Source organism: Anabrus simplex, chromosome 13 (assembly GCF_040414725.1).
Source record: "Anabrus simplex isolate iqAnaSimp1 chromosome 13, ASM4041472v1, whole genome shotgun sequence".
Classification (NCBI taxonomy): Eukaryota; Metazoa; Arthropoda; class Insecta; order Orthoptera; family Tettigoniidae; genus Anabrus; species Anabrus simplex.
The window spans coordinates 65038350-65182528 of NC_090277.1; the positions used below are offsets into that span (position 1 = coordinate 65038350).

The 144179-nt window shown below is 40.8% G+C and overlaps 1 protein-coding gene across 1 annotated transcript; it reads left to right on the forward strand.

Moving 5' to 3' along the window:
• Positions 1 to 18282: 18282 nt before the first annotated feature.
• Positions 18283 to 96573, forward strand: LOC137502882 (uncharacterized). Its single transcript, XM_068230055.1, has 3 exons — positions 18283 to 18602; positions 66575 to 66863; positions 95467 to 96573. The coding sequence occupies exons 1-3, from the start codon at positions 18283 to 18285 to the stop codon at positions 96571 to 96573; spliced, it is 1716 nt and encodes a 571-aa protein (XP_068086156.1).
• Positions 96574 to 144179: the final 47606 nt, after the last annotated feature.

The following is a 144179-nucleotide window of genomic DNA, read 5'->3' on the forward strand; positions in this document are numbered from 1 at the left end:
ACTACGTATTCGACAGTATTTTTTATTATTTCTATATATCACTCCCCAACGAAGAGGGCTGAACTTGGACATAAAAAAAATTCCGGAGTGTTGCTATTCATTTCAGCGAGCACGAAAAGTATTGATTCGACACTACTTTCGATGATATCTATACCTCTCCCCCTCCCCCCAACCACGCCTCTAAGCGTCCCTGGGGTGTCCTACCCCCACGTGTTTTGTCTCCTGATACTAAAATCCGAAGTATACAATTCACCTCGGCGACCCCGAAAACTATGTATTCGGCACTCTTTTCGATTACTTGTATATATCACTCCCCCTCGCCCCCACCTCAAAGGGAGCTGAAATTGGACTTTTAAAAAATCTGGAGTGTGACTAATCATCTCAGCGAGCACGAAAAGTGTGGATTCAACACTACGTTTGATGATTTTTGTATCTCAGCCCCCTTGCCCCTCTTTCCCTAAGGTTTCTTGGGGTTTATTACCCCCACGTGGTTTGTCTCTTGATACTAAAATCCGGAGTGTCACTATTCATCTCAGCGACCCCGAAAACTGTTAATTCAACACTATTTTCTATTATTTTTATATATTATTCCTCCATCGCCCCCACCCCCCGCCCCGAAAGGGGCTGAACTTGAACATTTAAAAATTCCGGAGTGTCACTCTTCGTTTCAGCGAGCCCGTAAAGTATGGATTCGACACTACTTTCGATTATTTTAATATCTCACACCCTTCCACCGCCCCTAAGGTTTCCTGGGCTGTCTTACCCACACGCGGTTTGTCTCCTGATACTAAAAATCCGTTGTGTACAATTAACCTCGGCGACCCCGAAAACTATGTATTCGACACTATTTCCGTTTATTTGTATATCTGACTCCCTCACCGCCCCCCGCCCGTAAGGGTTCCTGTGCAGTCTTACCCCAACGTGGTTTATCTCGTGATACTAAAAATCCGAAGTGTACAATTCACCTCGGCTACCCCGGAAACTAAGTTTTCGGCACTATTTTCGTTTAATTTTATATACCACTCCCCCCTCGCCCTCACCCCAAATGGGGCTGAACTTGGACTTAAAAAATCCGGAGTGTCACTATTCATCTCAGCGACCCCGAAAACTATGTATTCGGCACTGTTTTCCTTTAATTTTATATATATCGGTTAATAGTGACACTCCCGATTTTTAAAAGTCAAATTATTTTTTACCTGAACCCCCTAACACCCCATCCGTAAGGGGGCTAGAGGAGGATTACCCCCACAGTGCTCGTCTCCAGATAGCAAATAATAAGTGTTCAAAATTTGATTGAAATTGCGCCAGTGGTTTAGGAGGAGATGTGTCATTAACACACATACATAGATAAGGCTAAAATAAATTAACTGAATATTAGTATGTTACAATCTGAGCCCGCCTGGTGGCCATGATCGTTAAGGCGCTGAAGACTAAATGGTCTGACACCGAGGTTAGCCGGTTCGAGTCCCGTTGGTCGAAAACATTTTCACCATCAGAATGTTGGCCGGCAGGGTAGGGGAGGTGGTGGTATACAATTTGTAATCATTAGATTGCGTGCCAAAAGCTTGGATTAAATTCCAAACCTCCCCGCAGTGCTCATATGGAGTGAGGGCATATGACGCTGTTGATGGTGATTCGTCCGTTGGATGGGGACGTTAAGCCTTGAGCAGACCCCTTGGTGCTATTCGACAGGAGTAGGCTATGTGCCGGCACCGGGTTTCTCCCGCTCCCTACTATCATATATCACGTCATTCATTTCATCTCATTAACTCCTCTGATGAGGTTGACGTCAGGAAGGGCATCCGGTCATAAAAACCCGCCACGACAGATTCATCTCACCTCATACCCGACCCCGTAGGGAAACGGGACAAGGGTTGGACAAACACACAATCTGAGTATACTAAAATCGATGTTATATGTAGCCTATTTCTACGAACAGTCCATAGCCTTAAATGAGAGTAGCAAGAACGTAAATGGGATAGACTAGGAACTTAAATCTAGTACGTAATGTTTGGTTTCATTCACTCTTACATTCATTCGTGCCAACTGTATGTACTCTGGAGGAATTTACGGTAGGCTGTTTTAAATGTCCTAGACGAGCAAGACTTTTTAATATCTTCCGCGATCGTATTCCATAACCTAGAAGCAGAGGCCAGGAATGTATGGCTGTATGTATTGTTCGATACGGTGCTATTTCAAGTAGTGAACCAGAACGAGTTTTAATTTCGTGGAACGAAGAAAGAAGCCTAAAATTGGACGATAGATAGGTGGGGCTGTTTGAAGAAAGCAACTAAAAGACGAGGGTCATTTGGTGCGTTTTTCTACGGTCATTTAAACGTAGCCATCCCAACTTTTTGTCGTATGGTGTTATATGAGCATCATGTCGGAGCTGGAAGGCATATCGAATGAAAGAGTTCTGTACACGTTGTAGCTTTGTTGCTTGTTCACAGGTTAGGTCAGTCAATAAACTGTCACAGTAGTCAAAGGTTTGAGAATCTCCGTAGAAAAAGCAAAATTTATTATAAACATCTAGAACACTCCAAAATGTTTGGCAACATATATTGGTCCAGTGGAAAGAGTAACGAAATTCAAATATCTGCGAGAGATAATTCATGTAAATGGTTTAGACAAATCTGCAGTAGAAGAAAGGGTACACAAGATGGAAAGAGCATATGGTATCACAAATAATTTTTATAGCAAAATGTGTCTGTCTAAAAATCTCAAAATAAGGCACTACACTACCGTGGTGAAACCGGAATTCCTACATGCAAGTGAATGCCTGGTACTAAACTATAGATTAGATAAACTTTACGTACTAGAAAGGAGTATTATGAGAAAAATCTTTGGCCCTGTGAAAACAACAGAAGTACGGAAATTAAGATCTAATGACGAAATATACAGGAACTTAGAAAACATAACAGAAACCATAAGAAAAATGGGATAGCAATCTTTTGGACATATTTACAGAATAGATGGTTTCAGATTAACAAAAAGGATTTTCAAGTACGTATGGGACAAAAAGGCAACAACTAGTTGGATTCAAGAAGTAAAGGAAGATTAAAAAGAAATAATAGGCTATAAAAGAAGAAGAAACTTTGGACAGAGAATTTTTAGAATTTTTAAAAATATGGTAGTATATGTGGAGGGATTCCAAAGAAGATGGAACAATGAACCTGGTGCGAAGTATTCGGAGGGAAGAAAGAAAAAAGCAGAGTAAAAAGAGGAAAGAACATTGGAAGGAACGGAAGAGAAAACAACAAAGTATGAAGAACTGAAATGAAATTGGCACGTGGTCTTTAGCATGTCTCATCGGAAATAATAATAATAATAATAATAATAATAATAATAATAATAATAATAATAATAATAATAATAATAATAATAATAATAATAATTGTTCCGTGGTATCTGTGGAACAGCAGAGGTGAAAGAAGGTGCCGGGGTGAACGGGTCTAACTACAAAAATCAAAGTTAATTTAAAACTGTAACAAAGGTTATATTTTTCTCTCTTTTAAAAGAAACAACAAGTAACAAGGTACCAGTAACAAATTTCAGTCTAGGAAAAGACAAGATTGGTGGTATAAACAGAACTCAGGCATTTCATTTCCTGAGCTCTGAGCTCTCACACAACACATATTTACTAAAGGGCAGAAATCCCCTCCATACAGGGAGCACTTACACCCAACTTTTAATATCAAGCCTCTCTGAGGCACTTTTACAATAGGCAATAGCAGATTTCACAATAGCTTGCCAACAACGCACAACTTACAAAAATGAACCGGGGGTACCCCGTACCCAACCTACTGGGCCTTAGTGGAAAAAGAACAGGTTAAGTAAATGGCCCGAAAAACCAAAAGGAATGGAGGCGTGTATTTGCACCCCTAAATGAAACGTCTTAAAACCTAAGAGGCACTAGGCCGATGAAAACAGGGGCTATTCCCAAACTATGGAGGTGACTCGTATAAGAAAAATTTAAGACATTACAGAAAGGAAAACCAGTTACAAAACGTAGTCACCTCAAACCAAAATGAAGGGGAGCTCGAGGGGGTAAAACACTAGGTTAGATGTTGATGAATTGGCCGAGAGACGAGAAAATCAGCAGTTTTTATCCCCTCGGGGAAAGTTCGAGACCTTTCATGAATAATTAAGAGACACCCACAGGTTTTTATAGGATAGCTTAAGGTTACACATCAAAATCGAAGAAGAAAGACACGATTGGTCAAAAATTAATTACAGAAATTCTGGATTGGCTAAGTTCAAAACTGGCGGAAAGAAAGATTAATATTGCGAACCCACAAATGAAAGAACGAAATTTAGTAAGGACAAAAACTTATGAGTACAAAATTTCTTCAAAAAAAGTTCCTTAACTTCGCACCAGGATGCATGATCATAGTTTTTTAGTAGAGACATTTATAAGAGAATGTCCACACTTCTTGATCAATGGAAAACAAAACAAGTTGAAATCCACACAGTACTGACAACTTTGTAATCACAAAATTTACGGTAGTGACATCTTCTGAGGAAACTTATAAGTTGATCCAGTTTTAAAAGTCCAGAGTTTCTCCTGTAGAGGAGGATTTATTGACGCAAGATTTTTAAATGCGGCGTAGGGGTGTACCGACCAGTACAACAACAACAATAATAATAATAATAATAATAATAATAATAATAATAAATAATTATTAATAAATAACAATAATAATGATTATTACTATTATTATTATTATTATTATTATTATTATTATTATTATTATTATTACCGAGGTTTGTGTATCAGCAGAGGTGAAAGAAGGTGCCGGGGTGAATGGGTCTAACTACTTTGTCAAGAAAGAATTTAAATTGAAATGGAAGGTCATATTTTCGAAAAGCAATAAGTTAACACATTCTCACTTAGTGAGATAACAATGACATAGCAATTTAAAAACCAGACTTAGAAAAATCCAAGAATTCAAATCCTTAACACACTTGGGCTACAAGCCCCTAGTTTTAAAATTTTTGAGCTTCCAGATCAAACTTCACAGAGGAGCATAAATTTACAAAAGGGCTCCCTAATTTACAATATCAAGCCCCCTAGAGGCACTTTTCCAATACAAGAAAAGAGCTGACACGCTCTCAGGTTTTTCGAGCCTATTCCATACAATACCAGAACTTACAGTTACTTGCCCACAAGGCACAATTTACGAAAAATGAAACAGGGGTATCTAGTACAAAACCTACAGGGCCTTCGTGTAAAAGAAATGACAGTTAAATAAATGGCCCGAATACAAAATGAAAGGAGGCGAATACTTGCACTCTTCTATTTAGCTTCTTAAAACCTAACAGGCATAAGGGCTATTCCCAAACTATGGAGGTGACCCGTATAAGAAAGAGATTTAAAACGTTAATGAAGAGAAGAAAATCAGTTACCAAAACGTAGTCACCTCAAACCAAAATTAAGGGGAGCTCGAGAGGGTAAATCACTCTCTATCCCCGAATTACAGTTACAGATTTTATAAATAAGCCGGCAGAACTTACATTTTAGAGAAGTTGGTTACATATTAAAGTTTCGGACCTTTCCCGCGGGTTAAACTGCTGAGCTAGCAAGAAATAAAGAAGACCTGCTGCCTGATGAAAGAGGCACCACCCGACTCCTGCTTCACATCCACACACTTAGTTAGATGTTGATCAAATGGCCAAGAGACGTGAAAATCAGCAGTTTATAAACCCTCGGAGAAAGTTCGAGACCTTTCATGAATGATCAAGACACAGCCACGGTGTTTATTGGTTAACTTCAAAAGTTACACTCAACATCGAAGAAGAAATACATGATTGGTCGGAAATTAATTACAGAAATTCTGGATTGGCTAAATTCAAAACTGGCGGGAAGAAAAGGTCAATATTGCCAACCCACAAATGAACGAACATAATTTAGTAAAGAACAAACTTAGGCATACAGAAGTTCTTCAACAAAGTTCCTTAACTTCGCACCAGGGTGCATGATCATAGTTTTTTAGCAGAGTTATCTATGAGAGAATGTCCACGCTCCTTGAAGAACGGAAAACAAAACAAAGTAGAAATGCACACAGTTCAGGAAACTTCACCATAAAAAACTTACGGTAGTGACATCTTCTGAGGAAAATTTTAAGTAAGTCAAGTTCCAAGCTCGGTGTTTCTCCTGTAGAGGAGGTTTTACTGGCGCAAGTTTTAAAAGTGCGGCGTAGGGGTGTACCGCCCGGTACAATAATAATATTAATAATAATAATAATAATAATAATAATAATAATAATAATAATAATAATAATAAGGTGTCGTTGTTGTTTTGTTTGAGCCATCAGTCCACAGGTTGGTCTGATGCAGCTTTCCATGCCACCCTAACCTGTACTAACCTTTTCATTTCTACGTAATTACGTCTGCTCTAATATGCTCGTCATATCCATACCTTGGTCTACCCCTACCGTTCTTATCGCCTACACTTCCCTCAAAGACAAACTGAGCAAGTCCTGGGTGTCCTAAGATGTGTTCTTCTAGTCAAATTTAATTAAATCGATCTCCTCTCACCGTTTCGATTCAGTATCTCCTCTTCGTGATTCGATCTATCGATTTCACCCTCAGCAACTTTCCGAAAGCTTCTATTGGTTTTCTTTCTGAGATATCTGTCGTTCATGTTTCACTTGCATACAGTGCCACACTCCAGGCGAAAGTCTTCAAAAACATCTTTCTAATTCTTCAATCAATGTTCGAGATGAACAGGTTTATTTTCTTAAGAAAGCTCTTGCTTGCTTGTGTCAGTCAGCATTTTATGATCTCCTTATTTCTGCCATCGTTAGTTATTTTACTACTTAAGTAAAAATATTCACCTATTTCCTTTAAGTTTTCATTTCCTAATCTTTTATTGCCTACTTCGTTCGACTGCACTCCATTACTTTGTTTTGATCTTATTTATTTTCTTCTTGTACTCCTTATCCAAGACTCTGTCCATACCATTCAGCAATTTCTCCAGATCTTCTGCAGTCTCAGATAAAAGAACAATATCATCGGAAGATCTCAGGGTTTTGAATTCCTCTCCTTGGATTGTGATTCACTTTCCATAATAATAATAATACAACAAAAATAACAATAAAAATAAATTGATTGGCGTAACAGCCCCGAAGGGCCATGGCCTACCAAGCGACCTCTGCTCAGCTCGAAGACCTACAGATTACGAGGTATCGTGTGATCAGCACGACGAATCCTCTCGGCCGTTATTCTTGGCTTTCTAGACCGGGGACGCCATCTCACCGACAGATAGCTCCTGAATTTTAATCACGTAGGCTAAGCGGACCTTGAATCAGCCCTTACATGCAGGTAAAAATCCCCTGCCTGGCCGGGAATTGAACCCCGGTCCTGGAATTCGCCACGCCAACGAGAAAACTTAATTTCAGCACCCAGTGACAAAAGAGCCAGTGCATATTTTTCTAGATGTGTGCCAAATGCTGAAATTGGTGAGAAATCCTTTGGCTTCCTTCGGCACAGTTTTTAAGAGTGAAGGTAATGCCATAAAATTGACGTACGTAGAAAACTAGTTGAAATACAACTAGAAGAGGAATTAACACTTGCTACTAAGATTCATAAGCGCAATATTAATTGGGAATCAGAAAAGATGAAAGTCAAATTAGCAGCTTAAACTCTGGGTAACAGTGTGGCTCAGGCACTCACGTATTTGAAAAATGCAGCGTACGACTTATTTGAAGACTGTGAAGTTACAGCTGAATTTTTAGAAAGTTTTAATAACATATTTGACATTTTAAAAGTCGGGATGTAAGTGTGCTTTCCCTCCAAAAACAGAGGTCATTATAAAGGATTTCATTAGCAAGGCAGAATCATACATCATGGGGCTAACAACATCAAGTTCATCAGACTGTTCTGTTCTTCACTCAAGAAAAAGGACTGGATTTCTTGGATTTTTGGTGTGCATGAGAAGTTACTTTGGCCTCTGTAAGTATTTAGTCCTCAGTGGGTTGCCCAAAATGAAATACCATACTTGTTACTGTACAAATTAAGTCAGGATCACTAGGAGGTATTGTTCTCTGCCATCAGAAGGAGAGGAGGTGATAAAAATAACTCTACTACTGCTCAGTTTAAAGATGCATACAAAAGATTGCTGGTTCGCCGTGAGGAAAAAGGAGCAAATTAAAGAAATTGCATTGCCTTGGATCAAATTAATATATTAAGTGTATCTAGCTCCAAGCCCAGATCAGTATCATGCATTTCTTGCCGTATCACAGCATAGGGTTGCAGATATTGCACTCATCATGACTACTGTACTCATCCAGCATTTGAACAGTTGTCCCCATATGAGAGTGATGCTGTGACATATGTTCCTGGATTTGTGGCGAGCATTTGAACAGTTGTCCCCATATGAGAGTGATGTTGTGACATGTATTGCTGGATTTGTGGCGAGCATTTGAACAGTTGTCCCCATATGAGAGTGATGTTGTTACATGTATTGCTGGATTTGTGGCGAGCATTTGAAAAGTTGTCCCCATATGAAAGTGATGTTGTGACATATGTTCCTGGATTTGTGGCGAGCATTTGAACAGTTGTCCCCATATGAAAGTGATGTTGTGACATATGTTCCTGGATTTGTGGCGAGCATTTGAACAGTTGTCCCCATATGAGAGTGATGTTGTGACATATGTTCCTGGATTTGTGGCGAGCATTTGAACAGTTGTCCCTGTCATGCAGACAGGATTTGAGCTTAGGTGAGCTTGTAGGATATGTCAGATTGGTTGGAAGGTTGGTTGGATCGTTCCCGAGCGGTAGCAACGTATAGGTTGGGAAGTTTCAACTAAGGTGCAGAGAAAGAGCAAGTCGATGAAGTGGATTCCCACGAAAATAATGTATTCTGATACGTAGAGTTAAATACAGTATGCACACTATGTACAATAAAAACAAGACTTAATGTTGGCAAGTCTTGAGCGAGAAGTTGTCTATTAGTCGCCCTTTCGAAGTTAAGTATGAGGATACTTATTATTGTTATTACCGGTTGCGTAATCGTCCTGCCGACCAGCAGAGATTCTACTAGCAACTCGTCCGCGAGATGAATGATAGAAGCCCTGAATCATGAATTCTCTGTCCTTTTATAGCCTCCGGGGGCACACCCCATGTTCCGGAAGCTTGTGGAAACTGGCGTACGTGACTGCCGATTTTTTCGTAATTCTAACCAATCAGAGGCCTGTATCCAAGAGACGTTTCTAGTACCTTCTTACTGCGTCTATAGAGTTGAACCATGCCCTGGTCAACATGACTCACGTCCTGTATGACAAACTTCTCTGTTACTCAAGATTTCTCAACGTGCACGAAATACGACTTCTACATTTAACTATTCAATTCCATGAATATAATTAATTTACAACCTTTAATTATTATCAGGTATGGCTATAGGTATGCCTATACCAGACTTCTATCCTCTATTACAGACTGATCATAATATATCAGGTACAGCTATTCCTCCTACGTTCCCTGGGTTCGATCCTCGGAGGGAATAGCACTCCTGAGTTCCAGTCCCTGGGAGGACACGACACCTCCCTCCCCTGGCGAGAAATGAATGCAAACATTCCTTGCATTCATTTCGTTACTTGCAAGTTACAATAATTCACAATTTATAACCTCTTGGAGCTTACACTCCGATTAGTGGGACTACGCTGTGCCAATGTCTCATTCGGTAACACCCTTGACTCCGGTGTTTCTATTAATTCTAACTCTGACTGCAAGCCAGGCTCACGGAGGGGGGGGGGCGCATTCCAATGGCCCTGGGTTGCCGAAATTGGACGGTAATGTCTTCGTCCTTGCCTTTCTGTTGGCAGTAATCACATTTTGATATACGCAGAGATTGGGGCAGCGTTCCTTGTAGTCCTCAATGCACTTGGATTTATACTTACAGCTTTTACAACAGCCACAACAACAACAACACAATATTACTATCATTAGGACTAAAACACTCCATGTTACAATTTGATACCCACTTACGTATCTTAATGCCATATTATGTTTGAGTTCAGTCTCTTGCTGTTGCACAAAACGTTTGACGTCACTGACCTTTTGACTGGTCCATTTTAACTCATCCACATGATTCAACAAATTACCTACAGTAACTTTGTTTAATTCAGGAACTTCACTGAGTTTTATACTACTGTAACTCGATTCACAACAATCATATTCCAGTGCAATTTCAGGTATAATGTCCTTCTTCATGGTGGAGTTTATACTCTCTGAACTTTGTATCTTACTGTCTACAGAATATACAGTACACAAATCCATGAAACTTATTATACCTAGGCCATGTAATTTTACACCACTAGTAGATTTTTTTCAAAAACACAGGTCACTTGGGTTTCATTTGGGGATATATAAATGTATTTATTATCATTTACAGGGATCCAAGTGAGCTCGAAAATTGGCAATACCCTCTTTTCACAGTCTTCGGGAAGGTAATTCACACCTGTTAACAAACTAATTATACAAGGTCTCTTGGTAATTACATTCCTTAGTGGAAAATTATATTTACATAACCTTTGATTGTCTTCTATTAATTTGCACTGTTGCACTTGTTCTTTACATAATTGTGCGTAGGTTTGCTTCTCTTTGTCTAGGATTACATATTCCTTTTCTTCCTGTAGGTATACAAAGTAGTTCGGGTTGTTCTTTATTTTTGTAGGGAAAGGAACACATTTATACAGGGAATACTTAACTCCGTTTGTCAATGGAAACTTTAAAATATATACCAAGGAGTCTTTTGTTAGGTAAACGCTCACTCCTGAAATTTGATACGTGAGGTACCCATAACTCTCTCTTATCTCTATTGGCAGGTCATAACCCTTGGAAAATTCCCCTTGTACCTTTTTATAAGCTTTCAAGATATCATCAGGACTGAGAATTCGTACCTGTACTAGTCCTAACCGAGCATTTATAATACTATCTAAAATTATCTGATAGTGCTCATGCAGCTGAAGCAACACACCTTGTAATTCCATCAGGAGTTTATTTAACATTATCTGTAATTTCGAATGTCGGAAAGCCTCTGAAATTTGTAAGGTTTCATTCTGCACGTATGTCTTTAGCTCCTCAAAATTTCCACTGAATTTTATCTCGTTCACGGCAATATCATATCGAGTGTTAATAACATTAACGCGTCAAATAGTGTCTTGATTACGGTACTACTACGTGGATTAATTCAAGTTCATTAATCCTCTTTTATTCCGTCTGCCTTTCATGTCCGGCATTTTAGCCCTTAGAAAAATTCCCTTGTATCCTTTATCCCAAAATGAGGAAAGCAACGGAAGCTATCTCATTCTTCTTTATCTAGCGCTCCTCTTCAATGGCATTTAGGCCATCTACGGTAGTTAGTGGTGGACTTTTTGAGGATCCAATCAGCCTTCGGGCTGAATACTCAATATATCTACACGAACCCATCTATTACATGTGAATTCCTTCTTTGATATAGTGCACAAAATTGTGTCCCTTTTAGGTCCTCTTGGGCTACGATATACAATTCAGATAACCGATTTAATTGTACTAGTCATTGCCGCGTACAGTTCTGCTTCTCTCTTATCTTCGAAGTCCACACCTGTTGGCTAGCTGTATGAGTTATCTCTAAGTCTAATGGTGCTGCCTTATCAACATCAAGGTCGCTGTCTCTGACCGCTTACTGGACATCATGCATGCTTGGCCGTGCTGGCCCGCAAGTCAACACTTCATCTCTTTTATCTACCGGCAAGCTGACTTCGTAGTGTCTTACGCTTAGCTTGTCTTACATTTGAGTTAGATTATCATAACACTGAGGTGTTAACAGAGCAAATTGTCATTATTCATTCCTAAGTGACCTTCGAGTTTCTATTCTGTGATTATTGCCTATACTGACCGCACGGTGGGTTGCAGTGCCGTGGGTCTCGGGTTCGGTTCTATCCTATGAATATGGTATTAAACTCATTTTTCCTTATTAGTTTCACAGTAACCTTCGGTAACATGAGTCCCGAGTTCGTAAGAGCCTTTTCCTATGCCATCTTGAATGCTGAATATGGTTCTCAGGTAACTACCCGTCATAAGGGGTCTTCCCAAGGGGTGACTCCCGGCAAAGGGTGGCTCACCTTCTGCCTTCAACATCCTCTGACAAGAGACATAGCGTTTCCGGCCTAAAGTAACGGCTATGTAGTTTGTAGGACAGAATTTTACCTTGAGGGTAATGTCTTGTGGGACATATATCTCCCAGTTGTAAGTCTGCTCAGGTTTTTTCTGTAGTACGCCTGGAATATTGGCCTTTCTTCCGAATATCAATTCAAATGGTGTATATCCAGTGCTAGTATGTTTGGTAGTATTATACACAAACATAGCCATTGGGAGATACTTATCCCAGTCATTCTGAGAGCTACACACATAATGTCTCAGAAATGCACCTAGCACTCTATGTGACCTTTCTAGGCTTCCGTTTGATTGGGGGCGGAAAGCGGCTGTGTGTACCTTCTTAATTCGTAAGGTTCGACACAGTTTCTTAAAAATGTCCGCCATGAAATTCGCACCTTTATCGGTTAAGATCGTTCCTGGTATTCCAAAGACACTGATTACGCTATTTATCAGTGTTCTGGCTACTGTTTCTGTGCGGTCTGGCATTGCACTCACGACCATGTATTTCGATAACTGGTCCTGACAGGTGAGTATATATCGATTTCCGGCCTCTGTCAATTCCTGAGGGCCTACGATATCCAATGAGACCTTATCAAACGCCGTGGCTCGTGTGTCTGTGATCACCATTGGGGCCTTCACTTCTGGCCCGGTAATCTTATTCTTTTGGCAAGAAGGACATGAACGAATATAGTTTTCTATGTCCTTGTGCATCCCATCCCACTGGATGTGGTATTTCACCCTAGCATACGTCCTGGCAATGCCTTGGTGACCTCCGACCAGCGAAGCATGCGCTTCTTCGATTATGTCCCGTTTTTCCTGCTCTTTTAGCTCGGACTTCGAATTGCTTGTAGCAGGCGTTCCTACTTCATTCTCAGGCTCTGTCACCTCTACCGAAGCGTCCTCGGATTCAGAGCTGAGTCTGTCCGTCTGCTCACTTTCCCCGTTCGACCTTGTGTTAGGGGTCGACGTCCTTTCGTTACATCGTTCCCGTGTTCGGCTCTTGGCCTTCAGAGCTAACTATTCTCACTTCCTGTTCAGAGGTAGGAGGAATTCTGCTCAGAGCATCTACGTTGCAATTACGCTTGCCCTCTTTATATACGATATCAAAATCGTATTCAGCTAACTTACGCCTAAATTTCAGCAGCCTAGAAGATGGGTCTCGTACACTAAAGACCCACTTTAACGGTTTATGGTCGGTCACCACTGTGAAATGACGTCCAAATAAGTAAGGACGGAAATATTTCACACCGAATACAATGGCCAATGCTTCCCTTTCCGTGATGCTATAGTTCCTTTCTGCCTCATTTAATGTCCTACTGGCATAAGCCACCGGCAAATCCTTGCCTAGTAGACCCTGAGACATTATCGCACCTAACGCTTCCCCTCTTGCGTCCGCGGTTAGAATGAATGGCTTTTCAAAGTCAGGATACTGTAAGACTGGTTTTTCAATGAGTTTCTGCTTCAGCACTTGGAACGCATGTTCCTGCTGTTCTGTCCACACGTATGGTACGACCGAGCTCGATAGCTGCAGTCGCTTAAGTGCGGCCAGTATCCAGCATTCGGGAGATAGTAGGTTCGAACCCCACTGTCGGCAGCCCTGAAAATGGTTTTCCGTGGTTTCCCATTTTCACACCAGGCAAATGCTGGGGCTGTACCTTAATTAAGGCCACGGCCGCTTCCTTCCCATTCCCAGGCCTTTCCTGTCCCATCGTCGCCATAAGACCTATCTGTGTCGGTGCGACGTAAAGCAAGTAGCAAAAAAAAACGTATGGTACGTCCTTCTTTAGGAGCTCGTACAGGGGCTTCGCTATCTTACTGTAATTATGTATGAACCTACGGTAATAACCTGACAACCCTAAAAATCCTTTCAATTGTTTTGTGGTAGTGGGGTGTGGAAAATCCCTCACTGCTTGGGTTTTCCTTTCATCGGGTTGGACTCCGTCCTTCGTAATGACGTGACCTAAAAAGGTGACTTCGGTTCGTAAGAACTCGCACTTGTCTGCTCCTAATTTCAAGTTGGCTTCTCTTGGCCGTTGCAATACATCTCGTAGCTTCTGGTTATGGTCCTCTATCGAGCTACCATGAATAAAGACGTCATCTAAATAACAAAGGCATTTTATGCCTTCTAGTCCTGTTAATACGGTTTTCATTAACCGCGTGAACGTTGCGGGGCTGTCTTTCAAACCCATGGACATTCTTAAATACTCATAATGTCTCCCCAGTGCAGAGAATGCGGTCTTTTCTCTGTCTTCTGGCTTCAACATGATCTGATGATAGCCATGCGCCAGTTCCATGGTGGAGAAGTATCGGGCCTTACCTAGGGCATCTAGTATTTCCGTAATTAACGGAAGCGGGTACGCTGTACCGATTGTAACCCGGTTTAGCTCACGAAAATCGACCACTAATCTAAACTTTTGCTTCCCAGAGGCATCCATTTTCTTGGGGATCAGAAGAATGGGCGAGGACCACGGAGAAGTAGAAGGAGCTAGAATTTCGTCATTTAACATTTTGCTAATTTGTCTACCTATCTCCTCCTTTTGTGCTTCGGGCAATCTATATTGCCGTAGGTGTATGGGAGGTTGATCCGCGGGTGTCGGAATGGCATGTTGCAGCACATCCGTGTGCGTCAACTTATCACCTTACAAGTAAAATACATCTTGGTAGGCGGTACAGATCGCACATATCTCTTCGCGATCTTTAGGCTCTAAATGATCCAAACGCAACTGCTCTCGCAGTCTTTGAGCCCTGGACTTGGTGACGGGAGAGGTGGTCTCCGCTTGTTCACCACTGACATTATTATTATTATTATTATTATTGTCATTCTCTGAGTGCTCTTGCGTTCCGCTGCTTGTTCTAGATAAGGCGGCTCGCTCAACCTTATTTACTACAGTGGGTGATTCAGCTGTCTCAGTCCTTACAGCATGAAGTTCTACCACTGGACTTAGTAATCTCCAAGTCTTATCAGTAGCGTTCAACTTACTGACAATAGCCGTGTAATCTTCCGACTTGGTCAAGCACACTACTAAGTAAACGCCCTGTCTTACTTCTTGCTTTTCAATAAGGCTTCGGTATTATTCTTATCTACTTCGATAGCCACTATATTTTCGGTACGGGGTTCCAAAGTGACCCATACGGCTTCTCGTGCACCAAAGGGAGATTTCTTTCCTGCTATTAGTGCATACTCATCTTGGTAATTTAATATACTCTATGCGGGACATCCTTTCCAATGATCCCATCTTGTTTCAGATTGAAATCATTGCCTACTAGGTGGAACTGTAGGATTTTTCCTCCTATCGGGATTCGAACTTCCCTTTTCGTGAATACCACTTCTCCGCTGATGCCTCTCAGTTGGAGGGTTTCCTTTCGATTCACGAAAATGTCCTTAGGTGCATACTTTTCCTTGAGGAGAGATACGTCACTACGCGTGTCTATTAAAAATCTAACAGGGTCTCTCCGACCACCTAAATCTATCAAGATTGAACCTTTTGTCTTGGATAAATCTGTTGCGGTGGGACTTGATACCTTCGGGGTTTTCACGGCTGTCCCTTGCTCGTGACCCCTTGTTCGTTTAACGTGTCCCGGGTATTGAACCAACAGTTCTCGCTATCGTGAGACCATCGCTTACATACCTTACACCGTACTCGGCTTGTCTTGGCTGTTTTGTGTCACACTAGTCTGGACTGCTCTCTGGCCCTTTCCTTGAGGGCTAACTTGAGCCTCTCGGCTTTGCTTTGTGTTACATTGCCACCGTATATGGCCTTGCCTCCCACAGGCATAGCACCGCTTATATGTACGTCCACGGTTCTTATTTCGTCGTGGACACTCGGGCCTCTTATGACCCACTTCATTGCACTCGTAACATCGTATCATGGGCTCAGTTCGCCTCTTACGATTTCCTGCTCCCTGCGCATGCTGGGATTGTAAATTGGATGGTACTGTCGTAGACCTGACTAATTTTACTTCCCCGGTAGTAGGTTCCTCTTGGTCTCTTAATATCTTCCTACATTCTCGCTCCTTATGGCCTGGTTTTTGCAATATGTGCACTTAGGCGCCGGTGTGTCAGACTTGGCTCTTGGCTGGTCGCACTCTTTTCCGATATGGCCTTCTTGCTTACAATTGAAGCAAGCCACCAGTACATTTCGGGATTTACCTTGCTTATTTCCCGTTGTCTGACGTCGCCATGAAATACCTTTAGAGCTGCCCTTGGTAGGCACAACCTGCCATGCCAATTTTCTTTACGAGGGGTTCTAGCCGGCTGTGGCTTGTATAGGGCTACACGCTCTTCCTGAGAGAGCAGTAATGCCTCTTCCTGCCTGGCTGTATTTACAGCCTCTTCGAATGTTTTCGGATCTCGGTCTTGCACCTTGTGCTGAATTCTCCTATTTCGGAGCCCTTGAGTAAACCCGGCAATGGCTATTTTAACTATCAGCCGGCGCTGATATTCACGGCCTTCCATTGGTTCTTCCTCTAAGATCGCGTTCCTGAACATAACCACGATTTCTTCAACCTCGTGAGCCCATTCTGCCACGGTATCCCTAGTCCCCTGCTTGGACTGGAATAACTTACATAGATACAGTTCGAATGTGCCTTGTTTGCCATAATATTCCCATAAGGCATTCTTCGCATTCCTCCAGTTTATAATATCCCCTGTGATAATAACTTCTCGCGAGCTAGACCCGTTATCTTTGTTAGGATATATTTAAAGAACAGTACCTTCTCATTGGGCCGTACCATGCAGTGTGCGGCTTCTACATTCGCAATGAATTCGCGGAGGCGTTCCGGCTTACTGCCGTCAAATTCATGACCGATTAATTTATGGCCTTCTGATGCCGATATAAATAATCGTTCTTCTGCATGCACACTACCCGTATCAGATCCTGCGTCGCTAACATTATCTACTAGATTACCCATTTCACTTGACTCTGCCATTATAGAAAGAGAAAATTACAAGCACTCACCCTTAAGGTTGATCGGTGCTGAAGATGGGCTGGATCCTCGGTCTCCGGTTGCTGTCTGCTACCGCGCGCTGGGCTGGCTCAGTAGGCTGCTGTCGTGCTGCTGGAACCTCTCAATGGAACGGGAACTCTGCTGGGCCGTTACTTCCGTCTTGAGCTAAGCCTCTTCTGCGGGACTTTAACATAAATCGTCTCCTTCTCTGCTGAAGTTGTCTGCTTTCCACACCACAGCTGCACACCAAAATTTTTTTGTCTTTTGCCGTGACAGACAGGATTTGAGCTTAGGTGAGCTCGTAGGATATGTCAGATTGGTTGGAAGGTTGGTTGGATCGTTCCCGAGCGGTAGGAACGTATAGGCTGGGAAGTTTCAACTAAGGTGCAGAGAAAGAGGAAGTCGATGAAGTGGATTCCCACGAAGATAATGTATTCTGATACGTAGAGTTAAATACAGTGTGTACATTATGTACAAGACTTAATGTTGACAAGTCTTGAGCGAGAAGTTGTCTATTAGTCGTCCTTTCGAAGTTGAGTATGAGGATACTTATTATTGTTATTACTGGTTGCGTAATCGTCCTGCTGACCGGCAGAGATTCTACTAGCAACTCGTCCGCGAGATGAATGATAGAAGCCCTGAATCATGACTTCTCTGTCCTTTTATAGCCTCCGGAGCCACACCCCATTTTCTGGAAGCTTGTGGAAACTGGCGTACGTGACTGCCGAACTTTCCGTAATTCTAACCAATCAGAGGCCTGTTTCCAAGAGACGTTTCTAGTACCTTCTTACTGCGTCTATAGAGTTGAACCATGCCCTGGTCAACATGACTCACGTCCTGTATGACAAACTTCTCTGTTACTCAAGATTTCTCAACGTGCACGAAATACGACTTCTACTTTTAACTATTCAATTCCATGAATATAATTAATTTACAACCTTTAATTATTATCAAGTATGGCTATAGGTATGCCTATACCAGACTTCTAGCCTCTATTACAGACTGATCATAATATAACAGGTACAGCTATTCCTCCTACGTTCCCTGGGTTCGATCCTCGGGGGAAATAGCAATCCTGAGTTCAAGTCCCTGGGAGGACACGACATCCCCATATGAGAGTGATGTTGTGACATGTATTGCTGGATTTGTGGCGAGCATTTGAACAGTTGTCCCCATATGAGAGTGATGTTGTGACATATGTTGCTGGATTTGTGGCGAGCATTTGAACAGTTGTCCCCATATGAGAGTGATGTTGTGACATATATTGCTGGATTTGTGGCGAGGAAGGTAGAATACCTTATCAAAAGTGCGGTTTGCTTGTGTGCTTTGAGAAGTGCCAGAAGGAACTACACAGACTATGCTTTAATCAAGGAGGAGATGGACTCTGGAGGTGAGGAGTTAATCATGCCCTCCAAATATGTGATAGTGTTGTGTAAGTTGACTGAATGTGTTCTCAGAAATATCAGTGTACTAAGGAGCAAAGAAGTTCATCAGAAGGTCCTCTGTAGGATGTTGAGGTCAGTGAATGAAACCTTGTTTAACGGTTTAAAGGACCATTTACTTGATCAAGAATTTGCCCAGAGCCATGAAACTGACTTGTTTCAGTTAACTGTGAAGTGTTGTGTCATTTCCAGAATGTGACATGAATGCGCTAAAGAAGAGGAGAAAAGAGACAGAAAGAAAGTAAGAAGAAAGTAAGAAGTGTATTGAACAAGTACACACTGTTCAATCATCAGTTATTTACGACAGTATTGTGAATACATGCAATTCTCAGTTTTAAAAACATCCCTGATCTTCAGCCTGGAGAAGAATGGTGAATAACGTACATGTAAATATTTGTTTCCTGCGTTCTATCATACGTTTGTGTATTGAATGGCTGCAGCTGTTTTGGTGACTTGTAGCCTACATGGCTCCCTGTCTTTCACCATATTGTAATTATGTTACTGTACATTTTAAGGATAGTTTTGTGAATTTTACATCTCATTAGGGTTAACTTAGTTATAGTTTTATATAGCCCGAGCATTTAGAACCTTTGAACAACTTTTGGTGTGTGTGTGTGTGTGTGTGTGCTTATTCATGACTGATAGTGGATGATAACCTAGATGTTAGGCTCTGTAAAACAATAATCATTATCATGCATAACTGTACATCTATAAACTAAATGTGAAGGCCTGTGAATAAGTTACCTAACACATCAGAATATCACACACATATAATGATACTTAAGAGTTTTCATACAAACAGTAATGGAAATATTCATAGGGAATTGCATAGTTTAAATCAATAAATCATAGAGAGCACGCTGATATCGGGATTTAAAACCACTCCGCAATGCTGAAGGAACTTTACCAAATGAATGGAGAGTTGCTATAGTAACCCCTGTATATAAAGGAAAGGGTGAGAGACATACAGCTGAAAATTACAGGCCAGTCAGTTTGACATGCATTGTGTGTAAGCTTTGGGAAAACATTGTTTCTGATTATATTAGACATGTTTGCGAAATTAATAACGGGTTTGATAGAAGGCAGTTGGGTTTAGGAAAGGTTATTCCACTGAAGACCAACTTGTAGGATTCCAGAAAGATACAGCAGATATAATGAATTCAGGAGGTCAATTGGACTGTATTACGATTAACCTATCTAAGGCATTTGATAGGGTAGATCATGGGAGACTACTGGCAAAAATGAGTGCAATTGGACTAGACAAAAGAGTGATTCAATGGGTGGCTCTGTTTCTAGAAAATAGAACTACTCGGAGAATTAGAGTAGGTGAAGCTTTATCTGTCCCTGTAATAATTAAGTGGGGAATTCCTCAAGGCAGTAGTATTCGACCTCTATGTTTTCTTATATACGTCAATGATATGTGTAATGAAGTGGAATCAGAGATAAGGCTTTTCGCAGATGATGTTATTCTGTACAGAGTAATAAATAAGTTACAAGATTGTGAGCGGCTGCAAAATGACCTCGATAATGTTGTGAGATGGACAGTCGGCAATGGGATGATGATAAACGGGGATAAAAGTCACGTTGTGAGTTTCACAAATAGGAAAAGACCTCTCAGTTTTAATTACTGTGTTGATGGGGTGAAAGTTCCCTTTGGGGATCATTGTAAATACCTAAGGAAAGATCTTCATGGGGTCAATCACATAAATATGATTGTAAATAAAGGGTACAGATCTTTGCATATGGTTATGAGGGTATTTAAGGGTTGTAGTAAGTATATAGAGGAGAGAGCGTATTTGTCTCTGGTGAGTCCCCAACTAGAGTATGGTTCCGTGTATGGGACCCTCACCAGAATTGATTCAGGAACTGGAAAAAAAATCCAAAGGAAAGCAGTTCGATTTGTTCTGGGCGATTTCCGACAAAAGAGTAGCGTTACAAAAATGTTGCAAAGTTTGGGCTGGGAAGACTTGGGAGAAAGGAGACGAGCTGCTCGGCTAAGTGGTATGTTCCGAGCTGTCAGTGGAGAGATGGCGTGGGAGGACATCAGTAGACGAATAATTTTGGGTGGTGTCTTTAAAAGTAGGAAAGATCACAATATGAAGATAAAGCTGGAATATAAGAGGACAAATTGGGGAAAATATTCGTTTACAGGAATAACTTACCAAGGGAGATGTTTAATTAATTTCCAGTTTCTTTGCAATCATTTAAGAAAATGCAGATCAGTAGTGATTGAAAGTATTGATATGCTCTTCTTATGGAAGACCACCTTGTTTTGCCTACATCAGCTGATCGCTCAGAGTTTGATAATGGTGCCACGCTTGGCCGGTAGAAACATAAGGAGCGCCCTCTCTATCTATTTTTATGCTCGAAGACTTGTATTCTCTCTAACATCTCCGATCTTAACTAGAGTTTTCTTCTTATTTCGGTTCCGTGTTAACATTATGTATGTCTTCATCTGTCTCTCTAAATTTACTTCACTATGAATCCTCTCTTACCTTCTTCGTTCGTGTGTTTATCGTGTTGCTGTATTTCCTGCATCCCGCTTAACCCTCCAATATTATTTTTATAATTCCTTCTTTCTTTCTTCGAATTAAGGACGTCATGTGTTCTAGGGCTTGTACAAGGATACATTGTCTTATTTCCGAAAACGTATTTCTGATGTTCCTGTAATTTTTTCTTTAGATAAATGCCATATTCCTTCACTGTTTGTGACAGTTCTAAAGTTGTTTGTAGTCTCACCAGTCTTATGCTTTCTTGAACATCTCCTTAACCTCTGCGATATTTTTCTCTGTTCAATGCTGACATCCTGGAGGACGTGCGGTGTTCTTTGTGATATCCAAGATCATTTTTCTCCGTGATTCCTTGTAATTGACTTGCTCTTTTAAAACATGCATTGTTCTACACGTACTGTGTGGACTCTTCCTCGTAGACTCTGTCCCAACTTATCCATATTTTCTGGCCCTGTCCTCATTACATGGTTCAGACGACGAAGCCAAACCTGGTCTGAAGTCCTCCTTTCAATGTTACGTTATTTTAGGACGGAGTTACTTGAGCTTTGTTCGGTCCATGGAATTCTCAACATGGTGTTCAGCAAAACATTTCTGTTGGAACCGCTCTTTCCATCACCTTTCTTAATGTCCACGACTCACATCCTTCTTAGCCGGCCTCGTGGTATATGGGGAGCGTGCCTGCCCCTTACCCGGAGGCCCCGGGTTCGATTCCCGGCCAGGTCGGGGATTTTTACCTGACCTGAGGGCTGGTACGAGGTCCACTCAGCCTACGTGATTAGAATTGAGGAGCTATCTGACGGTGAGATAGCGGACCCGGTCCAGAAAGCCAAGAATAACGGCCGATGGGTTTTGTCGTGTTGACCGCACGACACCTCGTAATTTGCAGGCCTTCGGGCTGAGTAGCGGTCGCTTGGTAGGGCAAGGCCCTTCATGGGCTGTAGTTTCACATTATTCTTCTTTAAGTGCCATGTCTGGTCTCCACACTGGAGAAAGCCAACTCGGTGTCATCCATACCTTGGTACGGGAAATATTGGACGGTTTGCCAGTCTTATTTTCACATTCTTTTGATAATTCCACAGTCTTGTTAACATTTTACAATACAATACAATACAATACAATAGATTTATTTTGTCTGGCAAGATTAAGGCCATTAGGCCCTCTCTTCCATCTAACCAGAAAATACAGTTTTTACATGTGCAAAATTGAAATAAGTACACTTACAATTGAAACATCTTGCAACTACTAAACAATACAATATTATGATTAAAAAAGGAAAAAAATAGGAGAATGATGATGATGATGATGATGAAGATGATTATTTACACAATTATGACATGATTAGCGAATTTATATTATCCTTGGTAATAACAGTGGGATTATATAAAGTCTATAGTTTGAGGAAGGCTAAATCTACAATATTTCCATAGCATTACTTAGTAGGCAGCGGTGACAAAGTTGCCTAAAACTAGCAGGTGAGGCTCCTCTGACAGAGACGGGTAGTGCATTCCATTGTCGTGCAGAAGAAATAACAAATGAGTTTGTGTATCGTGTAGTGCGGTGAGGTGGAATAGATAAGAGTGTACCAGATTTTGAGCGTGTTCCAAAACTGTGATTGGATGAGAGGTGGTGAAATTGACTGTACAAGTAGGGAGGTGAGCATGAGGAGAGTATTCGACGAAGAAAGCATAAAGCATGAAGATTACGGCGCTGTTTGAGTTTTAGCCAACCGAGTTCATCGTAGGCAGGTGTAACATGGTCAAAGTAACGTAGGTCACATATATAGCGAACACAGGCGTTTTGCGCGCGTTGTAGTTTGTCGTTAAGAGTGGTAGTCAGGTCGTTGTACACGGCGTCACAGTAGTCGAAGTGAGGCAATACCAGAGTGCAAATAAGGCGTTCTTTTAATATTCGAGAAAATATGTTGCGGCATCTTCTAAGTGAGTTAAGTGTCGCAAATACTTTCCTGGAGATGCTGGTAACCTGCTGCTTCCAAGAAAGATGTTCGTCTATCAGAACGCCGAGATCTTTGACAGATTCACTGAAATCAATGGGTGAATTTTGTAGGTAGAGTTTTGGTAAAGTGAATTTGCTTATAGTTTTTGAATAAAGCCGAGGATGTGAAATTATTATAGCTTGAGATTTTACGTTATTTAATCTAAGTCCATGCATGTCAGTCCAGTTACAGATTTCTTGTAAGTCTCTATTGAAATTTTTAATTTCATCGGTTAGTCTTTCCGGTTCACAGTGCAAGTATAATTGTATATCGTCAGCGTACATGTGGTGTCTGCAGCTGTTTACCGACGACGTAATATCATTGATATAGACAGAAAATAGAAGCGGTCCTAGGACAGACCCCTGTGGAACACCAACCACTACGGATCGCCAGGATGAATATTCATTGTTGTTGTTTCTTACACACTGCAGACGACCGCGGAGGTATGAATTCATCCACTGAAGACTGTTTGTCGAGAACTGGAGTTTAAATAATTTTGAAAGTAGTATGTCTATGTCAACAGAGTCGAAAGCTTTAGAGAAATCAAGAAGAGCTAGTATGGTAACTTGTCTCTTATCCATCGCATTGCGAATGTCGTCTGTAACCTTAAGTAGTGCAGTACTAGTGCTGTGGTTACGTCGAAAACCAGACTGGTGTTCGTCAAGAATATTGTGTATTTGCAAGTAGTTGGAGACTTGTTGGTGTACAATGAATTCAATGGCTTTTGAAAGGACCGATAATATGCTCACAGGTCTATAGTCAGTTACGTCTTCAGGCGGTGATTTTTTAGCGAGCGGGACGACAACGGCAGCTTTCCATAAGGAGGGATACGTGCCAGTCATTAGTGTGTGGTTAAATATGTGAGTTATAGTAGGTAAAACTCTGTCAATTATTGTCTTAATAAGTTCTATTTCTATGTGTCTATCCCTTTGGACTTCGATTTTATTCTAAATATGGCTTGTTTAACTTGCGAGGGTGTCACATGTGAAAAGTAGAATTTTTCTCTGTCAGGTGCAGGGGAGTTGTAATTGCTGTATAGTGTTCTATGTTTCCTTTCTCTGTCAATGGTATGTCCGGGAGTGGTAAAATATGTATTGAGGGAGTCCAGGGATACGTCAATAGGATAGTCGTCTCTTTGTTTACCTATTCCCATGTGTCTTAGTTCTTTCCAAGCCATAGCAGGTCTAGCATTTTGATTTAGCAGGGTATGTGCATGTCTAATTCTAGCGTTGCGTACTGACTGCGATGTTTTATTTCGTAGCCGTTTAAATGCGTCAAAATTGTCTTGTGTCGGTTGTCGCTTAAACTTTCTATGTGCGGCATCTCGTCTTGCCATTAACTCCTTTAGCTCTAAGTTTCGCCACGGTGCTGGGGCTCGCGTTACCCGTACTGTTTTCGGCGGGGCGTGTCGATCATAGAGCGCTGTCAGATATTCGTTAAATATGTTTACTTTAATGTCAATGTCGTCAACTGTTAGTATATGGTGCCATGGAACATCTAGTGAGTCTTCAGTGAACATACTGTAGTCAATTTTAGAGAGATCTCTGAATGTAATAGTCCTTGGTTTTGTCTTTCGGGTCTTTAAGGAGTAGGATATGTATATTAGGTCATGAGCTGAAATTCCTGGTACAGATGTCTGTCCGTGTTGTAGTACTTTGTCTGTATTCTTGACAATAATTAAGTCGATTGTTGTGTGTGACGTGGCGGTGTGGTGAGTAGGGAGTGTTTGCAAAATGCTCATATCGCAAGATGTAGTCATGTTTAAAAGCTGCCGACATTCGGCATTGTTGTTTCCAGTGTCTGTGTTAAAGTCGCCCATGACAATTACATGTTCATATTGCGGGAGTACGCGTAACAAAGCATTCTCTACATCCTCCAAATGTCCAATCGCAGGTGGCTTGTACACCACACAGACAGCACATTTCTGATGGGCTACGATTATTTCCAAGAGCAGGAACTCCGGTCTTTTATTGTATTCGATATCTGAACATGCAATTATCCTAGGCTTTAAACTGGTTTTGACTATCGCTGCTACACCTCCTCCCCTCTTTCCAGCTCTGTCGTTCCGAAGTAAACAGTAGCCAGGTATGTTGAAAGTTTTCGAAGGGATCAGATCATGAAGCCAGGTTTCAGTGAGAAGGCAAACATCAAATACGTCCGGGACAAGTTCTTTAAGTTCGTGGAAATGGGCAGACAATTAATGTACATTTAGATGGGCTATATGGAGACCTTTCGGGAAAGAGGAAACTTTAGCTAGGAGCAGGTCTCTAGTTGAGTGAGAAGGAAGGGGGGTAATTCCAGAAGGGGTCTGTGGACAGTTGTCACAAGGTCGTGTTCTGTTTGTGGAGAGTGGAGGGGTGAGTGAGGCCTTAAACGGGATTGTGGCTGGGAAGGAATGTCCGGTACAGTCAGAGGAGAGTAACCCATTAGTGCTCGTTGCCACCTTATGAAAAAGTAATAATTATGCGAATGAGATAATCTAACTAAAGTGAGCTAATCTAATTACCTTATAAAAAATTAATAATTATGTGAATGAAATAATCTAAGTACAGAGCTGGACTGATGAATGAATGTCCGCCGATCACTCAGGCTGCTCAAGGTGAGTTCGTTTCTAGTATTCTCTGGGTTTTTCTAGACTTTTCTTTTTGATCTTTCCTTCCGATCTTTTGCCTAATTCGGCTTCTAATTTCTTCCCCAGGTTCCTCAACCCATATTGAAGTGGGAATTAATTCTTTGGATCTTACCAAGTTCATGTTTACGTTTATTTTCCTGAACCAAACTACAGAACACACAGAGTGTCAACTTCATATGACAATAAACCTCGCAGCATAATTTAACAGTTTTAGAAAACTAAAGTTATATATAAGCTGGACAAACCGCCATGGGTGTACAACAACGGAGTCATTATTTTAACGGATTTTAAAATGGAATGCAACTTCATCTACCATATTTTATTTTATATTCATCTGTGCAAATGTTATAGTGTGTTTTTAAAGTTGTTTTAAGTTATATTTTATATTCACCCATGCAGATGTTATAGTGTGTATAAAGTTGTTTTAGGGTTTTATTGTGTTTGCCCGATTTGACTTTGTGGCTGATGATGGCACATATCTGGTGCCGAAACTCGTACCTCATTTGAACGATATGTGATTCTTTCACATTAATAAATATCTTTGTATTGAATAGGAGGAACACTCTTAATTTTTAAATATTGTAATTTTTAAATATTGTAGTTGTACTTCCTCTTAAAACAATAATCACCACCACCACCACTTAGATCCCGTACAATTATAGTTGTTTTCCCGTAGCACATGACATGACATTGTCATTTCTGAAAGACTAGTGATCGTGTTTAAACTTAATTTCGGTTGGCGATGAGCTCGAATAATGATTATATTTTGTTTATTGGGTGCATTATTTACCTCCACCCCAATTGTTTCGCAGTTATCGAGAACACATTCTAACGTACTGCTTCGCTCTGACTTAACACAAATGAAAATACCCCCCCCCCCCACTTTCAACCTTCTATCCCATCTAAATGTTAGAAATTTTGACCTGAATATTTCTGAATGATATATGTTATCCGATAACCAACTTTCCGTTCCCACAATTATATTAGGGTCACTCGTATCAAACAATTTTTCGAATTTTACGATTTTATTATCAATAATTCCGCGGTTTACCTGCGACAATCTAAGAAACTTACTGCCTCTCACAATATCCTGTTGGTGGCTCCCGTCGTGGATCGACATTCGGCTTCCCGTTCTGCGCAGTCATATGTTTGGTTGGGAAAGGGCTCCGTAACCCTCGAAAAGAGTTCACCTAGTCTCGCCAGTACTCGCTGGTTCATATGAAGTATATCCCTAATGAAGGCCCTGTCGTCTATCCAAATGTTGCCGTTTACAAAGGAAGCTCTTCGTTCAATCGGCCAATGTTCTTCAATGATACATATGGTCTCCACTAATTACAACATTTATATTTTCTTAGTCGAGTTTACTAGATCATAAATGTCACCCATTTTATATTCAGCCCGTTGCCTTTTTCAATCATTAATTCCTACGTAGAAAATTACTACTTCCTCATTCCCGCCGCATTCGTCCTCTATTTTCCTGTTCAACTGTTCCACTCATATTCCCGAATGCACATCACTTTCACTGACCTATTTTCTTGTCTTATATGCTGCACGATAGAATCGCTTATCACCACACAATTTACAGGTTTCATATTCTCCACAGATGAATGAGTGCCTACATTTCTTATATACACTTCCAGTAACTTCTGTTGTAGATCAGCAATCATGAGATTTGCTTCACATAATTCCCGGTGTAGTTCGTCAATTATTTATTTGTCGCTCGTCATATTCCCAGTCACGAAACGCTTGCTAACATGCCATCCTTTCCACTGTCTAGGGCCTGTAGCTTACTACACTCGAACTGAAACCACATTCCACACGTATAACACTCAGCACCAGATCTTAAGTTCCTCTTACATTCCATACACTTCATGTTTCCGTTACTACCCCATCTAAAGCTGGTTGAACAGAGTCCGATTTGACTCCAAGCCTCCTGTAACAAGTAGTGCGGTAATGAGCCCCCCTGGATACAACACTCCCCGGGTAACTGCCTGCTGCAGGTCCGTATTCCAGCACGCACTCCTCATCCCGCTGTAAGAAGTAGTGCGGTAATGAGTGCCAACGATACAACACTCCCCGGGTAACTGCCTGCTGCAGGTCCGCATTCCAGCACGCACTCCTCATCCCCCTGTAACAAGTAGTGCGGTAATGAGTGTCAACACTCCCCGGGTAACTGCCTGCTGCAGGTCCGCATTCCAGCACGCACTCCTCATCCCCCTGTAACAAGTAGTGCGGTAATGAGTGCCTACACTCCCCGGGTAACTGCCTGCTGCAGGTCCGCATTCCAGCACGCACTCCTCATCCCCCTGTAACAAGTAGTGCGGTAATGAGTGTCAACACTCCCCGGGTAACTGCCTGCTGCAGGTCCACATTCCAGCACGCACTCCTCATCCCGCTGTAAGAAGTAGTGCGGTAATGAGTGCCAACGATACAACACTCCCCGGGTAACTGCCTGCTGCAGGTCCGTATTCCAGCACGCACTCCTCATCCCGCTGTAAGAAGTAGTGCGGTAATGAGTGCCAACGATACAACACTCCCCGGGTAACTGCCTGCTGCAGGTCCGTATTCCAGCACGCACTCCTCAGCCCCCTGTAACAAGTAGTGCGGTAATGAGTCTCAACACTCCCCGGGTAACTGCCTGCTGCAGGTCCACATTACAGCACGCACTCCTCAGCCCCCTGTAACAAGTAGTGCGGTAATGAGTCTCAACACTCCCCGGGTAACTGCCTGCTGCAGGTCCACATTCCAGCACGCACTCCTCAGCCCTCTGTAACAAGTAGTGCGGTAATGAGTGCCTACACTCCCCGGGTAACTGCCTGCTGCAGGTCCACATTCCAGCACGCACTCCTCAGCCCTCTGTAACAAGTAGTGCGGTAATGAGTGTCAACACTCCCCGGGTAACTGCCTGCTGCAGGTCCGTATTCCAGCACGCACTCCTCAGCTTCCTGTAACAAGTAGTGCGGTAATGAGTGTCAACACTCCCCGGGTAACTGCCTGCTGCAGGTCCGTATTCCAGCACGCACTCCTCAGCCCCCTGTAACAAGTAGTGCGGTAATGAGTCTCAACACTCCCCGGGTAACTGCCTGCTGCAGGTCCGTATTCCAGCACGCACTCCTCATCCCGCTGTTACAAGTAGTGCGGTAATGAGTGTCAACGATACAACACTCCCCGGGTAACTGCCTGCTGCAGGTCCGTATTCCAGCACGCACTCCTCAGCCCCCTGTAACAAGTAGTGCGGTAATGAGTGTCAACGATACAACACTCCCCGGGTAACTGCCTGCTGCAGGTCCGTATTCCAGCACGCACTCCTCAGCCCCCTGTAACAAGTAGTGCGGTAATGAGTGTCAACGATACAACACTCCCCGGGTAACTGCCTGCTGCAGGTCCGTATTCCAGCACGCACTCCTCATCCCTCTGTAACAAGTAGTGCGGTAATGAGTGCCTACACTCCCCGGGTAACTGCCTGCTGCAGGTCCACATTCCAGCACGCACTCCTCAGCCCTCTGTAACAAGTAGTGCGGTAATGAGTGCCTACACTCCCCGGGTAACTGCCTGCTGCAGGTCCGTATTCCAGCACGCACTCCTCAGCTTCCTGTAACAAGTAGTGCGGTAATGAGTGTCAACACTCCCCGGGTAACTGCCTGCTGCAGGTCCGTATTCCAGCACGCACTCCTCATCCCGCTGTAACAAGTAGTGCGGTAATGAGTGTCAACACTCCCCGGGTAACTGCCTGCTGCAGGTCCACATTACAGCACGCACTCCTCAGCCCCCTGTAACAAGTAGTGCGGTAATGAGTGTCAACACTCCCCGGGTAACTGCCTGCTGCAGGTCCACATTACAGCACGCACTCCTCATCCCGCTGTAACAAGTAGTGCGGTAATGAGTGCCTACACTCCCCCTGTCTGCTTGCCCATATCCCGATTGCTGTTCGACAAGCCTATATGAAAATACCCATCGCTGCACAAACAAGTCTGCTCCCTCAACAGTGAACTAGCAACTCCCCTTGTCAACTAGCGACTAGACGTGAATTAATGTGGCACTTCCGGGCATCTTAGAAAATTAAAACTTGGTACCAGAGAAGCTAATGACTTCAGGATCCCTGGAAATATCGAACATTTTCAAAATACCGTGAGGGAGCCTCGCTGGGACTCTCAAATTTGGGCCTCAGCATAAGAACGCAGTCAGATATATTTATGCAAAACCATGTCGTATAGGTTTCATGGGTGCAAATTTTCCCGAATGCCCTAATTTTTAACCCTTCCCAAAAATCAAGAAGGCGGTGCAATCTGCCAGACGAGCTACAAAATTGACATTTGGCAAAATTATAGCTTTTAGCCTGTAACCGACTGAAAAAATGACGAGGTATTTAAATTTTTCATCGAAATATGGGGGCTATTTTAATGACGGTTCAGACATTCTCTTCGATTTATTTGGTGGCTAAACGCTAATTTTCATCACAAAACGGATGGCACAATCTCAGTTCAATTTGGAGTGATCTACAATTTTGATCCTATGATTTTTGAGTACCTCTCTCCCTTATGCATTGGATTTGGCGGTATTTCTCCTTTGCCCTTAAGTTTTTGATTTTCACACGTACATTTCTTAGTTTGATACACTTACGGAAAAGATAGAATCACCTAATTTGGCACACATATTGAAACGACCGATGGCCACATGCGACCCAAATTTCATGATTCTAGCTTCGACATAAATATGCAAAAAGGAAGTAGTGTGTTATAAATGTACCCAAATTTTGCCCTATTCATCGTCTCAAACTCAATGTAGCCCATGAAAATATCGTAGATACGAGAAAGTGTTATAGGCCAACGATGTAGAACAATAGAAGGGGCGTCTGATGGCGCAATCCGTTTGTCGGTGTGATGTACTGTTTAGGAGCAGTAAATCTCGAAATGAGGATCTGCATTGATAAACATGCCCATGTCTATCTGTCATCTATCTATCTATCTATCTATCTATCTATCTATCTATCTATATACAAAATGTATGTATGTATGTATGTATGTATGTATGTATGTATGTATGTATGTATGTATGTATGTATGTATGTATGTATGTATGTATGTATGTATGTATGTATGTATGTATGTATGTATGTATGTATGTATGTATATGACACATGTCCTCCTAAACCACTGGAGCAAAATCAACGGAACTTGGTACACCTATAATTTACTATCTGGAGACGAGCACTGTGGGGGTAAGCCATCCCTAGCCCTCTTGGGGTTGGGGGTCAGGGGTATTACGAATGCATTTAATCGAAAATAGTGTCTAATACATAGTTTTCAGTTTCGCTGAGATGAATAGTGACATGCCCGATATTATGAAGTCCAAGTTAAGCCCCCTTCGGGTTGGGGGCGAAGGGGGTTGATATATAAGAATAATCGAAAATAGTGTCGAATCCATACATTTCGGTGTCGCTGAGATGAACTGCGACACTCCGGAAATTTTTAAAGTCCAAATTCAGCCCCTTTGGGGTGGGGGGAAGGGTTAGTGATATGTAAAAATAATCGAAAATAGTGTCGAATCCATACTTCTCGGGGTCGCTGAGATGAATAGCGAAAAATCCGGATATTTTTAAAGTACAAGTTCGGTCCTCTTTGTTGTTGGGGCGTAAAAATATTAACTAGTATCTGCAAAATTACTATGGGGGCAAGGCGCCCCTAGGACCTCTAGGGAAGAGGATGAAGTATAATCCATAATAATAAATATAAGTCGTTTTGGTACGATCTATATATATATATTGTTCTATATATATAAATTAAGGTATAAAATGAAAATAGACGTGAATTAATGAGGCACTTTCAGGCATCTTAGAAACTTAAACCTTGGTGCTAGAGAAGCTGATGACTTCAAGATCCCTAGAAATATCGAAAAGTAGCAAATGTACCCGCGCTTCGCTACGGTATTGTACATTGAATACGGATATCGAAGTAAATTACTGTACATGCAGAGAATAAGTTTTTTAAATTGCAGGGCTCTTTGTGTTATCCGAGAAACAGCATGGAGAAGTCTCCATACTTTGTTTCCAATGTAAAGTGTGAATTGCGGAGTTGTGATGATAACGGCAGGCTCACTAGCCTATTGCCATTGACAATCGAATTGGTAAGTTTACATTATATTGGCAGGCCCCATTGCCTAATGCGGGGTCACAATCGATTTGGAAAGTTTTCGTTACAATCGAATTTCCCCTTTCCTACATCCAGACTGTCTACAGTTGAGGAGATTTTATTATAATGGCAGGCAACTTCCGCACTGCTAGTCAAAACTGAGTTGTGCTGTTATCATTACTGTAAAGGGGTTACCCGTGGAGCAGGAAGAGGTTGAAGAATGTGCCGGGAGAATGGGTATATCTACAGTATCACGAAGTGAATTAAAATTGTAAAAGGTTATATTTTCCTTTTTAGAACTTCAAACTCAACAATCTTTCACCGAGTGAACACAATAATATCAAGTACAATGACAAACTAGAAACAAGACCAGAAAGATCTAAATTTTAGTGATTTTTACAAATCCTGGGCTTCAAGCCCCCCGCTTCACGATTTCTGAGCTCCCAGCTCAAATTTACAAGGAGCACAAATTTATTCAAGGGCAAAAATCCCCTAATTCATGGAACACTTGCTCCCGAAATACAATTTCCAGCCTTCTAGAGGCACTCTTTACAATTACAAAATTTGAAAAAGAGCTAACAGGCTCTCGGTTCCATACTGCCTACTCAAGGCAACATTACATCAATTTCGGATCTCTCAAACCACCATTTACAAATGGAACAAATTTTTAGATGGGCATTAACTACCCAACCTACTGGGCCTTCGTGGAATAGGAATAACAAGTTAAATTAATGGCCCAAACACAAAATGAATGGTGGCGTATGCTTGCACTCCTAGATATGAAGACTTAAAAACCTAAGTGGCTCTAGGCCGATGAAACAGGGGCTATTTCTATACTACTGATGTAACTCGTATAGAAATTACATTAACACATTACAGTAGGAAAAACAGTTCGAGAAAAACGTAGTCACTCCAAACCAAGATGAAGGGGAGCTCGAGAGGGTACTTCACTCTCTATCCCCGGTTTACGGTTAAAGATTTTAGCCGGAAGAAAGTTACATTTTAGAAAAGCTCGTTTCATAACTAAAGAGTCGGCCTATCCCTCTGGTTAAACTGCGGAGGTAGCAAGAAAGAATAAAGTTATGTGGCCATTACCTTGTAGATGTTCTAGCTGCTGACGAAGGAGGCTGCCCGCCTCCTGCTTAACACACACACTCAGATAGACGTCGATCAATTGGCCAAGAAACATGAAAAGCCGCAGTTTATAAACCCTCAGGGAAGGTTCGAGATCATTCAAGATTAATCAGGACACGCCCTCTTAAATTTTATTGGCAGATACAAAGTGAACAGGAAATATGGGATTGTTTGAAAATTAATTACCAAAATTACATGATTGGCTAGATTCAAAACTGGCGGAAAGAAAGGAAGTATTGCCAACCCAAAAATAAATGAACATAGATCAGTTATGGTCAACCTAGGAATACAAAACTTATTTAAATTATAATTCTTTCACTTTGCACCATGGTGCATGATCATAAATGTTTGGTAGTGTCATCTGTAGAAGAATGTCCAAACTTCTTGATGAATGGCAAACAAAACAAGGAGTAATTTAGTCAATTTAGGAAACGTCACAACAAAACAATTACTTAGTATTTCAGTGGTGACATCTTCTGATTAAGGTTCTAAGTTTCTATTGTAGTAGTTTCCACTTTTGTTCGATAGAGGAGTTTATTTAAGCGCTAATTTTGAATGCGCGGCGTTTAGGTGTACCACCCCGTACAATTACAATGACAGCCCCCCTTTTCTAATGCCAGCCAGCTTACTACCATTCACACCAAGCTGGTGACTTTCCATCAAAATAGCAGGCCACTGTGCCTAATGACAGTCACATTTTAAATGGGTACATTTGTTCATATTGGCGGGCACCTTTGCCTACCGCCACATACAATCAGGTGGGGAAGTTTTCAACAAAATTGCATGCTCCCTTGCCTTCTGCAAGTGAAATTGAGAAGGAATTTTTCGCTAAGTTGGTGGGCCACGCTTACTAATGCCACTTACACAGGAGTTGGAGCAGGACTCCATTCCTACTGCCAGTCAAAGTCGATGTGGGGAGTACTGATTACAACAGCATTCACACATTTCTTGACCGCTAAAAATCGACATCAGTGAATATATATACACCTACATACAGAAGTATATGCATGTGTGTAGACCTTCTTTTACATATTAATTGCTGCTGAACGGTACGTCATATGGACAAACAAATTGTACCATACGACGCCGTATTCAGCGGTAAAAATGGCTGATCGTATTATATTTTCTCTTATTTAGTCTATTTATGGGATATTGAGTTAGAAACATTGAATAGGGTGTAATCTGGGCAAGACTGTCTCACAGTGCCTTGCTACAAAAATAGCATTTGTCTCGCATATGGCTACTGTGAGGGCCAATGATCGTGTAGATTTTGATGATTCTTTCTTTCCTATAAGTGATTCAAAGTGTGAATTATGAGTGTAAGACGTGCAATTGAGAAATAGAGACAAATCTAACATATAGGGGATAGAGATACGAAAGAAGTTGTAGATCACTCCAATTGAGGACCGTTTTTTCAAAACTCGCTCATTGCAAAAATGGGGTGAATTAAGTTATACGCGGGACGTGAATGTTAGGTCACTTGGCTTTCATTTCCTGAAACTGGTTTTAGCAAAAGTTATTTATTGTCATCACAACAAGCCGCTAAATATGGGTCGTTTTCCCAAAACTCGCTCATTACTACGATATGTGGTATACCAAAACTCGCTCATTACAGCAAACGTCGCTAGACTGCTGGATATTTTGCTGACATGTAAGGAAACTACGCATGCAGTTATTCATCACATATTGAAATATAAGTGTAGGCAAAGCCACTATAGTTGCAATAAGTGTACACGAGCGTATTTGCTTCCGGACCTTAACATCAATAAAATGTACATTCAGTTCTGCAAAGAAAGAGATTTAGAAAGGAAATCAAAATGTTCAATCTCAAAGTACAAGCAAATTTTCTATCAGAAATTCATTTTAGGTTTTGGGAATCCACACTCAGATACATTTTCGACGTGTAAAGAACTTTTATTGATAATTAAAGATACGAAAAATGACGTTGTAAGGAACAAGGTTCGTATTGATTATAAATTACACAAAGCACGAGCTAATATTTTTTTTGCCATACTTAAAGAAAAGGATGATAGTCATGTTGATGTTATATGTGACATACAACAAAATCAACTCATTCCTAAAGTATCTATAGGGGAAGCATTTTACTGAGACAAGCATGGATACAGAATCTTTGTGTCATGACAAATGAAAAACGACTGGACAAAAGTAAAGGTTTCTTTTATGCGTGGTTGGAGACAGAAGGGGGTCGTGGAGCGAATGAAAAATACTATCTTGAGCACTTAGAAAATAATCTTCGCAAGGAAGGGGCTAGATATAAAAAAACTCAGGCTATTTTCAGACTCTTGTGTATCCGAAAATAAGAATAGTATTTTCTTAGCATCTGTGGCACGTTTCTTCGGAAAGTCTTAAGTTTTCACATCAGTTGAACATTATTTTCCCATTCGAGGTCATAGCCTTTTGCCGCCAGATCGAGTGTTCGGGAACGTAGAGAAAAAATACAGAGAGAAAGAAGAGATTTTATCGCCTTTGAAGTATCATAGCCTGCTCAGTGATCACGGACAAGTGAGAATACTGCAAAAGGATTGGCACATCTGTGATCTGAAGGCAAAATCAAGAAAGATTTTTAAAGGGAAACTACCTGTCAACATCACGAAAACCCGCATCATTCAATACAGGAAACATGAAAATTTCAAGGTACAAGTCGCTGTTCGATACACATACAGTGGTGAATCAACCGTTGTAGAAATACTCAATAAAGGAAAGATTTCCTTCAAAGAAATGTACTTGGCTCCAAAAATGGAAATAGTAAATCACGTTAATAAGGAAAAGAGCCAAGATATGGCAAAATTAATGAAATTCATACAAATACCTGGGGAAGCTAAGGAGTTCTATGAAGCGGTTCTTAAGGGAAAACATACCAAGAACAAGATGAATGTAAGTGATATGATGGAGGATACAGAAGTTGGAGAAACTGATTGAGAAATGGAGAGGTCTAGTCAATAAAGACGGAGATTCATTAATTTTACGTATGTTAAATTTTGAAACACTGGTATCGTATATACTATTACCACTACCATTCTTCATTTATAGTATTGTGATAATGTCTGTGTGTGAATCCTGACATTTTATGTTTTTAAATTTGTTTTATATATGCTGTGGAGGAAATTCTTACTCAATAGGATTATGCAATGAGCGAGTTTTGAAAAAAACGAACATTTTCCCCTACCTTTTTTGTAAAAACTATTCAAATTTGTGCTTTTGGCTATACTTATATCAGATTGTAACTAACAAATAAACTGTTTAAGATCTACTTTGTCAAATTATCCTTTTTACTCTATTGCCTAACCAGTTTTTTATCTCTCCTGAAAAATTATGATTTTGCAAGGAGCGAGTTTTGAAAAAAACGGTCCTCAATTTGAACTGAGAGTGTGCACACGTTTCGTGGACAGTCGAGATTTTCTTCTGATGAGGCAGAGCACAGTTCTCTGCGAAAAGTAAAGAATTTCACCTTATTTTCTTGACACGGCATAAGCCCAGGTCTATAAGCACGGGCCGTGAAAGCACCAATGGCAACTTCAATTTTCTAGCTCGTCTGGCAGCCTGTGCTGCAATCCTGAGTTTCGGGGAGAGGGGTAAAAATTAGGACTTTCAGGAAACTAAAAATATGCGGTTGGTTACTATTACCCCTCAAACGGATATCTGTACGAAAATTTCGACGAAATAGTCAATGTACAGATACTGTCGTTACGAATTTATTTGTATGGATAGATAAGAAATCTGCTCAACGTACAACATCTTTTGGGCAATTTCCGCTAGACTTAGCTTGCAAAACCGACCTTTATAATATATCCCTTATTAACCCTCCTATCGAAATGGTGCACATGAGAAAATATTTTAGAAACTGATTTTCGTTAAGGATGGTAGATTTCTATTAATTTTGGATGTGCATATTTTGCGGGAGTGTAAAATAGGTAAGGTAAAGGTTATTCTGCCCGAAGGCAAGTCCGAACCTCCGCAGAGGTGTTCCTGAGCCGGAGTTTAGGTGCGGTAGGGTGGCCAGTTCCTTTCCGCTCCTCCATTCCTTACCCCCCACCAACAGCGCGTGGCAACCCATCCAACTCCTGACCACGCCCAATGTTGCTTAACTTCGGAGATCTCACGGGATCCGGTGTTTCAACACGGCTACGGCCGTTGGCCGTGTAAAATAAACTCCCCGTAAATTTAGGTATTCAGAAATAATATTAGCTCTAAAACCTACCTAAGGACAGGTGGATTATAAATACCACGATTAGTAGAAATACATCCAGCAGTTTTCAAGCTATAAGAACTCAGACAATCCGACAGACACCAAAGGTAAAAGATATGCAGATGGTCATTATTACATTGAAAGGGATAACTGTAGCGAAATTTCTCTCCAAAATAATCAATGTACGGACATAAGGTTGCTACGATTTTATTTATGTAGATGACAGAGAAGCATGGGCACGTTTGTAAAGACCTTTATTTCCAGATTTACCGCTCCAAAACGGTACATCATATCAATAAACGGTTTGCACCATCAGACGTCCCTTTTATCGCTCTACATGTTTGGTTCTGCAATATTTTCTCCTATCTTCCATATACAGTATATATGGCTTCGACAGAGTTAGAATATTTGAATGGAGTGAAATATAGGTAAATTTTTAACAATTTACATTTATTTCGCATACTTATGTGGAAGATTAAATCATGAAATTTGGCTCGCATATATCCGTTGGTCGTGTCAATGTGTGTTCCAAATGCGACGACTCTATCTTTCCTATAAGTGTGTCAAACTATGAAATACACGTGTAAAAAGTAAAAAATTTACGTACAATCGAGACATACAAACACATCTAACGTATAAGGGAGAGGAAAACGACAAAACGTAACAGGACCAAAGTTGTAGATCACTACAAATTGCACTGAGATTGTGCCATTCGTTTTGTGCAAGGACTTACACGTTTAGTCACAAAATGCCTCGAGTCGAAGGTCAACACAGTCATTAAATTTGCCTCCATATTTCTATCATCTTCGAGGATAAAAGTGAAAAATTAAACAGGTTGGAAGTTTTCCGTCGGTTGCAACCTAGAACGTATACTTTTGTCAAATTCCAATTTTCTAGCTCAGTTTTCAGATTGTGCTGCAGTCTTGAGTTTCGGGGAGAGGGGTACAAGATAGGACTTTCAGGAAACTAAAGCTAAAAATATGCGGGTGGTCACTATTACCCCTTAAACGGAGAGCTGTACGAAAATTTCGCCAAAATAGTCAATGTACAGACAAAGGGTCTTTACGATTTTATTTATATAGAAGTCTAAATTGTTCCGGTAGGTACACTTCAAATCCGCTCATTTAAAAGAAACGCCTTAAGGAACGCTATCTCTCTAAGAAAACGTGAAAAACCTACGGCATGAAGTTGGGACATTGACCAGAAGATGTCACCAGTGAATTATTGAGTAATATTTTGTTTTGAATTTGCCTAAACTGACTGGATTTATTTATTTTGTTTTGATTTACGTCAAGAAGTTTGAACATTTCACCATTGATCTCTTTACAAAAACTGTGGTCATGCACTCTGGTGTAAGACGGAAGAATTAGTGATTTACAGAAGTTTTGTGTTCTTATATAAGCTGCGGCCTTTCAGGCTACCTTGTCTTTGGATTACCGAATTTCTGAGAGTGTGTGTATTAAGTCAGGAGGCGGGGCGCCTCATTCTTCGCGAGGCAGTTCACCTTCCCAAGTAATGGACATCAGTCATATCTCGCTGTAGCTACCTCCACAGACTTACACGAGGGGAAGGTAACATCCTGTTTTCTAAAATGTAAGCTTTCCTTCGCCTAATGTAAAATTTCATAAAAATCTTAAACTGTAAATCGGGGATAGAGAGTATGTTACCCTCTCAATTTCCCCTTCAACTTAGTTCTAGGTGACTACGATTTTGTAACTGTAAAGCGTAATTTACCTTCATTCTAGTCACCTCAGTAGATTGGGATTAGCCTCTGCTTTATCGCGCCGAGAGCCCCATTTAGGATTTTATATTTAATTTTCTAGGAGCGCAAGTGCACGCCTCCTTACAGTTTGTGTGCGGGTAAGTAATTTAACCTGTTTTTCTTTTCCACGAAGCCCTAGTAGTTTGGGTACTAGTGACCCCTGTGTACAAATTGTGAAATTGTGAGTTGGGCCTAGAGAGGCCAGACATTTATAAGATATTTTATGTAATGTTGCCTTGAGTAGGCTGTAAGAAATTAGGAACACAGTCTCCTTGGTTAAAGTGGGAGAGCTTGCAAGCTATTTTCTGTGATTTCTAATTCAACTGTAATATTGAGGGGTGCCTCTGGAAGGTTGTAAATTTGTATCGGTTGGAGCAAGGTGCTCTTGTTTTTGGAGACTTCTCCTTGTCTATTAAACACTAATTGGCGATATTGTAAAGTTGGAAATTAGGGGCTTGAAGCCGAAATCTGTTAAGTTCTCTAACCTTGGGTTTTCCAAGTCTTGTTTCAAGATTGCTATTTGTACCTGTCTCCTTGTTATTTCACTCAGAGAAGAATGTGTTAAGTTTGTGATTTGAAAAGAAATATAACGTTCATTTTTAAAGTTTGATATTAATCTTTGATATAGTAGATAGACCCATTCCACCCAGCACCTTCTTTCACCTCTTTCTTCTCCACGGAAAATCCGTAACAAGTGTTAGCAGAGCGTGGTTGGTTGGGTATACGTAAGCCCTTTCGACGTATAAAAGTAGGATCTGTTCGGAACTCTAAGAATTTTCTCGGTTGCTGGGAATTTTTCCAAATTATTAACTTTCTTTCAATATGTCAGGTCCTCTCGATGTCCACACCCAGGTACTTGCTCAAGGAGGAATTAATTTACGAGTTACTCATTACAAAGGTCCAATCTGGTGGCATAGTTTTTAAAGATATTCTGAAACTTTAAGTTCCTGTTGCATTGCCCCATTACGAGTGATGATCATTGTTTTGATTGTGTGACCTTGATCTTGTCATTCGTCTCCGAGTGCTTCTTAACTGGTGTACTTCTTCGTACCTTTCCTATCGGTCGCCCCTTTAAGTTGTAGTTTTTTAGGCCAGGTCGTAGGTTATGTCCGCGGGCTAAATTCTTCGGTGTAGACCTACTCTCTTTGCAGAGGCCTTCTGACCAACAGCTCCTTAACTCTCTTGCTAAGCCTTTCTGGGTGTCAATTCTTGGGGTTATCTGTCATTGTAAAATGTGCTTGTTTACTTGCACGATTTAATTTTTCTTTCTGGTTCGATCGTTTCTCTGCTCATTCCTTGCCATTTAGTAAATGGGTGTTTGAGGCATTTTGGTGTCCCTTACGTCCTAGTTTTCGGTAGTGGAAGCGTTCTATTTTTAGTGGAGATTAATTTCCTTGGGACCTGAACTCTTCTCTAGGCAGGATCTGAATCTAGTCTATTCCCCATGCTAGATCATTCCGATTTCGCGTCACGTACTGTATTGGCTGGTACGTTTTGCTTGATTGTTAGGTGTACAGAACGAACTATGTGATACTCTTGGTCAAGATTCTGTTAGTTTTTCACATTTTGAAGCCCCTCCCATTGGAGATGGGTCAGATGGTATAGTGCCTCCAGCATACTTAAATTGTCCTCAGTCATGTTTATTGATTTTCCCCATCTTCGTTCCTCACGACAGGCACAATTCCCGGCCTCACCTTTCTATTATTGACAGGGGCAACTTAATTTAGGGAAGTCTTGCCCTTCATTCGAGATACGTTTTGTCCCTAACTTTCGACCCATTATCCGGTCCTTCTGCTCGTTTCACTCATGATGTCCTTTGCATCTTGATGATTTGTAGGGTAATAGGAGATTTTGTATGGGAGTTCTAGGCTCCTATTGAACATACATTTTCTCTTTTGTGAGTTAGGGTATGTATGATGTAAGGGGATGGGAGGACGCATTGAGATTATGTTGTCCTTGTTGGATATTGATGCATTTTCTTGTGGTATTTTCAACCGTATTGTGAGGTTGTGGCGTAACCTCTTTTCCTGTGTAATTAGTGTTTGGTGCGTTGTCTTTTAACATGGGTGTAATGAAGTCATCCCGGAGTGATTACCCCTGGTAGGACATTTATATCGATATGAGGCGCGTACCCCTGGTAGGACATTTATATCGAAATGAGGCGTGTTTTTGCCTTTGGATTTATTGATGAGGTTCTACGCGTGAATTACTCACTTCATGGGAGTTGTACTGTTTTTTTCGGTAGACATGTATGCGGTAGTAAACCATCTTGGTTGTTGTCTGGGGGTTGATTTCTATGAGGTTCTCGATTTTTGCTTTCTTCTCAAAAATTCCTCCTGAGAAGTAGATGCTATTATCCATTGAAAGTCTTCCGTAAAATTCCGTCGGGAGTGAATCATGACAGCCTTCTCTCATAGAGTGTTCCGGAATTTCTGTAGCTTTCTATTTTTGTTTTCGATGTTACCATCTTCTCTAAAGTTGGTTGCTCTTTCCTCATTTAGTAACCTTGCAATGAATCTAGATATGATCGTGGACGGGGGCCCATCAATTTAAAGGTCGGAGATTAGGTCATGGTTAAAAATTTTGCTCCTGCGGGCAAGCTTGCCCCCAGATTCCATGGGCTGTGCTTCATTCTAGATTTTCTAACACCGGTTATATTATTGGTCAGTAACCCAGCCACAGAGAGGATATTTAGGGTTCACCTCTCTCAGGTGAAACCTGTGTAAATTCAGGGTTGTTTTATATTCGCCACTAAACATTGGCAGGAGTTGAACGTTATCTTTCTTTTTAAGAAGCGTCGTACTGCTTAAAAATGATTTAATGGCGAAGCCTTCTGCCCCTATTATTATGTACTCTTGTAAAACCTTCCCCTCCGAGAAATTACCTGGTGCCCATTACCAATCCCCGTCTCATTGCTAACCCTTTCAGACCGAGTACGCACTATTGTGCGGGTTCGTATTTTGTTTATCCCTGACCGTATTTTATGTTTTTTCGGCGCTAGACCGGACTGCAGTGATTGTGCGGGACACGTGGCGTCTATTTCAATTGTTTTTAGTATGCGCTTGTCCGCCAGGGCGAAGGAAGAAGAGTTTAAAAAGCACAGTTGATCGGCGAGATGGCGAGAAGCAGTAGTGCCAAAAGTAAGTATTTATTTATTGCGTTTATATTAATCTAGAAGCTTTACTGAATACCGGAATATATTCAATGAAGTGTGTACATTGGTTAGTGAACGTAAATTTTGAAGATACATTATCGTATGTGATACAACGAGGTTCTGAATTTTGATACGCACAATTGTGTGGGTCCTTTTTTTTCGGATGTTAGTTTTTAATTTGTAAAATAAACTATCAATATGTGTATTGAGGAGCATTTTATTTAGTTTTTGACATACAAACAAAAATTCACGCCTCCAGTTTTCTTTCAGGTCTGAAAGGGCTAACACAACGCCGCCCGCCCCTCTGCCTCCAACAAAGAAAAATTGTACTCGCATGCTCCAGCAAAACAATCTCTGTTCGCCAGATGTTATTGTTCTAGCACCCCCTCAGCCATCGGGGGCCGTGTCTCAACATCTGGCGAGCGATACCGGAGTGGAGAATGGGCCCACTCCACTCTAGTGAGGCCTCCTTTGGAACAGTGCGCAGGAGATCCATCATTTCGGCAAGGGCTGAGGTGCGGTAACTCTACCGCCAACCCATCTGGGAACTGCACATTTACATCTGATCTGCGGCGACCTTCACCACAACTACCCCTTTCATAATAGCGGGAGAGGTTGTATCTGAGGATACTTGGGGAGTCCGGGCGACCTCACCTGGGTATCGGCAGTGGCGGCAGGTCTTGCCGTCAAACTCAATCGGCATATCCAAGAATTTCATGATGGCCAAAAGACTTCAAATCTGTTTTTTCAAACTAATTTTCTATAAATGGACTTTCCGCAAGACTTTTCTCACCTATACATTGTTTATGTGCATATCTGCTTCTTTCAAATTTCTTCTGTGTCATCCCAAGGACGGACCTTTGTGGGAGAGGGAGGTCTGTACCGAAGGAAACCTCAACTCCACTCATTTAAAAGAGGCGCCTTAAGGAACGCTATCTCTCTAACAAAACGTGAAACATCTACGTAAGGACGTTGGGGCATTGAACAAAAGATGTTACCAGTGAATTATTGAGTAATGTTTTGTTTTGATGTTGCCTAAACTGACTGGATTTGTTTATTTTCTTTTGGTTTACGTCAATAAGTTTGAACTTTTCTCCATAGATGTCTTTAGAAAAAACTGTGGTCATGCACTTTGATGTAAGACGGAATAATTCGTGATTTAAAGAAGTTTTGTGTTCTCATGTTTCCCGACGAAATTACCTTTCATTTATTTTGTTGTTTCAAGGTTTGCAACACTTCTTTTTCATCGCACCAGTTTTGAATCTGGCCAATTAGGAATTTTCTGTAATTATTTTTCAACCAATCACACATTCCTTGTACCTTTTGAATTTGCCAATAAAAATGAGAGGGAGTGTCCGGATTTAGTACTGAACCCTCTCGAAACGTCCCCTCGCGTATATAAGCTGCGGTCTTTCAGGCTACCTTGTCTTTGGATTACCGAATTTCTGAGCGTGTGTGTATTACGTCAGGAGGCGGGGCGCCTCATTCTTCGCGAGGCAGTTCACCTGCCCAGGTAATGGACATCAGTCATATCTCGCTGTAGCTACCTCCGCAGACTTACACGAGGGGAAAGTAACATCCTGTTTTCTAAAATGTAAGCTCTCTTTCGCCTAATGTAAAATTTCATAAAAATCTTAAACTGTAAATCGGGGATAGAGAGTATGTTACCCTCTCAATTTCCCCTTCAACTTAGTTCTAGGTGACTACGATTTTGTAACTGTAAAGCGTAATTTACCTTCATTCTAGTCACCTCAGTAGATTGGGATTAGCCTCTGCTTTATCGCGCCGAGAGCCCCATTTAGGATTTTATATTTAATTTCCTAGGAGCGCAAGTGCACGCCTCCTTACAGTTTGTGTGCGGGCCAGTAATTTAAGGGGGCTCATAAACCGCTCATAGCCATCTCTGCATTGTTACGATTCAAAACACTCTATCTAGGTTTTTTCATTGTAACTGCATGGAATTTTGTAAACCAACTAAGGAGACCTTCTAATTGCGCTTACTGTCCATAAACTAAATTTTTTGGCAGTATGATGAAAATATTTACGAAGAAATAATTATCCAATTTTTTATGATAATATCTCACAAAAAACATGATTTCAGCAAAACTACTCATTATATTAATTTTAATTTTGTTTTCTGAGTAGCAAACGACATGTAGCCAGGGATAAACTAGTTTGAATGGTGTGGGACTATTACTAAAATTTCTGCATATTTTTAAGTTTCAGTTAGGTAAAAATTCTGATTTTTCCTTCATACATCTATCAATATTTCATTGATTTTCGGATTGTTTGTAATTATCTTAGTACGTCCTCTAGAATCTGTATAAGGTAATGCGCTTGAAATGTTTCATGGAATTTGAGCGGTAAATGTGACAGTTATCATGTGTTTTGTAACCAAATTAGCAACTTTCGGGGAATCAGCTTTAAAAGTAAAGCAAAAAACCTGCTTTCATAATTCATTAAAATGCTCCAGCAGAGTATGTTACGCCTTCCTTCTCGATGTTTTTGTTGTAATGTTCGAGTCACAGCCTTCTCCTTGTTCTGCTTGCCTCCTTAGTGGAATCACAAAGACGCTTTTCTGCTGATCTCGCCCTTTCACAGTCAAGCTGACCCCGTGCACTCCTAGCAGATGCACTTTTAGGTGTTTCATAACTGTTGGGAGAATTTTCATCACCCTGACGTTTTGAATACCTATTACCGTAAAAAGTTCTTCTTTTACAACGAGCTAGCCCCCTTTCTTATTCATAATTCACCAATATCGCACAGAAAGAAAAAATCAAATCAACCTAGCACTATGTGATGTTAAATCACAGAACACCAGTGGTAAATAAAAACAAACAATACCCAGTCGCCAAGGAGTAATTAACAAAGCAACCTTCTATTCCATGGTTAAAAGAACATCTCCGTGGTTACCAGAACACAGCAGCCGTTGTTACTGCAATAAGATTAAAAGCATGCACTGAAAAGTTACTGTAAAATATATCTGCCTGTCATGCCACGCCCACTCAGCTGACAGAACAGCACATAGTATTATTAAAACTGCTATAACTCAGCGAAATATGAATATTTATCAATAAAACTTCGTATATATATATATTCAGAAAGAAAATGTCTTTCAGATGGGACCACAAACAAAAAATCGATAATTTTCTAATTAAGCAGTGTATTTGCCCCCTAAACTGTTTTTCTTTTCCACGAAGCCCTAGTAGTTTGGGTACTAGTGATCCCTGTGTACAAATTGTAAAATTGTGAGTTGGGCCTAGAGAGGCCAGACATTTATAAAATATTTTATGTAATGTTGCCTTGAGTAGGCTGTAAGAAATTAGGAGCACAGTCTCCTTGGTTAAAGTGAGAGAGCATGAAAGCTATTTTCTGTGATTTATAATTCAACTGTAATATTGAGGGGTGCCTCTGGAAGGTTGTAAATTTGTATCGGTTGGAGCAAGGTGCTCTTGTTTTTGGAGACTTCTCCTTGTCTATTAAACACTAATTGGCGATATTGTAAAGTTGGAAATTAGGGGCTTGGAGCCGAAATCTGTTAAGTTCTCTAATCTTGGGTTTTCCAAGTCTTGTTTCAAGATTGCTATTTGTAGCTGTCTCCTTGTTATTTCACTCAGAGGAAAATGTGTTAAGTTTGTGATTTGAAAAGAAATATAACGTTCATTTTTAAAGTTTTAAATTAATCTTTGATATAGTAGATAGACCCATTCCACCCAGCACCTTCTTTCACCTCTTTCTGCTCCACGGAAAATCCGTAACAAGTGTTAGCAGAGCGTGGTTGGTTGGGTATACGTAAGCCCTTTCGACGTATAAATGTAGGATCTGTTCGGAACTCTAAGAATTTTCTCGGTTGCTGGGAATTTTTCCAAATTATTAACTTTCATTCAATATGTCAGGTCCTCTGGAAGTCCACGCCCAGGTACTTGCGCGAGGAGGAATTAATTTATGAGTTACTCATTACAAAGGACCAATCTGGTGGCATAGTTCTTAAAGATATTCTGAAACTTTAAGTTCCTGTTGCATTGCCCCATTCCGAGTGATGATCATTGTTTTGATTGTGTGACCTTGATCTTGTCATTCGTTTCCGAGTGCTTCTTAACTGATGTACTTCTTCGTACCTTTCCTATCGGTCGCCCCTTTAAGTTGTAGTTTTTTAGGCCAGGTCGTAGGTTATGTCCGCGGGCTAAATTCTTCGGTGTAGACCTACTCTCTTTGCAGAGGCCTTCTGACCGACAGCTCCTTAACTCTCTTGCTAAGCCTTTCTGGGTGTCAATTCTTGGGGTTATCTGTCATTGTAAAATGTGCTTGTTTACTTGCACGATTTATTTTTCTTTCTGGTTCGAGCGTTTCTCTGCTCATTCCTTGCCGTTTAGTAAATGGGTGTTTGAGGCATTTTGGTGTCCCTTACGTCCTAGTTTTCGGTAGTGGAGGCGTTCTATTTTTAGTGGAAATTAATTTCCTTGGGACCTGAACTCTTCTCTAGGCGGGATCTGAATCTAGCCTATTCCCCATGCTAGATCATTCCGATTTCGCGTCACGTACTGTATTGGCTGGTACGTTTTGCTTGATTGTTAGGTGTACAGAACGAACTATGTGTTACTCTTGGTCAAGATTCTGTTATTTTTTCACATTTTGAAGCCCCTCCCATTGGAGATGGGTCAGATGGTATAGTGCCTCCAGCATACTTAAATTGTCCTCAGTCATGTTTATTGATTTTCCCCATCTTCGTTCCTCACGACAGGCACAATTCCTGGCCTCACCTTTCTATTATTGACAGGGGCAACTTAATTTAGGGAAGTCTTGCCCTTCATTCGAGATACGTTTTGTCCCTAACTTTCGAACCATTATCCGGTTCTTCTGCTCGTTTCACCCATGATGTGCTTTGCATCTTGATGATTTGTAGGGTAATAGGAGATTTTGTATGGGAGTTCTAGGCTCCTTTTGGACATACATTTTCTCTTTTGTGAGTTAGGGTATGTGTGATGTAAGGATATGGGAGGACGCATTGAGAGTATGTTGCTCCTTGTTGGGTATTGATGCATTTCCTTGTGGTATTTTCGTCCGTATTGTGAGGTTGTGGCGTAACCTCTTTTCCTGTGTAATTAGTGTTTGGTGCGTTGTCTTTTAATATGGGTGTAATGAAGTCATCCCGGAGTGATTACCCCTGGTAGGACATTTATATCGATATGAGGCGCGTACCTCTGGTAGGACATTTATATCGATATGAGGCGTGTTTTGGCCTTTGGATTTATTGATGAAGTTCTACGCGTGAATTACTTACTTCATGGGAGTTGTACTGTTTTTTTTTTTTTTTTTTCGGTAGACATGTATGCGGTAGTACACCATCTTGGTTGTTGTCTGGGGGTTGATTTCTATGAGGTTCTCGATTTTTGCTTTCTTCTCAAAAATTCCTCCTGAGAAATAGATGCTATTATCCATTGAAAGTCTTCCGTAAAATTCCGTCGGGAGTGAATCATGACAGCCTTCTCTCATAGTGTTCCGGAATTTCTGTAGCTTTCTATTTTTGTTTTTGATGTTACCATCTTCTCTAAAGTTGGTTGCTCTTTCCTCATTTTGTAACCTTGCAATAAATCTAGATATGATCGTGGACGGAGGCCCATCAATTTAAAGGTCGGAGATTAGGTCATGGTTAAAAATTTTGCTCCTGCGTGCAAGCTTGCCCCCAGATTCCATGGGCTGTGTTTCATTCTAGATTTTCTAACACCGGTTATATTATTGGTCAGTAACCCAGCCACAGAGAGGATATTTAGGGTTCACCTCTCTCAGGTGAAACCTGTGTAAATTTCATCAATATTTCATTGATTTTCGGATTGTTTGTAATTACCTTAGTACGTCCTCTAGAATCTGTATAAGGTAATGCGCTTGAAATGTTACATGGAATTTGAGCGGTAAATGTGACAGTTATCATGTTTTTTGTAACCAAATTAGCAACTTTCGGGGAATCAGCTTTAAAAGTAAAGCAAAAACCTTCTTTCATACTTCATTAAAATGCTCCAGCAGAGTATGTTACGCCTTCCTTCTCGATGTTTTTGTTGTACTGTTCGAGTTTCAGCCTTCTCCTTGTTCTGCTTGCCTCCTTAGTGGACTCACAAAGACGCTTTTCTGCTGACCTCGCCCTTTCACAGTCAAGCTGACCCCGTGTACTCCTAGCAGATGCACTTTTAGGTGTTTCATAACTGTTGGGAGAATTTTCATCACCCTGACGTTTTGAATACCTATTACCGTAAAAAGTTTCTTCTTTTACAACGAGCTACGCCCCCTTTCTTATTCATAATTCACCAATATCGCACAGACAGAAAAAGTCAAATCAACCTAGCACTATGTGATGGTAAATCACAGAACACCAGTGGTAAATCAAAACAAACAATACCCAGTCGCCAAGGAGTAATTAACAAAGCAACCTTCTATTCCATGGTTAAAAGAACATCTCCGTGGTTACCAGAACACAGCAGCCGTTGTTAGTGCAATAAGATTAAAAGGATGCACTGAAAAAGTTACTGTAAAATATATCTGCTTGTCATGCCACGCCCACTCAGCTGACAGAACGCACATAGTGTTATTAAAACTGCGATAACTCAGCGTAATATGAATATTTATCAATAAAACTTCATATATATGTTCAGAAAGAAAATGTCTTTCAGATGGGACCACAAACAAAAAAAATTGATAATTTTCTAATTAAGCAGTGTATTTGCCCCCTAAACTGTTTTTCTTTTCCTCGAAGCCCTAGTAGTTTGGGTACTAGTGACCCCTGTGTACAAATTGTAAAATTGTGAGTTGGGCCTAGAGAGGCCAGACATTTATAAGATATTTTATGTAATGTTGCCTTGAGTAGGCTGTAAGGAATTAGGAGCACAGTCTCCTTGGTTAAAGTGGGAGAGCTTGTAAGCTATTTTCTGTGATTTCTAATTCAACTGTAATATTAAGGGGTGCCTCTGGAAGGTTGTAAATTTGTATCGGTTGGAGCAAGGTGCTCTTGTTTTTGGAGACTTCTCCTTGTCTATTAAACACTAATTGGCGATATTGTAAAGTTGGAAATTAGGGGCTTGAAGCAGAAATCTGTTAAGTTCTCTAATCTTGGGTTTTTCAAGTCTTGTTTCAAGATTGCTATTTGTACCTGTCTCCTTGTTATTTCACTCAGAGAAAAATGCGTTAAGTTTGTGATTTGAAAAGAAATATATCGTTCATTTTTAAAGTTTGAAATTAATCTTTGATATAGTAGATAGACCCATTTCACCCAGCACCTTCTTCACCTCTTTCTGCTCCACGGAAAATCCGTAACAAGTGTTAGCAGAGCGTGGTTGGTTGGGTATACGTAAGCCCTTCCGACGTATAAATGTAGGATCTGTTCGGAACTCTAAGAATTTTCTCGGTTGCTGGGAATTTTTCCAAATTATTAACTTTCATTCAATATGTCAGGTCCTCTGGAAGTCCACGCCCAGGTACTTGCGCGAGGAGGAATTAATTTATGAGTTACTCATTACAAAGGACCAATCTGGTGGCATAGTTGTTAAAGATGTTCTGAAACTTTAAGTTCCTGTTGCATTGCCCCATTCCGAGTGATGATCATTGTTTTGATTGTGTGACCTTGATCTTGTCATTCGTCTCCGAGTGCTTCTTAACTGATGTACTTCTTCGTACCTTTCCTATCGGTCGCCCCTTTAAGTTGTAGTTTTTTAGGCGAGGTCGTAGGTTATGTCCGCGGGCTAAATTCTTCGGTGTAGACCTACTCTCTTTGCAGAGGCCTTCTGACCGACAGCTCCTTAACTCTCTTGCTAAGCCTTTCTGGGTGTCAATTCTTGGGGTTATCTGTCATTGTAAAATGTGCTTGTTTACTTGCACGATTTATTTTTCTTTCTGGTTCGAGCGTTTCTCTGCTCATTCCTTGCCGTTTAGTAAATGGGTGTTTGAGGCATTTTGGTGTCCCCTACGTCCTAGTTTTCGGTAGTGGAAGCCATCTATTTTTAGTGGAGATTAATTTCCTTGGGACCTGAACTCTTCTCTAGGCGGGATCTGAATCTAGTCTATTCCCCATGCTAGATCATTCCGATTTCGCGTCACGTACTGTATTGGCTGGTACGTTTTGCTTGATTGTTAGGTGTACAGAACGAACTATGTGATACTCTTGGTCAAGATTCTGTTAGTTTTTCACATTTTGAAGCCCCTCCCATTGGAGATGGGTCAGATGGTATAGTGCTTCCAGCATACTTAAATTGTCCTCAGTCATGTTTATTGATTTTCCCCATCTTCGTTCCTCACGACAGGCACAATTCCTGGCCTCACCTTTCTATTATTGACAGGGGCAACTTAATTTAGGGAAGTCTTGCCCTTCATTCGAGATACGTTTTGTCCCTAACTTTCGAACCATTATCCGGTCCTTCTGCTCGTTTCACCCATGATGTGCTTTGCATCTTGATGATTTGTAGGGTAATAGGAGATTTTGTATGGGAGTTCTAGGCTCCTTTTGGACATACATTTTCTCTTTTGTGAGTTAGGGTATGTGTGATGTAAGGATATGGGAGGACGCATTGAGAGTATGTTGCTCCTTGTTGGGTATTGATGCATTTCCTTGTGGTATTTTCGTCCGTATTGTGAGGTTGTGGCGTAACCTCTTTTCCTCTGTAATTAGTGTTTGGTGCGTTGTCTTTTAATATGGGTGTAATGAAGTCATCCCGGAGTGATTACCCCTGGTAGGACATTTATATCGATATGAGGCGCGTACCACTGGTAGGACATTTATATCGAAATGAGGCGTGTTTTTGCCTTTGGATTTATTGATGAGGTTCTACGCGTGAATTGCGCACTTCATGGGAGTTGTACTGTTTTTTTTCGGCAGTCATTTATGCGGTAGTAAACCATCTTGGTTGTTGTCTGGAGGTTGATTTCTATGAGGTTCTCGATTTTTGCTTTCTTCTCAAAAATTCCTCCTGAGAAGTAGATGCTATTATCCATTGAAAGTCTTCCGTAAAATTCCGTCGGGAGTGAATCATGACAGCCTTCTCTCATAGAGTGTTCCGGAATTTCTGTAGCTTTCTATTTTTGTTTTCGATGTTACCATCTTCTCTAAAGTTGGTTGCTCTTTCCTCATTTTGTAACCTTGCAATAAATCTAGATATGATCGTGGACGGAGGCCCATCAATTTAAAGGTCGGAGATTAGGTCATGGTTAAAAATTTTGCTCCTGCGGGCAAGCTTGCCCCCAGATTCCATGGGCTGTGCTTCATTCTAGATTTTCTAACACCGGTTATATTATTGGTCAGTAACCCAGCCACAGAGAGGATATTTAGGGTTCACCTCTCTCAGGTGAAACCTGTGTAAATTCAGGGTTGTTTTATGATCGCCACTAAACATTGGCAGGAGTTGAACGTTATCTTTCTTTTTAAGAAGCGTCGTACTGCTTAAAAATGATGTAATGTTAATGGCGAGGCCTTCTGCCCCTATTATTATGTACTCTTGTAAAACCTTCCCCTCCGAGAAATTACCTGGTGCCTATTACCAATCCCCGTCTCATTGCTAACACAACGCCGCCCGCCCCTCTGCCACAAACAAACAAAAAATTGTACGCGCATGCTCCAGCAAAACAACCTCTGTTCGCCAAATGTTATTGTTTTAGCACACCCTCAGCCGTCGGGGGCCGTGTCTCAACATCTGGCGAGCGATACCTGAGTGGGGAATGGGCCCACTCCACTCTAGTGAGGCCTCCTTTGGAACAGCGCGCAGATGATCCATCATTTCGGCAAGGGCTGAGGTGAGGTAACTCTACCGCCAACCCATCTGGGAACTGCACATTTACATCTGATCTGCGGCGATCATCTCCACGACTACCCCTCTCATAATAGCGGGAGAGGTTGTATCTGAGGATACTTGGGGAGTCCGGGCGACCTCACCTGGGTATCGGCAGTGGCGGCAGGTCTTGTCGTCAAACTCAATCGGCATATCCAATAATTTCATGATGGCCAAAAGACTTCAAATCTGTTTTTTCAAACTAATTTTCTATAAATGGACTTTCCGCAAGATATTTCTCACGTATACATTGTTTATGTGCATATCTGCTTCTTTCAAATTTCTTCTGTGTCATCCCAAGGAAGGACCTTTGTGGGAGAGGGAGGTCTGTACCGAAGGAAACCTCAACTCCACTCATTTAAAAGAGGCGCCTTAAGGAACGCTATCTCTCTAACAAAACGTGAAACATCTACGTAACGAAGTTGGGGCATTGAACAAAAGATGTTACCAGTGAATTATTGAGTAATGTTTTGTTTTGATGTTGCCTAAACTGACTGGATTTGTTTATTTTCTTTTGGTTTACGTCAATAAGTTTGAACTCTTCTCCACAGATGTCTTCAGAAAAAAACTGTGGTCATGCACTCTGATGTAAGACGGAATAATTCGTGATTTAAAGAAGTTTTGTGTTCTCATGTTTCCCGACGAAATTACCTTTCATTTATTTTGTTGTTTCAAGGTTTGCAACACTTCTTTCTCATCCCACCAGTTTTGAATCTGGCCAATTAGGAATTTTCTGTAATTATTTTTCAACCAATCACACATTCCTTGTACCTTTTGAATTTGCCATAAAAAATGAGAGGGAGTGTCCGGATTTAGTACTGAACCCTCTCGAAACGCCCCCTCGCGTATATAAGCTGCGGTCTTTCAGGCTACCTTGTCTTTGGATTACCGAATTTCTGAGCGTGTGTGTATTACGTCAGGAGGCGGGGCGCCTCATTCTTCGCGAGGCAGTTCACCTGCCCAGGTAATGGACATTAGTCATATCTCGCTGTAGCTACCTCCGCAGACTTACACGAGGGGAAGGTAACATCCTGTTTTCTAAAATGTAAGCTTTCTTTCGCCTAATGTGAAATTTCATAAAAATCTTAAACTGTAAATCGGGGATAGAGAATGTGTTACTCTCTTAATTTCCCCTTCAACTTAGTTCGAGGTGACTACGATTTTGTAACTGTTTCTCTTTTCTGTAAAGCGTAATTTACCTTGACTCTAGTCACCTCAGTAGATTGGGATTAGCCTCTGCTTTATCGCGCCGAGGGCCCCATTTAGGATTTTATATTTAATTTCCTAGGAGCGCAAGTGCACGCCTCCTTACATTTTGTGTGCGGGCCAGTAATTTAAGGGGGCTCATACACCGCTCATAGCCATCTCTGCATTGTTACGATTCAAAACACTCTATCTAGGTTGTTTTTCATTGTAACTGCATTGAATTTTGTAAACCAACAAAGGAGACCTTCTAATTGCGCTTATTGTCCATAAACTAATTTTTTTGGCAGTATGATGAAAATATTTACGAAAAAATAATTATCCAATTTTTTATGATAATATCTCACAAAAAACATGATTTCAGCAAAACTACTCATTATATTAATTTTAATTTTCTTTTCTGAGTAGCAAACGACATGTAGCCAGGGATAAACTAGTATGAATGGTGTGGGACTATTACTAAAATTTCTGCATATTTTTAAGTTTCAGTTAGGTAAAAATTCTGATTTTTCCTTCATACATCTATGAATATTTCATTGATTTTCGGATTGTTTGTAATTATCTTAGTACGTCCTCTAGAATCTGTATAAGGTAATGCGCTTGAAATGTTTCATGGAATTTGAGCGGTAAATGTGACAGTTATCATGTGTTTTGTAACCAAATTAGCAACTTTCGGAGAATCAGCTTTAAAAGTAAAGCAAAAAACCTGCTTTCATACTTCATTAAAATGCTCCAGCAGAGTATGTTACGCCTTCCTTCTCGATGTTTTTTTTGTATTGTTCGAGTCTCAGCCTTCTCCTTGTTCTGCTTGCCTCCTTAGTGGACTCACAAAGACGCTTTTCTGCTGACCTCGCCCTTTCACATTCAAGCTGACCTCGTGCACTCCTAGCAGATGCACTTTTAGGTGATTCATAATTGTTGGGAGAATTTTCATCACCCTGAAGTTTTGAATACCTATTACCGCGAAAAGTTCTTCTTTTACAACGAGCTATGCCCCCTTTCTTATTCATAATTCACCAATATCGCACAGACAGAAAAAATCAAATCAACCTAGCACTATGTGATGTTAAATCACAGAACACCAGTGGTAAATCATAACAAACAGTACCCAGTCGCCAAGGAGTAATTAACAAAGCAACCTTCTATTCCATGGTTAAAAGAACATCTCCGTGGTTACCAGAACACAGCAGCCGTTGTTGGTGCAATAAGATTAAAAGGATGCACTGAAAAAGTTACTGTAAAATATATCTGCCTGTCATGCCACGCCCACTCAGCTGACAGAACAGCACATAGTGTTATTAAAACTGCTATAACTCAGCGAAATATGAATATTTATCAATAAAACTTCATATATATGTTCAGAAAGAAAATGTCTTTCAGATGGGACCACAAACAAAAAATCGATAATTTTCTAACTAGACCTAAGCAGTGTATGAGCCACTTAACCTGTTTTTCTTTTCCACGAAGCCCTAGTAGTTTGGGTACTAGTTACCCCTGTGTACAAATTGTAAAATTGTGAGTTGGGCCTAGAGAGGCCAGACATTTATAAGATATTTTATGTAATGTTGCCTTGAGTAGGCTGTAAGAAATTAGGAGCACAGTCTCCTTGGTTAAAGTGAGAGAGCATGAAAGCTATTTTCTGTGATTTCTAATTCAACTGTAATATTGAGGGGTGCCTCTGGAAGGCTGTAAATTTGTATCGGTTGGAGCAAGGTGCTCTTGTTTTTGGAGACTTCTCCTTGTCTATTAAACACTAATTGGCGATATTGTAAAGTTGGAAATTAGGGGCTTGAAGCCGAAATGTGTTACGTTCTCTAATCTTAGGTTTTCTAATTCTTGTTTCAAGATTGCTATTTGTACCTCTCTCCTTGTTACGTATTTCACTCAGAGAAAATGTGTTAAGTTTGTGATTTGAAAAGAAATATAACGTTCATTTTTAAAGTTTTAATTTAGTCTTCGATATAGTAGATAGACCCATTCCACCCAGCACCTTCTTTCACCTCTTTCTGCTCCACGGAAAATCCGTAACATAAATAAATAATTGGGATAGGGCGAAATCCATATTATGTGATTCCACCTTTTGGGCAAATTCCCCTGGTTAGCCTGTAAAACCGCCGTTCGTAAGTCCTCGGAGATTCAATTCTAAGTCATAACCATGAATAAATGATATTCCAAGAAACAAATCAATTACACGCATCATAGTATAATCACTAATATTTTTATATGATTTGGACATATAATAATAATAATAATAATTATACAGTAGTATCGCTCGCAAAGGTCCTTTACTACCACAGTATGGAATATTATGAAAGCAACGTTTAACGTCACACTCGATTCAACACATATCTAAAAAATATGGCACATAATTCATAACCATTTACCAAATTATTTTTTATATTTGACCGTAATGATGCATTTCAATTAATTTTTTATATATTATTAAATCATGTCTCCTTATTAAATAAATTGGTAATAATTGAGCATGAACGTGGGACATATCAGACCACAGGGTTTCATAAATTCTCGGAGATACAATTCTAAGTCATAACCATGAACAAATGATATTACAAGAAATGAATCAATCACACGCATCATCACACATCCACTCAATGTTTTATACGATTCGGACGTATAATAATAATAATAATAATAATAATAATAATAATAATAATAATAATAATAATAATAACCAACCTCGTTTTATTAGCAATCTAGGATCTAATTAGCAGATTTAACGACACGTTCTTTGTGACTTCCCATTTCGTCTTTAGAAAATTATTGAGAATCAATCAATCAATCAATCAATCAATCAATCAATCAATCAATCAATCAATCAATCAATCAATCAATCAATCAATCAATCAATCAATCAATCAATCAATCAATCAATCAATCAATCAATCAATCAATCAATCAATCAATCAATCAATCACGACTGATCTGCTTTTAGGGCAGTCGCCCAGGTGGCAGATTCCCTACTGTTGTTTTCCTAGCTTTTTTCTTAAATGATTGCAAAGAAATTGGAAATTTATTGAACATCTCCCTTGGTAAGTTATTCCAATCCCTAACTCTCCTTCCTATAAACGAATACTTGCCCCAATTTGTCCTCTTGAATTCCAACCTTATCTTCATATTGTGATCTTTCCTACTTTTAAAGACACCATCCAAACTTATTCGTCTACTGATGTCCTCCCACGCTATCTCTCCACTGACAGCTCGGAACATACCACTTAGTCGAGCAGCTCGTCTCCTTTCTCTCAAGTCTTCCCAGCCCAAACTTTGCAACATTTTTGTAACGCTACTCTTTTGTCGGAAATCGCCCAGAACAAATCGAGCTGCTTTTCTTTGGATTTTTTCCAGTTCCTGAATCAAGCAATCCTGGTAAGGGTCCCATACACTGGAACCATACTCTAGTTGGGGTCTCACCAGAGACAAGTAAGCTCTCTCTTTTCCATCCTTACTACAACCCCTAAATACTCTCATAACCATGTGCAGAGATCTGTACCCTTTATTTAGAATCATATTTATGTGATTACCCCAATGAATATCTTTCCTTATATTAATACCTAGGTATTTACAATGGTCCCCAAAGGGAACTTTCACCCCATCAACGCAGTAATTAAAACTGAGAGGAATTTTCCTATCTGTGAAACTCACAACCTGACTTTTATCCCCGTTTATCATCATACCATTGCCACCGTCCATCTCACAACATTATCGAGGTCATTTTGCAGTTGCTCACAATCGTGTAACTTATTTATTACTCTGTACAGAATAACATCTTCTGCGAAAAGCCTTATCTCTGATCCAACTTCTTTACACATATCATCTATACTTCTATACTAATATTATAAAGAGGAAAAATTTGTTTGCTTGTAACGAATACACCGGGCGAGTTGGCCGTGCGTGTAGAGGCGCGCGGCTGTGAGCTTGCATCCGGGAGATAGTAGGTTCGAATCCCACTATCGGCAGCCCTGAAAATGGTTTTCCGTGGTTTCCCATTTTCACACAAGGCAAATGCTGTAGCTGTACCTTAATTAAGGCCACGGCCGCTTCCTTCCAACCTTTCCTATCCTATCGTCGCCATAAGACCTATCTGTAACGAATAGACTCAAAAACTCCTGAACCGATTTTAAAAATTTCTTCACCTGTAGAAAGCTACATTGCGAGTGAGTAACATGGGCTGTATTTTATTTTCAAAACAATTCGAGGTGGGGGGCACGGGTTGGGGAGATATAAAAATAATAGGCAAATATAGGCAAAATATCGAATTTGTCGTATAAGGACGAGACAAAGCTCAATTTAATCCTCTTGACGCAAAGAACAAAACTCGGTAAGCCCTACGGTCCCGAAAACCATGTATTAAGGCCCTAAAACCAACCGTATAGGAATCGGATAATGTAATGAACTGCCGTAACCATGGCAACATCTGCTCCAGGACTCCTACATCAGCGAAATTATCTACAATAAATCACAAAAACCTAACATGTTACAGACATGAAAATTGATATTTGGAATCATCTTTAAAAATAAAAGAACACAAATATTTGTTTTCAGAAAATTCACTTGGAGGGGGGGGGGGTAAAAGAAAGTGAGGAAGGAGTTGAATTATTTATATGAGGATACATATGACTAAAAAAAGAAGATGTTCCATACTTTAAAATTTGTACTTGGAATCTCCTTTAAAAATGAACACAATCTTTTTGGAAAATCCACTTAAGGGGGTGAAAAGAATAAAAAAGCGGGTGAATTTTTAAAAAAATAAGTATCTTCTTCTATCGCTTTACCCACACCTGTGAGGTTGCGGGTGCGAACTGTGTCACACATGTTTATTAAACCCTGTTTTACGGCTGGATGCCCTTCCTGACGGCAACCGTACGTGTAGGGATGTAATTTATACTTCTATACTAATATTATAAAGAGGAAACATTTGTATATTTGTTTGTAACGGATAGACTCGAACACTACTGAACCTTTTTTAAAAATTACTTCACCTGTAGAAAGCTACATTGCCAGTGAGTAATATGGGCTGTATTTTATTTTCAAAATTTGAGGGATGGCGACGAGGGGAGATATAAAAATATTAAAATAATAGGCTAATATAGGCGAAATCGAATTTGTCGTACACGGACGAGACAAAGCTCATTTTAAGCCCCTTGACGCAAAGAACAAAACTCGGTAAACCCTTTGGGTTCGAATACCATGTTTGAAGGCCCTAAAACCAACCGTTATGGAGATATTGGAACCACACTACCCCTGCTCTAGGAATCGGATAAAGAAACGAACGGCCGTAACCATGGTAACATCAGCTCCAGGGTTCTACAGCAGCGAGATTATGCATGTACGTTTGAGCATATCTGCCAACCAAAATTGATACACATATGACTTACTATCTGGAAAAAATAAACTGCTGTGTAAGACGCTCATAGCACTCCTTTGGGCGGGGATGGAAAGGGAGTGAAGTATAAACATAATAGCCCCGGAGATCTCCGTGGTACAGCGACCAGCGGTTGCCGACGGGCCTCCGTTTTTGCGTACTGGCTTAGGTTTCAGCATTTTGCGGAGTCTGTTACGTATAGTTTAAACTATTTCCTATCAAATCATGGAGTAGTAGGATCACTGATGTTATTAGTGCTTTTATTTTGGTCCAATTTTACGATGATTGTAACCATGAAACCATGACTTGAAAAAATTTCTCAACATTTATGCTGAGATTCATTATATGATGTGCGACATGAGTGACAAGCCCTGAGAATTATAGTTCTCAATAATTATAGTAGTTTCTTTTATGCATCGCGTATTTCCTTCATCATTTGTAATATGAAATGTCGGATCAAACAAATACATTCAATAATATTTATATTTGTGGTATTATCTGGCGAAAGTATACTTACACTAAACCTGCAGCTATGTGAAGGGAGCAGGATATCTAGCTGGGAATGAAGGAAAAACATGGTAGCAAAATATCTTAGAGGTCGACGCTAATTAGGAACTAATATTTAGAGACCCCCATGAAGAAAAGAAGAAGATACACCATAATTCCAAACATGACAAATAATTTCTACGTACTTAAGTAAATACACCAGTGATATAAAAATCTACTGAAGTCAGTCACACCGATAGTATGAGTAACTAAAACCAGTTTCTGATAACCCGTACGAAGAACGGGTACTTCTGCTAGTTGATATATATATAAGAAAATATAAAGGTCCAATAATACTGCCTTGAGGAATTCCCCTCTTCATTTTTACAGGGACAGTTAAAGCTTCACCTACTCTAATTCTCTGAGTTCTGTTTTCTAGAAACAGAGCCACCCATTCAGTCACTTTTTGTCAAGTCTAATTGCACTCATTTTTGCCAGTAGTCTCCCATGATCTACCCTATCAAATGCCTTAGATAAGTCAATCGCGATACAGTCCATTTGACCTCCTGAATCCAGGATATCTGCTATATCTTGCTGGAATCCTACAAGTTGGGCTTCAGTGGAATAACCTTTCCTAAACCCAAACTGCCTTCTATCAAACCAGTTATTAATTTTGCAAACATGTCTTATATAATCAGAAAGGATGTTTTCCCAAAGCTCACATACAATGCGTGTCAAACTGACTGACCTGTAATTTTCAGCTTTTTGTCTATCACCCTTTCCTTTATATACAGGGACTACTATAGCAACTCTCCATTCATTTGGCAAAGTTCCTTCATGCAAACAATAATCAAATAAGTACTTCAGAAATGGTACTATATCCCAACCCATTGTCTTTAGTATATCCCCCGAAACCTTATCAGTTTCAACTTTTGTATCTTACTGTAAATGCAGCAAGCAGTTTGGCCTATGCTGACGACTTGGTCTTAATGGCAGACTGTGCCGAAAGCCTGCAGTCTAATATCTTGGAACTGAAAATAGGTGCAATGAGTATGGTATGAAAATTAGCCTCTCGAAGACTAAATTGATGTCAGTCGGTAAGAAATTCAACAGAACTGAATGTCAGATTGGTGATACAAAGCTAGAACAGGTCGATAATTTCAAGTATTTAGGTTGTGTGTTTTCCCAGGATGGTAATATAGTAAGTGAGATTGAATCAAGGTGTAGTAAAGCTAATGCAGTGAGCTCGCAGTTGAGATCAGCAGTATTCTGTAAGAAGGAAGTCAGCTCCCAGACGAAACTAGCTTTACATAGGTCTGTTTTCAGACCAACTTTGCTTTACGGGAGCGAAAGCTGGGTGGACTCAGGATATCTTATTCATAAGTTAGAAGTAACAGACATGAAAGTAGCAAGATTGATTGCCGGTAAAAACAGGTGGGAACAATGGCAGGAGGGTACTCGCAATGAGGAGATAAAGGTTAATTTAGGAATGAACTCTGTGGATGAAGCTGTACGCATAAACCGGCTTCGGTGGTAGGGTCATGTGAGGCGAATGAAGGAGGATAGGTTACCTAGGAGAATAATGGACCCTTGTATGGAGGCTAAGAGAAGTAGAGGGAGACCAAGACGACGATGGTTAGACTTGGTGTCTAACGATTTAAAGATAAGAAGTATAGAACTAAATGAGGCCACAACACTAGTTTCAAATCGAGGATTGTGGCGATGTTTAGTAAATTCACAGAGGCTTGCAGACTGAACGCTGAAAGGCATAACAGTCTAGAATGATAATGTAATGTAATGTAATGTAATGTAAATGTCATTGCTGTCATTGGTAAATTTTAATACTTCTTTAGTATTACTTAAATCCCCTATCTGGACATTATCCTTGTAACCAACAATCTTTACATACTGCTGACTGAATACTTCTGCATTTTGAAGATCCTCGCATACACACTCCCCTTGTTCATTAATGATTCCTGGCATCTCCTTCTTGGAATCTGTTTCTGCCTTAAAGTACCTATACATACTCTTCCATTTTTCACTAAAATTAGTATGGCCACCAATTATGCTTGCCGTCATGTTATCCTTAGCTGACTTCTTTGCTAGATTCAATTTCCTAGTAAGTTCTTTCAATTTGTCTTTACATCCACAGCCATTTCTTTCCAACCTGCACCTCATTCTTAGTCTCTTTACTTCCCTGTTATAATATAGTGGATCTTTACCATTCCTTACCACCTTTAAAGGTACAAAGCTATTTCCACATTCCTCAACAATTGCTTTAAACCCATCTCAGGGTCTGTTTACATTTAAATTTACCGTTTTCCACGGATCATAGTTGCTTATTAAAAACTCCCTCATGCCTGTTTTATCTGCCATGTGGTACTGCCTAACATTCCTAATTCTAATCTCTTCCTTTCTTTCACATTTATTTTTAATTACCACAAAAACAGCTTCGTGATCACTAATACCATTTATTACTTCGGTTTCTCTATAGAGCTCATCTGGTTTTACCAGCACCCAGTGGCGGCTCGTGGATATCAGCAGTGGGGGGGGGGGGGGCGCCATAGTTTCATAATTCCACAAATATCTCAAGTTCTTCAAACCATTTTATCAAGATGCACACTTCGTACACTATACGGTGCAATGCATATGCAATTATTATTATTATTATTATTATTATTATTATTATTATTATTATTATTATTATTATTATTATTATTATTATTATTATTATTATTATTATGTCCGACTCGTTGGCTGAATGGTCAGCGTACTGGCCTTCGGTTCAGAGGGACCCGGGTTCGATTCCCGGCCGGGTCGGGGATTTTAACCTTAATTGGTTAATTCCAATGGCCCGGGGGCTGGGTGTTTGTGATGTCCCCAACATCCCTGCAACTCACACACCAGACATAACACTATCCTCCACCACAATAACACGCAGTTACCTACACATGGCAGATGCCGCCCATCCTCATCGGAGGGTCTGCCTTACAAGGGCTGCAATCGGCTAGTAATAGCCACACGAAATTATTATTATTATTATTATTATTATTATTATTATTATTATTATTATTAACGCAATTTAGTACAAGATAGTACATACCTTCATCCTCTGATCACGTTTGGTCCAGCGGTTATAGTTTTTGGATGCTCTAGAGGAGGTCCCGGGTTTGATGCCCAACTCAGCCAGAGAAAATATGAAGCACTGATAGCATTTGGTTCGTGCTACCCCATCCTCGACATAAGAAGTAGAAAATCCCCTAGTGGGTGGAAGAGCGTAGAAGAACTGATCACCCTGCCGCAAGGAAAGTCCTTCACAGGATGCCTGTCTTCTGCATGTCTCTTGTTCCGATTCCTGGCGCTCAGTATGAAGATACTTGCTGAGAAATTTCCAACGTCTCGCGAAGAAGTTGTTTCTATTTCATTATCTTACTTCTTGCTATATATAAAAATGTATGTATGTATGTATGTATGTATGTATGTATGTATGTATGTATGTATGTAAATGACACATCTCCTCCTAAACCACTGGAGCAATTTCAATCAAATTTTGAACACTTACTGTATTATTTGCTATCCGGAGACGAGCACTGTGGGGGTAAGCCACCTCTAGCCCCCTTAGGAGTGGGTGGTTAGGGGGGTTCAGTTAAAAACAATCGAGAATAGTGTCGAATCCGTAGTTTTGGGGGGTCGCTGAGGTGAATAGTGACACTCCCGATTTTTTAAAAGTAAAATTTCTGCTCCCATTTGGGTGGGGGACGAGGGGGGGACTGATGATGGATGTATGTGTGTAAATGACACACCTCCTAGTACTAACCACTGGAGCAATTTCAATCAAATTTTGAAATTTATTCTTTGCTATCTGGAGACGAGCACTGTGGGGGTAAGCCACCTATAGCCCCCTTAGGGGTGGGGGGTTATGGGGGTCACTTAAAAAATAATGGAAAATAGTGTCGAATCCATAGTTTTTGGGGTCGCTGAGGTGAATAGTGACACACCGGGTTTTTTAAAAGTCAAATTTCTGCTCCCATTTGGGTGGGGGGCGAGGGGAGACTGATGTATAAAATTAAAGGAAAATAGTGTCGAATACATAGTTTTCGGGGTCGTCGAGGTGAATTGTACACTCCGGATTTTTAGTATCAGGAGACAAACCACGTGGGGGTACAACAGCCCAGGAAACCTTAGGGGCGGGGGGGCAAGGGGGTCAGATATACAAATTAACGAAAATAGTGTCGAATCCATACTTTTCGGGGTCGCTGAGATGAATAGTGACACCTCGGTTTTTTTAAAAGTTCGAATTCAGCTCCCTTTGTGGGGGGGGGTGAGGGTGGGGAGTGATACATAAAAATAAACGAAAACGGATGTATGTATGTATGTGTGTAAATGACACATCTCCTCCTAAAACACTGGAGCAATTTCAATCAAATTTTAAACACTTATTCTTTGCTATCTGGAGACGAGCACTGTGGGGGTAAGCCACCTCTAGCCCCCTTAGGGGGGTCACTTAAAAATAATCGAAAATAGTGTCGAATCTGTAGTTTTTGGGGTCGCTGAGGTGTATAGTGACACACCGGGTTTTTTAAAAGTCAAATTTCTGCTCCCATTTATGTGGGAGGCGAGGAGGGACTGATATACAAAATTAAATGAAAATAGTGTCGAATACATAGTTTTCAGCGTCGTCGAGGTGAATTGTACACTCCGGACGTTTAGTATCAGGAGACAACCCACGTGGGGATAAGACAGCCCTGGAAACCGTAGGGGCGGGGGGGGGGCAAGGGGGTAAGATATACAAATTAAGGAATATAGTGTCGAATCCATAATTTTCGGTTTCGCTGAAATGAATAGTGACACTCTGGGTTTTTAAAAGTCCAAGTTCAGCCCCCTTTGGGGGTTGAGGGGGGAGTGATATATAAAAATAAACGAAAATAGTGTCGAATACATAGTTTTCGGGGTCGCCGAGGTGAATTGTACACTTCGGATTTTTACTATCAGGAGTTAACCACGCGGGGGTAAGAAAACACAGGAACCCTTAGGGAGCGGGTGGTGAGGGGTGTCAGATATACAAATTAACGAAAATAGTGTCGAATCCATACTTTTCGGGGTCGCTGGGATGAATAGTGACACTCCGGATTTTTAGTATCAGGAAACAAACCACGTGGGGATAATACACCCCCAAGAAACCTTAGGGGCAGGGGGGCAAGGGGGCTCAGATTAAAAAAATCATCAAAAGTACTGTTGAATTCATACTTTTCGTGGTCGCTGAGATGAATAGTCACACTTCGGAATTTTTTTAAGTCCATGTTCAGCCCCGTTCGTAGTAGGGGGCGATGGGAGAGTGATATATGAAAATAATCGAAAAGAGTGTCGAATCCATAGTTGTCGTGGTCGCTGAGATGAATAGTGAGACTCCGGATATTTTATAAGTTCATCCCCTTTTGGGGTGGGGGGCGAGGAGGGAGTGATATATAAAATTAATCGAAAATGGTGTCGAATATATAGCTTTCGGGGTCGCCGGTGTTAATTGTACGCTTCGGATTTTTAGTATCAGGAGACACACCACGTGAGGGTAGGACACCCCAGGAATGCTTAGGGGAGGGGGGGCGAGGGGGTGAGACATATATATAATCGAAATTAGTGTCAAATCAATACTTTTCGGGCTCGCTGAAATGAATAGCAATACTCCGGAATTTTTTAATGTCCAAGTTCAGCCCTCTTCGTTGGGGGTGATGGGGGAGTGATATAGAGAAATAATAGAAAATACTGTCGAATACGTAGTCTTCGGGGTCGCTGAGATGAATAGTGACACTCCGGAATTTTAGTATCAGGAGACAAACCACGTGGGGGTAATACACCCCAGGAAACATTAGGGGCGGGGGGCGAGGTGCTGAGATACACAAATCATCGAATGTAGTGCCGAATCCATATTCCAGCGCGTGGGTACAACTTTCGGCATTTTCTTCTTAACGATGTTTTCGAGGAAATCCGATCTCTGAGATGAATTCTAAAAGAATGCAGGTATCGCTGATAAATTTGAAAAGAAAATCATCACTTTAGGAATATGATTTGTTGATTGTTCCATGATAAGATTAAGCTTATGGGCATAGGAATGTACGTAATATGCGTACGGATAGTGCTCACGAACCTTTGCCTGAACTCCACCAAGAGAGCCGCTAAAAACGTGGGCTCCATCATAGCTCTGTGCAATCAACTTATCGCGAGAATGGCCTACCAGGGGATTAATCTGTTCCAATAAGGTTTCTGTTATTCCACTCGTCGATTTGTCATATGGATAAAAGAATCCCCAGAATCTTTCATGTACCGAGCCGTCGTGAAAGTATCTTAAAACAATGACCAACTGACAATGGTTCGAGATGTCGGTTGATTCATCACACTGTATAACAAAAAAATCAGCCTCTTTAATCTGTTGAGATACTGTATTTCTTCCCTACACACTGCCAGCATGCAACTTAAAAAATGTCATTTTGAATCATCTTTGACGTTCCTTTAAGTACACTAGCTGTTTCTAAGTGTTGCTTCATTACGCTATCCAGATCAGCCGTGAAGTTAACTAATCCCTTAAATACACCTGGATTTAAAGAATTATCTTCTTCATTGTGGCCTCGGAGCGGCAATTCAAATTACGCACAAAAACGTACGCAAGTGATGATTAATATTTGCCTGTTCTTGTCCACAATCGAATTATGTTTACGAATAGTTTCACTGTAGTGATCACTTAAACAAGACACGACATTGACTTTACCAAGCATTTCAAAGTCCATGGTACTAGTGATATGTTCTTGGGATTTTTCATGATTTTTAATTTTCTCATTAATATGCTTGATATCACTTACCCCTGTGGTGATCCATTTATCTCCTTTCCTAGAACGGGATAATAGCAGGCAAGGAAAGCAGTCAAAGGTTTCCGAGATATCACTTCCACATATTCACGGGTTCTTGTTTTATACGTCAGGAGAATTAATTTGTCTTTGGAAAGCCCTATTTTCATTTTCCTTGATCTCCGGTATTTTCAACGAGAAGTCTGGTGTCGGCCTACCACACTCCTTCAGTTCGTCTTTCTTCTCGATAGAAAGAGAAGAAAACGTTAGTTCTTTAATATGTTCGACGGTAATCATACTGTACGAAGTGCAAACATAACACTACGCCTACATATAAATCACGACCATTCTTCTAATTTCACCTTAACACGGTCACTTCACGAGATCATTCATCAACACAAAGGTAAACATCGCGCTCTCCAGCGAGTATGGCCAACATGAGTCAAGTGCGAGGAGACAGTAGTTACAGTCGTCACTCGTTTCGTTAGTTAACCCCAGACCGGGCGCGCTGGTTGTTTTTGTCAAGCAGCGCGCTATTTTATGCCGTAATTCCTAGAACTGTCAGTCTTTCACCACCTCGCAACTAATACCTTTGCTCTCACTCTTGACCTTCAGTTCAGTCGAGTTCCCATAACAGTGGAAGCGATACGTGTGCAATTATTTCTAGCGAACTCTTGGGACCCTAAGCTGGTTGACAAAGTCAACCACGCGCCTGGTCATGTAAGTAAAATTTGTTTCTTTAAAATTTCCTTTCTTTTGTACTTTTCGGGTAATTAGACAAAGTCAGGCGTAATTACATGTAGTATATTTCTATTTTAGGTCTCGTTTTGTCAGTGATGAAGACATACCTGACATTTTGAGTCAGTTTTCCGATGAAATAGAGGACTCTGCCTCGGACTTTTCCGATGGAGAGGAGGGAATTATAAACGTATCGGATCACGATCATAGAAGTGATACGGAGCAGGAGGCCGAGGAAGACGATGACGAAAGGGAATTTATCTTCGGGAAAGATGGAGGAACAATGTGGTCCACGACGCACTTTTCGAAACTTACTTCGAGGGTGGAAGCAAGGAATATTGTAAAAATACTGCCAGGACCGGAAGGGGAGGTGAGAATGGTATCAACAGGAATTGACTGTTTCAGGCAGTTGATGAACTATTATACTGCACTAATTAGTACATTTCTAGGAAGCAGGAGGAAGTGAATTACAGCCGTGAGCGCGATGCTAAATTTGCGAACCGCATTGCTCGGGGGATAAGGTGTGAAAGATTGCTTGCACATGGCAACAAAGTTTATTTTCCATCGAGTCATTTTTTTGCTATTATATCTGACCATTTCATTGTATAATTGTGCAAATATTAAAATATGACCATTATTTTAATTTAATTGTGTATCTGCTGCTTAACTCATTTTAAATAGGCACAGTATTCATATCCCTATCAGAATTAGTTCTCGTGTTCATGATTATCTATGTTAAGTGCATTCATATTAATCACTAATACAAGTTTTTATTTTATTTGGAGAATAACATTGAAGCAAACGATAAAACCCCGTTAAATGACATGTTTAAGCGATTGGAAGGCTGTAAACGACTGAAAACGTAACCGGTTGACTAAGTCAACCGCGCGCCCGGTCTAGGGTTAATAATCCTAAAAATTACAAGACTATTTTAAATATTCCGGCACATTTAACTCAGGTAAGTGCCTCAGTAAAATAGTTCCTAGTTTTAGGAGAGAAATGGCACAAACTGACCTCTGTTAAATCACGGCCGACTTGATGCGTCGCTCTAGCTAGCTCCTCACCGGCCTTGACAATCGGGTCCACGCACTGTCTTTCTTTATTCGTGTCAGAAGTATCAACTTTACTTACAGATATTTAACAAAAAGCAACAAGATATCTACATTCTTACTATACAAATATAAAAGTCTATTATACAATCACAGATAGAGCAACAATATTCGAGAGCTAGATGATGCTTGCCCAGTATTTCGCGTCGTCAATAGCGTTGGGGGAGGCTGCAATTAAGTCTTTCATAGTGCACATTGAAGGACATAAAACACACTGACATAGGTGTTGGATCGTTTGCTGCTCTCCGCAATCACAAAGTGATGAATCGCTTGAGAAGCCCCACTTCCGCAAATTTACTTTTGTTCTGCTGACCTCCGTACGGAGTCTGTTAAGGGCTTTCCATACTGTCCACTTCTCCTGGTGTCCACATGGAAGACTTTCCTTCGGCTCTATCCAGTTGGAAAGGTAGTGGATTTTTTCTTTCCACATTGTGACTCTAGCATTCTCTGCTTTCCCCTCAAGGTTAACTAATGTGCGGAGAAAACTTTTTCTAGATTTTAGCCTCTGTGTGGCTGGGTGGTATCCATAGAGAGGATGTGCTTCTGAAGAAGATGACTGGAGCCTTTCTTTGTTAGCTGCTACCTCCCTACGAATCTCACCGGGAGCAATACCAGCTAAAAGTTGGACCTTCTCAATGGTTGTAGGTTTCAAGCATCCAGTAATGATCCTGCAGCTTTCGTTTAAAGCGATGTCGACCTGCTTCGTATGAGCTGACCTGTACTAAACCGGGGAGGCATATTCTCCGGCAGAATAGCAGAGAGCCAGAGGTGATGTTCTAATTGTTTGTGGTTGTGTTCCCCAACTTGTTCCTGATAACTTTCGTAGAATGTTGTTTCTGGCAGCTATCTTTTGTTTCAGGTTTTGGCAATGTTTCTTATATGTTAATGTGCGATCCAGCATAACTCCCAGGTACTTTGGTGTAAAGCAGTGTTCCAGTAAGTTCCCCTTCCATAGTACTTTGAGTTTCTGAGAGGCCTGTGCATGCCGCAGATGGAACGCACAAATTTGAGTCAGCTGGATTTGGTTTGAGTTGGTTTTTCTTATAATAGGTACCTAGCTCTTCTAATGCAGCAGTTAAAGAGATCTCTGCTTCATCAAAGGTACCAGTTTGAGTAGTAAGTGCAAGGTCATCGGCATAGATAAAGCTTTTAGTATTTTCTGGTAATGGCTGGTCATTAGTGTAGATGTTGAAAAGAATAGGAGCCAGTACACTGCCTTGAGGTAGTCCATTCCTTTGATTCCTCCATCTGCTTCGGCGTCCTTGGAATTCGACAAAAAAGCGACGATTTTCCAGGAGAGTAGCTATCATCTTGGTTACCTTGATGTCTGTAATCGGAGTAGTTACACAGCTCGATAAATGGCGTTGATATTGGCCAAAATGATGTCGGGAAATGAAACTGCGGGGATATGACTTAGTTCAGCTGACGTTCTGATATTGACTCTGATTGCCCATGCAACTTAATTTAGGGAATAAAATAATATGTTACATTGACCGAAGCATGGGGTATGGAGGAAATGCCATCCCGAGTCGAACACCAGGCTCTCTCCAAGGCTTACAACCTTGGAAGTAACTTGGTCGATGTAAAACTACACCGACCCCAAACTACAAGTTTTCAACTGCAAAGCATGGAGGAAAATTCAACAGGAAATTGTACCCCAGGTGGTAACCAATCCACCGTCGCCTTGAGTGACGTAAGCAGGCCTTCGGATTCTGGGGAGCCTGCACCTACATGCAAGGAGGTATCGGAGACTCCTAGGAACAATATCAGCCACAAACACCGAAATTTTTTTGCTACCTTCAATGCCAACTCCCTCTTGAAAGTTGGTAAACTCAAACATCTTACGGATGTCCTCTCCCATCATGAAATCCTAATTACAGCAGTTCAAGAGTCAAGGTTTACTGATGAACATGCGTTTGAATCACAAGGTTATAGAATCTTCAAAGGGAAAACTGGCAAACGTGTGATGAAAACTGTTCCACACCTTGGTACAGGATTTATTGTCAGCAGGAAAATTATTGATTCAGTCACTGACTTCAGCTCTCCTAACAGCAGGGTCTCGATGCTTAGCTTTCGGAGTATGAACAACGTACACACGCTTGTGAACGTACATGCGCCAATCAACCAGGCAAACAAGAAAGACCCAGAAGGAACAGACAAATTCTGGGAGGACCTAGAAGATGTTATATCAAAAATTCCTGACAAACACACAATCATTTTGCTTGGAGACTTCAATGCCCAGATTGGCAAAGAAAGAAAATTCCAAAACATCGTTGGAAACTATCCAGCCCACAAACGAACCAACCGAAATGGGGAAAGGCTTATAGAGCTTTGTAAGGCATTCAATCTTGTTCTTAAGTCAACAGCCTTCAAACATCTACCGAGAAAACAAAAGACATGGATATCACCAAATCCTCACTTGGGAGAATTTCAAATAGATCATGTTGCCATTGCACGAAAAGCAACACAAGAGATCCAAAATGTTAAAGTCCTGAGAAGTGCTAACCTTGACTCAGACCACTATCTATCCAAGATCAAAATTAAGCTTCATCCAAGAAACACCAAGAGAGTTAAGATAAAGAAAACTAGCAAATTTGATACAGAAAAGCTGAAAACTAGCGAAGAATTCACCCAGAAACTTCAGTCTTTGAACACAGAAAATTGGGAACAACTGAAAAATGCCATTGTTGAAACGGCTGAGGAGACAGTATTGCTAAAGAAACCAAAGAAGCATCCGTGGTGGACTCAAGAATGTGATGAAGCCATAACACAAAGACAAATCGCTTGGCAAAGATGGAATTCCCTGAAGAATCCAGAAAGATATGAAGACTTTCTGAAGGCTAGGAAACATGCAGCGAAAGTGATCCGCCAAGTAAAGCGCGCATTTGACAAAATCCAACTGACACAGATCGAGCAGGACTTTAATAAGAATAATACTAGGGATTTCTATAGAACCTTCAAACGCAACCTCACGAAGTACACCCCACCAAGTCTACATTTCCGAGATCACAATGGAAAGGTTGCCTACAACGACAAGGATAACTGCCAAATCTTGGCTAAATATTTTGAATCTCTTCTTAACTGCGAAGAACCAGAATCAGAATTCACCTTTGAAGAATCCAGACATCCCAACCCAGACTCTTCTCCCCCCACAAAAGAGGAAATCAAACAGATAATTACATCATTAAAGAACAACAAAGCACCTGGAGAAGATGCGATAATTGCTGAACTCTGGAAGTCTGCAAGTGAAAAGGCGATCGATAAACTAACTGAGATCATTCGCGAGATCTGGGAAACAGAAAGGATCCCAAATGATTGGAGAGCAGCCCTGATTCATCCCCTACATAAGAAAGGTGAGAAAACAGATGTAAACAACTACCGCGGCATCTCCCTTCTCTCAGTAACATACAAAATTCTTTCCAAAGCCCTTCAAACTCGGGCAGAAGAGCAACTTGATTCACAGTTGGGTGAATACCAAGGAGGCTTTAGAAAAGGACGATCTTGTGCAGAGCAGATCATGAACCTTAAGTCCGTCCTGTCGTACCTAAAATCCAGGAATAGGAATTTTGTAGTTACTTTTGTTGACTTCCAAAAAGCCTATGACTCCATAGATCGACACACTCTCCTCCGCATTCTGAAGGAAATGGGCTTAGACAACAAAACGAGAGCTATCATTCAACAGACCTTAACCAGCACTACGTCCAGGGTGAAATTCAGGGGAGAAATTTCACACGTCTTCGAAATCAAGACTGGTGTTAGGCAAGGGGATGGACTATCACCCCTTCTCTTCAACTGCGTTCTGGAGAAAATCATTCGGGAATGGCGCAAAGAGATGTGCAAGGAAGAGGTTGAGAATGGCCTTAGAATAGGATATAAGAAAGATGATCTTATCATAGACTGCCTAGCTTTTGCAGATGACCTAGCGATCTTTTCTGATTCCCTAGATACTGCTGAAAAACAAATTAACCAACTGAGAATCCAAGCAGCAAAAGCTGGCCTTCAAATCTCTTTCCAAAAAACAGAGTTTATAACCAACATCAAGCCAGCTCCCAGAGAGCTCATTGTGGAACAGGGAAAAATCAAGCAGGTGGAAAAGTTTAAGTACTTAGGTGAGTGGATAGTACCTAACAACTCTGAGAAAGAAGCAATCATGTACAGAATCAACAAGATGGAGATGGCATATCAGCTGACTAGGAATGTCTACAACAAAAGATCAGTGTCCATCAACGCCAAGCTTAGGCATTATTGTTCGGTTGTACGCCCGGAAGCACTGTACGCAGCAGAATGCCTTGCAATGAACAGAAGAGGTCTGATGGAGAAGCTAGAAGCTAAAGAAAGAAAAATCCTGAGAAAGATTCTTGGACCAATCAAAGAAAATGGTGAGTACAGGAGACGACACACCAGCGATCTGTACCAGCATATGGAGAGGATAACGGACACGATTCGGAAAAGGAGGATTAATTTTTATGGCCATATGGCACGCATGAGCACACAGAGACAGACCAATAGGATATTTTCCTACTTTCTTAATAAGAAAACCAAGGGACCCTGGTTTATCGAAGTTGAAAAAGACCTTCAGGAAATAGGAATCACACTCGAAGACATCCAGAAACGTGCTCCTCTCCAGAAAAAGCTCCAGGGATACAAGAGGTTCCAAGAAAGGCCAAAGTTGAAAACAGGCAAGAAGTGGACTGATGAAAGAAAGGAGGCTCACAGAACGAGAATGCGTGAGTACTGGGGAAGAATTAAAGCTCAAGGATGCAAACGGTTGAAATAACGTGGTCCACAGCAGGCCGAAACGAAGAAAGAAAAATAATTAATCCTAAAGGCTACTTTCATTGATATGTGCCAAAATAACGCTGTGAAATGAAACTGCGGAGGATGGAGTAGTCCAACTGACGTTCCTTAATTCTGAGGAATAATAGTAATCGTTTTTATTATCATGGCATTTAGATACATAGCAGAACTTTCTTCTGATGTTAATATTGAGATTAAGAGTCATGGTTCAATTAGAGTTTTAAAACATAAAAGCCTTACTTTTTCCATATTCGTTGTATGCATGACATAAATATTTTGACTCAAACATGTATAAATTTTAATTTCAATATTTATACAGTTTCAGATTACATTTCATTCATACCTTTCACTAGGATATTAAATACCGGGCAAGTTGGTTGTGCTAAATTCAGACAATAATTTTTACTTGAAATTCAGTAGGGTGGAACAAGTTGTCTGCGCGGCGTGCAGCTGTGAGCTTGCATCCGGGAGATAGTGGGTTCGAACCCCACTGTCGGCAGCCCTGGAGATGGTTTTCCGCGGTTTCCCATTTTCACATCAGGCTGTACCTTAATTAAGCCACGGCCGGTTCCTTCCCACTGCTAGCCCTTTCCTATTCTACCGGCGTCACAAGACCTATCTGTGTCGTTGCGACGTAAAACAAATAGCTCAAAAAGAATAACAATATAAATAAAAATTCAGTGAGAAAAAAGTATTTTGAGTAAATAAATTGTAAACTGTTCTCTGCTCGATGATGATGATGATGATGCTTGTTATCTAAAGGGGCCTAACATCTAGGTCATCGGCCCCATTGGTCAGGTAACAACACTTCATGCGTTGGCCTTACCGTCATTGCAGTAGTGATTCTTACTTGTCAATGTTTAAATGTTAAAGTTCAGATTATATTGGATAAAAACGTGTTGTGTTGTTGTCATATGGCAAATACGACACGCCTAAAGGATTACTGTATGAAAGAAAATTCATGGCTAAAAATATCTGATTAACGTGATTAGCTGCCACTCCCGGAGGCCCGGGTTCGATTCCTGGCCCTGCCACGAAATTTCAAATGTGGTAAGAAGGCTGGAATGGGCTCCACTCAGCCTTGGGAGGTCAACAGTGTAGAGTGGGGTATCGATTCCCACCTCAGACATCCTCGAAGTGGTTTTCCATAGTTTACCCACTTCTCCTCCAAGCAAATGCCGGGATGGCAACTAACTTAAGGCCACGGCTGCTTCCTTCCCTCTTCCTTGTCTATGCCTTCCAATCTTCCCATCCCTAACACAAGGCCCCTGTTCAGCATAGAAGTTGCGGCCGCCTTGGCGAGGTACTGGTCATCCTTCCCAGTTGTATCCCCCGACCCGCAGTCTCACGCTCCAGGACACTACCCGTGAGGTGGTAGAGGTGGGATCCCTCACTGAGTCCGAGAGAAAAGCCAACCCTGGAGGGGTAAACAGAGTAAGTAAGAAAGAAAGAAAGAAAGAAAGAAAGAAGGTAAATACCCGAAATAGGAACGGAAAACTAGGATGAGAGTGCTGCCCGCTTTTAGTCACTCCGTAGTTTTGTCTTGGTCTACAGAGAATTCGTGAAATGATAGTGTCCCTTTGCTCTTTTCTTCCTGTTCGGAATACAAAAAAGGCACACAGAAATATATATTCGAATATTTCCTAACACAGTTAAAGAAAAGCAAATCACCACACCATTAAAAAACGAATTAGCGCATAAATTAAAATCCTTGTTCAGGACGAAGTTACAGCGAAAAATCACTTTGTTCTTGTTTCCATAAAATTTCTGCTCGAAGTACGAAAAGGTGCACAATAATGTCACAATTTCCAAGATTTGTAAACACAATTTAAAGAATATAATCACCACACTATACAATAAAAAGTAATGTCACCAGCGCATAACTATCAGATCTCAATATCAAAAAAACAAGCACCTCATTGCGAACACATTGCCAACATTTACGACAGCAAAACCATATACATACAGCTGGAAATGCGGCAAATTGCGCTATACAGCTTCCTGTCAGTGGGTAGTAGGCCAGCGCTCCAGCGGCATTACTGTGAAACTTTCCAATTACAGCTTTATGCTGGGCTTCACAAGCGATTGACAAGGCCGGTATAAGGAGCGCAGCGAGGGATCCAGTCGGCCGTGGTTAAATAGAAATCAAATCACCAATATTTCGGGTAGATTGGCTACAAGGATAGGCCGCGGCAGAAACGCGCCGGGATCTCCATTAGAACAGCCGTTGCCTAAGCTATAATATAACGTAGGCAACGAGAACAGCACATCTCTACTGTGCCTCTGATTGGCTCACTCAAGGCCAGTCAAGCGAGACCCGAAGCGTATGGTCCGCTATGAGAGAGCGCCCTCCTGCGCAGGGCTAGTAGCCCATCGGGCCGCAGTACAGTACAACTCGCGCCCTTGATAATAATCTTAGAGTAAAATATTTCCCTTGTTAACATTCAAGGTTAAAATTCTCGAATTTATTGAAACCCCGTGGGGGGCGCGCGCCTTAGCGCCTCCCAAACGAGCCGCCACTGCCACCACCACATCCAGAATATTCTTCCCTCTAGTTGGTTCCATCACTTTCTGAATCAGGTGCCCTTCCCATATTAACTTATTTGCCATTTGTTGGTCATGCTTTTTGTCGTTCGCATTACCTTCCCAATTGACATTTGGTAAATTGAGATCACCCGCTACGATCACGTTCCTTTCCTTATCGTTTCCCACATAGCTGATTATCTTATCAAATAATTCTGAATCAGCATCTGCGCTACCCTTTCCTGGTCTGTACACTCCAAAGGTATCTAGTTGCCTATTATCTTTAGAAATGAGCCCTACCCCTAGAATTTCGTGCTTGTCATCTTTAACATTTTCGTAAATTACAAATTTCATGAGAATGAATACTCCCCCTACTACCATTCCTATCCTATCTCTACGGCACACCCTCCAGTTCCGTGTGAAAATTTCTGCATCCATTATATCATTTCTCAGACATGATTAAACTTATTACAATATCTGGTAAGTATACATCTATTAAATTACTTAATTCTATTCCTTTCTTTACAATACTTCTACAGTTGAGCACTAACAGTTTTATATCATCCCTACTTGATTTCCAGTTCCCTGTTCCTTTAACACCGCTCCCTAGGCCACCCTGTTTTCCTGAATGTACCTCCCTACAACCCTTCTAAACAAATTTCCTAACTTATATGTACCACTGTGGTTTAAGTGAAGGCCATCTGAGCGCAGATCCGTATCTCCTACCCACCCAATAGGATCTAGAAATTTCACTCCCAGTTTCCCACATACTCACTCCATAGTCTCATTTAAATCCCCTATCAGCTTCCAGTCAGTATCCCTCCTACACAGACCGAGCTCGATAGCTGCAGTCGCCTAAGTGCGGCCAGTATCCAGTATTCGGGAGATAGTAGGTTCGAACCCCACTGTCGGCAGCCCTGAAAATGGTTTTCCGTGGTTTCCCATTTTCACACCAGGCAAATGCTGGGGCTGTACCTTAATTAAGGCCACGGACGCTTCCTTCCCACTCCTAGCCCTTTCCTGTCCCATCGTCGCCATAAGACCTATCATTGTCGGTGCGACGTAAAGCAACTAGCCTAGCCTCATACACAGTATTCCACTGATAGCAATCTCCGCTTCCTTAAACTTTACCCGTGCTGCATTTTCCAGATCCCACACATCCCCAAATATGTTGGTACTTATACCTGCTTGTCTTACGTTGTTAGTACCAACGTGAAACACTACCACCTTCTCCTTTCCCTCCTACTTCTCTTCTACTTTCCTCAACATCAGCCTTAACCTAATCCCTAGATAACACTCTGCCATGGTACCCCTTCCTCCACACACTTTCCCGACATGTCTAACGATAGAATCCCCCATGACCAGAGCCTCAACCCTACCCGCCTTATTTGATCCCCTCCCGTCCTGGTCAGTCCTATCTTTCCTGACAGCTGCAGAAGCTATTTCCTCCTCCCTTTTCTCCATCGCACGACCCTGTTCCACCTGTCTTTTCCTATCCACTACTCCGCATTTCCCTTTCCTACCTCTTCCCTTTCTCCTACTTCCAAAGTTCTCGGCAACAGTTCCCTGTTCCTCATCTTCCCTCGGTTATTCTACCTGCAGTGATTCGTACCGATTTCTCACCGACACCTGTCCTGAATTTCGATCCTGAATTGAGCCCTTAGCCTGCAATCTCCTTCCCCTTAAAACATTAGACCACCTGTCTTCCACAATTCCCCCCTTTCCTTCCCATCCCCCTATTACACCTACTGTATCCTGTACATTGTTTCGAGGCCAACTTTCCTTCCTGTCCTCTGAGAGAATCCTAATTATCTCCCTCAAGCTCTCCAACTCCTCCCTTATACTCCTTAATGCCTGGCCACACCCACAGTTCCAACACTCGCACTGCTTAGCCATTTTTTTTACTAAATAATGAAAAGAAAAGGAAAAATAAGATAACTTATTCTGTGCAAAATAGAAATGAAAGGAAAGAAATATTGTCTAGGTTACTTCACACAGATCACACGACAGTAAGTTATTTAATATAGGCTACTACTACACTACTATACTACTTAATTGTACTATTTTTATTCCTACAACACGCTAGCACGATGAAAATTGCTATTAATTACTGGAAACAGAATAATACACAGGAATTACACAATTCTTAACTGCAGTGAAGTCTACCCTAATTACAACAACAGAATTTTAGTAAGAGAGTTACTATAGATACCACAGAAACGGTACTATACTATACAAATATTTCACAGTAATAGAATTAACACACTACTTTCTAATAAGATGCTATAATACACTACAATAATTTTAAACTACGTTCAGACGTATTCTAATTACAACAGGTTATTACCAAGCAATAACATGCAAGATGTAAAAGAATTTGAAATAATATTTAGAAGAAATAAGCACTCGACGAAGCTTAATATCACAAAATGTTGCGATTATTCGCAGCCATGTACTTACGATATATATACCGTTACTAGCAAATGTACCCGTGCTTCGCTACGGTATTCTACATTGTATACGGATAAGTAAGGGTTATTCTGCCCGAAGGCAGGTCCGAACATCTGCAGAGGTGCTCCTGAGCCGGAGTTTACGTGCGGTAGTGAGCCGTATCCGACCGGCCCATAATAATAATTGGAATATTATTTGACCAAATATGTGAATTTTATTCATAAAAAGATACAGTCTAATATGTTAAAGCATCGTATCCCAAGATAGTTAATACCGGATGTTGAGCAAGACTGTAAGTCGCTGGATGTTGCTTCATATTTCCGCATGACCGTGAGAAAGTAAGCGTACCCAAGCGCTGGCAAGGACCGACACGTGTATTACATGCTGACCAAGCAAGATATTTCAGCCAATGGGAATTTATGGATTTGGCAAACATGGAGGCTACACCGCGTCATATATTAATTCCAGGATGACCAACATGCTCTGTGGATAAAGTCAGTTTCTGTAGACAATCGGTTTTCCACAGTTTCTGAAGTTAGATATATTTGGAAATGTATTATAGAAATTGGTGGAAGAGATTTGCTAATGTTTGAGCTGTGTTTTATAAATATATCACAATAAGTATTGTATCATCATACATGACGAACTCTCTGATTGGTGGTTGGTTCAGATACCCGGGAACCCCAACATTATTAGCGTCACCGAAGCTTCCTCAGTAACTCAAGCTCTGGAGAGCGTCACTCTGTAGTTGAAATTTGAGCAGTACGGATGTACTAACTCGGCACTCTGTAGGATGTTTGATCAGTGCGGATGTACCAACTCTGTGTCTGGTGGTTGTAATTAACGTGGCGTTATTCCAGAAATAGTAACTGGTTCTCATTGATGCTTCAAATTGTGCAGTCGTAATATTTACTGTGCTTTGACAGAGTTTACTTTTAATCGATAAAGACGGTGTAGTGACCGCTGAGTAACAAGTGTTGTAGAAACGTGCCAGTGTTTCACTATTTCGCGACGGGCGCGTATTCGCGTGGAACGTCCGTACCGAACCGTGGGCTGCTTTTAAAACTGTAATTTTACCCTTATAGTGAAGTGTGTTATATATATGTGAATCAGTGTGTTGGCTGATCTGGTAAAAGAAAGGGTATTTCGGCTCGCAGCATTAAGCAGTGAAGAGGTTATCAATAATAGTCTTCTGTGTTCCAGTGAATTGTTTTCCAGCAAGATGATGGATACACCTGCAGAGGAAGGAAGTGCATTCCCACATGTTAAGGATGTGATTATCATGGTGTAGATCCCAAAATTAGTGGGGATGTAAGCTGCTATCCTGGTTCCCCGAGAGTCATCTAAAGTAAGATGCACGTATTATATATGGCATGATATGTAAGTTATGTTAAGGTACTAGGGCAGTGTAGATAGAATTTTCAGTTTCATTTAAAGTAAGCCTGACGGTATGTATTTGTTTAACTTTGTTACTATGGTAGATTCGGATACGAGATTAATGCATGTTTATTTTATTTTCATTTTGATTTATGATTAGATGTTTGGGAAAATGAGGGATTGATAGGATCAGTTATTGTTGTAAATATATTACTTAGAGTAGGATATTCCGAGTTTTCCTTAAATATAGGCTAGAAGGGCTAGATCGACAGGTTCATTTTTATATTACGTCAAACACGTATCAATTCATTTTATTTCGGTTATTCAGAGAGACAGGTATAGCTATTTTTGCATGATGCATGGTTTTTCAGAAGCTGCCAGAAGGAGCTGCAGAACGTCGTTGTTAAATTAAGATCTTTGAAGTTAAGTTGGATTCTGTTTGCCTGATGGTCTGCCAAGGACTTGAACAGCGTCTCGTTATGTGGAAAGGCCAGTGAGATTTATGAGGAATGATGAGATAATAATTGCATGCTTAATTATAATGTATTGGTACAGGCCGATTGTATGCCTGACAAGATAGAGAGAAATTGTGCAGATGTGTGTGTGCCTGCCTAGCGTCTTCTGAGTATATTGTGATCAGAATGGACAGTGTTAATTCCAGACTATTGAGTCTGATGTTGTTAAATGGCCCAAGCATGCTAAGAAGCAATTAATATACGGGAGTTTCCGTGTAGTTGATGATGGGCGCTATCTCATGGCAAACTGAGTCCTGGCCTGTGTTATCGGCATGTGTGAAAGAGACAGTATTTCCTTGCGGCGGCCACGGGAGACAAAATCCAATCTTTAGCGTAGTGGAGTTCTATATTTCTTTACAGCTCGTAATCTACCCGGAAGTACATGACGGATGACCGCGCTGTTGAGCGCTCAAACGCAGCAGAAGGAGGCAATGTTGCCCATTGCTTTCTTCATGACATCAAGGATTATTTATATGTTTTTCTCTTACAGGGTGGTTTTACCTTATTATTTTGTGATTATATACCTTGTCTCGTTGTTTTTAAAGGGAACAGCCCGAGTGCTGATGTATTGTTGGTTTATCTAGTTCTGTCTAGATTTTTTGCTGTGAACCGGGATTCACATTAGAAGCAGTGTAGCATTTAAGACTTTACTCGATATCCGATGTATATATATGTTTAGTTTGATTATTTGAATTATTGTAAATAGAGTGTAGGATTTGCCCCTAGTATTTTGCATACCTTACATAGCGTCCGGTGCGTCTTAATTATTTTTCTTTCCGTCGTAATTTTTCATACAATGTAACTTTGATTTTACGGAAATAGTTGACTCTCGGGAGTAACTTAATTTTGAAACCGTATCGTTGGGATGCGATAGTGTGAAACTCCATACCGAAACACCACATGGCAGTGTTTGCATACACTTGTTGCCATAAAACATAAACATTGGACTATGAGAAGATACTCAGTCTTGATTTTATATATGTTCTTTATTGAACTTGTTTTTCTTTTAATGTCAAATTTGTATTATCACTCATTTAACGTTTCTGATTTCGATTTATCTTTTTACTTCGAGTTCATTTATTACAAGTTATTATTTTTTTATTCAATTATTTTCGTGTGATTTGATCGGGGATATTTGTTAATAAATCCATCTTACCCCCTATGATTGTTTCTCATTCGTGTTATACCTCCATTTCCTGTCATTGATTACTATTTTAGTGTAGAACTTCGACTTTTATCCTGACCCAATCGACAACCAACCCACACTCTGCCCAACCCTGAGTTAGTCGGATGTTCATACAGGAATGGAGGCATCGTCCTAGAGGGTATTTACCCCTGGGTACGGTACAGTAGGGTGGCCAGTTCCTTTCCGCTCCTCCATTCCCTTACCCCCACCAACAGCGCGTGGCAACCCATCCAACTCCTGACCACGCCAATTGTCGCTTAACTTCGGAGATCTCACGGGATCCGGTGTTTCAACACGGCTACGGCCGTTGGCTGTATACGGATATCGAAGTAAATTACTGTATATGCAGTGAATAATTATTTTTAATTGCATGTCTCTTAGCTTTATCCAGGAACAGCAGGGGGAGGTTGCCATACGTTGTTTCCAATGTAAATTGCGAGTTGCGAAATTGTGATGATAACGGCAGGCTCACTTGTCTACTGCCATTCACAATCGAATAGGTAAGTGTTCATTATAATGCGGTCACAATAGATTTGGAGAGTTTTCGTTACAATGGCAGGCGCCCTTTCCTACCTCCATACAGATTAAAGTTGAGGAGTTTTTATTATTAAAATAGCAGGCACCTTCCCTACTGCTAGTAAAAATTGAGTTGCGCTGTTATCATTATAATGACAGGCGCCTTGTCTTGATGACAGTCACACCCAGTTGGTGAGTTTCCATTATAACAGCAAGGCCACTATGCCTAGTGTCAGTCATATTTTAGATGGGTAAATTTACTGTATTTATAATTTCGGGCTCACTTGCCTACTCCCCAGCATAATCGTTTAGGGGAGTTTTGAAAAAAATTGAATGCACCCTTGACTTCTGCCAGTCAAATCGAGAAGGAAATTATTATTAATTACAGGGGTAGTCCTCCTTACTAATGCTAGTTTATTAAGGATCCCATTCCTAGCGGTTGTCGATATGTTATACCGTTTAGTGGCAGTTAAATTTTAAATGGAGGTAAACATGCATATACTTTCTTATGTTGATCTATATTTATTGACTGAGGTCGATTTGGAGCGATCTAGAAAGTGTGTGTGTGCCATTGTAAATCATACTTTACAAATCGATAATGACTGCCAGCAGGAGGGCGTCTGCTATTGTAATCAGTACCAAATACTTTAATATGACAATACGGGACAGCTTGCGGTTTTCAGCGAGAAAGTCGATAGTGCTGCTACCTACACAGCTTGGTGTGACCAACTCTTCAATAACATATTGCTATCTGCATGATTCTTGACGCACTGCCGTGTTGTTTATAATGTATCAGTGTTTGTCACTAAATAATCTTACATTGCAGTTATATTCCAAGAAAAGTGTTATGCGCTGAACAAATTACCCAGCAAGATAATGGGCAAGGGAACTGATAAGGACCGCAAGTATTAAAAAAGTAATGACCTCGCATCTGTGTTGAGGTTACATTCTATGCTCCTTATATTAAGAAAATCAATCGAATACTCTACTGAAATGTTAGTGGGACCTAAAACCAATAATCTTAACAAATATAGAACTCTAGTATACTCAAACTTGAGGGTCCACATTATTAAACAGTACCATAAATTTCACAATCGGAAACTTGTGGGCCTGTAGCGTAATGGTTATCGTGGTAGTCTTGAAATTGACAATTGAAGGACATGAGTTTCGAATCCAGTCACTTTTTTTTTTACTGTAAGAAAATAATAATATATTTTTTACATCCCACTAAGTACTTTTACGGAGACGCCGAGGTGCCGGAATATAGTCCCGCAGGAATTCTGTGTTGGACCTCTTCCATTTCCCTTCTGATTAGTGTTAATAGAGGATGGCTGGCCAGTTGTACTTCCTCTTAAAATAATCACCACGGAATGGTCAGCGTACTGGCCTTCGGTTCAGAGGGCGTTGGTACAATTCCCGGCTGAGTCGGAGATTTTAATCGCGTCTGTTAATTCCTGTAGATCGAGGGCTACGGATTTGTGTTCGTATTCATACGCATCTTCCAGTATATACAACACATCATACAGAAAACAACCACAAAAACACGCGATAGTGAGTACGGTATATATCCCTCCACATATGATTGCTGTAAGGAAAGGCATCCGGCCGGAAAACTAGGCTAAGTCCATACAAAATCCTGCGCTAGGTAATTGAGAAAAGGCTGAAAAGAAGAGGAGAGAGTAGTTGTTAAATCTTTCCCCCAGAGGCTGGGTGGATCCTCAAACAAATTCTGCTTTATAATTTTTAAGACAGCGAAAGGCACGGCTAACATAATGCTCGTTTGGAGGTTTATGAAGGAGGCATTTCATATGTTAAAATTTCATTATTATTATTATTATTATTATTATTATTATTATTATTATTATTATTATTATTATTAATCAATTATTTTAACAAAAACATTTCCAGTGAGTGTAGTGCATTCCTCTCCCGTTGGTCTTGACTGTAGCACAGACAAGCATGCAGTTCACACCAACACGCTAGATGTCACCACCGTCGCTGTTCGCACTCCACTCAATGCTGTTGAGATAGAGCTGTCCGGTATTGCTGTATTAAAGTATTTGTCAGTACTCCCCACTTGGACTTTGGCTGGCGGTAGGAATGGGATCCTTCTCCCTCTCCTGTGTACTATTGCAATGAATAATTTCCTTCTAGATTTGACTGCAAGAAGGCTAGGGAGCATGCAATGTTTTTCAAAACTCCTTTACCCGATTGTGTTTGGCAGTAGGCAAGGGTGCCCGCCACTATAAACAAATTCACCCATCTAAAATGTGACTGACGTTATGCACAGTGGCCTGCTATTATAATGGAAACTCACAAACTCGGTGTGACTGGCATTAGGAAAAAGAGCCTGTGATTATAACTGTTACGGGGATACCGTGTTGGACAGAGGTGCAAGAATGTGGGGCCATGAATGCGTCTGTCTAAGACAGAGTTATATTTCTTTCCTCGGTTATCTTTTGGTTTTTCTAACTTTATAATTCAGGTACAAAAGTTCATAAGATAGGGTAACAATCCAATAACAATTAAACAAGCCTTGATCTTGAAGCTCAATTCTCCAATGAGCGCTGCGGCTCCTTTCAAAAAACAGTCAACGAGACGAACCTATTTCACAAGGAGACAGAGTATTCAAAATATACCGTACAATGTTTCAAAAGCACCAATTGCTCCACGAAATGATCTAGGAGGCTACTCTCCAAACACCAGCCTTCCAAATGCACCATTTAACCATTACAGAGAAGCAGCGTCTTTGCTCAATTAAAACTTTACACTTGGAAACCTAATTCCAGAAAGGTTCAGGCCTATCAAACGCACAACCTACATTTTACAAATGTCTTAGACATTATTAACTTGAAGGAATGAAATTGAATTTTACAGGGGAATCAATACCCATTCTACGGGGCCTTTGTGGAAAACAACAGGTTAAAGTTGCAGGCCCTAAAATCAAAATGATATGTAGGTGGACAGTTGCACTCCTTGACATATGCAATTAAAATACTAAAACACTATTTGGGCTTCTGGCCCGAAGTTACAGAGGCTAAGCCTATACTACCGTGGTGACTAGATGGAGAGAATATTTAAATTACAAGGATTTCACACTGGAAAAGCTAACACAGTCATAGCCACCTCAAAATCAAGTTGATAGGGAACGCGAGAGGGTATCATACTCTCTATTCCCTGATTTCGTCTAAGTTCTATTGACTTGTTTGAAATTTACATTTTAGAAAATGAAAGTTACATTAGTAAAGATTGTAAACCTTCTGCTCGAGCAACCTTTTGAAAGACTATCTCTTAGTTAGGACTGCCATGAACTTGAGCTTATGGACTACTGGACGATAGTAGTATAATACAGGGATTCTGCGGCCGCCTCCGCCTCCGGGCTCCCAGGGGCCCCTCCGCCTCCGCCTCACGGGGGGCCCTCCCAGAGGCCTCCTCCGCCTCCGCCTCCCGAGGGGCCTTCCCAGAGGCCTCCTCCGCCTCCCGCGGGAAATTTGAATTTGTAAACAAAGCCACGTGCTTTTTGACAGCTGTCATCGACAACAACGCATCGCTAACCTCACTGCTGCCATCTTGACGGGCCTAAACCTCAGTGGTACCAACTTCACCTAACTAGCGTGAGGTAAACAAATCCACGTGTTTTTGACAGCCACGTGCTTTCTGACAGACAACAACGCATCGCTAACCTCAGTACTGCCATCTTGACGGGCCTAAACCTCAGTAGTACCAACTTAACCTCACAAGCGCGAGATAAACAAAGCCACGTGCTTTTCGACAGCTGTCATCCGCCATCTTTAAACTACAGAGCACCATGCTGCCCTCTTTATCGCAGTAGCCACAAATTCGTCACCTGTCATCGGCAGTGCTGCCATCTTGGCGGGCCTAAACCTTAGTGCTACCAACTTAACCTCACTAGCGTGAGATAAACAAATCCACGTGCAGCTGTCATCCGCCATCTTCATTCTATAGAGCACAGTGCTGCCCTCTTTAGCTACTTACCTTTGAAATGTGGTACGTCACAGCCGTCATCCGCCATCTTGCATCGCAAACCTCAGTGCTGCCCTCTTTAGCTAGATACCTTTGAAATGTGGTGGCAGACAATTCCACGTGACAGCAGCCATCTTTGAGCACCGTGCTGCCCTCTTTAGCTATTTACCTATGAAATGTGGTACGTCACAGCTGTCATCCGCCATCTTGCATCGCAAACCTCAGTGCTGCACTCTTTAGCTAGATACCTTTGAAATGTAGTGGCGGTAACTTAAAAAATTCTTTATGCTGTGTTTGGAAACAAAGCCACGTGCTTTTTATTGACAGCTGTCATCCGCCATCTTTAATCGACAGAGCACCGTGCTGCTATCATGCGGGCAATTTCGTCAGCTGTCATCCGCCATCTTTAAACCACAGAGCACCGTGCTGCCCTCATGCGGGGCAATTTCGTCAGCTGTCATCCGCCATCTTTAATGAACAGAGCACCGTGCTGCCCTCATGCGGAGCAATTTCGCTAGCTGTCATCCGCCATCTTTAATGAACAGAGCACCGTGCTGCCCTCATGCGGGACAATTTCGTTAGCTGTCATCCGCCATCTTTTAATGAACAGAGCACCGTGGTGCCCTCATGCGGGACAATTTCGTTAGCTGTCATCCGCCATATTTAAACCACAGAGCACCGTGCTGCCCTCATGCGGGGCAATTTCGTTGGCTGTCATCGGCCATCTTTAATGAACAGAGCACCGTGCTGCCTTCATGCGGGGCAATTTCGCTAGCTACCATCCGCCATCTTTAATGAACAGAGCACCGTGCTGCCCTCATGCGGGACAATTTCGTTAGCTGTCATCCGCCATCTTTTAATGAACAGAGCACCGTGCTGCCCTCATGCGGGACAATTTCGTTAGCTGTCACCCGCCATCTTTTAATGAACAGAGCACCGTGCTGCCATCTTTGTGTTGGCATCTTTATTCTTTGACATGTGGTGGTGGCAAGTTCTACATCCACAATCTGAGAGCACCGTGACGTACTCTTCGTTGTGGCGGACAATTTAAAAAAGAACATGTCAAGGAATACCTTTGTTCTAAAAGAAAACAAGACTACGGTTCTGAACGGCTTGCGTAAGATAGCGATTGTTATAACCTCCTTTTCCCTGCTCTGTTAAGGCATAGCTTTATCGAATAGTTGTAGATTATATTACAAAATAAGTGATTAAGAATATAATCGATACAACATATGATCAGAACATTGAATGATGTGTTTGGGGTGCACCTTCGTTCTAAGAGAATCGAACCCGAGACTGCTGGGTGAGAGGCAAGCACACTAAACCAAACCGTAGGAGCCGGCAATTCTCTTTCTATATAATAATTTCGTGTGGCTATTTCTAGTCAAGTGCAGTCTAAAAATAAATCCTAGTCTTGTTGTATCAGGAAGGGTAACTGGCTAAATCCTGGTCTTTCAGCGTCAGGAAGGGCAATCGGCCGTAAAACAGATTCTTGCGATTTAAACTCTTGCGTCAGGAGGGGAGGGCACTCGGCTGTAAAACATATTTTTAATCCCAAGAGAATCGAACCCGAGACTGCCGGGTGAGAGGCAAGCACACTAAACCAAACTGTAGGAGCCGGTAATTCTCTTTCTATATAATAATTTCGTGTGGCTATTTCTAGCCAAGTGCAGTCTAAAAAAAAATTCCTAGTCTTGTTACATCAGGAAGGGTAACTGGCTAAATCCTGGTCTTTCAGCGTCAGGAAGGGCAACCGACCGTGAAACAGATTCTTGCGATTTAAACTCTTGCGTCAGGAGGGGAGGGCACTCGGCTGTAAAACATATTTTTAATCCTAAGAGAATCGAACCCGAGATTGCCGGGTGAGAGGCAAGCACACTTAACTAAACTGTGGGAGCCGGTAATTCTCTTTCTATATAATAATTTCGTGTGGCTATTTCTAGCCAAGTGCAGTCTAAAAAAATAAATCCTAGTCTTGTTACATCAGGAAGGGTAACTGGCTAAATCCTGGTCTTTCAGCGTCAGGAAGGGCAACCGGCCGTACCGTGAAACAATAGTGTTTGATGTAAGAGGCTAGATACTGCTTTTTAAAATCTAAGAAGAGCATCTAGCTGTAAAACCCCGATTCTCGTGTTAGAAAGGGCAACTAGTTGTAAAACAGATTCTTAATCCCAGTTCTTTGACGTAGAATCCCTGTATTATACTACTGGCGATGGACAAGGCTCCCCGCCTCCTTAATCACCCAATCAAAATTGGGGTTGTGACGGGCCTTGGCCCACAGTTTTCAGGATCTTTCCTCTCGGGTATAAAAGCTGGCACATTTTTCGACCAGGTGGACTTACTCGTCGCTCCAGTCAAGTGTGTGTGTTTACTAAATAGACACAAGACACATCTAATTGGCTGAAAAATAAATATACAAAATTTTCTATTGGCCAGCATTCTGGGTTGGCGGGAAGATATAGAAATGTTGCAAACTTTAACACATCAAAAACCAAGAATAACCAATGCAGTTTAGTAAACCTTAAAAAAAATTCAATCTTAATAGTCCCTCTTCACACCCGAGGGCATAACATACGTTTCTCTGGTAGAGGCATCTGTAGAGAAAAGTCCAAACTTCTTGTATTAGTAATTGCAACTTTGAGATGGCAGGTAGCGTTCTTCCGGTGCAATAATAATAACAGCAGAACTCAATTTTCAGTGGCAGTAGGGAAGGTGCCTGTCATTATAATAAAAATTCCTCAGCTGTTATCTGTCGGGGAGTAGGAAATGGGGCCTGCCATTGCAACGAAAACTCCCCAAATCGATTGTGACCGTGCAGTAGACAATGGGGCCTCCCATTATAATGAACATTCTCTACTCGATTGTTACTGGCGGTAGGCAACTGGACCTGCCGTTGTCATCACAACTCCTCAACTCGCACTTTACATTGGGAACAACGTATATGGACCTCCCTATACTGTTTCTCGGATAACGCTAAGAGACATGGAATTAAAAAAGTCTTATTCACTGCATGTACAGTGTGTAACGCCGTAGTGAAGCACGGGCATATTTGCTAGTAAATAAATACATTAATTAATTAAAATAAAATTTAAGAAAATAAACCAAATTAAACTGCAGCAATGTTGGGAATTGGCCTATCAATCGACCACTGCTCAACCCTAAGGTGGTGGTGATTATTGTTTAAAGAGAAAGAACAAGTAAGCAACCACCCTGTATTAACACTAACCAGAGAAAAAAACGGATAGGATCCGACACTTTGAAAATGAAGGTATCGGCCAAAGAAAGACAAGGGCCACGGACGGCTTGAATATGAAAGACTCCCTAGGCCCAAAATGCTCTAATACCGTCGGGGTCGGAAAAGAACAAGAGTTGACCAAGTGAGGTCGGATAGGATAGATGAAAGTGAGGAGCCTGGCACAAGTAAGTGGAAACAGAGTCAGGGCCCCGTGGTCACCAATCTACGCTCCAATGTTCAGAGCCCTTGGGCCCCTTTTACGGCAGGCATGTGATGTCGTGGGTTGCCGGGGTCTGCGCAGCGTGCGGCTGGCAATAATCTTACGCCCTTGTAACTACTTTTTCGGTCCTCGGAGACGTCAATGTGTCCCACAGTAGTTCTTTAAGTAGCATTTTGATAGTACAACGTAGCTGTTAGGTACAGTCCTGAGTTTGTCAACTTGTTGCCAACGTACTGCGTATGCCACTTATTTCTTTGGAGAAGTAGAATGAGCTGAATTCATGTGCGGGTGTATGCTGTATCTCTGACTGTATACGACCTCGTAGTTAGGTAGTGGCATAATGAACTGTATGGTACACTGTCGCAATCAGAATTCTTAAATACTAGAGATGTTTGGCTCCGTGTGCAACCTAACACTTAGACCATTTTCATCGTAGGATCTCTATCAAGCAACGAGTACTAGCTAACTATTTGTTGAATACCACACAGGTTTAGTGTGAAAATAAAAACTAATTTCTGTATTAATTCCAGCCAGTTGCTTTGAGCAGTTTTATTTCACGTTTGAGGATCTTCTATAAATCCCACGCATCATGAACGAAACATGAAATCTGTATTTATTGCCTAGGAATGATGAAGGCAAGAAGCATTTTTCCAAACTTTCTACGTGAGGACAATATTTGTGCTGAGACTTCTTGACACATACTTTTATGCAAGTGTTGTACAGCGAGCAGAAATGGAAAACTTGTTTATTAGAAGCACATTTATGATATTTAATTAGCCTTTCCTTTGCTGTGTAAAGAAATTGTAATCAAGATAACGCCTGTAAACGGAGAGTTGTGCCACTGGAGTGAAACTAAGAGCTAAGCAGTGATAAACCATGTTGTGTTTCACTAAAGACTGTACTGTATTACATCGAATAAGAACGAGTGTCAAGTATCGTATGTGAGTAGACAGGACGTATCAGAATTATACCGACAAAAGAATCAGGGACGATCTTCGTGTTGTGGTGCGATCGAATTGGCGGAGAAAAGTTTTCTTTTAGAGAAATTGAGATTGTTCTGTTACTTCCGGACGCGCGATTCAAATTGACGTAACTGCCATATTTGCTACGCCTGAAAGTCAGGCCCTGTCTGTTTCTGTGCGACGGAGGTGGGAAGGGGAGGGAGGGGAAGTGTGAAGTGGCCAACAGTGGTAACGCTCGTTTGTTTCGCATAGCCACTTCCCAGCCCATGTAGGCACGCTGAAGTTTGTTCTGCACGTGAACCCCGTAGAACGCGGAGATGAACTTGTAACAAGGTCACACCACACAGAGTACAAATGTCACTACTTCACCGTTGTGAACTGGACATCGAAGTGGGTACATATAGAACATGTACTGAAATCAAACCCATTGTTTCCTTCGTCCAACATTTACAATGTTGTGATTCAAGGAATACGCAATGATGCGTAGCAGCGTTGCATCTTTGAACATGTTAAATAATATAGAACGTTGCTGTGACCAACAAACGAGTGCATTCCTTGACTGACAAGTGTGTTCTTTTACTGTCTGTACAGTTAGGCTCGTTAATAAACCAACTGTAGATATGACCTGCAAGAGGCAAGGACCATCTTGTGCATATGCGCACATCTCCTCTTTCTCTTCCACTTCCTGTGCTCTGACATAACAAGTACGGCGAGAATCGCGCCCGAAACTAGCAATTTCACATCATTTTCTCCAAAGGAAACATTTTATGCGCACCATCGTTCTTAACAGATTGTTCTGATACACCCTGTATATCTACATACGCTATTTCAATATTATAGTCTATTTAGTAAGATATTAGCAAGCATCTCACAAAGGACAGAGACAGGAAATATTGGCCAGGATAAAATGATTTATCATAGCGAAAAAATGCCAGACATAACGTGAGAGAATGGAAGTTTTCGTATGTTGGGAAAATGGTCATTCTCGGCATTTGATAGAAATATATTCTGATAAAAACTTTGGATATTTCTTCAGAGTATACGGCATTTAATTGGTTCCTTTCAACAGGAGATGGAGTGGACTGTGAATTAATAGATACGCGTGTACCTCAATATTTATTTTTATTTATTTTGAATTTAGCAGTGGTGAAGTTAACCACGCAAAGTACAGGATAATGTACATGTAGAAGAAAGATACTATTGTATTATAAAACGAAAGGTAACTAACCTAAATAACAGATTTGGAGAACTTACCCTACACCTCAGAATCCAAGACGACCCCCACTTTTTCCTTCAAAAATGAATTCAGTCTTAAAAAGTGCTTTGTAAAATCATATGAACGTCTTTCTTGTACAGTACACATTATTAGACTATCTTTGTCTCCACACCAACGGCGAACATTGGCTGTAGTTTCGCCTATGCACTATTTTCTTGAGGATACACAATTATTCATTATTTCTGCGGTTTTCATAACCTTTAACTTAAAACTGGCATCATAATATCAAAGAAAATTCGTAAACAGTTTCCCGGCAATACGTGTTCCACGCGCCTCTACAATACCACGATCCATCAGGAAAATATTCCTGCCGTCTCTAAAACTGTTACTTTTACTCAGCGTCAGGTACAATCGCTTGCCGGGATCGGCCGACTTCAACGGCTAACGATTTATAGGCCTAGTACAGACAAGGACGTTGAATGAAAACGAACGAAATTATTGTGCCGTCGTACGGACATTCCGCCCTTGCGTCTTACGAGCACATTTCTTGTACAGTATGAAATTTATTATCTATTTTTTATCTTCACGCTAAGCGGAGTTATTGGCTTTAGGTAGGCTTTCTGCGGCTTCAAAATTTCTCTTCATTTGCACGTGTTTAATAACCATTAACTTCAAATTGGCATCATAATATCGACCAGAACCCGCTGAAAATCTGCGGCAATGCCTGTTCCATGTATCTTTACAGTACAGTACAGTGAAGTTGCACAGATGCACTGCGCCCGGCTCCGCGGCTAGCGATGTATAATAAAGGGGCCTACGAGTGCTGTGTGCGCACGCAAAGGCAGCAGCATGGTTACACTTGTAGCTGCCGCGGCTAGCAATGTATAATAAAGGGGCCTACGAGTGCTGTGTGCGCACGCAAAGGCAGCAGCATGGTTACACTTGTAGCTGCCGCGGCTAGCGATGTATGATAAAGGGGCCTACGAGTGCTGTGTGCGCACGCAAAGGCAGCAGCGTGGTTAGCGTGGTAGCTGCCGCGGCTAGCGATGTATAATGAAGGGGCCTACGAGTGCTGTGTGCGCACGCAAAGGCAGCAGCGTGGTTACACTTGTAGCTGCCGCGGCTAGCAATGTATGATAAAGGGGCCTACGAGTGCTGTGTGCGCACGCAAACGCAGCAGCGTGGTTAGCGTGGTAGCTGCCGCGGCTAGCAATGTATAATAAAGGGGCCTACGAGTGCTGTGTGCGCACGCAAAGGCAGCAGCGTGGTTAGCGTGGTAGCTGCCGCGGCTAGCGATGTATAATAAAGGGGCCTACGAGTGCTGTGTGCGCACGCAAAGGCAGTAGCATGGTTACACTTGTAGCTGAAGGGGCTAGTAATGTATAATAAAGGGGGCCACGAGTGCTGTGTGCGCACGCAAAGGCAGTAGCATGGTTACACTTGTAGCTGCCGTGGCTAGCGATGTATAATAAAGGGGCCTACGAGTGCTGTGTGCGCACGCAAAGGCAGTAGCATGGTTAAACTTGTAGCTGCCGCGGCTAGCAATGTATGATAAAGGGGCCTACGAGTGCTGTGTGCGCACGCAAAGGCAGCAGCATGGTTACACTTTTAGCTGCCGCGGCTAGCAATGTATGATAAAGGGGCCTACGAGTGCTGTGTGCGCACGCAAAGGCAGCAGCGTGGTTACACTTGTAGCTGTCGCGGCTAGCGATGTATGACAAAGGCGCCTACGAGTGCTGTGTGCGCACGCAAGGGCAGCAGCGTGGTTAGCGTGGTAGCTGCCGCGGCTAGCGATGTATAATAAAGGGGCCTACGAGTGCTGTGTGCGCACGCAAAGGCAGCAGCATGGTTACACTTGTAGCTGCCGCGGCTAGCGATGTATGATAAAGGGGCCTACGAGTGCTGTGTGCGCACGCAAAGGCAGCAGCGTGGTTAGCGTGGTAGCTGCCGTGGCTAGCAATGTATAATAAAGGGGCCTACGAGTGCTGTGTGCGCATGCAAAGGCAGCAGCATGGTTACACTTGTAGCTGCCGCGGCTAGCGATGTATGATAAAGGGGCCTACGAGTGCTGTGTGCGCACGCAAAGGCAGCAGCGTGGTTAGCGTGGTAGCTGCCGCGGCTAGCAATGTATAATAAAGGGGCCTACGAGTGCTGTGTGCGCACGCAAAGGCAGCAGCGTGGTTACACTTGTAGCTGCCGCGGCTAGCGATGTATAATAAAGGGGCCTACGAGTGCTGTGTGCGCACGCAAAGGCAGCAGCATGGTTACACTTGTAGCTGCCGCGGCTAGCGATGTATAATAAAGGGGCCTACGAGTGCTGTGTGCGCACGCAAAGGCAGCAGCGTGGTTAGCGTGGTAGCTGCCGCGGCTAGCGATGTATAATAAAGGGGCCTACGAGTGCTGTGTGCGCACGCAAAGGCAGCAGCGTGGTTAGCGTGGTAGCTGCCGCGGCTAGCGATGTATAATAAAGGGGCCTACGAGTGCTGTGTGCGCACGCAAAGGCAGCAGCATGGTTACACTTGTAGCTGCCGCGGCTAGCGATGTATGATAAAGGGGCCTACGAGTGCTGTGTGCGCACGCAAAGGCAGCAGCGTGGTTAGCGTGGTAGCTGCCGCGGCTAGCAATGTATGATAAAGGGGCCTACGAGTGCTGTGTGCGCACGCAATGGCAGCAGCGTGGTTAGCGTGGCAGCTGCCAGTGGTGTTCATTACATTTAAATCGCGAATACAAGACGATCGTTGATTTTTCGCCTGTGATTCTGAGAAAATCTTCGTCTTGGATTCCGAGAAATACAGCATTATGAAGATAGAAAGCAAAGCTCAACAAATAAATTAACGGAAATCTGGAGCAAAACAGTAAAAAAAACGTAAAATTCAAAACGAATGAGGAGTAAAACACAAAGTGAAAAATATAAGCCAATACGTAAACAGAACACAACACACAATAAAGTAACTGAAAAATACAGGGTGACCCAAAAGTCCGTTAATATTTGACGAGAAAACACATCACGGAGTATTGAAGGTACGGAGGTAATAACTGACACGCATGATTGGCATGACATGGTGTTTATTGACACTTCATGGAGATTTGGAGGTACTGAGGTAATAACTGGCACGCATGATTGGCATGGCATTATGTTTATTGACACTTCACGGAGTGTTGGAGGTACATTATATAAGCTATCACAATTCATCCAGAAATTTCTAAAACATAACTATAATTTTCTGTCAAATATGTCTGTGAAAAATACCACTGAGTTAGTAAAAATGTAGATGACTTTGAAATGCAGTGCAGCCTTTCCACTCGATGCATTCTTTCGACATAACAAATATGTATCCGACCATCAATACTAAGACACTTTTTCCGATAATCCAAAACAATCTAAATAAATACAGCAACCTCAGTAAACTTGAGATCCAAGATTTCATGGAAATTTTGAAACTAGTAGTTAAGAATAATTTCTTCAGTTTCAATAATTATATATACCAGCAGGATGGCTTAGCTATGGGATCACCGGCTTCAGGGATGTTAGCTGAGATATATTGACTATTTAGACCATACAGCAATTAACAACAATAGTGACTTCGCGAACATAAAATTTTAGGCCAGGTTTGTAGATGACACACTCGTTATCCTTGACGAAGGAATTACTGATGCAGCCACCACTCTTAACAATTTAAACAATACTGATCCGCATATAAAGTTCACTCTGGAATCTCAGTCAAACAGAAGCATACATTTTCTGGATCTCACGTTAAACAGACTTCCTTCAACTATAGAATACAAAATTTACAGTAAACCGACACATACAATCCGCTTCATAGCCAAATATAACGGTTATGAAAATGCATTTATAGAGCGCATTATCAACAAACGAAAATATCGCCTAAATTCAACTCTAGCTAGTGAGAAAACTAAAACCTGATTATTATTTCGTTCAACGAAGATATTTACAGTGTTACAAGTATTCTGAAGAAACACAACACCAAAATCGCATATCGAAAAAACAATAGAAATATGAATATATATAAAACAAGCTCAATTAACAAGACTAACATTCACCAAAAAATCGGGAGTCTACAGATTCCAATATCAAAACTGTCAATCATTGTACATTGGTCAAACAGGGAGGAACTTCAAAATCAGATACACGGAGGATGTAAATGCTACAAATTACAATAGACACTCGGCAGTTGGCCAGCACATTCAAGATTCAAAGCATAGCTTCAGTAACATACTACAAGATATAGAGGTGCTCATGAATATGGACAAAGGCCCTATTCTTGAAGTCGTAGAAAATTGCTTCATTCACTTAGACCAGTTCTTTAACTCCAATTCAAACCTGAACGAAATCTCAGAAAAAAACTAACATTCTTTTGATTTTTTATTAAAGTTTTTAGGTATGTTGTTCTTCCGAGTGAGCGGTCAATATTTAGCACGATAAACAATACCCTATCACGTTACAGACCCCCACCATACTGTTTACAAGACCCACCTTAAATCCACTACTCCTCCAATATGATCCTTTCCTTTCTCCCCCCTTCCACTCCCCCTCAACCTTCTCCCCTCCTGACCTACCACACATAGCAGTCCGTACCTCCTTCTCACGAGGTTAACGTATTGTGATGATATAACTTCTATGGAAGTTAGTTATACGTCATGTAGCTAATGAGAACTCTTTGGATGTTTAATGCTCTTTCTCTCGAACACTCTCAAGTTCTGAGCGCCACCATTCTGCAATCGAAAAGGAAGCCTATGCTATTGTGGAAGCCATTCGTAAATTGAGACACTTCCTCTTGGGCCGTCATTTCCACCTTATCACAGACCAGCGCTCTGTAACTTTCATGTTTGATTTAAAACATACCGGGAAAATAATGAGAAGATAATGCGCTGGCGTTTGGAACTATCCCCTTATTCGTATGACATTGTATATCGACCAGGCAACCATAACCAAGCTGCTGATGCACTCTCAAGAGTCGGTTCTATCAATCATAATACAGATTATGAAAAGCTACTGTCTCTTCATCAATCTCTTTGTCACCCAGGCATCACAAGAATGGGTCATTGGATACGGATTAAAAATCTTCCCTTCTCAATAGAAGATATCCGGCGTGTCACATCTGCATGCAGGACGTGCGCTGAAGTAAAACCTCAGTTTTTCAGACATCAAGGCTCTCTTATCAAGGCCACAGCCCCTTTTGAACGTTTAAATCTGGACTTCAAAGGACCGTTGCCTACTAAGACTCGAAATCGCTACATTTTCACCGTAATTGACGAATTTTCCCGTTTCCCCTTTGCTTTTGCTTGTCGTGACTTGAGTTCCTCGACAGTCATTTCCTGCCTAACTCAACTTTTCAGCATATTTGGAGCCCCATCCTACATACATACGGATCGAGGCTCATCATTTATGTCTCAGGATCTGAAGAACTTTCTCGCTTCGTTTGGAGTGGCCACCAGCCGCACTACACCCTACAATCCACAGGGTAACGGCCAGGTCGAACGATTTAATGGGACAATCTGGAGAACAATTCAACTTGCCCTTAAAGATAAAAGTTTGTCAATCACCGAGTGGGAATCCGTACTTCAAGAAGCGCTTCACGCCATTCGGTCTCTACTCTACACAACCACAAATGCTACGCCTCACGAGCGCATGTTTGGCCACCCACGACGCAGTAGCAATGGCTACTCCACTCCTACATGGCTACTGAAACCTAGAACTGTGCTACTCCGTCGCTTCAATCGCCAATCTAAATTTGAACCACTGGTTGAAGAAGTTACCCTCCTAAATGGTAATAATGATTATGCCCTAATCCGGTATCCTGACGGCCGAGAGTCTACAGTATCTACTAGCCACCTGGCACCGAGAGGAGAAGACAATCCCACAGCGAATGATGGACCAGCGCCACTCCCTAGTGAATCCACCGCGGATCATGAGATTTCCAATGAAGGGAGCCCTTGCAACTCAGGTCAATATCCCTGTAACTCCTGATAGTCCGCTTCGAACCCCGATTCGTACTCAAGACGAAATGCCACTACTTCGCAGGAGTCGCATCCCGCATCCTCCAGCTTATCTGAAGGACTTTGTTCAATTCTGAGAAGGGGGTGAATGTGATGATATAACTTCTATGGAAGTTAGTTATACGTCATGTAGCTAATGAGAAGTCTTTGGATGTTTAATATTCTTTGACTTATTGTTAACCTCGTTCACGTATTACATAACATAGCTTCATACCTATATGCTGAGATTTGTTTAATATAACCTACGCAAAGGTCAACAGTCATTCCTAATTCATTTCTTCTTTAACACGTATCAACATGCTGTTCCAAAGCTTATAAAATCCTTCCAAATTGAACTGAGAAAATTTTTTGATCATTTGTACTGTAAGCAAAAATACTGACGGACAACCTATTAACACTTACTGTCTCTTATAATTTCATATATATCAGTGTAAAAAAGTTGTATACCAAGTGATTCCAATAGTTCTTGACGTTTTGTTTGACACATAGCGTTTATGGGCGTTTTAATGACTTTTAACTTTGGAAGTGTGTCGGAGCCTTCTATTGACCTGGACTGGTGAGATGACCATGTAAATGTCTCAATGTGTCACTACGCCGGTTCTGATTATTGCTGTTTAAATAACACGGGATGTGAATGGGCGTACACAGACTTTTGTTCTTTGACTACATATGATGGAACCTTCTTTTAATCTTGGAATAGTGAGAGGCTATGTACATAATTCAATGTGTCACTGCGCCAGGTTTATTATGACGTTGCTCTTATTTTTGGCAATTTGTTTGACAGATGGTCAGAATGGACGTAAAAAATACTTCTATTATACATATTACATTGTGTAACTACACCAGTTTTAATGAATATGTCCTTGCTCATTTGTTTGTGATTTATTTTATGGTTGATGATGACATCCAAATGTCGACACCGGTCCCATGTTAAATAAATGTTGTGAATAACATCCATACAACACGTAATTAGTATTGAATAGGTTGAACCTTATCAATAACTCACCTCTGTGATCTCAGTTCAATACGGAAACAACAATGAAACTCATATCTTTGAATAACTTCATGGAGCGCTGGAGGTACAGAGGTAATAACAGACACGCATGATTGGCATGGCATGGTGTTTCATTGACACTTCACGGAGTGCTGGAGGTAGAGAGGTAATAACAGACACGCATGATTGGCAGGGCATGGTGTTTTATTGACACTTCACGGAGTGTTGGAGGTAGAGAGGTAATAACAGACACGCATGATTGGCAGGGCATGGTGTTTTATTGACACTTCACCGAATGTTGGAGGTAGAGAGGTAATAACAGACACGTGTGATTGGCAGCGCATGGTGTTTTATTGACACTTCACGGAGTGTTGGAGGTAGAGAGGTAATAACAGACACGCATGATTGGCAGGGCATGGTGTTTTATTGACACTTCACGGAGTGTTGGAGGTACAGAGGTAATAACAGACACGTGTGATTGGCAGGGCATGGTGTTTTATTGACACTTCACGGAGTGTTGGAGGTAGAGAGGTAATAACAGACACGTGTGATTGGCAGGGCATGGTGTTTTATTGACACTTCACGGAGTGTTGGAGGTACAGAGGTAATAACAGACACGTGTGCCGCACCAAGTTTGCCTTGGTGACGCACTTCTTAAGACATACCACATTCTTTGACCGCTATCGACATTTTTGTCGATCTATTCCCTGGACGTGACGTATGACTTGTTTTCTTCTTGACAGAGAGCGCTTCCGGCCATCAGCCGAAGTGTCTCCCAAGAGTCTTGTGCTCACTTTCTTTGGAATAAGATCGTTAGACGGTGAAGCCAACATGGTGGTCTATAAAACAATAATCAACTTGAGATGTGAAATATTTTACCTGTGTCGTCTACTTTTCCTGCCGTGGATTTATCCACTCAATTGCCGACTCTTCTAGTCGCTATTTTGTCGCTTTTTTACGCTATGACTGGTATTCGTGTTCGTCCATGGCGAGGCGATATGGATACGTTGTGGGCGTGCTGGTTATGATGATGTTGCGGTGATTTAAGTTGGGATATGCCTTGCCTCGATGCGGCGATCCTTATCACTCTTACGCATCTTGTATTGAGCTCATGAGTCCATGAAAGCACTGTCTTGCTATGCGGATTACTGTATATTCGTTATGTGACTGGACATACTGATTATTCTGATTTACGTACACTTCTCTTGGGTGTGTATGGGTTGTTGTGCTGACTGTCTGCCTGATTAATAGTATTCTCCGTTTGTCACAGTGTTATTTTTATTTTTATTTACATTTTCTTTATTTTCATTTTTGGGCTATTTGCTGGCCTAATTATTTAGTAACGTTTGTTGTATTCCTTTGAATGTGTCTTCTTTCATTGTTAGTTTGTTTACTCGCCTCGTAACTATGGCAACCATCTTTTATCTTTCCTTTGTTCTTTGAGATGTTGCGTATTCGAGATGGGCGATTGTTGTGATGAATCGCGTCCCTGGTGATGCTCGTTCTAATACGCGGAGATATTTGAGTTGTGATCTGGATGTATCTAATGTTTTGATGTGTGTGAAGTTCCTTTAATGTATGTGCGTTTTATTATTTCACTGTGGGGAGCGACGCGTCATATGTCACGCATACGAAATAAGGTGGGCCAATCCAACCGTACGTTGGGAGATGTTTGACATTATAAGAGGCGAATGTGACCATGTTTGATTTGTGTTTGATGAGCCTCTTGGTATCAATTGGATGTATGAGATAGACACCTGACGCAAACCTCAGTGAGTAACATTTGTACCTATTCATTTTCTTTTCATCTATCTTCTTTTGCCTTATGCTTATCAATAAACCCCCATATTTTTGATCCCATTCTTTCATTTGCTGGGAAGGGTTCTGGGTTCTTTCCATTCCCAATCCTCCCCTTACTCTAATTTGGCACGAGTTCAGCTCCAGGCTGTTTAAGTCTGTTCCAGCCCGTCAACGGCCTATTAAAGAGGTAAGTAGGTAAGTATCCACGGACCTGTCGGTGTATGTACGTGAGAGTGTGTGTGCGTATGTGCGCGTGTGTCTTCGGTAGCAGAGTGTGCGTGTACGTGTGCGTTGTGTGTGTGCATGTGTGCGTGAATGTCCTCGGTAGCAGAGAGAGTGTGTATCCCCTGTATGTGTGGGTGTGTGCGTTTGAGAGATGCTATGCAGAGCGTGGTTCGTGGCTGGAATGTTTCACCGAGGGGCTGATTCTCGGTGGAGCAGAGCTGGATTCTTTTAAAATTAAGTCCTCTTCTTGGTGTTTATACTGTGCCATGAATGATATGTATATTAATTGATGTTATTTCACGGCATACTTCCATTGCATCTTGTGTATAACCTTCGTTGTGATTTTGTCATTGTTGATTGTTGCTCTTGCATTATTCATTTTATCTGTAGCAGAACATACAAGACGATGCGTGTGAAAATCTTCCCTGTGTTGATAATGAAAATAATTCAGGCACATCTATGGAATGTAATTCCGTCCATTCAAACTCTGACCACAACAATGCGAATATTGCTGTAAACAATCGCCCTGATGAACTTATCTCTAACACGGACGTTCATATTGTAAATCGCAATCCTCAGCCTATTGTGTGTGGGCAGTTTCAATTTAATCCTGCGCTCGATGTTATTCGAAAATGGAACTTGAAATTTTCAGGCGAAGAAAAGGGTTTCTCTGTCATTGAATTCTTAAAAAGGGTCGAAGACGTCGCCGCATGTGCCTCTGTGTCCCTAGACCTGTTTGTCCCTGTCATCCCCGGTATGCTAGAGGGGTGTGCGAGTAAATGGTTCCGATTAAATAAATTTAAAGTCAGATGCTGGTCCGATTTCTCGAAAGAACTTAAAATTAGGTTTGGTCTATCAGACATGAATTTTGTCCTTAAACAAGAGATTCTACGAAGAACTGATGGTCCTAATGAAACTACTGATGAATATGCGACTGTTATCCTTACTTTGTTCAACCGTCTTGATACTGACATTCATGAGATAGAAATATTCGATACATTTTACCGTAATTTGGCTCCTAACTATAAACTCTTCATAAAGAGATCTGAGGTGAATTGTGTGGATGATATAATCAATTTGGGTCGCGAATACGAGTCTACTCTTCAACTAAATCATCTATACCAACCTCCTCCTCCGCCCGCTAGTTGTTCTTTCCCTGATACCGCCTGTCGCTTCATGTCAAAATCGGTTTCCTTTGCCCAACCACTCTCTCCTGCGTCGTGCACTGATCGTTCTGATTATCGGCCAAAACCTCCTCGCTCTTCAGATAATGTGACAGGTGCTCTTCTAAATCAAAAAGTACCCCGTACATAGACGACTAGCTCCATTAAATGCTGGAATTGTGGGAAAGATGGGCACGTCTTCAAGATGTGTAACTCAAGATCCTCCGTAAAATGCTGTCAGTGTGACCTAGTCGGCGTGTTTCGTAATATCTCTCCGCGATGCAATAGAAACCAGGGAAACTGATCCCGCGCCAGCGTGAAGGCCCGTCGTTGGTGCCCCAAACCTCTTCTAACCGCAAAGTTTGTGGACTTCCCTATGCATCTCCTTGGGCCAAAATTCTTTCTGACTCGCGCTCTCTATATGCCCTGCTGGATACCGGATCCTCGAGCTCTTTCATAAATCAGTCTGTGATAGAAGGCATGTTTTTGAAATATCTTCGATATAGTGAATGTTCCACAACCTACGTGTCTGCCGATGGTCATCGCATGTGTCCCATAAGACGCGTTCGTATCCATTTCAAAATTCTTAATTTTTCTTGGGACTGGAATTTCAACGTTGTTACCTATCTGACTGTTCCCCTCATCCTTGGACCTGATTTCATGTCAGCCACCGGGTTATCTATCGATTTCATCAGCTGTTCATTTGTTTTTCGTTTTAGATCAAACGAAATTTTCCCTTTTGAGAATCCTACTGGTAATAATCCGTTATGCCTTGTATCAAACGGGGGTCCCCTTATCGATCCATCCGATCTTTCCAACAATCAAGTCTCCGTACTCAATGATCTTCTAAAAGATTTCCCTGAGGTACCTACTGCCAAACTAGGGTGCGCGAAAGAGTTTTCGTACCGCATTGAACTGAAAGATCATAATCCCGTCAGACACCCTCCTTTCAGTTGCTCCCCTCCTAAGCTCGCCGCTATGAGGAAGTGTATTAATGAACTGCTGGAGAAAGGTGTTATTAGCCCATCAAAGTCTTCCTTTAGTAGCCCCGCCTTTCTGATCCCCAAGAAGGATGGCCAACCGCGCCTTGTGATCGATTATTGATCTTTGAATCGCAACGTTGTATTTGACAGTTTCCCTCTCCAGACCATCGAGTCTGCCCTGCAATCTTTCGGGAAGGCCCAGTTCTACTCTGTTTTCGATTTCAATTCTGCTTATTTCCAGATTCCCCTCGACTCTACAGTTGCCGAGAATTTACAGCTTTTGCCACCCCCTTTGGCTTATATCAATTCAACAAGGTCCCTATGGGCATTTCAGTAGGCGGCCAAGCGCTGAGCCGCATTCTTGACTCCGTCTTCGATGACTTAAAGTTCTCTTATTTATTCGCATATTTAGAAGACGTTGTGCTTTTTCTGACACATTTGGGGAACATATCGCTCATCTTCGTGACTTTCTCACTAGGTTGAAGAGGCATGGATTCACCGTCAATCCTGAGAAGGTATCTCTGTGCTCTAGAAGGATAAAATTTTTGGGACATATCGTTTCCGGCTCCTGAATCTCTGTTAATCCTGAGAGAGTTAAATGCATTCGTGAATTTCCCAGGCCAGAAAACCTACGACCTGTCCGTAGATTTCTTGGCATAGTTGGATTTTATTCTAGGTTCATCCCCAACATTTCCGAAATCTTGGCCCCTTTGAATTCATTGAAAAAGAAAAACGTTCGTTTCTTCTGGAGCGATGCTCAAGAACAAGCCTTTTGCCAGCTTAAAGATGTCCTCTGTCGAGCTCCCGTGTTGCACAGTCCTGATTTCAACGGGGAATTTGTCCTTCAGTGTGACGCCAGTGATATTGCCGTCTCTGCCGTATTGAATCAGAAACTTGAAAACGATCATCTTGCCCCCATTGCCTACTTTAGTAAGAGATTGCTCGACTCCGAAACCAGGTACTCCAGGTATGAGAAAGAATGTCTGGCTGTTGTCCTTGGTGTCGAGAAATTTCATTCGTATCTCGAACATCGACATTTCTGGGTCCGTACTGATAATCAAGCACTATCCTGGATGGCGGCTAATGTCAAAAGGTTAGGGAGGACTGCTCGTTGGATTCTCCGATTGTCATCTTATAATTTCACTGTTGTTCATGTAAGAGGCAAAGACAACATTGTTGCCGATTGTTTGTCGCGCATGTTTGAAAGTGGTGAAACAGCTGATTACGAGATCGGGTGTAGTCCCGATAATCATCTTCCCCTTTGCATTCTTCAGAATTACCCTTTTAGTGTTTCCGAATTGCCTGAATTCCAGAAGAAAGACGATGAATGTATCCGTCTAGCCGACAGACTTTCGAAGAAGGAACAGGGTTGGGAATCCTTTGAATTGAAGAAGGGCCTTTTGTGTCATAAAAGTCTTCACAACCGTGCATCTAAAGATTTTCGTTCCCCAGAATCTGAGACCCATGATCCTAAATTATTATCACGATTCTCATTTAGACGCTCATCTCGGACAATTGAAAACTTTCCACAAAATTTCTCGAAATTATTACTGGCCGAACTTGAGAAAGGAAGTCTTTGAGTATGTCAAAACCCGTGATGTTTGCCAAAAATGTAAGCCTGCTCAGAATACTCAGATCGGTTTTCATTCCGCCGACGTTGCCAGGTCTCCTGGTGAGAAATTATTCATTGATTTTTGCACCCCTAACTCGATCTCGGTCTGGCAACGTGGGTATTTTGTCTGTCATCGATGATTTTTCCAAATTTATTTGGCTGTTCCCTGTTTGCAAAATCAATTCTAACGTCACTGTGAATTTACTAACTAAACATATCTTCGGCGTTTTTGGCCCGCCTAGGACTTTAGTCTCTGACTATTCTTCGGTCTTTACCGGCGTCGAGTTCCGCAATTGATGCTTCTCCTGGTGTATCAAACTCATCCGTCTTAGCCCTCACCACCCCCAACCGAACCTTGTTGAAAGATTTCATCGCAATTTAAAAAACTGTTTGCCTGCCTTCCATTATAATACCCAATCCCTTTGGGATTGCTATCTCTCTTTTTTCAGCCCAGGATTCAACACTGCCGTGCACGAGTCCAGCCGATTCACTCCTGCCGAACTGTTTCTGGGCAGGGTCCCCAACGATCCATTCTCTTTGAAATGGAATGTTGAATATCTCTCCGAACCCTCCCGGCGTCTGGATGTCCTGGAGAAGTGGAAGATAGCCTCCGAGCAGCTGATCAAAACCAGAGACAGGGTGGCGCAGAGATATAACAAGGGAAGAATACCTGTGCCTTTCCGCATCGGAGATCTGATCTTGGTAAAGAGGTTCCCTGTGAGTTCTGCCACGGATCACATTAGTAGAAAGTTGTGTCGAAAGTGGTCTGAGCCCAGGAGGATCACTGAGTTTCTGGGACCTGTCACGGTCAAAGTAGACGATCTCTCCGGCCGTGTGCAATCAAAAGCACACGTTTCATTGTTGGAAAACTATTATTCCAGGAGCTCGTAACACTCATTTATTTAGTAGCCTTGTGATATATTGGACTTGATTAAACTGAGTTAACCTTGGCTTGTTGCAAGCACGTACGCTTATATTATTTTTGTTTCAGGTAATGATTGTCCTGCGAGAAACATATGTATTGTAAGGAAAAGGAAAATACTGATAGCTCGAACTATTTCCTTCGCAATCCACCCTTAAAGACAGAGAAGAGATCGGAGTGTATAGGAATACAGTGGTCTGGACTTGTTTAATTCGCTGGGATTATTAATCGGCGACTACGTATGTTTACCTGACTTGCCATAGCTCTCGTTTGAGTCAATATTACTCGGTGAAAAGACACTGACGCTTGCGTACTGTACCGGGCGGTACACCCCTACGCCGCATTTTTGACCCTTGCGCCAATAAATCCTCCTCTACAGGAGAAACTCTGAACTTTAAAAACTGGATCGACTCATAAGTTTTCTCAGAAGATGTCACTACTGTAAATTTTGTGATTACAAAGTTGTCAGTACTGTGTGGATTTCAACTTGTTTTGTTTTCCATTGAACAAGAAGTGTGGACATTCTCTTATAGATGTCTCTACTAAAAAACTATGATCATGCACCCTGGTGCGAAGTTAAGGAAGTTTTTTTGAAGAAATTTTGTATTCATAAATTTTTGTCATTACTAAATTTCGTTCTTTCATTTATGGGTTGGCAATATTAATCTTTCTTTCCGCCAGTTGTGAACTTAGCCAATCCAGAATTTCTGTAATTAATTTTTGACCAATCGTGTCTTTCTTCTTCGATTTTGTTGTGTAACTTTAAGCTTTCCAATAAAAACCTGTGGGTGTCTTAATTATTCATGAACGGTCTCGAACTTTCCCCGAGGGTATAAAAACTGCTGATTTACTTGTCTCTCGGCCACGTCATCAACATCTAACCTCGTGTATGGACGTGTAGCAGGGGGCGGGTAGCGCCTCTTTCTTCTGGCAGCAGCTTTTCACCAAGGTAATTGCCGTTTAACATCCTTATTTCTTGCTAGTTCAGCAGTTTAACCCGCGGGGAAGGTCAGAAACCTTTACTATGTAGCCTATCTTTCAAATATGTAATTTTCCGTCGTTTTTGTAAAACTTCATATATCTTTAACTGTAATTCGGGGATAGAGAGTGTTTTACCCTCTCGAGCTCCCTTCACATTGGTTTGAGGTGACTACGTTTTGTAATTGTTTTTTTTTTTCACTTCTGTAACGTCTTAAATTTTTCTTATACGAGTCACCTACACAGATTGGGAATAGCTCCTGTTTCATCGGCCTAGTGGCTCTTTGGTTTTAAGAAGTTTCATGTAGTAGTGCAAGTATATGCCTCCATTCTACCTTGGTGTTGCGGGCCAGTTATTTAACCTGTTCTTTCCTGCTAAGGCCCAGTAGGTTGGGTACAAGATACCCCTGTTTCATTTTTTGTGAGTGGTGCCTTGACGGCAATTAATTGTAAAATTTGGTATGGCCTTGTAATATGCTTGAAAAATTGAGAGCGGGTCAGCTCTTTTATATGTGGTAAAGTGCCTCTAGGAGGCCTGATACGATATTTGGCGCAAATGCTCCTTGAATGAAGGGGTTTTTCTGCCCTTGAATATATTGTGCTCAGCATGTAAGATATTATCAATTGAGGAGTTAGCTAATACGACTCCTGTTAAACCACCAATAGTGAAGAGGAAATGAATGGGAGAATTTACTTAGTTGAAATAACATTAATTGTGTATGTTTTAGTATAGAAATAGAACAAATTTATTTCTTTATAGTGAAGTAGTACTGTGAAGGAAAGGCCAAGATTAAAACTAAATAAAATATAACATTAAATAAATTCACATTTATCAACAATATTAAATCCAAATTACCATAAATTCTATAAACATAGGTTGGCAATGGTTGGCTAAGGTTGTGTGTGAATAGTGCTCCGGTAAATGTGAGTTATTTTATAATAAGTATGTAAGTTCAGTGATTAGAACCTGGACCCACAGATTCTGTAAGTGTTATGGATGCTATGAAACTGTAAATATTGGAACTAATCCTTCTCTAAGAGTTACATTTGTGATCATAATTGTCAGGCTTAAGGCCAAGTGTATGTAAACAAAGGCATCAAGATAGTTTAATGTGCTTTTGAAGGGTCACGACACTTTTATATATTATCTTTGGTTTCGATTCGATATATCGAGTCAAGGTAACTTGAACGTGTGGTACCGGGGACACAACACACTACTCACATCACATCACTTGCCCATCGGTTAATATTTTATTAAGGAACAGATATGAGTACCTGTGCGAAGTGTGGGAAAGCAGTATCTAGGCAGGACATAGCATCCAAAATTGAGTGTAATTCTTGTAACAGTTGGTTTCACAGTAAGTGTGTGAACCTTAACGATCAAGATGTGGAATATTTGAAGTCCCAGGATCAGACATAGAGGTGTGACCAGTGCAACTCACAGCGGCGTAGGAGCATGCAAGAAGAAGCGCAGTCACTTGTGGCGGTACCATCAGTTGGGGACGTTTATTAACTGCTGCAAATTTTAACTGAAGATATGGCTACATTGAAGAAAAAAACTAGTGAAATAGAAAAACAGTTAGGTAAGTCCATTGATGTGTGTCATGAAAGGCTGGACGAGCACAAACGAATTCTAGATAATCAGCAGGCAATAATTAATAGACAGCAAAATATTATTGATAACTTATTATCTGAAAACAATCGGCTTGCAAAAGCATTCAGTGAACTTAAAATCAAGTGCGATGACAACGAGCAGTATTCTAGGATTAACACACTTGAGATATACGGTGTTCCGGAAGTACGGAATGAAAATGTCTGTCAAACTGTTATCAGTGCCGCCAAGGCGTTAGATGTAGAAATAAAAGAGGATATGATTGATGCGTGTCATAGGCTGGAAAAAGTTAATCATCGTCCAACTCGTGCCATTATTGTAAAATTTGTTAGAAGATGTTACAAGGAACAGATCTTAGAAAAACGTAAGATCAAAAGGAATTTGTCCACAACTCATCTTGGTCTTTCCCTCCCTAGTCCCATATATATTAATCAGTCTTTAGCTCCTAACAGGCGAATTTTATTTGCTAAAGCTAAACAATTGCAACGAGATAGGGAATATAAGTATCTGTGGGTAAACAGGAGTGGCAAAATTTTGATGAGAAAGACTGATGGAAGTCAAGTGCATGCTATACGTTGTGAGGGAGATTTGGATAAATTGTAATTGTTTCATTGTAATGTTGTTACTCTTTCAACTTTGATTTTTCATGAGCCATGACATGGGGTTTTTCGTTTATTATCAAAATGTAAGAGGACTTAGAACTAAGGTTGATATGTTTATCCAAAATCTCCTGTGCTCTTCATACGATATTGTACTTACTGAGACTTCTCTATCAAATAGTATATATGATAATGAATTATTTGACAGTAGATATTTAGTGTTCAGAAATGACAGAGATCCTTTAGTATCTGGTAAGGAGCGGGGCGGGGGAGTTTTGATAGCCGTCAAAAAGAGTTTCAAGGCGAAACTATTATCCAAGTACTCTAAACAGTATTGTGAATCACTTACTATTTGCATCTTAAATAATAACAGGAAGTCATTCATAAATGTTGTATACATTACTCCAGCATCATCTTTAACAGTTTATCAGGACTACTTTGGTTATTTAGAAAGCACTTATGATTTCGGATTGCGTTATCGTGGGTGATTTCAATCTTCCTGAAATTAATGGTACTGGTTATTCGTTTACAGAAGGAACTGTGACTAGTAAAAGATTGGGTCAATTGATATCATATTTAGGTTTAACGTCGTACAATAATATTCTTAATTACAATTATAGGACACTGGATCTTGTACTGGCCAATTTCATAGTTGACGTGAATCGTGAGGAATTTGCTCTTGTACCTGAAGATTTACATCATCCCCCACTATGTTTATCGTTACCTCCAGTAAAGAGGTGTTCATTACCAAAAAATATAAATCGAGAATACTATGATTTCAAGAAAGCGGATTTTCTACAACTGTATTACGAGTTAAGAGATATTGATTGGAACCCGTTGTATAAGTATCAGAATGTGGATGAGACTGTGGATTTCCTTTACTCGTCAATATATAGATGCTTTGATAATTGCATACCTAAGTGTCAGGTCATTAAAAAATCAGAATTTCCAGTCTGGTTTAATCACGATATCATTCAGATAATCAAAAAGAAAAGGAAGTGTGCCAAAAAGAGGAAATTCTCCAGGTACTATGACGAACGATTCAAACAACTCAGATTTGAATAGAAAGTAAAAATAAATACCGCATATCGAGATTACATAAGTGAATTAGAGGTTACTTTAAAATGTGATATAACACCTTTCTGGAGGCACATTAAAAATAAGCGACTCACGAGATCAGGAGTAACTACGTGTGACTGTAATGGTGAGAACTACGAGGGCGGTAATGTTGTTCATGGCTTTGCTCGATATTTTTCGTCAGTTTACGTCAGATCAGATTTTAATTATATATTGGATGATTTGGCTTTAGATGACATTCCTCTATTTCCCTCTGTTGATATATTATATGTCAGCGAGATATCTGTTGAAGAAGTGAAAAAGGCTATTAATGGTAAACTAAAGCCTAAAAGATCGAGTGGTCCTGGTGGCATACCTCCATATATAATTAGGGCTTGTGCCGATTTATTGGCTAATCAATTAACTTTCATTTTTAACCTTTCTATTCGCACTTCATCCTTTTCTCAAAAATGGAAAGTCGCTAAAGTTACGCCCATTTTTAAGACAGGCAGTTTTGTAACCATATCTAATTATCGTGCAGTGTGTATTATTAATGCCGTAGCTAAGGTATATGAACATATATTGCACCATAAGATTTATAACCATGTTAAGATTGCTCTGTCAGAATTTCAACATGGATTTGTACCCAACAGATCAGTTATCACCAACCTTTTGGGCTATACTCAAAGTTTGTATGATACCATAAATACCGACGGAAGGACTGATGTTGTTTATATGGATTTGGAAAAAGCATTCGATAAAGTCGACCATAGAATTTTAATTACAAAAATGTATAAATTTGGTTTTTGTAAACAGTTGTTGCAGTTAATGTGTCTATATTTAAAAAACCGACAGCAGTTTGTTTATTTTAACAATGGAATTTCAGATAATTTTATCAGTCCTTCTGGTGTTCCGCAAGGTTCAAATCTTGGACCTCTATTGTTTTTAATTCTAATTAATGATTTACCAGACAATATTTGCCACTCTAACTGTTTACTTTTTGCAGATGATTTGAAACTTTACAAATACATTAGCGACCACCACGACCAAGACGAGTTGCAAAAGGACATTAATAATGTCATTTCTTCGTGTGATGTTAATAAGTTGTCTTTGAATGTTAGTAAATGTAAATACATGACCTTTACCAGGAGGAAGGAATTTGAAGTCTCAGCCTATCATATACGGGGGGAAAATTGGATAGGGTTTTAACGTTTAAGGATCTTGGTATAATTTTTGACAGTAAGCTAACGTTCAATAATCATATCAATACAATAACAAAGAATGCTAACCGAATGCTAGGATTTTTGATAAGAACATCGAGACCATTTACTCAGCCCTCTGTACTGAATAAATTATATATTACCTTGGTACGGAGCATACTGGAATATTCTGTAATAATCTGGAGCCCGTACACAAAGCAACAAGTGAAGGCTATTGAAATTGTACAAAACATCCTACGTTACCTTTATTTAAAACTTTTAATACTTTTTGCCCTTTCGACACATCAACCCATTTATTAAGGAATATATTTAAATTTACTTCATTGAAAACTAGACGGTCCCTAATTTCTGTACAAATACTAAGAAAAATTGTAATAGGACGATTTGATTCCTTGGACCTGTTAAGACGCATTTCATTCCATGTTCCGCAGACAAGATCACATCAGCACCAATTATTTCACGTTCAAACGTCAAAAACATTGCATCAGTCAAATTTACCTTTCGTAAAAATGACAACGCTTTATAACACTGTAACAAAAGAAGTCGATATATTCACCAAATCGGATAAAGAATTCAGTAAGAAACTAGAAGCCTGCCTTTACAATTTGTAAATTTTTGATAATTCCTTCTTTGTGGTATTCTTCATATTTCCCAGTGTACTCATTCATGTTTTAAGTTTCCTTGTTTTTGCATTGTCTTTTCCTTTGTATTACCGTGTGATTTCTTAGTGAATTTTTCATTTATTATCAACTGTAAATGGTATCATATATAATGTTAATTTTGTTCCATTTTGTTTTTGTTCATTTTAAATTTTGTTTTTGTTAAACTTTAACTCAATGTACAGAATGTTACTGAATGTCAAGAAGGTACTTAATTGGGTGTAAAAAGGTAAATAAATAAATAAATATTTGAGCTAGGTCAAGGGGATTGTAAAGCGAGGGGCGTAAGGCCCAGAATTGTTCTAAATCTTGTCTTTTCCTGGCCTTCTACCTGATTGTTGGCTAGTTGTTGACTTGTTGTTATTTGTTAAATTTGTAAATTCTATGTGTAAATTGTTTTGTCATTTTCGAAAATATAACCTTTTAATGAAATTTTATTCCATATCTTGACAAAGTAGTTAGACCCATTCACCCCAGCACCTTCTTTCACCTCTGCTGATCCACCCAACCTTGGAACACATACTTCTCCATGAATCAGTGATTGATAACGAAAGGGCGTTCATTTTCATGTGTACCTCCAAAATAAGGTGTGACTATAATGTATGTATAGGTATTTTCATATTCTGTTGTCCATGTTTTATATTTAGGTTATTGTTTATTTGATATGTTTAGTTGTAAGGTGTGCGCACACTTAGTGTTAAGTTTCACCCTTGGGTAAAATGAGCCCTTCTTGTCTGATCACCAAGTAAGAACTCATTTTCGAGGGGGTGTGGGGAAGATGTGCCGCACCAAGTTTGCCTTGGTGACGCACTTCTTAGAACATACCACATTCTTTGATCGCTATCGACATTTTTGTCGATCTATTCCCTGGACGTGACGTATGACTTGTTTTCTCCTTGGCAGAGAGCGCTTCCGGCCATCAGCCCAAGTGTCTCCCAAGAGTCTTCTGCTCACATTCTTTGGAATAAGATCGTTAGACGGTGAAGCCAACATGGCGGTCTATAAAACAATAATCATCTTGAGATGTGAAATATTTTACCTCTGTCGTCTACTTTTCCTGCCGTGGATTTATCCACTCAATTGCCCGACTCTTCCTTTGAGTCGCTATTTTGTGACTACCTAAAGGCACTGCACTCCGCCCGATTATTCAGGCAATTTCCATGTCTTGGCTTGCTATGGTTGCGTGGGCATATTAATTACATATGTTTCTGCTAATTTCACGTTTCATTTTACTGTTGGTTTCCACTGATTTTTGTATGCTCTATTTTTCGTGTCATATAAACCTGTGAGGATGGAGGATGATATTGGTCTATTGTGTGATTGTTTTGCGTGCATGTGATATGATGCTTGAGACCTACTACCTTTTATCATTCGTCGATTTCTTTCATGACCGAGCTCTGGATGTGTGATGCTGTGTTTTGACGCTATGACTGGTATTCATGTTCGTCCACGGCGAGGCGATATGGATACGTTGTGGGCGTGCTGGTTATGATGATATTGCAGTGATTTAAGTTTGGATATGCCTTGCCTCGATGCGACGATCCTTTATCACTCTTACGCATCTTGTATTGAGCTCATGAGTCCATGAAAGCACATGTCTTGCTATGCGGATTACTGTATATTCGTTATGTGTCTGGACATACTGATTATTCTGATTTACGTACTCTTCTCTTGGGTTTCTATGGTTCGTGTGTATGTGTGGTTGTGCTGTCTGCCTGATTAATAGTATTCTCCGTTTCTCACAGTGTTATTTTTATTTACATTTTCTTTATTTTCATACCTCAATCAATGAACATATCATAATAAAAGTCTTCCGGGCTATTATGCCGTGGTCCACTCCTCTCGTATCTTCCGGACGTTTCGACTACTGCGTCGCCAGCGGGATACACGATGCCACAGAAGATGACTACCTCAGCAGTAGTCGAAACGTCCGGAAGAAACGAGAGGAGTGGACCACGGCATAATAGCCCGGAAGATTTTTATTATATTGACACCGGCCGTGAAAGCCTTCATACTTTAATCAACATATTGTATGTCACAGGAAAGTTCTGCGGAATTCGGCAGGTAATCTCTGCATGTAGACTTCAATTCTGATTATGGTTTTAGTGTTGCTGAGAGTAGCTCGATGTGACTCAGCAACGACAAAGGCCAACATATATTATATTATATTATATTATATTATATTATATTATATTATATTATATTATATTATATTATATTATATTATATTATATTATATTATATTATATTATATTAACTGGACTACCAGGCGTTGACCGGTTGGTTTTTGAATGTTTACTTTAAGAGAAGTACTACCAGGTAGTTATGTTGAAGTTAATTTTTATAGAATCGCTTTTCTGGGATATTGATTTTTACCTTCTGTTATTTGGTTTTAGAAATATTAGGATGTGTTTCATTTCAAGTTTTAGATGATTTAATTTTCGAGTAAAACTTTGTCCTTTTGGAAGCTGGAATTGATTAGAAACTGTTTGATCCTTTCAAAAAGTAATAAGTGATAACTGTATGTATTTATTCATCGCACTATAGATATGATTTCAACTGTCACTGAAACTCTCAGCCTTGCGACCCCAAAAGCAGTGGATTCAAGACTAATCTCGGTCATTTATACTATTTACTACTAAACCTTTTTCAGCGTCCCGTCTCAATGGGGGCTGAACCGTATTCAGAGCGTCACAATTCGTTTTAGCGACACATAAACAACGGACTCGACATTAATATCGGTTATTTTCCGTTATGTTGAAATGTCCTCCCCTCACATTCCCCACCCGCAGCGGGCATTGGCATGTTTCATCTCCATAGTATTCTTTATGGTAAATCATATGTGCACCAAATTTCGTTGAGAGCTATTCTGAAATACCAAATATCAGGTTATTTTTATATTCATTTTAACTCCTCTTCAACCTCCATACTGATTGCGGCTGAAGTATGGCTTAACCATCCAGAGAGTCACAGTTCAATTCAGCGCACTCGTAAACGATAGTATTTCACATTAATATCAGTGATTTTCGTTTATTTGTCTAATTTACCACCTCCGCTAGGAGTGCTAAAGGTGTGGTAATTTCTTCATATAATAAGTCATATGTGTACCAATTTTGTATGAGGGCTATATCAGAAGAAACAGCCATACATCCGTAATTTTGATCATTTTGGACAGTTTCTTTTCCACCCTTTCTCATCTCCATGCCAATAGGGTTGAACATGGTTCTCAGTGATGTCCGGAGTGTTACTATTCACCTCAACGACCACTAAAAGTATCGATTCGTCACTTTTATCTATTATTTGTACATCTAGTCTTTTCCGCCTCACCTCTAGGTCATACCTCCTCGCAATTTGTCTCCTAATAGTAAGTCATACATGTACCAAGTTTGGTTGAAATCTCTCCCGTAGTCCAGAAAAGCATGGATTGAACACTCATATCGGTCGTTCTTAGTTGTAAATATATTTCGCCCCTTTCCCTAGGGCATCTGGGGGTATCTTGCCCCCACAGTATATTTTCAAGATAGTAGGTAATATTTGTACCAAGTTTAGTTGACATCTACGCAGGATCATACATACAAACATCCATAATCTAGGTCATTTGCACATTTTATTTTCTTCCCCTTCTCACGACCCTGCCGATTGGGGCTCAAGTTGGACTTTAACGACATCCGGAGTTGTTGTTGTTGTTTGTCCAACCCTTGTCCCGTTTCCCTACGGGGTCGGGTATGAGGTGAGATGAATTTGTCGTGGCGGTTTTTTTATGACCGGATGCCCTTCCTGACGTCAACCTCATCAGAGGAGTTAATGAGAGATGAAATGAATGACGTGATATATGATAGTAGGGAGAGGGTGAAACCCGGTGCCGGCACATAGCCTACTCCTGTCGAATAGCACCAAGGGGTCTGCTCAAGGCTTAACGTCCCCATCCGACGGACGAATCACCATCAACAGCGTCATATGCCCTCACTCCATATGAGCACTGCGGAGAGGTTTGGAATTTAATCCAGGCTTTTGGCACGCAATCTAGTGATTAGAAATTGTATACCACCACCTCCCCTACCCTGCCGGCCAACATTCTGATGGTGAAAATTTTTTCGACCAACGGGACTCGAACCGGCTAACCTCGGTGTTAGACCGTTTTTAGACTTCAGCGCCTTAACGATCATGGCCACTAGGCGGGCTTAACGACATCCGGAGTGTCACTATTAATTTCAGCGACCCCGAAAAGTATCGATTCGACACTATTTTATTTTTGCTCTATGTACGTCTTTCTGAATAATAACAAAAATTTCGGGTGCTAAGCAGTAAGCAGCTTCGAGACAGACCATTTATCGAAATGTTTAAGAGTTTGTATTGCTCCCCAGGTAGTTACGATATCTGTCGGCGTTAAATTCTGAGAGTGATGCCTCACTGAATTAATTTCAGACAATATCAACGTTCGTTCAGTTGGCTACATTCGAAAATGTCACGCATTCCTTACTTCTTTTATGGAACTTAACATAGCTATTATCTTCCTGTGGAGGCGATAAGGACCCCACAGACTCCGCGTGGTGTTGCGGGCGTGACTGTTTCTTCAGTAGCTGAAGAGTAATTTTAAATATTGATAAAGCTACAGCAGACAACACAGTATTATTTTTATTACAGAGGGTTATTCCAAACTTGGCCTTCGTAGGCCAGAGCTTCTTACGTCAGTAGGAGTACGGTAGTTATTTCTGAAAGAATGTGGATTTCCCAACCTGTTCCAATAATAACCATCCCTTGCTGTCACTCACAACAATCAACAAGGATTTCGAAGTAATTAGCCAGTTCTGAGAACCCAGCAGTCAGCGAAGATGCGATAACAGAGACATCCTCCTTATCTAAACTACAAATACTGAAGATTTCCGAGCCTGTTGAAAACTCTCGGGAGACAGTGTAGCTAAGTAGGACTGTTGACTTATAAATAGTAGTAAATTATTTGGTAATAGGAACGAGATTATTTCTTAATATTGTGATGGTCAGCGTGTTTTGGTTACTATACCTGGAATATGCATTTGTGTGTGAGTTCGCACCATATTAGTGTATTATTTAAATTCCTTCGAATTTGAAAAATAAATTATATAATTATTATTATCATCGTTGCGTTGTTGTTGTTCATTGTAATAATATACAACCCTGTACTACGAAATAAACTTGTAACTGTCCGGCTCCATGGCTAAATGGTTAGCGTGCTGGCCTTTGGTCACAGCGGTCCCGGGTTCGATTCCCGACAGGGTCGGGAATTTTAAACATAATTGGTTAATTTCGCTGGCACGGGAGCTGGGTGTATGCGTCGTCTCCATCATCATTTCATCCTCATCACGACCCGCAGGTCGCCTAGGGGAGTCAAATCAAAATGACTTGCATCTGGCGAGCCGAACTTGTCCTCGGACACTCCCGGCACTAAAAGCCATACGCCATTTCATTTTTCAACTTGTAACTTTCCTGATCAGGAAGCGAGGGCGCATTTTCAATTATTGCTGTGGGGCCCCGAGCTTCTTAGCGCTGCTACCGTTGGCTTCTATGGTATCCAGAGCCATGATTTAATCCTGAAGACCTTTTAATCTCCGATAATTCTTAGGAAACATATTACAAAAGGGGTTTCAGCCTAATTTTATACCATACGTAAACTAAACTACCAGCAGTAATGCTGGATATAGCTGCTATGGGGCAATGAGATGATACAGAAGTATCTCCAAAATATCGCCGATATACCAGGAAATTCTACAAAAATGCAGATAATCCTACAGGTAACCTAAACGAAAAAATTCTCAAGGTCTAAAACCTGGAACACTAGTAACATTTTTGTAGCCTACAAAGTAAAAAACCAATCAATATTCAGTGCGTCATCTTTAAAATCGCATTCAGAGATAAATAACATATCTATATACATAATATGAGTTTTGTCTGTAATTTGCTCAGAATTTGAAAATAATGCTATTTCTGTATCGGTTATGTTCACAGTAACAAGGAAATGCAATTTTTATTTTCCGTAATTTCTGTCTGTCTGTCTATCTGTCTGTATGTATGTACACGCATAACTAGAAAACGGCTGAAGAGAATTTAATAAAAATCGGTATGCATAGTCGGGGAATAAGTCGCTATAATCTGGGCTATAAATAATTTTTATTCACGCTGATTGAAAAGGTAGTTTAGGGGAAGGCCTAAAATTCAATTCTCAAATATTTATGTTATTAGTGGTGATATCTTAATGTAAATTGGTATACAAAGTCGAGAAATAAATTGCTACAATCTAGGCTATAAATAATTTTATTCACCCTAAGTGAAATGGTAGTTTAGGGGAAGGCAAAATATGTTATTCTTAAATATTCGTTATTAGTGGTCCTATATCATGTCAACTATATCGTGTCAATTTCTGTCAACTGTAAGAAGAACAGAATACATCCGCGGGATTTGGAAGGAGTGGAACTTGAACTTCCTGCACATATTACTGCCGCCGGGCATCCATCAGATTATATGAGCTCTGTATTTGACCAACCAGCTACCAGAGATCACAGCCATTCAATATACACAGATGGTTCTCGCATTTCCAGCAACGGAAAACTAGTGGGCTGCGCCTTCGTGGTACATGAGGGTGGAGACGAAGTTCATTCTGAGAAAATAAAACTAAACGAATACTGTTCCGTGTTTCAAGCCGAGCTGCTTGCAATACTGAAAGCAGTCGAGTGGTGCATAAACAAAAATACGTGTGCGACTATACTCAGTGACTCACTAGCGGCGCTGAACTCCATAAAAGATAAATAAAACTTACACAATTTGGCAGTACATGTAAGAGAGAATATATCAAAGTACAATAAACATATATGTTTCGGTTGGGTGCGAGGTCATTCCGCCATAAAAGGGAACGAAAGAGCTGACAAATTGGCCAAAGAAGCTTGTAATTCTAACTTGTCAGAGAGTTATACTAAATGCCCAATTTCTTTTGTCAAAAGAACCGTAAAGGATGAAATGCTCTCTCGCTGGAATGAACTGTGGTTAGCAAGTAAAAATGGCTCAGTAACCAAAGTCCTGTTTTTTGCAAATGTATATAGTAGGCTGGGATGTAAATATATAGTGTGCAACTTTCATTTAGCTCAAGTGCTATCAGGCCATGGTAAATTCCGTGTCGTCCCAAAACTCACGAGTCTCAAAACTCACGAGTCCCAAAACTCACGAATTCCAGGAAGAGGATTAGTAAGAATAGGTTTCTCTACCTGGAGCATTCTCAAAACTCACGAGCAGGGCCAGTTCTTCTTTGAATGGATAAATGTCCACCTTATTAGTCATGGGATAATGGAGTACTTTTTAAAATCGAATAAGTTCCATCCGATTTTTTTCAATAATCGAATGAGTTTCAAAAATCATTCAGCTATATCACACAGAAAAATTGGATGCGTCATGAGTTTTTTTTTGGTTTAAGTGTGTCGGGTAGACAATCTATTGAAATAAGCGAATAGATGAACTTTTACTAAAAATAGTTATACGCCTTTTTTCCGAATGAAGCTGCAGGTGTTGAAACTAAATGAGTGAATTAATTGTTTTGATATTTAATATCTCTAAATAAAATTCCTTATTCAAGTAAATGCCGCCTTCTGACTGCATAATGGAACTAAGCCCCAGTACTACCACCTGACAGTTTCTTTTAACTAGCAACGGGCAATATACCTACTTTAATTTTATGTCATCCGACTGCATGCATAAATTGTTAGCATCCTGGCCTTCAGTCCAGGGGGTCCAGGGGGTCCCGGGTTCGATTTCCGGTCGGGTCGGAGATTTTAACTTTCATTAGTTAATTCCTATGGCTCGGGGACTAGGTGGTCGTGCCGTCTTCGGCATTAGACTTCATCTTCGGTAGGGCCTCATCCTCACAGACGTGCAGGTCACCTATACGGCGTCAACTCTAAAGACCTGCACCAGATCTCCCCGGAGGCAGTGCGACATTATTATAAATTAATGTGAAAGGTAAAACATGCATTATATTAGTTCTAAGACAATAGCAAAATATTTTATTATTATTATTATTATTATTAATAACAATAATAATACAGCTCGGTCTCTTTCATTCACCAGCCATTATTCTTCCCCTGTGGGTTGGGGTGGCAGAATAACATCCACAGTATCCCCTGCCTGTCGTAAGGGAAGCGTGAGTCATCCCTCCTGCGGTCATCGCAAGCACCTGCAGTCCGGAGTCGTTAATTTTGAGACTCATTAGAATGTTTACTTTAGCAGCCAGTTTGTAGTCGTGAGTTTTGATACTATTTGTAACTAATTTTAGCCCGTGAGTTTTGAAACTCGTGAGTTTTGAGACGTAAAAACCGGTAAATTCAATGCTTACTTCGAGCGATTCAAAATTCCAACACAAAATGGCTCACTGTGCTTCTGCACTGAAGACATTCAAACTGTAGAACACAATCTGTTCAACTGTCCTGCTTTTGAGAGAGCACGTTCTGAACTTGAGATGCATTTGTTAACTTGCAGTTGCTATTTTGAAAAACCACTAAATTTCATATTTTATATGAAATGCTGCACTTCTCAGTTTTCATAATTTATTGACTATGTATTTAAACATACCGACACTGTCTGCTTATTAGCTGCTTATCATATGTATTGTATATATATTGTATATATATTGTATGTCTGGTATTTTTAAATATTAGTACCGTACTCTTAGTATTAAGGATTGTATATATCATACTTTAATTTTTCCATTTCTGTTCATGTCTATTTTGCTGTTTATGTATTTTGAATTTTATCAGAGAAATTGTATATTTTGTATAAACTACAACCCTAACATACCTTATGGTAAAATAGGGTTCACAGCACTTTGGAGATCAAATAATAATATATCATTGAAAATTTGAATGCAAAGTCGGAGAACGAGCCACTAAAATCACACTGAGTGAAATGGTACTTTGGGGGAAGGCCTACAATTTAATTCTCAAATGTTTATATTATTAGTGGTCGTATCGATAAGTACTACATAATGAAAGTAATATAGAATTGAATTTCCGACCATTTATGTCTTATACATTTTACCGTACCGGCTATGATAACACAGATATTCATGAATATGTATTTTTGTTGCCAAGTCCATATTAACGCCGAGCCACGAGAAAATGGGTTAACAGAATATAATAAAAATCGGTATATAGAGACGGCGAATAAGAAACTACAGTCTACGCTACAAACAATTTTATTCAAACTGGAATAAATTGTAGTTTAGGGGAAGGCACCTAAAATTTAATTTTTAAATACCTATGTTATTGGTCCTATCGAAAAGTACTACATAACAAAAGTTATAGGGAATACAATTGAATGGGTGCTCGCAAAAACGGGCTAACCAACATTTTGGAGGAGAAATTTGCCTCCAAGTCAGACAGATTTTCCCGCACCGAGCTCGATAGCTGCAGTCGCTTAAGTGCGGCCAGTATCCAGTAATCGGGAGATAGTGGGTTCAAAACCCACTGTCGACAGCTCTGAAGATCGTTTTCCGTGGTTTCCCATTTTCACACCAGGCAAATGTTTGGGCTGTACCTTAATTAATCAACTTTTGCAAATGTCAAAAAACAAAAATTATACCTTAAAAATAATATTTGTTTCATTATTTTATCTTGATGTAGTACCTTTAAATTATCAATACCATATATTGGAACTGTATTAAAAATGAAAATTGCTTGGCAAAATAGGAATATAGAAAATGGGCGAAAATTGACTTCTGCGTTGACCTAGCTATAGTTAATAGTTTACCTTAGATTCGTAACCAAACTTCATTTTATGATCATACAATACAAAAAAGGTGTTTTATACAGAAAATTAGACACAAAGATGCCGGTCCCCGTGGTATAGAGTTAGCGTGCCTGCCTCTCGCCCGGAGGCCCCGGGTTCGATTTCCGGCCAGGTCAGGAATTTTTCTCTCGACCTGAGGGCTGATTCGAGGTCCACTCAGCCTACGTGATTAGAATTGAGGAGCTATCTGGCGGTAAGATGGCGGCCCCGGTCTCAAAAACCCAGAATAACGGCCGAGAGGATGCATCGTGCTGACTACACGACCCCTCGTAATCTGCAGGATTTCGGGCTGAGTAACGGTCGCTGGGCAGGCCAGAGCCCTTCCAAGGGCATAAGTGCTGTGGGTTTTTTTAGACGTAAAGATACTTCAGACTTATTTTGAAATATAACATAACTTTCCCTCATGGGACAATCATCAGTCACATGGGTCATATTCTAATGCATTGGAAAATTATTCCTCAGTCACCTCTTGGCCATTGCCAGCTATCAGTTCTCTGTAATACTGGTGATATATTGCAGGAACATATTCAAGTAGCTCAAGCAAGTCCTTAAGCTTTGCTGGCTTTATTGGCCTTGTAACACTGTACTTTGGTGACAGCTGAACACTAGCAAGTGATGGCCGACCGCCATTACTGTTCCTTTTGTGAAGGTCAACACAATCATATTCCTCAACAATACCATATACATATTTTAAAAATACTTAAATGGTACATCTTTCATAAATAGTATGCCTGAAACTTTACTAATTAGTACTCTTTGCTTATTTACAGATACCATTCCCTTGGTTAATTTTTCTAGCAAAGGTTGAGTGCTCACAAACTTATCACTTGTCATTTTTACTACTTGAAATGGCTTTCTTACTCTAGCTCTTTTTACTAAATCCTTCCATTCATCTGGCACAAAAACACAAGAAAAACCCACAGCCTCTAGTATACATGGGGATAAGGTTTGCTAACCTACATATACAGCAACGCCATCTTTACGGCCTGCTCCGTAAACGTCTGTTAGCCCGATTTTGTAAGAACAAAATTGGCCTAAATGTCATAAAATTCAAAGCGTTGTATCTCATCACACAGGATTGCCTCATGTTAGCCCAACTCACAGAAGATACTTTGAACCTTCCGCAATTGATGGCAGCACATAACTCATTTTTCCCAAATATGTTGGTTAGCCTGTTTTTGCGAGCACCCATTCAATTTCAGATCATTTATATTTTATTCAGTTTTACCGTACCGACTATAAGAGTGGTATTTCAGAGTTGGAAGAAAACTAAATGTGAAGGCCTATAATATTGAAAGCGCATAACATTGATGAGCAATAACATTACATTGACCATTGTTCTTTATCTCTTACGCTGCCTCTCAACTCCAATAGAAGGGTTTACTGTTACGTACCGAGTATCATAGCCTGACTGATTACTGGAGGAAAATAGCCGGGGAGTTAGAAAACTTTCTTCTTTAAAATGCCATTCCTCTGGTTCATACATTTTCTGATACAGCTGGTACGTAACACACCGGTTCATCATAGTATTCCAGCTGTTCGATCCCCAATCTGACCCGCTGTTTTGAATGAGCATGTGCATTCTTAAGGCAGAGGCTCACTTAGTAGTAGTAATAGTAGTAGTAGTAGTAGTAGTAGTAGGCCTATGGCCAGGTCTAGAATAACAATTTAGGCCTATTCCAAATTATAGCACCACAATTTACTAAATGACTCAAAATTCAACCCTGAAAAGAGCCGTTTCTTAAGCTTCTTCCTCCTCACTTTTATTAAATTCTAGATTCATTTTATTCCAAATTAGCAGTGAAGAGAGGGTTTCTCCTCTGCCTTGGAGGAGAAATTTGCCTCCAAGTCAGATAGATTTTCCCGCACCGAGCTCGATAGCTGCAGTCGCTTAAGTGCGGCCAGTATCCAGTAATCGGGAGATAGTGGGTTCAAACCCCACTGTCGGCAGCTCTGAAGATGGTTTTCCGTGGTTTCCCATTTTCACACCAGGCAAATGTTTGGGCTGTACCTTAATTAAGGCCACGGCCGCTTCCTTCCTATTCCTAGGCCTTTCCTATCCCATCGTCGCCATAAAACCTATCTGTTTCGGTGCGACGTAAAGCAAGTAGCAAATAAAAAAGGAAGATTTTTCCGCCGCCAATGTAGCGAATTGATATTTACCGACTCATCGTGTACTCCTAGGAAACAGATTAGTTTTTGCCCTAGGAGTCTCCACTATTCGACCTCCTTCCCGACGAAAAAAAAAAGACGAAGAGTGTTCACGTATTACGGCTGTCTGGGGCTTGGTCATCCCAGATCTGAAACTTTGGACTGCAATATCGGGAGCTTAGACCTGTTCTTTAAAAGTGAGAAAATGTGTGGTTTGTGATTTGATCGAGTATTTCATATGAAAGCATTGCTTTTAATTGCGCCATTCCTACTCACGTCACTAATATTTGTTCATTTCAGTTGGGAAAACCAGTAAGACATTCTTTCTGAGGATGTAAAAAGGCAGGTGGAGAGGGAGTGTCTACCATTAAAATGAAAGCTTTCCAACCTTATTGTGACTGATGGTGTGCAAGCGGGTCTACCATTACAGAGAAAATTCCCTAACTCAGTCTTCATAATATGAGAAAAGATGTTTGGTGACATCGCCGTTGCGTTTGTAGGGTAACGGTAAAGGCTTTGCAACTTCATACAATCTTGCTCACAACGTGTACACTACCTAACCTAGAATTCTGTAGCGAAGCACGGGTACATCAGCTAGTCAATACAATAATTTAATGTTGTCGTTCCTTTGTAAAGTGTATCAACGTCAGTTATTCACCTTCAGAACAATTCTCTATACCATCAAAGTCCAATATCCAATCAACGAAACTCAGATACTTTGTCACACCACTTGCAAAGCGAAAGCTAAGCATTTTCAAAAAGGAAGCTAGTTATATGAGTATAATTTTTAATGCTTAACCGAAAACATAGAGCTAGTATAAAATACGTTTAGCCAGACTGATAAATATTGTTATTTATTTCTTACCACGTACAGTATATCACTATTGAGAACTAGAAGAATGGCAGAAGTAAATGATTGAGACTTGAACTTCACCGACAACCGACTATCTCGGAGGGTGTGGAAACAGTGTAAAATGACAGAAATCACAATTTCTTAATGAAGAAAATCTTAGAGAAGTAACGATGCTAACGGAATAAACCCGTACAAGACATCCAGATATGTCTGAAACGATATTACGCATCTAAGTGGACAATTGTTTTTCAACATTAAGTAGCAACATACCCGCCACTTCGAAACCAAACCTGATAGAGTAATGCAGTGTCGATCAAAATAAGTAACTTATGTTGTGTCAAGTCTGGAGGTTATTTATGAACCAAACAACAACTTCCATCATTCTTTCCGTTTCATATCAGATTGTGTCATGTAAGTTTGGGAATTTCAGTGTTTTGTGTTTAACTCAGGTGGATCGCCTAACACCCGTTTTTAATCCTTTCAAATATTTCCTCAATAACCCGTAAACTGATCTAATCCAAATTATAATACAATATACAGTGAAATGTTTTGTATATTGTTCACAAATTTCAAAATGTTTTGTTTCCACAGTAGCGGTTATTAGGGGGGGGGGGGGAGAGAAGGAGGACACCAGCCCCCACCACAATTTGTGGAGGAAAAATATGTGTTTATTCCATTTTAACCACCTGAAACTAGGATTTATTAAGAAAATGCCACTTGTACAAGCCCTGTTGCCTCTAATTTATTTAATTATTAAGAAAAATACTTAGCGGATATGTACGCACAAAATGTGGTTCGTCGCGGCGCCACAGCAAGTAGTGGAGCATCTTCTGCGATGAAGGGTGTCAGGGGTTGCTAGTGTCTGCTACTTTGTTGGTGTTAAATTACAGTACTTTTAAACTGTACGATCGCGCCATACTTGTAATACATGATAAATAATTGTTCCTTTATTAAAGTTTTATTACTGGCGCACTTTGCTGGTAGACTGTCACTCAGAGAGCATCAAATCTTACCATTTCATAGCAATTTATTTCAGCGTTGACGTCCACTCCCCCGATATCCGTTGGACCTTCTGTTGCCCACCCACAATCGCTGCTACTGTGTTTACCACAACAAAAATTCTTACCATATCTTTAAGATAACAGCATAGGGTACTTTTGGTTGCGTTGTAAACTTCATATGAATGACAGTAAAATACCTAAACGAATTAAACAAATCAGTTCTTTCTTTAACAAGGTGGGTCTCATAAGAGGTAGCAACTACAGTGTATTTGGAGGTAGGTAAAAGGAGAGAGACGCTGAACCAGGTACATGTAGGATGAAATGAAATGTCGTATGGCTTTTAGTGCCGGGATATCCCAGGACGGGTTCGGCTCGCCAGGTACAGGTCCTTCTATTTGACACCCGTAGGTGACCTGCGCGTCGTGATGAGGATGAAATGATGATGAAGACAACACATACACCCAGCCCCCGTGCCATTGGAATTAACCAATTAAGGTTAAAATCCCCGACCCGGCCGGGAATCGAACCCGGGACCCTCTGAACCGAAGGCTAGTACGCTGACCGTTCAGCCAACGAGTCGGACACATGTAGGACGACAGTAGCCTATCTGTGGTGTAAAAGAAGGCGTGAGTTCTACGTAAAAGCAGTAACAGTGTTCAGTATACGCCATCGTAGACATGCTAAGGAAGGAAAAAATCGTATCACAAAACAAAGTGAATTATATTATTTGTCTTGTTAAAACCAGGCGTTAGTTCTATTCCAAAACATGAAAAGTCATCTGAACGAAAGAGACTTAAATATTGTCGTAAACATTTCATTGCGACATAAAACAATTATGACGGTAATAACAATATTAACACATAAGTATTTCATTTCACGCCATTCCAATTACGAGCGCGAATCTCTGGACTCCACCTGGCGGCTGATCTCCGTTGTGTCACCTGAGGCCAGTAGCGTAGCCAGGATTTCAGTTTGGGGGGGGGGGGGGCATTCATCCAGAATTTTATTTTGATAGGTGTCCAAACTTCCATAGTTTAGGTGGTGTAGAATACCGAAAAAGGAAATGAGTGTCCTTGGATCCAAGTAAGAGTGGTGGATTCGTGCGGATTCCGGAAGCTAATAGTAATTTCCTTCTTCTTCTTCCCCACTTTTCCCACATCTGTGGGGTCGCGGGTGCGAAATGTGTCGCACATGTGGATTTGGCCCTGTTTTACGGCCGGATGTCCTTCCCGACGCCAACCCTATATAGAGGGATGTAATCAGTGTTGTGTGTTTATTTGGTGGTTGGTAATGTAGTATGTTGTCTGAATATGAATATGTTGGGACAAACACCCAGTCCCAAACCAGAAGAATTATTCAGACACGATTAAAATCCCCGACCCAGCTGGGAATCGAACCCGGAACCGTCTGAACCGAAGGCCTCAACACTGATAATTCAGCCAAGGAGTCGGACTCCGGAAGCTAATATTAATGCACATTATATATAAAATGCTCAATAAAAGAACTTTCGTTAAAACTCCTGGGGTGTCTGGACTCCTTGGACGACAACCCCGTCCCCCGGCTACCTCTGTTACTCCCATCCCAACATAACTGTAGCATTTCATATATTCCGCGTAGAAGTGAAATGAATGCAAGAATAAACACTTTGAGTAAGGATGCAATATTCTGGTTTAGAATAAATACGGTAATGTTATAATAATAATGGTCATGTGATAAGCAATAAAGAAGTGACATTTTATACAAATAATGCGGCAAAGATACACACAAACACATACGCGCGCGTCGAATACAAGTTTCTTGTCCTTCTTGTCCATGGCTAGATGATGAAGGCAAGAGAATGATGGCCCACCGTGACTCGTTATTTCGACATTATAAACAAACCCCAGATGACACAGACTTCGAATCTAACCGCATCTTAAGAAATCGCACAAAGCAGTTAATCAGAAATTTAAAAAATGCATATATTTTCGGATTTCAGCTAACAACTTAAATTCTAATCGCACATGGGACCAACTTATAGCTCTTGGAATAGGAAAACATCAACAGAGACAGACAACTCCTGACATTCCACTTGACGAACTGAACGATTACTTTAGTAGAATAAATATTCAACCTACCCAAATTAACTGCACCGACTCACCGCCCTCCCCTCCAGCCAATCCGCCATTCACATTTCACAGTGTCACAGAAAATCAGGTTAAAAGGCTTTGTACTCGATTAAATCAAAGACTACAGGTGTATATGATATTCCTATTACTTTTATACATAACATTATGAGTAACCGTCAACAGCGTGTAACAGTAAACGACAAGGCCTCTAAATGGAAAATGAAACTTAGTGTTGCCCCACAGGGCAGTATTCTAGGCCCCTAAGTTTCTGTATTTATATCAATGACATACCATCTGTGACAGGAAATAACACACATGACCTCTGTGCTGACGATCTTTAAATAGGCTATATCGACACTGCAAGACAAGATATTAACATGGACCTCCGACGACTCAGTGTATATGCACAACGAAGCTCTCTTATACTAAACTGCAAAAAAACTCAGACAATTATAATTGGATCACGAAAATTACTGAGCTTCTCAAACAATGTCGCAATCCCGCCTATCGTACTGAATGGTAACATTATTCCCTACAGTAAAAAGGTTAAAAATCCCGGCGTAATGATGAATGTAACAGTTGATTGGTCTGATCAAACGAAAGAAATACGTAAAAAGATTTTTGGAGTACTTCACCCTCTTAAACGACAGAGGAATGCATTTCCATTTAAGCTACAGGCCAAACTAATACAGACACTCATTCTTCCTATTCTTGATTATTGTGACGTTGTTTTAGTTGATATGACGAGAGAAGAAACACTTAAACTTCAACGAGCACTGAATTCCTGCCTGCGATTTATTTACAATATCGAGTACCGTACGATTTTCATATCACCCCATACTATCAGGCTGTCTCATGGCTGATGTCTGATAAACGTCGGCAGCTGCACACTTTAACGATGGTGATCAGAGTGGTAGCTGAAAGTCAGCCAATGTATATTTCTTCTAAATTCATCATTTCACAACATTAATACACGTTCTAGATCCATTCTTTCTATTCCACTGCACCGCACAAATAAAATTATTAGATCATTTGTGGTGACTGTCGCCAGATTATGGAATTCCCTGCCAGTTCAGGTCAGAGAAACTAGCTTTTTTAAATCACGATTTAAGTTCACCTGCCGAGACTACCTGCTAAGGACAGCTGACTGAATGGTTGAAATATGAATGTCTGCGTTCCTGAGGAATAGCCATGTTTAAGAGTTTTTAATATTAATTAGTTCTAATATTAATTTACATACATACAAACATTATCATTATAGACTGTTATGCCTTTCGGCGTTTAGTCTGCAAGCCTCTGTGAATTTACTAAACGTCGCCACAATCCTCGATTTGCAACTAGTGTTGTGGCCTCATTTAGTTCTATACCTCTTATCTTTAAATCGTTAGAAACCGAGTCTAACCATCGTCGTCTTGGTCTACCTCTTCTTCTTTTACCCTCCATAGCAGAGTCCATTATTCTCCTAGGTAACCTATCCTCCTCCATTCGGCTCACATGACCCCACCACCGAATATTTAATAAGTAATTTATTTAAATTTATTTTAAATTCTATTAATTTATGTAGTTTTAACTATTTTAAGAATCTCAGTATTTTATTTAAGATTTTGATTAGTGTGTGGTTAAGTGTACAAGAGGGCCTGGAGCCCTAACTTCGCCACTGTACTGAAGGCACTAATAAACAGACAAATAAATAAATAAATAAATAAATAAATAAATAAATAAATAAATAAATAAATAAATAAATAAATAAATAAATAAATAATGTAAAGCGTATGGGTATAGATATTTTGTTAGTTGGTAAAGAAAACTACACGTTACAACAAATGCTATGTGGGGTTTACCTTGTCCTGTTAGTTTCCAACGCGGTTAGGGCCACGCAGCTGTGAGCTTGCATCCGGGAGATAGTGGATTCGAACCCCACTGTCGGCAGCCCTGAAAATGTTTTCCCGTGGTTTCCCCATTTTCACACCAAGCAAATGCTGGGGCCGTACCTTAATTAAGGCCACGACCGCTTCCTTCCCACTCCTCGGCATTTCCTATCCCGACGTCGCCATAAGACCTATCTGTGTCTGTGTGACGTAAAGTAAATTGTTAATTACTTTTCCACGCAAGCCTGGGATACAGAATATAGTAGTATAAAGTTAGAGTTTTGTGACGCTAATATTCGTATGTATAATTTTTATTAACGTGCCAGAAATCAACGACACTGAGCTGTTGCCATTTCAACACCGTTTTAAGGGTTACCGATCCAATCCGGGATTTGAACCTGCGAACTCAGACACAGAAGGACAGCGACTCAACCAGCTGAGCCACATAAAAAGGAGACGTTTGTGATTATTGTTATAAATAGATGCAGCTAGTATTTTTACAAAGGTTTTATGAGGAGCATTTATTAAGGCGTACGTTTTCTTACTGTCCTAAACGCACGAGGCCGGACAGAAGAACTAGCTGGAAGCTAAGGAACCTTGCAGGGGTGTCGCTTCCTTCTCTGTTCACTTTTACAAATTAAACTCCATGACGTAACAGCCCCGAAGCGCCATCGCCTACCAAGCGACGGCTGTTCAGCCCGGAGGCCTGCAGATTACGAGGTGTTGTGTGGTCAGCACGACGAATCCTCTCCGCCGTTATTCCTGGCTTTCTAGACCGGGGCCGCCATCTCACCGTTAGATAGCTCCTCAATTATAAACACGTGGGCTGAGTGTACCTCGAACCAGCCCTCAGATCCAGGTAAAAGTCCCTGACCTGGCTGGGAATAGAACCCGGGGCCTCCGGTAAGAGGCAGGCACGCTACCCGTACACTGTGGGGCCGGCTGGTACTTTTAGGTCTCCTTATTTTCGAATTTGACTTAAGACATCCTGCATTCGATTCCCGGCACTGACAGAGTTAAGAAAGGCATGGGATGGGGAGGATACAGCCTTGTTTTTGGGTGCAGTAGAGTTTTCCTTGAGTCTCTCGTAATCGAAATATATACGGCCTGGAAGGTAGTCACCTTCACGGGGTGTAGTACCAAAGTGCTTCCTTTTTTTTTTTTAAGAAGACAAATTAAATTAAGATTCTACTTCCTCACAAACGAAGAACGATATTATCAATAATGCAGCCGGTTTATGTTAAAAGTACAAAAGCTATGATTGTACATGGTAACAATCAAAACCAACAATATCTACTGAAGATCCGTCACCGTACTCGGTAGGACCGGCTTTCTTTTCATATTCACCGGGCGAGTTGGCCGTGCAGTTAGGGGCGCACAGCTGCGTGCTTGCATCCGGGAGATAGTGGGTTCAAACACCTCTGTCGGCAGCCCTAAATATGGTTTTCTGTGGTTTCCCATTTTCACACCAGGCAAATGCTGGGGCTGTGCCTTAATTAAGGCCACGGCCGCTTCTTCCCACTCTCAGCCCTTTCCTTTCCCATCGTCGCCATTGAAGACCTACGGTGCGACGTAAAGCAAATTCTAAATAAAAAATAAAAAATCTTTTCACAACCCCTTCCAAGGGAAAGTTGTATCCACACTACTGGCCTGGACTTACACCCCACCCACTGAAATTATTTTGTGGGTACGCCACTGCATCCACTCACCATTTAAGGTACAAGGTAAGTCCGAAGAATGGTTGGATACTCAAAATACACCACCATAAATGATGCGGTTCTGACTCAAAAGTATAAGGAAAGGTAAGGGACGGGATCTAGTTTTTAAGTAGAATCCGTATCAATAGAACGTGACTTCCCATTTTAAACGTGTTTCATGTATCGACTGCGATTCAAGCCTGGGCCGTCCTGATGAGAAGATAGAAGCATTGGAACTGAGTTATCATGCCCGCCAATTATAAAGTATTTACCCGCACTTTTGATGGTGCCATTTGAGGTTCCAATCAGTCCCCGGGCATTTGACAAAGTATATAGGCCTACCTATCGAACTTGGGCACGCATCCGCGATTATCTTGGCACTGTAAGAATTTAAAAACAAAAATTCATAACTTACCGAGGATGCACATAGTGTTGGCTTTTCAGTGACAAAACGGTCCCTTCTTCAAAAAATGTTACTTATATGGCACAAAATGAGGAACTAACGTGCAGATCACAATCCTGTCACAGTCTTCCCAACGCTGCAACTCAAACACAGCACATCTCTCAACCACGGTACAACCCGAGGATCCCTAGGACATTGTTGTTTCCTGGAACCGATCTGCAAAAGCTGACACAATGTTGTAAGCTTGCAGCTGTTTTTGGACGTGGCCCCCGTTATCTCGGTGGTCACGTTCCGGCCCCCTACTGAGTAATCCCTTGCTAATTGACCCTTTCTTCATGTCTTGACATTTGTTAATACACGGTTTCATTCCCAATACTGAGGCCTCTACAGGAAAATATCCTCGCGCATCACAATCCTAAGTGTCTTCCTTTCATTCAAGTAGTACAAATATGGAGAATTATGTATGTCCCTATTGAGCCCTACTAATAGATTCTTGTCGCTACGTTAATTTAACATTTCGGCGTACGTTTTTAAGTTGTTCGTACCGTACGTAAAACAACGGCTAATCCTCGCTCTAGTTTCAGGAAATATTTGGGGGGGGGGCCGGCCCCCCTGGGACCCCCCCTGGCTACGCCAGTGTCTGAGGCCAAGCAACCGTCTGCCAGGTTCGAACCCGTGATGGTGACTTACAGAGACAGACAACTCCCACTGATTAACGACGAAGCTGAGACCTGGGATTGAACTGGGACGTTTTAAAGAACCTCCATAAGTAGAAATATACATTGATAAGAGACACGCTTGATGGGAGCAATATACACCTCTCTGTACCAGACGACACACAAGCTGAGTGTTCCTAGGAAGTGGGAGTACAGAAGTGCATACTCAGCACTCCAAACTGTATCAGATGATACACATGCTGAGAGAACCCTCTAAGTGGGAACTCAGTCGTGCACACTGAGCACATCTATCTATATCAGATAATATACAAGCTGAGACTTACTAATAAGTAGCAGCTCAGTAGGGAAGACTCACCACTCCTATCTGTATCAGGTACTGTAAAAGCTGGTAGCTCCAAGTAAGTGGGAGCTCAGTAGAGCACACTGAGCACTCTTATCCATATCACATAATATACAAGCTGAGAGTTCCTAGTAAGTGGCAGCTCAGTAGATCACACTGAGCACCCCTATCCATATCACATAATATACAAGCTGAGAGTTCATAGTAAGTGGGAGCTCAGTAGAGCATACTGAGCACTCTTATCCATATCACATAATATACAAGCTGAGAGTTCCTAGTAAGTGGGAGCTCAGTAGATCACACTGAGCACCTCTATCCTTATCACATAATATACAAGCTGAGAGTTCCTAGTAAGTGGGAGCTCACTAGAGCACACTGAGCACTCCTATCCATATCACATAATATACAAGCTGAGAGTTCCTAGTAAAAAGGAGCTCAGTAGATCACACTGAGCACCCCTACCCATATCACATAATATACAAGCTGAGAGTTCCTAGTAAGTGGGAGCTCAGTAGAGCACACTGAACACTCTTATCTGTACTAGATAATATACAAGCTGAGAGTTCCTAGTAAGTGGGAGCTCAGTAGAGCACACTGAAGACTCTTATCTGTACTAGATAATATACAAGCTGAGAGTTCCTAGTAAGTGGGAGCTCAGTAGAGCACACTGAGCACTCCTATCCATATCACATAATATACAAGCTGAGAGTTCTTAGTAAGTGGGAGCTCAGTAGAGCACACTGAACACTCTTATCTGTACTAGATAATATACAAGCTGAGAGTTCCTAGTAAGTGGGAGCTCAGTAGAGCACACTGAAGACTCTTATCTGTACTAGATAATATACAAGCTGAGAGTTCCTAGTAAGTGGGAGCTCACTAGAGCACACTGAGCACTCCTATCCATATCACATAATATACAAGCTGAGAGTTCCTAGTAAAAAGGAGCTCAGTAGATCACACTGAGCACCCCTATCCATATCACATAATATACAAGCTGAGAGTTCCTAGTAAGTGGGAGCTCAGTAGAGCACACTGAACACTCTTATCTGTACTAGATAATATACAAGCTGAGAGTTCCTAGTAAGTGGGAGCTCAGTAGAGCACACTGAACACTCTTATCTGTACTAGATAATATACAAGCTGAGAGTTCCTAGTAAGTGGGAGCTCAGTAGAGCACACTGAACACTCTTATCTGTACTAGATAATATACAAGCTGAGAGTTCCTAGTAAGTGGGAGCTCAGTAGAGCACACTGAACACTCTTATCTTTACTAGATAATATACAAGCTGAGAGTTCCTAGTAAGTGGGAGCTCAGTAGAACACACTGAACATTCTTATCTGTACTAGATAATATACAAGCTGAGAGTTCCTAGTAAGTGGGAGCTCAGTAGAGCACACTGAGTACTCCCATCCGTATCACATAATATACAAGATGAGAGTTCCAAGTAAGTGGGAGCTCAGTAGAGCACACTGAACACTCCCATCCGTATCACGTAATATACAAGCTGAGAGTTCCTAGTAAAAAGGAGCTCAGTAGATCACACTGAGCACCCCTATCCTTATCACATAATATACAAGATGAGAGTTCCTAGTAAGTGGGAGCTCAGTAGAGCACACTGAACACTCTTACCTGTACTAGATAATATACAAGCTGAGAGTTCCTAGTAAGTGGGAGCTCCCTAGGTCACACTGAGCACCCCTATCCATATCACATAATATACAAGCTGAGAGTCCCTAGTAAGTGGGAGCTCAGTAGAGCACACTGAACACTCCCATCCGTATCACATAATATACAAGCTGAGAGTTCCTAGTAAAAAGGAGCTCAGTAGATCACACTGAGCACCCCTATCCATATCACATAATATACAAGCTGAGAGTCCCTAGTAAGTGGGAGCTCAGTAGAGCACACTGAACACTCCTATCCGTATCTCATAATATACAAGCTGAGGTCCCTAGTAAGTGGGAGCTCACTAGAGCACACTGAGCACTCCTATCCATATCACATAATATACAAGCTGAGAGTTCCTAGTAAGTGGGAGCTCAGTAATGGAGACTCAGCACTCCCATCTGTATCAGATAATATACAAGCTGAGATTTCCTAGCAAGTGGGAGCTCTGTAGTTCACACTGAGCACTCCTATCCCTATCAGATAACATACTGATGTGCCAGATTTGGATGCCATCGACAGAAAATGAATAGAATTAAGATGGCGTTATCTACAGAAAGAAAGGAAGAATACCTGGCTCTTGTTATTCAACAGGGAAGTAGGACGTAGCCTACAACAAATTGAACGTTGGAGACGTTGTGCTGATCGGAGCTGATGACATCAAACGAGTCGATTGGCCACTAGGTGTCGTCCAGGAGGTGTACCCTGGTAAGGATGGCGTCGTCAGGGTTGTGAAACTGAGAACGGCTGCGGGTGAGAGGGTTCGGCCAATTCAAAGGCTTTGTCCCTTAGAAGTCGCCTCATCAGATGAATATGCAGTAGTACAGAGCAAGCGTCCAGATTCTACCCTGGAGATACAGCCAGAGAAGGCTTCCCACGGGTCATCTGATGCAGTGGCAAATCCACAAGTGAAGTCTACAAGAAGTGGTAGAATAATGAAAACACCAAAACGTTTGGACTTATAAATATTCCAGAAGAGACAGGCATTGTGTGAAAAATCAGTGTCAAATGAAAGATTGTAATGTTTTATCGTAGAATGCTGCTGTCTATTTTCATTGTGTTACAATTTTATATGTGGATTAGTGTAAACGAAAATTGCAAGGTGGGGAGGATGTTAAGAGAATTATGATTTCTATCCTGTTATGTGTTTGTACTGGTTGGTATCATGACAGCCCTCCCTTAAGTTTTGTTTCAAAAGAGATGACAGTCGTAAAGTGCGCAAGGTGAATGTTTTTTTTGGTCTATTGGAAGATTTGTTTTTTAAAAAAGGTGTTAGAAAATATTCATGTGCAATACATTATTTCCTTATAGATTAAGCTCCAAATTTATTAGTACGGAACACTTCTACTGGCATAGATGGAGATAAACATGCCACTGGAGCTGGAGCCGCTTATTGTACACCAGCCACAAATATCAAGGAGCAATATGGTTCAGTCTTATTTGCTATCCAACAAGCACTCCTTGCACGACTATGAACGAGTTACGACGCGCTGAGTGTTTTGTAATCCTTGGCCTCCTATTCTCTATCTGCTAATTGGTATGTATATAATCTTAAAAGCCTTCTTTATATTCTTGACAGTTCTGGCATTTACTTAACATTAGTACGGTTGCCTGGACATATGGGTATTTTGGGTAATGAACAAGCGGATTTTCAAGCAAAGCAAGCTTCTCGCCTTCCTGTTTCTCTTTCTAATAATGTCGTTCCTTCGTCAGACTATATATCCGTGATTAAAAATAGGACAATTGGCAACACACTACCCAAGTGAAAGGTACTTTTTATTATGAATTACATTCGGATATTCCAACGAAACCATCACCCAGCTGCCCGTGTGGTACTAGTGAGGGAGATGCGAATCACCTACTTTTTCAGTGTCCCCTAAATGTGCCTCCACGTGTAAAGCTTATTAGAATTCTTGTGCGTCTTAAACATGTCTTCCCAACCAGTGTTTCTTGTTTGTTACGTAATCCTTCTGCCGATACAATTAATGTCATAAATAAGTTTCTGGATGAGGCAAATATTGTGTGATTATACTGTTGGATTATGCTCATATACTCCTGTTTCCATTGGTGTTGTTACTAATATATTTTGAGTGATCTGAGATTTTGGGATGATGGCCTATAATAATAATAATAATAATAATAATAATAATAATAATAATAATAATAATAATAATAATAATAATAATAATAATAATAATAATAATAATAATAATAATAATAATAATAATAATAAGTAAAATACGCACAAATGTGCAAAGAGTTTAATAGTTAATTGTCTTTACTGTACTCTGTACTCGTTGATTGATCTTGTTCTTTTTTTGCACTTAAGTATGTAGTAGTGATCACACACTTCCTCACACTCGTCGTTCACCTCATGGAATCGCTTATGGTGGAAGCCATTGACTGCCATCCTTGTAACCACAAGTCGCTGTTCGTAGTTCGCTTCTGTCCATTTTCACTCTAGCATGGCGTCGGTGGCATAGAATTCGAGCTCGATTTGGGCTCGTTTCGTTCTTCTCTCTTCAATTATCTTTGCGCTTTGTCTTGTGAATGGCAGAACTAGATTTATTCTTAGATCTTCGATACAGAATGATTCTTTACAAAGTTCGTACACTAACCTGGACTTTGTTGTCGTAGGCACGCCTAATACTCGCTTTAGAAATCTGGCTTTCAGTTTCTCTAGAGCCCTAATGTCAGCCACAGATAAATTTACCCAAATAATTTTAATGCCATAAGTGGCAATTGGGCTTATTGCAGCATGAAATAACTCTAGTGCTGTTTTTAAAGAAAATTTTTTGAGGTCTTTAATTCTATATATCGCTTTGATGGCTGTTGTTGCGCTTTCCTTTATGTGCATTCTGCAGGAGTTGATTGTCGTTTGTAAGATTATTCCAAGGTATTTGAAGGAATTCGTTATGTTTAGGTCTTTGTTCTGAAATTTAATTTTGTCCTTAGTTGCAGCTCTTCCTCCCTTTCTGAAGATCATAATTACTGTCTTAGAATCGCTTATCTCTAGATCATTTTCTTCTGCCCATGTTTCCAGCTTGTTCATTGCTTCCTCTCCAATCATTTGTGCTAGTTTCTCAATCAGTACTTTTCTGTTTAGGGTGTGGAAGGCTTTTCTTAGTCGACGAATACTACGTAGTATTTTCCGTTTGGAAATCTTAAGGCCTGTTCTATTTCACTTATTCGGCTCGTTAATGCCTGCAGTGTCGAGCGATGTTTTCTGACGTTCAGGGAGGAGATGGTCCGTTTCCCTCACTAATCGGTCCGTGATTATTCTCATAAAGATCTTGAAAGCATTGTTTTCTAGGGCGATGCCTCTAAATGAGTTTGGGTCCATGTTGTCTTCTTTTCCTTTATAGATTACTTTTATCGTGGACTTCCTCCAAGATTCAGGTATTTGTGCGCTGTCTAGACACGAGTTAAATAACTCAGTCCACACTTCTAGGAGTATGTCTTCGGTTGCCTTGACAAGTTCATTGTAAATCCCATCAGGACCAGCAGCTTTCCTGCGTTTGGTTTTTGATATGGCTTGATTCACCTCATGGGTCGTTATTGGGATTGGGTGCAACTTTGGTTGATTTCCTGTTCGTGTTGATACACTTGCGGTTGGAGTGGTGCACTTCAGATTGAGGATGTTATTGAAATGGTTTTCCCACAAGTCCATTTGTATTGTGGCTTGCTGGACTTTGTTCCGTTTTAAGACAACGTACGCGTCTCTGTTCGCTTCTTCGACCAGTTGGTTTGCTTCTTGTTCTGATGAAGTCGTTTTTTTATCTTTTAGAGTGAGTTTGTATTTTTTTCGTTTCATTGAGTATTCTTTAATGTCCTCTGTTTCTTCACTATATCTCGCTTTATGGAGGGCTTGCAGTGTTATACGTCTTAGTTCATAGCATTCCCTGTCAAACCATGGCTCCGCGTGTCTTTTCTTGTAGGGGACGGTGACTGACCTAATGATGTCTTCTATGGTTTTCACAGCCAGATCGAGGTTGTTGGTTTTAAGGTGGTGCATCGCTTCCTCCGCACCCTTCCGTAAATTCTCCGTTCTGCTTTCAGTTAACTTCTCGCCAGTTTGTGTGCCGTGTTGGTATTTTGTGTTTCCTTTACTACTGATTTCAATCAACCAATCAATCAATCAATCAATCAATCAATCAATCAATCAATCAATCAATCAATCAATCAATCAATCAATCAATCAATCAATCAATCAATCAATCACTACTGACCTACGATTTCAATGTATGTCTTAATGGGAATGTGCTTCCTGGCCGACGACCAGAGTGAACCTTGTGATATCTTCCCTTGATAAACACTAGATCTATGGCACTTGCACCGTTGTGCGCAAAGTACGTCTTTGCTGTTGACCAGTTTGAAATTCTCTTCTGTCATTACATTGAAGATTAACTCGCTTTTATATTCTGGCTTTTCTAGCCTGCAGTTTAGATCCCCAGCAATTATAACATGTTTAGGGCATAAAGTGTTTTCATACATTGGTCTGTTAAAGTTTTACAAGTGTTATTCATCATATAAGGGATTTTGGACTGGGCAAAATTATATATTAAGAGCCCAAAAAACACCACGTAGAAGAAGATTGAAGATTATCCATAACTAATCAAGAAGAAGAATAAGAAGAATTATTTACTTGCCTTTTGGCGATACTGCATATTTGTAATCTATTTACACACGTGTGTTATAGTAAATAATATATTGTTTTTATCGTTGGTATGATTATTCAGTAATGAATATGTGCGTGTGAGTTTTTGTGTGTAGCATTGTTAACCTGAAATATAGCTGGGGACAAAACATGACAACCTCGCCTCACACCACTCTCCTCCAGCGCAGCCCGGTGTCCATTAGAGGCTAATAGGATTTACTACGTCTGCCGTAGTCAGAGTTGCCAAATCGTCTACCTCATTAGCACCAAACGAGCCAGAGCAGAAATAAAAACCTTTTTATGGAATCTATTATAATGTATCACCTCCAGAGAGACTTCACACACAAGCCTGTTCGGTACTACGAATAAACAGAGGAATTTGGAAAAGATGAATATTCTGTTGTAAAAATATTTCCCCAGCGGTCACTGCTGCTATTCACTTCATGAAAGAAAACCATTCCCGTTTATAAACACATGTTTAGGCTTTTAATACGCCGAATCGACGGTGTGCTTCATGGAATGAATGTACTAATTTTTCACATTCCACAACGTCATTGACAGAACTCGGCATATTCAGCAAAACAATACAGACTGCGTGCATTTCTATTCACCAGGAGATAAAATACTTACAATGCTTGAATTATGATTTCTTCAAGACGTTAAAATAATTCAGTTGGAATCAAAACGTGAAAAACTAAAGTGTCTGACTAATGAGTAGAGCTGGGATTTTTATGTAGAATCAAGTGGCATAATATGTACATAAATATGTAACAAAAAGCATCAAAATATGTAGCAAAATATGTAGAATGTGCAAAATATGTAATATCGTATAATTAATATAAACTTACCATTTTGTCAGTTACAACACACTAAACACGCTTTATATTACACTTTGTAGCACAGTGAACAATTAAGTATTTTAAATGTTCTTTGGAGTCATATTATATGAATATATCACACACATATTCAATAGAAACTTATTTTCAACTCTCAAAGCATGATTATTCCTTACATTTTGTAGCACAGTGAACTATTAAGTATTTTTTGATGTTTTCTGGGGTCATGAGAAGGAGTTTGTCACTTAGGATGTTCTTATATGCAGAGAAAGATCCTTCGAAATCACATGATGTAACTGGGGCAAATTTTAGGAGAGGAATTTTCGCTGGAGAAATGTCCTAGGGAGGATCGACGTCATCTCCGTTTAGAATTCGGCATACACTGTGAAATGTTGAATAACCAGGATTTCTCTTCAACACTTTTTGCAATTTACTCAATACACTTGCACCAGTTTCCCCATGCACAGCACTTTGTTTTTCAATAGCATCCTCTATGATGGCAATATAATCTTGCAGTGGCAGTCCTGATGTTTCTAGATGTTTGATGCTTTCTGGAAGCCAGCAGAAGTTGCCCCTGATGTAGGTGATTGAGGAGCCCACTTTGGAGTCACTAAAGGCAGTTTTTCAGGATCAAAAGAATCTACCACAGTATTTATAACATCTAGATCCTCACTATAGAAGTTAACTGCTTCTATCCATGTCTGCTACCTCGTTAACACTGGTTCCGGTGGCAGTAATATCTCTGGCAATTGCTGTTTGTAAGATAGCACTCGTTGTGGAGCTTTTAGAAAAACCTCTTTTGTTGCTGAAATTAGTCTATTCACTTGTGGAAACTTAGCTCTAATATCTTCGGCAACGCGTTGCAGTCCATGAGCCAAGCATACTGTATAAAATGGAGCATATTGGGATTTATTTATTTATTTATCGTGTCAGAAGTACAAAGTAAGAGAGACAAAAATTAAACAAGGAAATTTTAAACATTGGTTGACCAAACATTGGCCACGACAAGCGCATTTGGAGTTGCCCTCATTAGATCTTTAATGGTACAAGTGGCTGGAGAAGATGGACACAGTAGAAGATGCTCGTTAGTACCACACTTGCAGTAAACTGTCTCCACAGGAAGGCCCCATTTCTGTAGGTTGGTCTTGCATCTCGTGGTACTGGAGCGTAATCGATTGAGAGCCTTCCATGTTGTCCACATTTCAGAATGTCCAGGAGGAAGTTCTTCCTTTGGAACCATCCATTCTCTCAGATGTTGACATTTTTCCCGCCACATTGAGATTCTTGCTTGTTATGGAGTTCCTTTAAGAGCTTCAGTGGTTGTCAAGAATCTCTTTCTTGATTTCAACCTAGGATGTGCTGGTTGACAGGCATACAAAGGATGGGCTTCCATAGTCATAGCCTTGCTTTTCTCATGCCTAGCAGCAATCTCACGTCGGATTTCAGGTGGTGCTATACCAGCGAGACAGTGGAGTTTATCTATGGGAGTAGGTCTTAAACAACCTAATACCTTTTCCTCTTTCATCTCAGTCAGCCACAGACCTCTTAATCCATCATTCACAAATCTCGCAATAGTTGAGTGATTTGAATAGTCTAGCTCTTTACAGTAGACCAAACATGGATTTGAGGTGCTTTTAGGTTGTAGCTTCCCTACCACAAGATTTGCAATAAATCTACCCTTAGCATCTGTTGTTTCATCAACAGCAACCCATATGAAAGAATTTCCTATATGCTGTCTTATGTTGTGCATTACCTCGTCGTAGCAGACTTGAAGATAATTCTTGCGTAGTGTTGATTGATTAGGAACATGTTGCTTGCAGTATTTTTCCAGAAAAGATGTGAATTGAGGTACTTCAAGTTTATACCATGGAATGCTACTTATGATCATTACACTGCATAAGGTGAAGGCTGCATCTGTGTTAAAAGGATTTGTTTCTTTTGTAGAACTAACTGTTGGTTTTTTTCTATGCAGAGCACTTCGTGCATGTTGCTCAAACTGGGATTTCATGGAACATGCGATATGTTTGTTGCATGCTTGGCAAATCACTACTTTGCCATCAGTTACAAAGGACCCGTCAACTGCAATCCATGATTTTAACTTTGAAGCCAGCGATGACGCTACTGGTGCCATAGTTACTCTAGAGGAAACTGATGTTCATGAACTATGTTCTTTAGCTGTTCAAAAGAAACTAAATCCTAATTTGAGACATTTAAAAGGAAGACACCTCTAAGAATAGATTTGGAAATTCCTAGGTACATAACAAAGAGGTCACAGAAATTCGTTTAGAAAAATATTCCTGGAAACTCCAACATGAAAGTGGCCAGTTTTAAAGCAATTAACTCTAAAAGGGATGAAAGATTTACTGGCACATGTAAAGTAAAAGTTTTCCTGCAACTAATTGGAACCTTTTTTTTTTTTTTTTTTTTTTTTTTGCTATTTGCTTTACGTCGCACCGACAGATATGTCTTATGGCGACGATGGGACGGGAAAGGCCTAGGAATTGGAAGGAAGAGCCCGTGGCGTTAATTAAGGTACAGCCCCGGCATTTGCCTGGTATGAAAATAGGAAACCACGGAAAATCATCTTCAGGGCTGCCGACAGTGGGGCTCGAACCCACTATCTCCCGATTACTGGATACTGGCTGCACTTAAGCGACTAAATGGACCCTTTAGAAAAACCTATTTTGCAAGGGTCTCTACCTGCACTTGTCATCCTCTCAAATACCTGTCACTCATAATTACCTTAATCCCCCTGTTGGGAAGACAGACAACAGCCCCACATTAAGTGTGAAACTTCAATTCAGCAATTTATTTCATATGAAAACAGGAAAACGCAAAAATATGTAATTTTATGTAATGTTACTAAGAATATGTAGAATACCCAAAAATGTTAAAAAATATGTAAAATAAAATTCTTTAATAATAGCCCTAACATAGTGTTTTGTGAACATATGACTTTTCCCAGCACCTAAATAGCAAGGAACAAAATATGTAATTACATAGAAATCCCAGCTCTACTAATGAGACGGCAGGTGCTGTCTCGCTAACGGTGAAATGTGGAATGTGGAATGTGTGTCTTATCTGTTACAAAATCGGTTACTTTATATTCTCACTAAATGATTTTCTGGGGACGCCATAGAAGCTCTATTCAGTGCTGTGAGATTGGGTGGTGGATGTAATGACATGACGGACGGACGCACGCACTGCATTATGTGCTATAAAACGTATCCTGAAATCTGGTCATGAACAAAAGGTCAGCGAAATAGTGATAGAATTTTTTTTTGTGTGTGTCCACTGCTGGTAAATAACAGCACGGAAAGGACTGAAAAGGTGTACAATTACTCGTGTCGAGAAAGTTCTGAAATTTTTATGTACCGTACCATGCACCAGTGGGATGATCCTAATATATCTACTGTAACTGGTAAGATTTTATATATTTTACGTTTCTACATCTAAAGTCAAACTCAAATGTGAAATGTTAGTTTTTGTATGCGCATTATCTTCTCAATTAGTAACATGTTAAGGATTATTTTTCATTTTATATTGGCGTTTCGGACGAACTCTCATTTAACCAACATGTGCTGTGGGTGCGGTAAGTGCTGCCATCTGCAGTGGTGCTGTAAACGGAATTCTCGCGGCACAGAGCAGGCAGTATATAGAGTGGGATGTACTTTTGATAGTTGAACAGTGTGGAATAAGTGTCCATACAGATTGCACAGAGCTTCTCTCCTGGCCACTTCAAGTGTGCTCTGGTTTGAAGCAATACATCTACACGCGTTTCTTCTTCTTTACAATCAGGCCTGCTAGGGACCACATGCCAATTTCAATTCATCCTTCCTTCATCATTGCACTTTGGTTTATTCTTCTTTCCTCAGGCAACTCTGGAGTTTTCTTTCTTCCTTGGAATCCTTTCCATTCTTAAAATTTAATATTTAAAAAATATCTACTTGCCTAGTTTTCTCTTCTCTTATTTCTCTCTAGATCTTTCTTGCCCTCTTGAATCCAGTTTGCTGTTGACTTTTCTTCCCAAAAGTATTTAAATTACTGTTTGTCAATCTATTTCTATACCATTCTACACATATCCATTATCCCTAGAATGGTAACAAGGAAATTTAACGCTTATTGGTAACTCTACGCTTCCAAGGCGTACACGGCGCAAAACAACGTCTGTACTGTCTCCTATCTTTTTTTCTCCAACGTTATTCATGTTAACTACATCACTACGTATACAGGTGAATTCATTTATATTTTCTTTCTGAAACTTGAATTAATTATTCTACGACTATTTCCAACACAAGATGTACAAGTGGTACATAAAAATAAACACCGGTAAAAAGACTAGACTCTCAAGACAGTCTTACTAGCTTGTTGAAAGTAAATTCTTGTTCGAGAAGTAACTCAAGTAAAAGAAAAATGACCTACAACAAATTTGATAAAAACTCGTATGAAATAAACTAGAAAGAATCACCCCAATCACGCCTCTCAGTAAGAGGGATTATTACTCACCGAACGTGGACGGGAACAGGGGGGGGGGGCTGTTTGAAGCATAGCTGGAGGGTAGGGATGCCCTGTCAAGGTACGTCTATGAGGCGTATTGTTACCATTCTAGGGTTAGAGACCCGTATGACTTTCAGCGTTCAATCTGCAAGCCTCTGTGAATTTACTGAAGACCGCCACACTCCTCTATTTGTAACTAGTTCTGTGTCCTGTCTAACCATCATAGTCTTCCTCTACTTTTCCTACTCTCCATGACTGACTCTATTATCATCTTAGGTAACCTACCCTCCTCGATTCGCCTCGCATGACCTCACCACCGAAGGCCTAGTAGATAAAGGCCTAGCTACCAGCACAGAATTTCCAACTTCATTAATTGTGACTTGTGGGCCTATACCACGTAATACTCTAAATTTTGAAGTATTACGTCAGGTAGTCAGACTATGAATATAACAAATGCTGATAGGCCTATATACATACAGCCTAAGCAAAATAAATAACGTCTTAAAACATTGACCTAGTCTATTCTTTATTGAAATAATAATAATATCAGTCTCCTTCATCTTTCAGCTAATTGAGTACTTGACTAAAACATGGCGGCTGGACTGGTCTTGGCCACACTGTAAATATAGAGTCACTGTAAGGGAGCACCACTCCCACCAGATTACAAACTAAATCATGGGCCCACTTTCCCATACGTATTCCCCCTACAGGGAAGAAATCAAAAGTCACAAGAAGGTGTGTTGTGTGCTACAGCCGGGGTAATAGAAGTGAAAGTTGCTGGCAGTGCAAAACGTGTCGCGTAGCTCTTCACTTAGAAGAATGTTTTGAGGTGTACCACACCCAGCAGACCCTACGAACTTACCTCCTTACCTATTACTAAATAACTGCACCAGCCTAGCTGCAATGGGCAGCCGGTCAATTTCAGATTTCTTGCCACGAGAGTATGGGGAACTCAGTTCATCATTTTACTAGACAAAGCATATTCGATTAATCAGATAACCAAGAATTTTTCTTATTACAATCTCTCCATTAAAATGGATCGCATTCGTAGTTCGAAGACAACTGCCATAAAGGCGCATATTAATAATTTACAAAGTCACATCCAGTGATGACTCAGTGCCGGAGAATAAATTCGTGATGCTAGTATCAGAACTGTCACGCGGAAATAAAAGCTATTGCAGTGGGTTCCCTCACAT

Coding starts and splice junctions, on each gene's coding strand:
- LOC137502882 (XM_068230055.1), top strand. CDS start 18,283: ATGTTGCTGGATTTGTGGCGAGCATTTGAACAGTTGTCCCCATATGAG. Junction 18,603..66,574: donor GTCCTCTGTAGGATGTTGAG/GTCAGTGAATGA, acceptor TTTCTATTTTAG/GTCTCGTTTTGTCAGTGATG. Junction 66,864..95,466: donor TGCCAGGACCGGAAGGGGAG/GTGAGAATGGTA, acceptor AATAATGAGAAG/ATAATGCGCTGGCGTTTGGA.